The sequence below is a fragment of the Lagenorhynchus albirostris genome, chromosome X, assembly GCF_949774975.1.
Source record: "Lagenorhynchus albirostris chromosome X, mLagAlb1.1, whole genome shotgun sequence".
Taxonomy (NCBI): domain Eukaryota; kingdom Metazoa; phylum Chordata; class Mammalia; order Artiodactyla; family Delphinidae; genus Lagenorhynchus; species Lagenorhynchus albirostris.
The window spans coordinates 111,574,282-111,718,460 of record NC_083116.1 but is presented as its reverse complement, the minus strand read 5'-3'; the positions used below and the strand labels follow the sequence as shown (position 1 = coordinate 111,718,460).

General features: G+C 43.0%; 1 protein-coding gene and 1 pseudogene across 3 annotated transcripts; one reads left to right on the top strand and one right to left on the bottom strand.

Annotated features, from left to right (window-relative positions):
* Positions 1 to 23,744: 23,744 nt before the first annotated feature.
* LOC132513210 (tubulin epsilon and delta complex protein 2-like) lies at positions 23,745 to 49,388 on the bottom strand (annotated as a pseudogene).
* A 27,164-nt stretch (positions 49,389 to 76,552) lies between these two features.
* PDK3 (pyruvate dehydrogenase kinase 3) lies at positions 76,553 to 143,851 on the top strand. Of its 3 annotated transcripts, XM_060136897.1 has the most exons (12): positions 76,553 to 76,852; positions 99,462 to 99,603; positions 103,843 to 103,914; positions 107,756 to 107,940; positions 109,667 to 109,756; positions 124,245 to 124,322; positions 133,459 to 133,535; positions 134,818 to 134,919; positions 135,321 to 135,431; positions 137,570 to 137,683; positions 138,968 to 139,107; positions 143,602 to 143,851. In XM_060136897.1, the coding sequence occupies exons 1-12, from the start codon at positions 76,747 to 76,749 to the stop codon at positions 143,630 to 143,632; spliced, it is 1,248 nt and encodes a 415-aa protein (XP_059992880.1). In that variant the 5' UTR covers positions 76,553 to 76,746; the 3' UTR covers positions 143,633 to 143,851. The 3 variants fall into 3 exon arrangements, with proteins under 3 accessions (XP_059992880.1, XP_059992881.1, XP_059992882.1); XM_060136898.1 differs by lacking the exon at positions 124,245 to 124,322; XM_060136899.1 differs by lacking the exon at positions 134,818 to 134,919.
* The last annotated feature ends 328 nt before the right edge of the window (positions 143,852 to 144,179 follow it).

The window sequence follows — 144,179 nt, the reverse complement described above, 5'->3', positions numbered from 1 at the left end:
TTCAAGGTATGCGGGGGAGTTGAATCCCCACCATGGGGAAGAGGACTGGTTTTGTTTTGTTTTGCAGGTCCGTTAGATCAAGATGTCCCTTCATGTTGGTTGTGGGAGACTTCCTCAATGTTGTCTTTTGATTATTGAGAGCATGCTTGCATGCAAGGCCTTTTGCTCGGTTCTTGGAGGAGGAGTAAGGTGCATTCTCTGTCTTCAGTGGGATTAAAGCCTACTCAGAGAAAACAAATTGTAACTGTGAGGTGGTAGACGTTACTTAAACTTATTGTGGTAATTATTCATTCATATATATATATATATATGTCAAATCGTTATGTTGTACACCTAAAACTGATACAGTGTTATGTGTCAGTTATATCTCAATAAAATTGGAAAAAAATAAAGCCTACTCAGAGAGAGAAGTATGCAAATGACTATAAATCGAGGGCACTGTGGCAAACACTGTTAAAAATAAATCTTACTGGATCTCAGATGGAGAAAGACAAATACTATATGATATCACTTATATGTGGAATCTAAAAAATACAACAAACTAGTGAATATAACAAAAAAAGAAGCAGACTCACAGATATAGAAAACAAACTAGTGGTTACCAGTGGGGTGAGGGAAGGGGGGAGGGGCAGAATAGGGGTAGGGGATTAAGAGGGGTAGGGGTAAGGGATTAATAAGCTACAAGAATATATTGTACAACAATGGGGAATATCGCTTATCTCCTGTAAGTATAAATGGAGTGTAACCTTTAAAACTGAATCACTATACTGTACACCTGTAACACATAATATTGTACATCAACTATACTTCAATTTAAAAAGAGATAAATCTTACTGGATGGAATTGGGGAAGGCCTCACAAAGAAGGTGACCTTTGGGTAGATCTTGGCTTGGATTTTGATAGGTTGAGATGGGTGTGGGAAGAGGGTGTTCTAAGTAGGGGAACAGCAGTAGCTAAGGAGCGGTGGAGGCTGATGTGTGCAGAAGAGGAGCTACGTATATAGCTATGTGTATAGCATGGTGTATGAGCAGAGCGGAAGGGAGGGATAAGGCCAAAATGACAGGTTGGCTCCACATCATGGATCTTCTTGGTAATTTGAATGAAACAAAGACTCCGCTGTTTCCATAAGGGATGCAGGAGAGTCACAACAGGACTTATAACACTTTCGTGCCTAAAGGGAGAGAAAGAGATTCCAAAGTTCTTCTTCCACTTAACGGAGAAATCTGTTAGATATATTTGTTCCCTTATGGAAAGCAGAACTGACGGTTTAAGTATTACTATTACCAGAGCAACACATTAAACGACATGACCAATCATAGTTGCAGACCTTTAGGTGTTACAGTTTCCATTTACAAGACGTAGCAACAAACTCTGATATTCAGGTATCTTAAGAGAGATATTTCTTTACAGGTAACACTTCCAAGGACAGTTTTATAGTAACAGAGAACAAAACAGGACCACAGCCTTTCACTCAAACCTCCACACTGGCCAGGAGATGGGGACAGACAGATCCTTGAGTCAGTGTTCCCAATTCTAATCTTGTGACGCGGAACTGGCTTCACACCACACAATGGTGTCTCTGAACCTGTGAGGGAAGAGGGTACATTTTATCTTTCTGAGGTTATTCACCAACAGCTGGGGCTGGCAGTTTCAAGATTAAGCATTAAAATTCTGAGAAGTTTAAATCTTTACAATATGGAAACAAAAAAAGGCTGTAGAGAATTTTAACAAATTAAATATGAGATAGATAATATCAGGTTGAACCATATGAAATTGTTGCTATCTGGCCGTTTTTGCCCAGTTAAAATGGCAACTTCACATGGTCCAATCTAACAGCTACAGTTTGTCTTGAATGCCAGGTGAGATCTATGAAGTTAATTTGGTAAATATTGGGGGGGCGGCACTGGGGGAAAATGGTCTCATTGGAGCTGTGGGTTAGCACAGTTTATGTGGCAGGAGTGTGAAGGAGGGACTGGAGAGCGCAGCCTGCAGATTAAACCTTAGCTTCATACTCATCGTCCTTGAAATATACCCCTAGATCCATATCCGTAGTATAAATTGATTAAGAAGTGAAATTAGCATTAAACTTGTAAGTTAAAGGTTGAGAGTTTCAATTTCTCCCCAGTGATAGGCTACAATGGGTGGACTGTAAAAATGGGCTTTTATGCCCCAGTCGATCCAAATGTTGGCGAACTATTCTACCAACTTGATTTAAAAAACACTCACTTGGGACTTCCCTGGTGGTCCAGTGGTTAAGACTCCATGCTCCCAATGCGGGGGGCCTGGGTTCCATCCCTGGTTGGGGAACTAAGATCCCATATGCTGCAACTAGAGAAGCCCATGCGCTGCAACTAGAGAAGCCCATGCGCTGCAACGAAGACCCGGTGCAGCAAAAGAGATACATACATTATAAATTTAAAAAAAAAACCCACTCACTCATCTACCTCCATCAAGGGGGAAAGGAGGCGTTTGGAATATTCCATGCTTCTCCCCACTTGCCTTCACACAACCACAGATCCCACACAGCCTGTTGTGACCTTTCCCTCAAACGAATCCTCTTCTCTGAGAAACACAGATTTATATCTACACGGTAATACTGTAAGTGGCATTTATCATTTTAAATACTTTTTTGAGAATAAGGCAGACTGACAAAGGATTAAGGTCCATGGGCTTATAAACTACCCGCAGGGCTTTGGGGCAGGCCTGTGGTAGCTGTGTGGCATCTCAGAACAAAGCCAAGTCACAGAATAGGCTCGCTAGCAGGTAATACCCTTACTGTTTCTCAAAATTTAGTGTACACCAGAATCACCGGGGGATGGGGGTGGGGGCCTGAGAATGCGCACCTGTAACAACTTACCAGGTGGTGCTGATGCTTCTGGTCCTGCTGATCGCGGGTGGCCTCGGCCTGCAGCAGCTTGAAGCAAGATTTCGCTTCCCGGCCAGAGATTGAAATCAGGCCGCGGCAGTGAAAGCTCTGAATCCTAGCCACTAGACCAGTGGCCAGTGACAAGGCCCTGGACTGTCAGCTGCGTAGAAGTGAATTTCCACAGAGAGACAGAAAGTAGTGAAACAAAGGGTTTATTTGGAGGTAAAGGGTATGTGTGGGTAGACACAAGGGCGGACTTAGAGAGAGAGCCGCCCCCTCGTGGTAGCTTGAATCATTTATATGGGACATTTCTTCCGGGTTTCCTTTGGCCAGTCGTCTTGCTTTGCCTGGTTCTGAGTCCGTTTGGTTTATCTGAGGGTCCTCCCATGTGTGCACACGTATCTCTTAGCCAAGATGGACTCTAGCAAAGACGCCTGTGGATAGGTTGACATCACAGCCTTTTTGACCTCCAAGGAGCCTTTCTGCGCCTGTGTAGTCAGGAAGGTCCCCTTGACCTCGAGAATGAGAAATATGTGGTCTCTTCTCTGGACAGGGCTCAGCTGCTCTCTCGCTCCTGCTATCAATATTTTGGAGTATCTGTCCACAGGGGACAAACTCCAGCTGCTCATCCTGGGGCCCATCTATCTCCTGCCTCACTGGGACCACACTTTGAGAACCACTGCTCTCTTCTATGGGGAAAGGTCTGAATATGCCAGTGAGAAGGGTTCTCTGCTTCTGAAGACAGAAAAACATAAAAGGTTAAAAAAAAAAGGCTAGAATACTTAGGTAACTGAAGTCATCCAGCTAGGTCTACAGAGTGAGCCCTGAGAATTAGCATTTCTAAAATTCTCAGATGCTGCTACTGCTGGGCCGGGGACCATCCACACTTTGAGGACTACAGTCTGTGTGCCAATCACACGGCGCTCTCCAGGGTGAGTGCCCCTATTTCCAAATGTAAACCTGAGCTATACTTAGGGGAGCCCCTTCAGAAATGCAGGTTCTCTGGGCAGAACGCCATTGTATTCCAGACCCAATACCTTTTCTTAGGGAAATGGGTAGAAAAGACAGAGAAGGAACCTGTGGGAGGGGGAGGTGGGAGTGGAGAACTATTGCATCACCTAATAATCTCTTGCTAGAGACCCATTTGTTCCCAAGCTGCCAGATCTCCAAAGCTAAATATAGATACATGTGAGTATTGTAAGCAAGGGAGAAAATAGGAAAATACCAAAGGTGGTGGTCTAGACACAGTGTTACTAAATTCATTTTTAAGCCTGCTGACTATGTTTGTTACATTAAAACCTATTGAAAGAGAAAAACTACAATCATTACTCTTTTACCTGGACATTCTTGGAAACAGGAGGGCCTTGTTTTTTTTTTTTTTAATTAATTTATTATTTATTTTTGGCTATGTTGGGTCTTCATTTCTGTGCGAGGGCTTTCTCTAGTTGCGGCAAGCGGGGGCCACTCTTCATCGCGATGCGCGGGCCTCTCACTATCGCGGCCTCTCTTGTTGCGGAGCACAGGCTGCAGACACGCAGGCTCAGTAGTTGTGGCTCACGGGCCTAGTTGCTCCGCGGCATGTGGGATCTTCCCAGACCAGGGCTCGAGCCCGTGTCCCCTGCATCGGCAGGCAGACTCTCAACCACTGCGCCACCAGGGAAACCCAGGCCTTGGTTTTATAAGAATCAACCCGTCTTCTGGAATGCCATTTACTTCGTACCATGTTTGCTTTCTTTGCTATTCCAATTTTAAAATCCTTTCCTCTAGTTAAGAATGTTAGCCAATATCCACTTAATAAGTTACTGTAAAATAATACTTTATTATATCAGGGATGAGCTTGGAGGCCTCAAGAACTGGTTTCTTATCAATGCCAAAGAGGAGATAGTTATTGGCAGAGAGTGAGGCCTACAGTGAATGGAGGTAGAAGGGCACCTCTGTTTGATCACATCTTGAAATTATAGGGTTGTTGGGAAAATATTATCAAGTCTCCCTGAGAACTGGCAATGTTCTAAGTTGCTATACTTTTTGTCTTATTTTTGAAGCAAAGCATAAATACAGTCATAAGAAAAGAATCTGGGTCTCGTTTTTTCCACTTCCTATGATGACTTTAATGTGGTAGTCACTCATTGATGTAAGAAAGGGATTAGACAATTAAGGAAGGAAGGTTTGCTTTATAATCGGTGACATGACCCGCAAATACCGTTTCTCCCTGCTACAGTCCTAGTACTTAGGACCATCACAGCCTGTCTATGGAGGATGGATTCAGTTGCAGAGAAATTAGTATGACTCTATGAATGATAGTACAATTTTCACTTTTTAGTCATCATTTATATTGATTTTCCCAGACATTATTCCTCTGAAAATTGTCTTCAAAAAAGAACAACAGCCAGGCGCCCTTTCTGGCCAAGGTAAGGTCAAATCTGCTTCCTCTGGTCATGGGTAGAGAAACTTTGAATCAAACTCTCTATTGGAGGAGGCAAGGTCAATGTTACTGGGAATCTGTAACTAGGGTTGCCAGATGTAGCGAATAAAAACACAGGACACCCAATTAAATTTGAATTTCAGGTAAACAACGAAAAATTTTTTAGTATAGCTGTGTACCACATGTGGCTATTCAAATTTAAATTAATTAAAATTAAATAAAATGTAAAATGCAATTCCCCACTTGCACTAGCCATATTGTCAAATGCTACATGTGGCTAGTGGCTACTGTACGTACTGGACAGTGCAGATCAGCGTGGATTAGAGAAAATTTCCATCATCAGAGAAAGTTCCGTTGGACAGTGCTGCTTACAGCAAACCAGGAAGATGGAGCCAGGTCCGCAGGTAGATAGGCTAGGCTCGCAAGCTCTTGACATTCCATCTCTTCCTTCTTCACATATACAAATGCAGGGGATCCCCAAAGACCATAGGGAAAGGGGTAGCCCAACCCTCTGCCTATGAGCAGGGCTGATCACTCAGGATCTCAGCAGAACCAGTTGTTAAATTCTCTGCCTAGCTGCTCCTGAGAGAAATAAATCCTTTATGTTTGTATAGAGCTTTGCAGAAAACGGAGAATTTCCAAGTCCACACAGGATTTTTTTTTTCCTGCAGTAGCGGTGGGTGGTAAGCGGGCCCATGAGAGAAATGAGAACATGCAAGGAAAACCGGTACCAGAAGCAATTGTCTCATGCTACAGTGGGGTCCTCACACTTGAGCATGCATCAGAATCTCCTGGAGGGCTTGTGAAAACACAGATTGCTGGCCCCCCAGCCCCAAAGCTCCTGGCTCAGTAGGTCTGGGCTGGGGCCCAAAGATTTGTATTTCTCACAAATACCCAGGTCAAAAATGCCGGTCCGGGGACCACACTTTGAAAACCACTGCTCTTGTGTCATGGCCCTACCCCAGCCTAATGATGCAAGGAGTTGGGCTTTTTGTTCCTCTGACCCTGTGGACAGCTTACTCTACTAGGGCTGCTTTGACAAACTACATCTGTTCACTCATTGGGATCATTACCACATTTATTATCCTTTGTGCAGCTTTTATCCATCAGCTGCTTCGATAGTAAATTGAAGTGAAAGCAATGTCTTTGCATCTGACTGTGGTGTGCCCACATCGTGGTCTGGCCAAGTTCACTGGGTAGATGTTTTAAATCCTCATTTATATATATACAAACTGAGCTTTAGAAAAAGAAAAAGGAAATCATTCACTCAGGGTCACAGAGCTAGTGAGAAGTGGAACCAGGATATGAATCCAAGGTTTCCAATTTCAATTTTGGTATTAAGAATGCCCAGGGGGACTTCCCTAGTGGCACAGTGGTTAAGACGCTGTGCTCCCAATGCAAGGGACCTGGGTTCAATCCCTGGTCAGGGAACTAGATCCCACGTGCATGCTTCAACTAAGAGTTTGCATGCCACAAGTAAGGAGCCCTCGAGTCGCAACTAAGGAGCCTGCCTGCCACAACTAAGACCCAGAGCAACCAAATAAATTAATTAATTTAAAAAAAGAATGCCAAGGGATTTGTGAAGTGTTCTGAGCTTCATGATATTTAAAAATGATAGTGAAGTCTGTTCTAATTTCAGTTGTAAAGGCCTCCAAATGTGGACGAGGTGTCTGGGGCAGTGAGTGGAGATCAGCTGGGCCTGTTTCAACATCAGCTATTTTGTTGTTTTATCACTCAGCTGACTAGTTCACCTGCTACAATGGTGGTTTTCACCATTTTATAGCTTTCCATTTTTTAAAAAATTATTTATTTATTTATTTTTGGCTGCATTGGGTCTCCTTTGCTGTGCGTGGGCTTTTTCTAGTTGCGGCGAGCGGGGGCTACTCTTCCCGGCAGTGCGCAGGCTTCTCATTGCGGTGGCTTCTCTTGTTGCAGAGCACGGGCTCTAGGGCACACGGGCTTAGTTGCTCTGCAGCATGTGGCATCTTCCCGGACCAGGGCTCGAACCCGTGTCTCCTGAGTTGGCAGGAGGATTCTTAACCACTGCACCATGAGGGAAACCCCAGCTTTCAATGATTTTTATTCCACTCTTCAACTCAACGGCTTATTGGTTAAAGAGAGGATCAAGAATACTGATTTAGTGAACAGAGTGAGCTACTGAACTGTGCACTTAAAAATGGTTAAACTGGTTTAAAAAAATAGAATGAAGGCGCTAATGAGGGACATAAACACAGTCATTCTGGATTTTGACCTCAGACCTGTAAGGTATATTCATATCATTGCTTAGTACATCAGGATAGCTCTAGTTCTTCAGAACAGAAGTTAAAAGGAGAAATTTGTATCCAGTTTGGCTTTTTCTTTATGGGTAATAAAATTATCCAAACCCACAGAGTGTTATTTCTGGAGAAGTACTTGCAAAGAGCAGCCAGAAAGTACTCACGTCTCCTCTTTTAGAAACAAAACATGAAAATTATAATAATAAGGTAATTGATTTTTTTATAGTGCAAAATTCAAGAATTCCAAATATCAGGTCATAGAAGCAGTTTGGAGGGTTGTAACACATAGTTAAATTTCAATCTACATATTAATACACATTTGGTCCCCAAACACAATATTATGATGACAATTTGAAATTGTAGATAAACTATGCTCTTTCTTGCGTACTTTTTTTCTTGCCTACTTAATTTAAGATAAGCAGCAGGTATCACTTGTTAAATGGGAACAAATAGAACTTTGTCCTTATATGTTATGAATGTTACTAAACAATACATTAAAATGGAAATTATAATGCAATCTTTAATAGTATACTGATCTAAATTCAGTTTTTTAAACTTAAAGTTGCTTCCTCTTATACTCCACACTAAGATAACACAGTGATTTAGCATTTCCGTGGGGGGTTGCTGAGATTATAGATTTCTGTGAATGCAGTTTATAAGGGTGGAGAGTGGAAGGAAGTGTGTGGGGTGACTACCGTGGAGAGGGTAGGATAGGTTGGTGTGTGTCCGAGTGTGCGTTTTCCGTCAGGGCTTGTGTGCGACACCATTTCTAGTGCAAATAATAGAAATCCAATTCAAGCCAGTTTAAGAACAGAGGGATTTATTGGCTCAGGAAAGTGGCATATCCAGAGATAGAGCTTGTCTCAGGGACTCTAAGGTGTCAAATGACATCCTAAGGGCTATCTGTCACCCCTTCTCTCCCCTTAACTCTGCGTTTCTCTTTATATTGGTCTCTTTATTGCCTAAATATTCTTCCATGTAGTGAGGGAAGAAGGCAAACTCCTGTTATCCCAGCTTAGTTGACCCCAGAGATGAGAGCTTCTCTCTTCTACAATCCATGGGTGGATGGACAACCAGATGATAGGAAGCAAGAAAGGACAGAAGAAGGAGAGAAAACTCCAGGGAAAAATCCCATTGGGCTCAGCTTGGTTCATGCTCCCACCTCCAGTGACTGGGGAGATGGAGTGTCATGATTGGCCAGGCCTTGAGGACATGCCACCCTTGTCGTGGGATGGGGATAGAGAACCACACAAGTAGGAGAAAGGCAATTCCACATAACAAAGGGGCTTCTGTTACCAGAAGAAAGAGGGCTGAGGTGCTGGACAAAGACAAGGTACAGGGACTTCCCTGGCGGCCTAGTGGTTAAGACTCCGAGCTTCCACTGCAGGGGGCGTGGGTTTGATCCCTGGTCCGGGAACTAAGATCCTGCATGCCTCGAGGCAAGGCGAAAAAAGAAAAAAAAAAAAAGACCAGCTACAGACAGTGGCTCTGGGGTGTGTGTGTGTGTGTGTGTGTGTGTGTGTGTGTGTGTGTATGTGTGTGTAAGCTAGAGGTCTTCAGGATCTCCAAATAATAGCTTGGAAAACAGTTTGAGCTCCTGAGCTGGATATCCTCCATTTGTCTCTCCAGATCCCATCTGAAGGGTGGCTCCTTCTGGTTGGGTCCAGTCAATGGGGACACAGGCAGGAAACTGGAGGCAGGAAGAGAGGTCGGGGTATTTACTCCCCCAGCTCCTGCTTGCGTGGCTGGGCTGGACAGCAGCTGTTTCCCTCTAGCGAAGGCCACACCTCCTAGCAGGCAGCCCTCTCCCTGAGCTACAACTGCCACCACTTTCGGTGGGTGACCACTCCCTCCTCTTGCCCCTTCAGGCCTAGGTGTGAGGCTGCTTCCTCCTCTTGCCCTGGTGTGTTTCCCCATCCCTCGTTGATTTCCTCTAACCCTGCGCTCACTTTGTACTTCCTCTCTTAAACTCTCCCCGACTCCACTTTTTTGAGCATGCCATCTCTTTCCTGCACGGACCTGCTTGGTACTCTGCCCACCTTCCACACCACCACAGTTCCAGTCCTCCCAGATTCCCTCTTCTAAATAGTTCTGCGACAGCTTTGCTTTAGGCTCCTGTGCTCTCACAGATCATCCTGGTCAGGGCTGTCACCTCAGCCAGCCTGTGTCTGCAGAGGTTTGGGGGCAGGGGATTTTTGCTCTCTAGAACTTTGCTCCCAGCAATGGATGCAAGGCCCTCCTTTAATTTTCCAAAGACAGACTCACAATATTTGACAAACATTTACTGAAGGTGTAGGGAAAATAGAGAAATAACAAGGTAGAAAAGGAAAGCAAAACTGAGTGTGAAAGCTCCGGGGTCTCGAGTCTCCTTAGAGAGCTGTGTGTGCCCTTGGGAACCGCTCTCTAGTTCCTGGGGCCCTGAACAAATCCCTTTTAATAGGCCAGTTTGCACCTGGCAAGAGACTTTGTACTGATTCCCTGGGAATGTGCAAAAGGTCACCTCAGCAGGCCTGATCAGCATAAGCGACTTCTTTGAGGTGCAGATGGAGCTGGTGTATTGGCAGGAACTGACTACTCAAGTGTTCAGGACTTTAATTGATTTTAAGAGAGGGGCTGACAAAACCGGTGCTGTCGTTTGCTGCCTAAAGGCAGAAAGAAGCCAAAGGTCAAAGAATGTCAGCTGTGTTAATTATAAGACAATGCATTTAACCTGTGAACATTTTCTGGCTCCCTCTGTAGCCCTGGAGATGGCTGCACACAAGGCTCATGGCCCCCGTTTGGTTTTTAACCAGAGATTTCAACAATGAGAAGAGAAAAGTGTGTTGTGTAGTTTTGTGACGGAATCCAAGCTCGGTCTGCTCACTGCACAGCAGGACAGTAATAGGGAGATGAGGTGTTGAGGCAAGGAATAGCGACTTTATTCAGAAAGCTGGGTGTCCGAGAAGATGGCGGGCTAGCATCCCAGAATACCATCTTATGGGGTCTGGATACTAGTTTCTTTCATAGAACAGAGATGGGGAGAAGGTGAGGAAGTAAAGCAAAAAGGCCATAAGTCTTGCAAAACATCTCCTGGTTTGGCCAGCCTCAGGGAGGGGCTGTGTTAATTTCTTCTTTTCTGCAGCCATTCACAGGTGGGCAGGGTCAGGGTGTTTCCCTGTGAGCTGAACAAAGGCACTTTAGTTTAACATTCAGGCAGAGGGTCAGGGTTCCCCGAGGGAGGCCATTATGTATGCTTAAGGCTATAGACAGCTCCTTTTAGTGATTATAGTAACAAAAGCAATGAAAAGCAAAGGTTAAAGTAAAAGAAACAGATGCAACATGGAGTCAGATTTTGCTCTTCCCTGTTGCAGTTTTGTGTTAAAAAGCTTTACATTCCCAAGTCTTTTGAGGACTGGAGACTCAGGGGAGGTGGGGCTGGCAAACGAGAGGGGATGTACTTGAATGTCACCTAAATGAAGAAGCAAGGCTGCAACCTGCAAAACTCCAGGTGCCGCTGACATTCTCTGGGACCCGGGGGATCAGGGAAGAGGTTACCTTCACCCCCATCCTCCAGCCTGCGTCTCAGGCAGCATATGAGTAACCCTGTAAATTAGGGCGGACATGAATGGGATTTTAGTAGCGATGTGTGGGAGTCTATAGAATCTGGCAAAAGAGAAATAATTTTATTTAGTCTTCAAGAGAAAAATCAGCTATGCTAGCCTCTGAAGTAGCACTCACTATCCAATAGGACTTCCTGTGGTGTCGGCTGGAAAAAAAAATGCACAATGCGAGAGTTGTGACTTAAGTTTTATTGGGGGCAAAATGAGGACTATAGCCTGGGAGACAGCCTCTCAGCTAGCTCTGAGGAACTGCTGCAAAGAGGTAGGGGGAGAGGTCAGTATTATATATGATTTTAGTGAGGGGGGTACATGCAAGCAAGCACACATTTTGGCAGAAGGTTCTGCCAGTTACGAGGAGCAGATGTCTCTGTTCATGATTTTAGTGCTTTTCTAGATATGAGAAGATGCAAGAAATTGGGCTCATAAAATCTTCTCCTGAAAATATCTATCTGAAGCCCTGTTCTGCCAGTTCTTCCCAGAGCACAGAGTGCCTCATTCCTGGTCTCCACCCTGAACTCTTCAGGGGGGTGTTGAAGGGCAGCCACTGCAGTGGCTAGAGACTTCGTTCTTGTAAAACCAGGTGGACAGCAACAGTTTTTAGTTGGCAGTGGAAATGTTCAGTGTCTGTGCTGTTCCATTCTGGTAGCCACATGTGGCCATCGGGCACTTGAAATGTGGCTAGTGGAACTGAGGAACTGAATTTTTAATTTAATTAAATTTAAATAGCCACATGTGGCTAGCGTCTACCAACTTAGACATCATAGCAAAGTATGCAAAATACATCTTTTTTTTTTTTTTTTTTGTGGTACGCGGGCCTCTCACTGCTGTGGCCTCTCCCGTGGCGGAGCACAGGCTCAGGACGCGCAGGCTCAGCGGCCATGGCCCACGGGCCCAGCCGCTCCGCGGCACGTGGGATCTTCCCGGACCAGGGCACGAACCTGTGTCCCCTGCATCGGCAGGCGAACTCTCAACCACTGCGCCACCAGGGAAGCCCTGCAAAATACATCTTGATTTGGGGCAGAAGACTAGGAGATTTATATAGGCTTAGGTTTGACTAATAGTCACAAAGTTAGGCCTGTATACACACAATATTATATATTGTATAATAAAGATTTAGACAACCTACTGGTCATGCCATGTGATGGTGATGGAACAGGAGGAAGAGAAGAAAGCCTGGGTCTGTAGCCAGAGGAGGTGTTTGAAGAAAAAGCACCAAGGCCTGGGTGGGAGGAAATTGGTGAAGAACATGAGGAATCAATGTACAAGTGCATACGGGGGCCTGGCCTTGCCAAGGGAGAAGCTGCAGGTGTATGGCCAGTTGGTCCCACCCTCAAGGGGCTTACCATCTTTGGAGTTGAGACAAGATCTGTCCGCATAAAATGCACAGTGAGCAAGACAGGCCATAATGCCAGAGTTATGCCAAACAAATAAATACATATGTAAATATGCAAATACACAAATAAATATGTAAATATATAAATACTGTGTGCATCCGAGAAGGGAGAGATCTAGGTCAGCCACAGGTGTTAGGACCAGATGGCCTGGACTAATTGCTGGCTCTGCCACTGGTTGTGTGACCTTGGGCAAGTCCTTTACTATCTTTGTGCTCTGATTCCTCCTCAGAAAATGGAAATGATAAAAGTGCCACTCTCAAAGGGTTGCTGTGGGGATTAAAAGACATACTAGACATGAAGTGCTTGGAACAATGCCTGGAACGCAGTAAGTGCTCATGAAGTCTCAGCAATGACCGAAGGGCAGAGGAAATGGCGGAGTAGGGAAAGGGGCACTGGCTTTCGTGACCTCCATCCACGAAGGCACCTCCTTTCATTGTAACTGAAACTGCTCGTGAACAATTTGATACTGAGCAGAGTTGTTATTTATGGTGTAATGAGCTATTTTCAAATGCACTCACATAGCAAAAGTCAGGGAAAAATAAGTAAAACACGTTTGTAGGTCAATGTCCCCAGGAGCAGAGCCTGAGATGAGGATTCAGGTTTCTTCAGGAGGAAGGGCAGGGTGGGAGCAGGACAGGGAAGGGGAGGAAGGCAAGCAAAGGATGATCTTGAGCGAAGTCCCAGTCGAGGCCAGATCCCCAGGGGAGCTCTTGAGGGTAAACTCACCCCAAGAGTTTGTCCCAGATCCAAGCCAGGCAGCTGGGCTTTAATATGCCCACACCTGGCAGTCATTGGCTGAGTTCTCCCCCAGGAAGCCTACAACCTCAGGCACGTGTCTACCCTCTGCACTATGGGCAAAGCAGTGTCAAAAGCCTAGAGGGCAGAAAAAACACACAAAACTGTCGGGAGGGTCGCACAGAAACAGTAAAGGGGATGAAGCACCTGAGCTCGGCTGCTGAGCGCTGTGCGTTTTGCTGAAGGAGGCTGGGCTGGGAACTGATTACGGTACATTGATGACGCTGATTGCTGAAGGCTCACGCTTCCGAGCAGCTGATTTCAACGTTCGGGCTGTATAAGATGCCTGGAGGAATTGCTTAGAATGCAGATTCCCAGGCCCCACCGGCAGAAATTCTGATTCAGTTGGTAGTGTGCAGGAAAGCTCATTTTTAACATGCTCCCCAGATAACACGGATGTGGGGGCGGGGATCCTCGGGCCACGCCCTGAGCACCACTGCTTAGGGGACTGACTGTTGGAGGCTGGCGAGGGGGCAGGGCGGGCGGGTGGGGGGCGGCTAGCTGGGGCCGGGTTTCCAGGAGCGCTGAGTCAGTGTTACCAGGAGCTCACTTGTGAACCCACGTGGAAAAGCGCGGAAACAGCCTCGTGAGATGCCTTCCAGGGGTGGATACTCAGGGAGAGGCTGCTGAAGCGCAACCGCCCCGGGCGCCGGAGCGCTCGTTATGTGAGCCCTGGGGGCAGCGGGGGATGTGATTTACGGAACTACAATCAGGTGGCGTCTTAGCACGCACGAGGAGACTAGGATTCGAGCACAAGCAGTTTACTTGGGCGGTGAAACCCGGAAGCACCAGCAGGAAAGTGGGGAAAAGAGGAGGAGGGAAGGCAGTCAGGACAAGTTATTGGTGTCAGTGAGCAGGTGACGACTGGGGACAGCAGGCAGCCTGGGGAGCACGCATCTCCAAGTGGCTCCACTTGGCGGTGAGAAACTGGGATGTTGTGCGGTCGGGTCCCTTTCATCAGTGATTGAGGACCGCTCCCTGGAACTCCTGGCTGCCCTGGGTGTGTGGTGCGCACTCTGCAGAAGCTGGTGGTGAAAGGCTGTCAGCCTGCGTGGGACTGAGCGCTGAGCCCACACGGGCAGGACACCTACGGTGCTGCCAGGGCGGCTGGGAATTGCTCACCTCGCAACAAGGACACTCTCTTATGAAATCGCCTGCCGCCCGCGGGGTTGGTGTTAGGCGGGCCTGCTGGTCTGCAGCCAGAGGGCAAGCTTCGCCCGCGGGCCCTCATCCCTCAGCCGCGGGCTTCGAGGCCTTCGTCGGTCTGTGCAGCCTGGCTGGATTTCCAGGACCGCCTCGGCCTAAGGATGGTAAGGGGCCCACGTCCTGCAGATCATGAGGTTCCAGAAGATTTACGCTGCTTCTGCTCTGGAATTAGCATCCGCAAGGTAAGGAGGAGGCAACAGCGACCACCCACCCTTGCCTAGTATATTTTCTGTTTACTCCGTTGCTTGATCTCGGAGCCGCGCTGGGTTCTCTGAAAATCCACCCCTTCCCCCATTGCACCAGGCTGAGCGTAAGAGCAAAGCTGTGAGAGGCAGCCAGCGTTCGTGGAGTTCCTTCTTGAACTGCCTTGTCTGTTTCTTCCTGGTTTAATCTCTGGCCTTGATCATGTGCCACTGTCTTTTTTTTTTTAGATACAATAGATTGGTACAGTGCCCGGTACAAGGTAACTGAGCAGTAAATGTTATTTTTTTTATTATTAAATTTATTTATTTATGGCTGCGTTGGGTCTTTGTTGCTGTGTGCGGGCTTTCTCTAGTTGCGGCGAGTGGGGGCCACTCTTCGTTGAGGTGCGTAGGCTTCTCATTGCAGTGGCTTCTCTTGTTGCGGAGCACGGGCTCTAGGTGCGTGAGCTTCAGTAGTTGTAGCACGCGGGCTCAGTAGTTGTGGCTCGCGGGTTCTAGAGCGCAGGCTCAGTAGTGTGGTGCATGGGCTTAGTTGCTCCGTGGCACGTGGGATCTTCCTGGACCAGGGCTCGAACCCGTGTCCCTGCATTGGCAGGCGGATTCCTAACCGATGCGCCACCGGGGAAGTCCCCCACTGTCTCTTTTGTTTACCTTTCTTGCCTTACGGTGCTGATGAGAGCGTGAGGAGAATGCTACACCCATCCTAATCATCACCCATGAGGTGACAGTGGGAGTGATGGGAAATAGGAGAGAATGACAAGGACAATTTGACCTAGCCAAGAAAGGGATCCCCAGGCATGTGTCCAGAGTTTAGGAAAAAAGATTTTTAAAAATCTACCAAAAATATGGGCATGAGCTCATGGTCAGAGAATCCAAAAGATAGAGATGAGCAAGAGAAAATGGTTGCTAAAAAAACCTGTTTGTGATACATCACCACAAAGGAGGCTGGAGAAGAGAGAAAATGGGGCAGATCTAAGCAAACCATCAAGGCTGCACAGAGGGCTCTAGATAGCTTTGATTTTAAAGCGATATGTACAAAACCAGAAATCTGGCATCATTAAAGGAGAAACACAAAGCATGTCATAAATTTCTCAGGATCGAAATCAAAAGACCAGAATAAGCTCAGATTTGAGAACAATAGTAATGATAGCAATAAAAAAGCTTTTATGTTCTATTTGAAACAGGAAGAAGCAAAGGATGGGTCTGCTTGGGGCGAGTGAAGTGATACAAAAAATGGCAGAGAGAAGCAGCACACAGTTTCTGGTTTGTCCTTTTTCTTACTGTTTATTAAGGCCAGTGCTCTTTAACCTGGAAAGGGTGAAAGACTCTTGGTTAAACTAGGGGTCGGTGAAGAAATTAAAAAGAGGCCTTGGGTGTTTGGAACAAGTTCACGTCAGGCACTCTGTAGGTGGAAGGGGTTGTCATGGGGGGTAGGGTATTCTGTTTTGTACAAGTTGTCAATGTCAAAGAAGTGTTGTCTCACAAAAAGAGAGGGGGAAATGAAGGATCTGAAAACCATGGCAAATGAAAGGTTCTGGGTGGGTTTAGCCTGGAAAGGGGGAGACCTGCAGGAAGGCCATCCAAGCTTGGAGAAGGACTAGAGCGCGCTGTAATAGGGTGGAGAGTGTAGCTGAGCCCAGTGGGTTGACATTCTGGGGAAGTCCAATTCAGTATTAAAAGTTCCGAAGGCTTTGAAATAATTACCATTGACTAACTGCCTCAAAGCAACGATGTCTCCATAACAGTAAAGTTCAAACCGAGAGTACCTGAATTTGTCGAGACTGTTGTGGACAGAATTTTCTAACAGGGTATGAGGTTAGGTTAGGATCCCAGGCATTTGTTCTTAGCTTTTTCTAGGCCATGGACTCCTTTGAGAATCTGATAAAATGCCCTTTATGTTAAAATGCCCATCTGTGCCAACACACCACTTTTTATGTTCAAAATCAAGGAGTCCACTTTCCCTAAAATGGGATTGTGGTCCCCAGGTTCAGAAGCCCACATCTAAAGGGATTCTTCTCTCTCTAAAATGCAGTGATTCTAAACCCTTTCCCTAGAAGTTGCCCTTTCACGAATCTCTCCCCAGAGGTCTTTTGTAAACATTTTCATCGCTCGATTAAAAAAAAAAATGGACAGGGCGTTCACCTAATTCATGAAACCAGCTGAGTGTTCAGGGCGACCCAAAACTTTGTTTCTTAATGTATGATTTCTGTCATGTGGCAGAACTTTCTCTCAACACCTGTGTGTTTGACACTTGCCACACACGATCCAATGCCAAATCTCAAAGGTTCGACTTTTTAAAAAAAATCATGGAAGGACTAATTCCAAGTTGTTTGCCCTTGGCTTTCCCTGTGTCGGCTTCAGGTCAAAGCCATGTTGTAATACACAGAAGCACCACCAGATGGCACCATTGGGAAAGTCTTGCTTTGCTAGTTGGTTTCCCAGCTCTGACGTCTATTCTAAACATAGCCTGGTAAAATGCTTATGGAAGAGGGAAGAGAATCTATTATGGGGGAGGAAAAACACCAATGACAAGACAGCCCTGGCACTTTCTTGGATTTGGGTATACAGAGTCAAGCTTTGATTACTTCTACTTCTTAATTGTCCGCTGTGGGAGGCAGATGCATAGATTTATGTAAAACGTAAGCATTTCTTACATCCACATACATACATATTCTGCCTCTGCTGATGCTCTGTGTGATTTAGAAGCTGCTCATAAGTTGGGGGAAGAGCCTCTTCCTCTTTTGGATTGTAAACTTGCACATTCATTCTTTTATTGCGTCTGTCTCCTACTTCACTTCCAGTAAGTTTATTCGGTTTGCATGGAAACATCACAAAAGGCCTTTCTGGGAAAGGAAAATCTCGGTTACATCAGCTCTCTCTGCTGTGAACATCAGGCCAGTTGGAAAGATGAAAGGGAAAGGAGAGGGCAGAAGTGAGCATGGATGGAAAGCAGGATTATCCCTGAAATTGACATGTCTGTTCGATCGTCTCTTGCTCCTTCCAGCTTTTTCTTAAAAAATAAGTTTTCTCAAAACCCGTGTTCGTGCTACATTAAGCCTCCTGTTTCTGTTTCTCATCTTACTGCTTGGGATGGCATTTGCTGCCACTTGGTAAGCTTCCTTAAGAGAGGGAGTGATGTCGATTAGACTACAGTTACCTGTTTTGAGAAAGGACCCTCCATTGTTTTGTGGTCTTTGGCAGGCAGCTAGCAGATGCCATGTCTCTTTGGTGCACAGCTTTGGCCAGCCTTCTCTTCATTTTTATACCTGCAAGTGGAAAATCACCACTTTAATGAGCCACATCCTCTGTGGAAAAAAATGTTTGCAATTACCCAACAGAGGAAAACGCCCTTTCTAAGATCTTTGAGAAGAGGTACTGCAGACCGCCCTCCACCCCCCCCCCCCACCAAATTCACAATGGGGGAATTCTTCTCGCCTTACATTCTATTTCAGAGATAGTTCTGCTAGAATCCTGCATTTCTGAGCGAAGAGTTGTGAAAAAGAATTCTGGAGTGGTACAGCTGGGAGAAGCCAGGCGTATTTGGCATTGAGGAGGCATCTTCCTGGTCTGGCTCTGTGCTGGGCGTCCAGGGCATGCAGAGAGTAAAGAGATACTGTTCCTCTCCTCCAGGAGCTTCCAACCTAGTGGGAAACACAAACATACAGAGACCCTATGTTATGCCTGGAATTATAGTTGAGTGCCAAGAGCAAAATAAAATCAAAGTGCAGTTCTGCTTGGCTGGGCAGGGCTGCAGCAAGTGAAAATCTACTAAAATGCAGACTGTTAGCAAAGTCAAATTATCCTTTGTCCTCAAAATGTAAGTAAGTGGATGGATGTGGGCTATTTTTCTTCTTCTTTATACTTTTCTGTGCTTTGTAAAAATTCTAAAATAAGCACGTTTAGGTTTTTTGCCCTCATTATAAAAGTAAGTGGGAGTCTGAAGAGGAAAACGTATACTTTTTTTTTTGGTAACAGTCATACTAATGTTAACAAAAGCGAACACTTATTTGGTGGTTACTATGGTGCCAGGTACCATTCTAGGTGCTTTTATATATTAACTCATTTAATCTTTCTAGTCACCTTATGAAAGACGTGCTGTTATTAAACCCATTTTACAGAGCAAGCAGTTGAGGCACAGAGAAGTTAAGTAGCTTGCCTGGGTTGCCGTAGGATTTAAGTGGCGGGGCAGGCTGGCCCCAAAGTTGGAGTTAAACTAAATAAGTTTGGTGAACATTATGAAGGAAGAGTTTTTCCTCCTGAATTAATTTCCCAGAGAACTGAAGCTGGTCATCCTGTCTCAGGATTGGGCTGGGGAATGACATGTTCCTGGAGCAGGATGGGTCAGTAAGGGCAATGCTGGGATTGGAGGATCAGGCCTAAGAGGCTCAGTTACTTGGGGGAACCCGCAAGTATAGACCAAAGAGTTTCCAGCTGGTTGGCCTAGCCTGGCCTAAAGGGTTGTGGGAAATAGCAAGTCCTTCTCTAGAAAAGCTGCTCCCCCTGGGAGGGAGTGTGGCGGGGGTGGGGGTGGGGGGGTGGGGAGGGACAGAGTTGTGGCAGGTAAGCAGAGTGTCATGGAGAAAGGGATTGGGGTTTGGGTCAGGGGTTAGCGTTACATATTGGGGTTAGGGTTAGGGATTAGAGTCATGTGATAGGGTTTGGGGTGAGAGGATTGTGGGTAGAGTCTGGTACTTGGCTTAGGGATAAGGATTTGGGTAACCATCGGAGTTTAGGGCAAGAAAATACAATATGGAAATATCTTTGCATTCTCAAATGCTAATGGGATACATTCCTATGGTAGAAGTCTCTGGATTTGAAACACACCTTTATGTTTTTTTGAAGCACAGATTTTTTTGGTCTTTTTTATTATGGTAAGACATATGGTCTGGTAACATAAAATTTACCATCTTAACCATTTTTAAGTGTGCAGTTCAATAGTTTTAAATGTATTCACATTGTTATGAGTCAAGTTCTCTAGAACTTTTTTTTTAACATCTTTATTGGAGTATAATTGCTTTACAATGGTGTGTTAGTTTCTGCTTTATAACAAAGTGACTCAGTTATACATATACATATGTTCCCATATCTCTTCCCTCTTGCGTCTCCCTCCCTCCCACCCTCCCTATCCCACCCCTCCAGGCGGTCACAAAGGTCACAAAGCACCGAGCTGATCTCCCTGTGCTATGCGGCTGCTTCCCACTAGCTAGCTATTTTACGTTTGGTAGTGTATATATGTCCATGCCACTCTCTCGCTTTGTCCCAGCTTACCCTTCCCCCTCCCCGTATCCTCAAGTCCATTCTCTAGTAGATCTGTGTCTTTATTCCCGTCTTGCCCCTAGGTTCTTCATGACCTTTTTTTCCCCTTAGATTCCATATATATGTGTTAGCATACGGTATTTGTTTTTCTCTTTCTGACTTAACTTCACTCTGTATGACAGACTCTAGGTCCATCCACCTTGCCACAAATAACTCAATTTCCTTTCTTTTTATGGCTGAGTAATATTCCATTGTATATATGTGCCACATTTTCTGTATCCATTCATCTGTTGATGGACACAAACTGAAACACTATACCCGTCAAAAAACAACTCTCCTTCCCTCCAGCTTCCGGTAACCACCATTCTACTTCCTGTTTCTTTGAGTCTGACTACTCTAGGTACTTACGTAAGTGGAATCATTCAGTCTTTTTGTGACTAGCTTATCTCACTTACCATAATAACCTCATAATGACCACAAGGTTCATCCATGTTATAACATGTGACAAGATCTCCTTCCCTTTTTAAAAAAATTAATTTATTTATTTTATTTATCTATTTTTGGCTGCATTGGGTCTTCGTTGCTGCACGCAGGCTATCTCTAGTTGCAGTGAGCTGGGGCTACTCTTCGTTGCGATACACGGACTTCTCATTGTGGTGACCTCTCTTGTTGGGGAGCATGGGCTCTAGGCACGCGGGCTCAGTAGTTGCAGCACGCAGGCTCAGTAGTTGTGGCTCGTGGGCCCTAGAGCGCAGGCTCAGTAGTTGTGGCGCACGGGTTAGTTGCTCCGTGGCATGTGGGATCTTCCCAGACCAGGGCTCGAACCTGTGTCCCCTGCATCGGCAGGCAGACTCTCAACCACTGCGCCACCAGGGAAGCCCTTCCTTCCTTTTTAAGGTTGATAATATTCCATTGTATGTGTATACTTTATTTTGTTTATCCTTTCATTTGTCAGTGGATATTTAGGTTGCTTCCACCTCATGGCTCTTGTGTGAGTAGTGCAGCTGATTTTTGTGTGTTCATTTTGTATCCTGCAACTTTGCTGAATTTATTAGTTCTAACAGGTGTTTTTTTGTAGTCTCTTTGGGGTTTTGAAGTACAGATTTTTTAAAAAGCAGCCTCAGTGTAAGAACAAAATATTAATGTATGGCTGAAATTATGAGTGCCTAAATAGTTCTTGAGAAAGTAAGTTGAAACTTCACCAGAGATAAAATTTATCCAAATTCCAGTAAATCTGAAATTCATGGCACCATCAGTTTTCCCCCTTGACATAAAAAAAGAGTAGAGTAATTGTGTAATAGTTCCCTTTGTCCATTACATAATGGAGGGAAGTGGGCAGCTTTGTCAGTTAATCTGTTATAATATTCATGCCTGTGACTTTTTTTTTTTTTTCTGTACGTGGGCCTCTCACTGCTGTGGCCTCTCCCGTTGCGGAGCACAGCCTCCGTGCGCGCAGGCTCAGCGGCCATGGCTCACGGGCCCAGCCGCTCCGCGGCATGTGGGATCTTCCCGGACCGGGGCACGAACCCGCGTCCCCTGCATCGGCAGGCGGACTCTCAAGCACTGCGCCACCAGGGAAGCCCATGCCTGTGACGTTTTTGTTTTCAATGACATTTCTATTCCCTTATCCTTCTAGGGAGATTTCTGATAACCATAAATAGTTTCATAATGCCAGTGCAGAGCATAAAACACTGCATTAGGGCTTCTGGAGATTTCTGATTACGGTGAGTATACAGTCCATGGTGTTTCAGCTTCACGATTATGAAGTTCACAGTAAGAGATGGTGGTGCTAGTAAAGGAAAAGGTCTGACTTTGAGGTTCATCTTATAGGTCAGTGCTAGCATCTTCTCATGAGGCTCCTACACATACTGTAGAAGAAATGTATTTGCAAAATCTCACTGCAAAGTAGGACTCTTTTTCAACAGATTGTTCGCCTATGGCTGTCCTTCAGTTTGGAGATTGTCGGCATTCTTGGAGGTAAATGCACATGTGGTAGAATGAAAAGCATTCTTACTTTGCTACAATTTGAAAGAGTTACTTTTACTTTGAAAAAAATATTCTGAGACATTGATTCTGAACATTTTGGGACTTGTGGCAACATTATTGGGTTAATTTTAAACGTATCCTATTCTGAATCCATCAGAGTTCTTAGTTGCCAACATCAGAATCTACTCTAGTTAGTTTAAGGAGTTTATTCAAAATTTTAAATAGCTTTTGGAGTCTTGGGGAGGGCCAGAGAGCCAGTCTTGGAGGCTACACAGCTGGAGAAGCAGGCAGAGCGCTCAAATGTCCCATAGGACTGTTCCAGAGAAAGCCCCCTGCTTTGGTACTTATGATCCTGGAGGTACCATTCAGCTCTGAGTCCGTGCAACCAGCTTACTTTATCATTATTTTAAAAAATCAACAAATTTGGATTTGAACATCTTATAACAGTCTTTAATATGTAATGGACGATGATATTCCCTTACTGATTGAGTCAGTTTGAGTCAGGCCAACCCCTCATTTTCAAAAGGAGGAATGGAGGCCTAACAAGATGATATGACTTGTGCAAGGTCTTCTGAGTCTCAGGCCATTATAGAGGGTGAGGAGGGGGAGGGGATGGGTCTGCTCCAGTCTGTCAAGAGTGTTGAAATAAAAAGATATTGTTGGGCTTCCCTGGTGGCACGAGGGTTAAGAATCCGCCTGCCAGGGCAGGGCACACAGGTTCGAGCCCTGGTCCGGGAAGATCCCACATGCCACGGAGCAGCTAAGCCCGTGCACCACAACTACTGAGCCCACACGCTACAGTTACTGAAGCCCGCGTGCCTAGAGCCCGTGCTCCACAAGAGAAGCCGCCGCGATGAGAAGCCTGTGCACTGCAACGTAGAGTAGCCCCCGCACGCCGCAACTAGAGAAAGCCTGCACGCAGCAACAAAGACCCAATGCAGCCAAAAATAAATAAATAAATAAATATTTTAAAAAATTTAAAAAAAAGAAATGGTAAAATTTATTTTAAAAAAGACATTGTTAAAAAAATCAAAAAAAAATTTTTTGGACTCCCCTGGTGGTCCAATGGTTTTTTAAAAAATGATTTAAATATATATACTTTCTAAAGTAGTTTTTTTTTTTTTTTTTTTTTTTTTTTTTTTTTTGCGGTACGCGGGCCTGTCACTGTTGTGGCCTCTCCCGTTGCGGAGCACAGGCTCCGGACGCGCAGGCTCAGCGGCCATGGCTCACGGGCCCAGCCGCTCCGCGGCATGTGGGATCTTCCCGGACCGGGGCACGAACCCGCGTCCCCTGCATTGGCAGGCGGACTCCCAACCACTGCGCCACCAGGGAAGCCCCTAAAGTAGTTTTAATGTCACAGAAGTGGCTTTTCAGTGTGCAGCAAGAGAAATCAGAGGTAGCTAAGAAAAGGCCCCACCAGCCTCAGGTCTCCTGAGCCTGTGGAAGGCCAAGGCAAGCTGAGCCCTGAGCAGCCGGTTTAGCAGCCATGAGAAAGGCCCTGAGTTCCTCAGGAAGAGCCAGGAGGCAGTCCCCGCCCCTTGGAAACCTGGTTTCCTACGGGGGTACAGGCATCTCTGGGCCCCCGGCTCACTGCTCCAGTGAAAATCCCCTCAATGCCCATTCATTTAATGCCTCCTAGGGAAGCGTGGCTCTCCCTAACAGTCAGGCTAGGGGGCTGAGGCAGCCTGCCTTTGCTGCATGGTCCTGGGGGACTGGGGGTGGGCCTGGCCATGGGAAGGGCTCAGTCAGCAGGCTTATCTTCTCGTAGGAGGGTGAGGAAGCGCCCCAGCGGCTCCTGCTTGCTCACCAGGGGGAGGAGTTCGGCCATCAGGACCTTTTCCAGGTGGATCTGCTGGTGCAGCATGGCCCCCCCGCAGCCCGAGGGCCGCCGGGGTCTGCAGCTCCTGGGTACTGTGCACCGCTCCCGCAGCCTGCGGAGACGCTGCCCTGCGATGGCCTACAGCCCCTCCGGGGTGAGCAGGCAGCGCTACTCCTGTATCCAGTCCTTGGGCTCTGCCGTGAGCTCTTCCCCATTCGAAGTCTTAGCAGCAAGCAGGCCTCCTGCAGGTGCTGCAACTCTCCCTCCACCTCCGCGGCGCTGAGCCTAGAGCCGGGCCAACTTGAAGTTGTCTGCATTTTCTGCAGGAACTGGGTTTTGGCGGTGGTAGCAGCATCCGCAGAATCACTGGTCTGTGCAGAGCTGAGCTGGGCCCACAGGCTGGGATGCACACGTGCGCAGCCCGCAAACCAGAGAGCAACGTGGTGACCCCAGCCAGCTGGGCTGGGCCACGAGAAGTAGGCAAGGGCCAGGGTAGCGGCCCCAGCCTGCGCTGTCGGCTCTGCTGAATGTCAGGAGGGGCCTTTGGGGGTCCTGGGGAACTGAGGGGACACTGTCCGTGAAAAGGGTGACAGAGCTGACCCACTCTGGGAAATGCTAGGAGAGAATTCAAGGGAAAAAGGGGAGAGGAGCCAGCAGTGACTGGTAGCCAAGATGTCTGGTGAGAGCTCTGGGTGCTGGCTCTGTACCAGGCCCAGCACAAGCACCCGAAAGGCACTACCTTGTTTAAGCCCTACAGCACCTCTAGAAGCTGCTACTATTATTGTCATCTCCACAAGGAAGACAGATGGGGACTTGGAGACACGGAGTGCCTTGTTCAAGGTCTCACAGCTTGAGACAGGCTGAGCTGGGGGCCTCCGAGGCCGCTGGCTGAGTGTGAGGTGACCACAGCCGTCTTAGGGAGGCTGACTCCTAACGCGGAGAGTGTGTCGCCACCCAGCAGAGAAAGCCAAGGGACCCGTGGGAGAAGTCTTGCCATCGGGAAGCCTCAGCCTCCCGGCTCGGCTCTCCACGCTCCCCTGGTCTCACCTCCCCCTCCTCTTCCCCCTCCCCCAGCCTCGAGGCTTCCGGGAAGCCGCTTTCCTGAAGGCCTCGGGCAGCTGCATCCTGTCGGAGAAGCCGGTGCCCAGGACAGCTCTGTGTCGCTCGGGGGACTCCAGGCCCCACTCCCTACTCAGAGCCCAGTGAGGGATGAGGCTCACCCACCCCTCAGGCAGGGCTTCCAGGGTGACCCCAGGAGCCAGCCCAGTTCAGGTCCCACCTGGCAGGGAGGAGAGAAAGCAGAGCCCAGGCCTTCGAGAGCTCATGTGGAACCCCGGGGCTGGGTGGATAAGTGGATAGGGCACAGGACAGGCCCCAGTGCATCAGACGTGGCACCTTCACAGCCAGCTGTTCCACTCTGCCGGCTTCCGGGCTTGGGCCTCATGGGGTGGCATCCTGGGGCTCCCCTGGCCCACATCCAGCTCAATGCCCTGCCCTCCCTGTCACCCCAAACCCAGACTCCTGCTGCTGCCAGGATCTGATCAGATAGAGACAGTAGTTCCTCCAGTGAGGGTCTGGGAAACGCACCCCTTATCCTCGAGTGTAAGAGCTTCTGGGGCCTGAGGCACAGCCAACGGGACTATGTGTTGGTCCCTGCGGCCTGGTTCAGGCTTGGTGGCTCCGGCCCCTTCCCCACACAGGCCTGATGCCCCACTGACAGAAGCCTGCTCTCAGGGAGGTCCTTGGCAGGCCCCCTGGTTTGGTGGATGCCCCTGGGGGCTCTTGTCTCTGATGCACGGCTGTCAGCCCTGCGTGAGGCGCTGAGGGGGCAGAGGCTCTGGTGGCAGGGGAAGCGGCCGTGGACGCAGACTTCAGGCTGGGGGCCTTGCCCTTGTCGCCTTCTCCAGCCTTTGAGATGCCTTTTCGCACCCGTACAGCCTTCTGCAGTGCCTGGGTCAGAAGCTCCGGCTCCTTGAGGTCCTGCGGGCTGGGTGTGCTTGCTGCAGATGGGGCCTCTTCGTTCGTTTCTGGCCCTGGGCTGGGCTCCGGAGCCGGGGCCTCGGCTGGTTCCCAGGCACTCAGCAGCCGCCGGGAGCCTCGCAGGCTCCGCTCCAGCTGCCGCTGTCACTCGGTGCAGGAGTCCAGGGCGTCATGCAGCTTGGCCACCAGCCTGGAAGGGACGCACCCGAGGCTCAGCAGCCTCGGACTGCGCCGCCTCCCGCCCCCTCCAGGGCGCGGAATCCACCGGTGCGAGCAGCCGGCAGGGTCCAGTGGTTAAGACTCTGAGCTTCCTCTGCAGGGGACACGGGTTCGATCCCTGGTCGGGGAACTAAGATCCCACATGCTGCACAGTGTGGCCAAAAATTAAAAAAAAAAAGACATTTTTGGACGTCATGGATATTATCGCTAAGCTCCTTTCACTAATTTGTCACGGAGACAATAAGGTTCCGATCTCTCCCCTACTTCGACCTGACTGGCACCTTGGGCCACCCCTCTGCCTTCAGTGTCATCTCTAATATCCCTGGAGAATTGATCTTGAGCCTAATAACAAACTCCCATTTATTGAGCGCTGTGCTAAGTGCTGCGTGTGCGCCGTCTCATTTAGTCCTTACATCCACACAAGGAAGCAGATACTTTCATTAGTTTCATTTTATGGATGGGGACACCGGGACCAAAGGGGTTCAGAGCCTTGCCCAAGGGAGTGAAAAATTTGACCTGCCATTCAAGTAGAGCACTGGCCCTTAAACTCTGCCTCTCCATCTTTATGGGAAATTCTAGCTTTCATACTCTACTGTCCTCTGATTCAACCTTGATACCTCAGTGGGAAACGAGTGCCCTGTTGCTCCTGTAAGCCCTATAATCGCCCACTGAACCGCACTCTTTCTGGTTTTGGCCTAGCGTGATGTAATGACACTTGGCTCTTTGATAGGGAAGAGGTGAGGATGAACGAGGTGATGATTGGTAAGTGTTTTGAGGCTGTCGAAGAAAAGCTTGGTGTCGTAGGCTTCCACATGGGGAAAGAATTATTTTTAATGGGAGTGAGAAACTGATGAGAATTCAGCAGCGAGAGCCATGTTGTTTTTAGGGGATGGTCTCCGAAACCAAGAGCTGTCATTTTGCTTAATGATTTCAAACCTGAATAAGCAGTATAACAAGTGAGCCTCAAACTCAGTCATTCAACCAAAAGGCAAACAATTTTGTAACCAGGAGATAGGGGAGCTTTACAGCCTTTAAACAATATAATCTGAGAGCACCCCCGCCATCTTACCAACTGGCAACACGGAATACGTGGGTTTTAATCATTACACTGTGATAGCTGAACAGCCAGCTGGTAGGAAGCTTAACTCTGCTTTATTCCCAGGGGAAAAAATAAGTTTAGCATCATGTGGTGTGTTTATTTTATTTATGTTTTCAAATCGACTGCAAAGTATTTTTCAAATGCTATAAACATAGCAGTCAATTAACACCCTCTTTTTTTAAATTTTCTTTTTTATTTTATTTTTTTGAATTTTATTTTATTTGTATACAGCAGGTTCTTTTTTTTTTTTTGCGGTATGCGGGCCTTTCACTGTTGTGGCCTCTCCAGTTGCAGAGCACAGTCATCCAGACGCGCAGGCTCAGCGGCCATGGCTCACAGGCCCAGCCGCTCCGCGGCATATGGGATCTTCCCAGACCAGGGCACGAACCCGCGTCCCCTGCGTCAGCAGGCGGAATCCCAACCACTGCGCCACCAGGGAAGCCCAGCAGGTTCTTATTAGTTATCGATTTTATACAATTAGTGTATACATGTCAATCCCAATCTCCCTGTTCATCCCACCCCCGCACCCCCACCCCCGCCACTTTCCCCCGTTGGAGGCCATACGTTTGTTCTCTCCATCTGTGTCTCTATTTCTGCCCTGCATACCGGTTCATCTGTACCATTTTTCTAGGTTCCACATAGAACCTAGCTATTCCTGGCTATTGTAAATAGTGCTGCAATGAACATTGGGATGCATGTGTCTTTTTGAATTATGGTTTTCTCTGGGTATATGCCCAGTAGTGGGATTGCTGGGTCATATGGTAATTCTATTTTAAGTTTTTTAAGGAACCTCCATACTGTTCTCCATAGTGGCTGTATCAATGTACATTCCCACCAACAGTGCAAGAGGGTTCCCTGTTCTCCACATCCTCTCCAGCATTTGTTGTTTGTAGATTTTCTGATGACGCCCGTTCTAACTGGTGTGAGGTGATACCTCATTATAGTTTTGATTTGCATTTCTCTAATAATTAGTGATGTTGAGCATCTTTTCATGTGTTTGTTGGCAATCTGTATATCTTCTTTGGAGAAATGTCTGTTTAGGTCTTCTGCCCATTTTTGGATTGGGCTGTTTGTTTTTTTGATATTGAGCTGCATGAGCTGTTTATATATTTTGGAGATTAATCCTTGTCCGTTGGTTCGTTTGCAAATATTTTCTCCCATTCTGAGGGTTGTCTTTTTGTCTTGTTTGTAGTTTCCTTTGCTTTGCAAAAGCTTTTAAGTTTCATTAGGTCCCATTTGTTTATTTTTGTTTTTGGGGTTTTTTTACATCTTTGTTGGAGTATAATTGCTTTACAGTGGTGTGTTAGTTTCTGCTTTATAACAAAGTGACTCAGTTATACATATACATATGTTCCCACGTCTCTTCCGTCTTGCGTCTCCCTCCCTCCCACCCTCCCTATCCCACCCCTCCAGGTGGTCACAAAGCACCGAGCTGATCTCCCTGTGCTATGCGGCTGCTTCCCACTAGCTATCTATTTTATGTTTGGTAGTGTATATATGTCCAGGCCACTCTCTCGCTTTGTCACCGCTTACCCTTCCCCCTCCCCATTTCCTCAAGTCCATTTTCTAGTAGGTCTGTGTCTTTATTCCTGTCTTAACACCTAGGTTCTTCATGACATTTTTCCCCTTAAATTCCATATATATGTGTTAGCATACGGTATTTGTCTTTCTCTTTCTGACTTACTTCACTCTGTATGACAGAATCTAGGTCCATCCACCTCATTACAAATAGCTCAATTTCGTTTCTTTTTATGGCTGAGTAATATTCCATTGTATATATTTGCCACATCTTCTTTATCCATTCATCCGATGATGGACACTTAGGTTGTTTCCATCTCCAGGCTATTGTAAATGGAGTTGCAATGAACATTTTGGTACATGACTCTTTTTGAATTATGGTTTTCTCAGGGTATATGCCCAGTAGTGGGATTGCTGGGTCATATGGTAGTTCTATTTGTAGTTTTTTAAGGAACCTCCATACTGTTCTCCGTAGTGGCTGTAGTAATTCGCATTCCCACCAGCAGTGCAAGAGTGTTCCCTTTTCTCCACACCCTCTCCAGCATTTATTGTTTCTAGATTTTTTGAAGTTGGCCATTCTGAGTGGTGTGAGATGATATCTCATTGTAGTTTTGATTTGCATTTCTCTAATGATTAATGATGTTGAGCATCCTTTCATGTGTTTGTTGGCAATCTGTATATCTTCTTTGGAGAAATGTCTACTTAGGTCTTCTGCCCATTTTTGGATTGGGTGTTTGTTTTTTTGTTATTGAGCTGCATGAGCTGCTTGTAAATTTTGGAGATTAATCCTTTGTCAGTTGCTTCATTTGCAAATATTTTCTCCCATTCTGAGGGTTGTCTTTTGGTCTTGTTTATGGTTTCCTTTGCTGTGCAAAAGCTTTTAAGTTTCATTAGGTCCCATTTGTTTATTTTTGCTTTTATTTCCATCTCTCTAGGAAGTGGGTCAAAAGGATCTTGCTGTGATTTATGTCTTAGAGTGTCCTACCTATGTTTTCCTCTAAGAGTTTGATAGTTTCTGGCCTTACATTTAGGTCTTTAATCCATTTTTAGCTTATTTTTGTGTATGGTGTTAGGGAGTGTTCTAATCTCATACTTTTACATGTACCTGTCCAGTTTTCCCAGCACCACTTTTTGAAGAGGCTGCCTTTTCTCCATTGTATACTCTTGTCTCCTTTATCAAAGATAAGGTGACCATATGTGCGTGGGTTTATCCCTGGGCTTTCTATCCTGTTCCATTGACCTATATTTCTGTTTTTGTGCCAGTTCCATACTGTCTTGATTACTGTAGCTTTGTAGTATAGTCTGAAGTCAGGGAGTCTGATTCCTCCAGCTCCATTTTTTTCCCTGAAGACTGCTTTGGCTATTCGGGGTCTTTTGTGTCTCCATGCAAATTTTAAGATTTTTTGTTCTAGTTCTGTAAAAAATGCCGTTGGTAATTTGATAGGGATTGCATTGAATCTGTAGATTGCTTTGGGTAGTATAGTCATTTTCACAAGATTGATTCTTCCAATCCAAGAACATGGTATATCTCTCCATCTGTGTCATTTTTGATTTCTTTCATCAGTGTCTTATACTCTTCTGCTTACAGGTCTTTTGTCCCCCTAGGTAGGTTTATTCCTAGGTATTTTATTCTTTTTCTTGCAATGGTGAATGGGATTGTTTCCTTAATTGCTCTTTCTGATCTTTCGTTGTTAGTGTATAGGAATGCAAGAGATTTCTGTGCATTAATTTTGTATCCTGCAGCTTTACCAAATTCACTGATTAGCTCTAGTAGTTTTCTGGTAGCATCTTTAGGATTCTCTTTGTATAGTATCATGTCATCTGCAAACAGTGACAGTTTTAGTTCTTCTTTTCCAATTTGTATTCCTTTTATTTCTTTTTCTTCTCTGATTGCTGTGGGTAGGACTACCAAAACTATGTTGAATAGTAGTGGCGAGAGTGGACATCCTTGTCTTGTTCCTGATCTTAGAGGAAATGCTCTCAGTTTTTCACCATTGAGAATGATGTTTGCTGTGGGTTTGTCGTATATGGCCTTTATTATGTTGAGGTAGTTTCCCTTATGCCCACTTTCTGGAGAGTTTTTATCACAAATGGGTGCTGAATTTTGTCAGAAGCTTTTTCTGCATCTATTGACATGATCATATGGTTTTTATCCTTCAGTTTGTTAATATGGTGTATCACATTGATTGATTTGCGTATATTGAAGAATCCTTGAATCCCTGGGATAAATCCCACTTGATCGTGGTGTATGATCCTTTTAATGTGTTGTTGGATTCTGTTTGCTAGTATTTTGTTGAGGATTTTTGCGTCTATGTTCATGAGTGATATTGGTCTGTAATTTTCTTTTTTGTGTGGTATCTTTGTTGGGTTTTGGTATCAGGCTGATGGTGGCCTCATAGAATGAGTTTGGGAGTGTTCCTTCCTCTGCAGTTTTTTGGAAGAGTTTGAGAAGGATGGGTGTTAGCTCCTCTCTAAATGTTTGGTAGAATTCACCTGTGAAGCCATCTGGTCCTGGACTTTTTGTTTGTTGGCAGATTTTTAATCACAGTTTCAATTTCCTTACTTGTGATTGGTCTGTTCATATTTTCTGTTTCTTCCTGGTTCAGTCTTGGAAGGTTATACCTTTCTAAGAATTTGTCCGTTTCCTCCAGGTTGTCCATTTTATTGGCATAGAGTTGCTTGTAGTCGTCTCTTAGGATGCTTTGTATTTCTGCAGTGTCTGTTGTAACTTCTCCTTTTTCATTTCTAATTTTATTGATTTGAGTCCTCTCTTTTTCTTTTTGAGTCTGGCTAAAGGTTTATCAATGTTGTTTATCTTCTCAAAGAACCAGCTTTTAGTTTTATTGATCTTTGCTATTGTTTTCTTTGTTTCTGTTGCATTTATTTCTGCTCTGATCTTTATGATTTCTTTCCTTTTGCTAACTTTGGGTTTTGTTTGTTCTTCTTTCTCTAGTTCCTTTAGGTGTAAGGTTAGATTGTTTATTTGAGATTTTTCTTGTTTCTTGAGGTAGGCTTGTATTGCTAGAAACTTCCCTCTTAGAACTGCTTTTGCTGCATCCGATAAGTTTTGGATTATCGTGTTTTCGTTGTCATTTGTCTCTAGGTATTTTTTGATTTCCTCTTTGATTTCTTCAGTGATCTCTTGGTTATTTAGTAACATATTGTTTAGCCTCCATGTGTTCGTGTTTTTTATATTATTTTCCCTATAATTGATTTCCAATCTCATAGCGTTGTGGTTGGAAGAGATGCTTGATATAATTTCAATTTTCTTAAATTTACCGAGACTTGATTTGTGACCCAAAATGTGATCTATCCTGGAGAATGTTCCATGCACACTTGAGAAGAAAGTGTAATCTGCAGTTTTTGGATGGAATAGCCTATAAATATCAATTAAATCTATCTGGTCTGTTGTGTCATTTAAAGCTTCTGTTTCCTTATTTATTTTCATTTTGGATGATCTGTCCATTGGTGTAAGTGAGGTGTTAAAGTCTCCCACTATTATTGTGTTACTGTCGATTTCCTCTTTTATAGCTGTTAGCAGTTGCCTTATGTATTGAGGCCCTCCTCTGTTGGATGTATATATAATTGTTGTATCTTCTTGGATTGATCCCTCAATCGTTATGTAGTGTCCTTTATTGTCTCTTGTAACATTCTTTATTTTAAAGTCTATTTTATCTGATATGAGTATTGCTACTCCAGATTTCTTTTGATTTCCATTTGCATCGAATATCTTTTTCCATCCTCTCATTTTCGGTTTGTATGTGTCCCTAGGTCTGAAGTGGGTCTCTTGTAGACAGCATATGTACGGGTCTTGTTTTTGTATCCATTCAGCGAGGCTGTGTCTTTTTGTTGGAGCATTTAATCCATTTGTGTTTAAGGTAATTATCAATATGTATGTTCCTGTTACCATTTTCTTAATTGTTATGCGTTTGTTTTTGTAGGTCCTTTTCTCTCTTGTGTTTCTCATTTAGAGAAGTTCCTTTAGCATTTGTTGTAGAGCTGGTTTGGTGGTGCTGAATTTTCTTAGCTTTTGCTTGTCTGTAAAGCTTTTGATTTCTCCGTTGAATCTGAATGAGATCCTTGCCGGGTAGAGTAGTCTTGGTTGTAGGTTCTTCCCTTTCATCACTTTATATTTATTTACCAAAAGATTAACCATGTTTGATTTTTTTTTTGGTCTGAAAAGTAACTGCCTTATTTTTTTTAACATCTTTATTGGGGTATAATTGCTTTACAATGGTGTGTTAGTTTCTGCTTTATAACAAAGTGAATCTGTCATACATATACATATGTTCCCATATCTCTTCCCTCTTGCATCTCCCTCCCTCCCACCCTCCCTATCCCACCCCTCTAGGTGGTCACAAAGCACCGGGCTGATCTCCCTGTGCTATGCTGCTGCTTCCCACTAGCTGTCTATTTTACGGTTGGTAGTGTATATATGTCCATGCCACTCTCTCACTTTGTCACATGGTGCCACTCCCTTCTGGCTTGTAGAGTTTCTGCTGAAAAATCGGCTGTTAACCTTATTGGAGTTCCCTTGTATGTTATTTGTTGTTTTTCCCTTGTTGCTTTCAGTAATTTTTCTTTGTGTTTAATTTTTGCCAATTTGATTACTGTGTGTCTCGGCATGTTTCTCCTTGGGTTTATTCTGTATGGGACTCTCTGCGCTTCTTGGAGTTGGGTGGCTGTATTCTTTCCCATGTTAGGGAAGTTTTCGACTATAATCTCTTCAAATATTGTCTGAGGTCCTTTCTCTCTCTCTTCTCCTTCTGGGACCCCTATAATGCAAATGTTGTTGAATTTAGTATTGTCCCAGAGGTCTCTTAGGCTGTCTTCATTTCTTTTCATTCTTTTTTCTTTATTCTGTTCTGTGGCAGTGAATTCCACCATTCTGTCTTCCAGGGCATTTATCCGTTCTTCTGCCTCAGTTATTCTGCTGTTGATTCCTTCTTTTGTATTTTTATTTCAGTTATTGTATTGTTCATCTGTTTGTTTGTTCTTTAATTCTTCTAGGTGTTTGTTCTTTCATTCTTCCAGGTCTTTGTTAAACAGTTCTGGCATCTTCTTGATCTTTGCCTCCATTGTTTTTCTGAGGTCCTGGATCATCTTTACTATCGTTACTCTGAATTCTTTTTCTGGAAGGTTGCCTATCTCCACTTCATTTAGTTGTTTTTCTGGGGTTTTATCTTGTTCCTTCATCTGGTACAAAGTCCTCTGCCTTTTCATCTTGTCTGTCTTTCTGTGAATGTGGTTTTCCTTCCACAGGCTGCAGAACTGTAGTTCTTCTTTCTTCTGCTGTCTGCCCTCTGGTGGATGAGGCTATCTAAGAGGCTTGTGCAGGCTTCCTGATGGGAGGGACTGGTGGTGGGTAGAGCTGGGGGCTGCTCTGGTGGGCAGAGCTCAGTAAAACTTTAATCCTCTTGTCTGCTGATGGGTGGGGCTGGGTTCCCTCCCTGTTGGTTGTTTTCCCTGAGGCGACCCAGCACTGGAGCTCGCCTGGCTCTTTGGTGGGGCTAATGGCAGACGCTGGGAGAGCTCACGCCAAGGAGTACTTCCCAGAACTTCTGCTGCCAGTCTCCTTGTCCCCACGGTGACCCACAACCACCCCTTGCCTCTGCAGGAGACCCTCCAACACTAGCAGGTAGGTCTGGTTCAGTCTCCAATGGGGTCACTGCTCCTTCCCCTGGGTCCCAGTGTGCACACTACTTTGTGTGTGCCCTCCAAGAGTGGAGTCTCTGTTTCCCCCAGTCCTGTCGAAGTCCTGCAATCAAATCCCACTAGCCTTCAAAGTCTGATTCTCTAGGAATTCTCCCTGCTGTTGCTGGCCCCCCAGGTTGGGAAGCCTGACGTGGGGCTCAGAACCTTCACTCCAGTGGGTGGACTTCTGTGGTATAAGTGTTCTCCAGTTTGTGAGTCACCCACCCAGCAGTTATGGGATTTGATTTTATTGTGATTGCGCCCCTCCTACCGTCTCACTGCGGCTTCTCCTTTGTCTTTGGATGTGGGGTATCTTTTTTGGTGAGTTCCAGTGTCTTCCTCTTGATGACTGTTCAGCAGTTAGTTGTGCTTCCAGTGCTCTTGCAAAAGGGAGTGAGCACACGTCCTTCTACTCTGCCATCTTGAGCCAATCCTAAATAACGCCCTCTCTTAAAAACGATATGTAAGCTCCTTGGAAGATACAAACAGGGCTTATTGAAGGGAAGTTAAGTATGGGGACCTGGCTTTCAGCTCTTCTCATGCTCAGAGGAGCCAACAACACATGCTTTGGGCTAGACCCTACGTCTACTAACACCAATGCCATTCCTCACTGGGGCATTCATTGCTTCAGACATTTTATCCACCCCTCAGGCCCCAATTTCCATTAGATCTCACCTGCTTTTTCTCTCAAGGCACCTTGAACTTTCCCTTATAAACTTATCCATAATTTTTCTTCATTACTTGTTAATGCGTGCCTCTCCCACCATACTGTAAATTCCATGTGTGTGTACCCAGTACCAAATGCAGACTCTGTTACGTGGTGAGTGCTCAATAAATATTTGTGGATCTGTGTGTTCCTGTGGAGAATGGGGAGGAATGGGTGAGAATCTAAAAAACAATTTTAATAGGATTGAAAATCTTTCATCTTTCCGATCTCTTCATAAAAACGTATGTTGCCCAGCTAGATTGTGATTTTAGAAATTTGTGCTGCAGGAGTCGGTGAGGGATGTCTCAAGTTTGTCTTCATGTTACTGAACCAGAGTGGGTCCACTTGCCCATGTGCAGTAAAGCCAATCTACTGACACTGGGCTGTGGTGAATACAGTGCAGTGTTTATTGCAGGGTGCCAAACAAGGAGTCCAGGTAGCAAGTGCTTAAAAGACCCAAGCTCCCTGAAGGCTTTCAGGGAAATGTTTATAAAGACAGGGTGAGGGAGGGGGGTTGTCAGGTATGTGATCAGCTTGTGGACACTCCTCTAATTGGTTGGTGGTGAGGTAATCGGGAGTCAACGTCATCAACCTTCTGGTTCCAACCGGTCTGTGCTTGTGGGCAGCATATAGTTAACTTCTTCCACCCGGTGTGAGTTTCAGTATCTGCAAAACAGCTCAAAGGACGTGACTCAGAATATTATCTATAGCCCTTGAGGAATTAAAGGTCCTTGACTTTTTTTACTGGCTAAACTGTTATTTTTTTGTCTTACTTGTATTTTTTCCCTTACTTTCTGCATTTTCTCACTTCTCTGATTAAATTTATTCTTTGACAAAAGTTTTTCTACAGGCAAAAGGTAGGAGGAGAACATGGGGGGAATTCTGGGAAGGCCCCATAGGGTCCTGTTTGGTTACATTCAGTCCTCTGATGCCATTTAGTTCATGCCCAAGATATATGCATATGTATACAATGCAGTGACCAAGAAAGGGGGATTTACAGTCAGAAAGATCTCAGTTCAAATCCTCCCACTATTTGCTGGTCATGTGATTTTAGGTTATCATGGCAGCCATGAAAGGGTGCCACTCTGACCTCCTGCTTCAGGAGCATAACTGAGGGCCCAGCTCCTGCCCCTCCGGATTCACTGCTGCATTTGCACCTAGGCTGTGTTTCCCATGGGCTGCTCCCAGCCAGTGAGTAAGCGCAGTCAGAGTTCTAGTGCAGGCCATCCCAGGGACATGCGGGACTCCTCCAACGGGCCACCTTGGCTGCAGGACTCCTCGTTGGCCTGGCTGAGACTTTCCTAGAGGTCCTTCTATGTCTCCTCCACAGGGTCCAGACTGGCATCGCCACCTGAAGGCGCGCTCTGCCTTCTCCTGCCCCTTCCTCTGAGCCTTTGCCCGGCACTTCCCCCCATACGGTTCTTGCACTTTTTTTTTAACATCTTTATTGGAGTATAATTGCTTTACAATTGTGTGTTAGTTTCTGCTTTATAACAAAGTGAATCAGCTATACATAATACATATATAGCCCCATATGGTTCTTGCACTTCTAATCCCATCTTGGCGTCTGCTTCTTGGAGGACCGAGTGAATTAACACAGCTAGTCACCTAACCTCTCTCTGGCTCCATTTCCTCATCCATTAATTCCCTTTAGGGTTGCAGTGAGGATCAATGTGAATAACCTCGGAAACGTGGCCGGCATCCTGCACATTCATCATTCATCAGATGAATCATCATTCATCATTCATTCAGAGCTATCATTCATTCCCAGCTTTTCGCCTTCACATCGCCCACTCCTGCTCCTTCCCACTGACTGTCTCTATTGCGGTATCTTGTAGCTCTTCCCTTCGGTTCCCAAGGTATCAACTAGCTCGATGCACCCCTCCCGCCCCCCACAATTCCCCTGTGTTAATATACTAACAAGAGCAGTGTTTTAACATGAGTCTTCTGTGGCATAACCTGTAGTCATTGTAATGATAGAACAGCTTAAACAAATCATGAAATGACGATGTATCTCTGGCTCCCTCCTAAGTCCCCTTTCTGCCTCTCTTTCTGTTCTGACTCCTTCAGTGCTGGGAGGAATAGACTTTAGCCGTCTCCTCTCTACTCCCAATAAAACCTGTTGTCACGGAGGACGAGCCAGTGAGGGTGCCTCGTGTCTCTTCTGTATTTAGCTGCCTATTCCTCCTGCCCATAGGATGGGCCCCCCTGCAGCTGAGGGTAGGAGTGATGGCTCTGGCTGCCTCTCCACACTGCTCTGGATCTTGCTTTAAGCACTTCACTCCCAAATGGCAGCCCCTCCTTTCTAGATGGGGCCTGAAGTCCTACTTGCACCAAAGTGGTGGCCGAATCGAGTCGCTCTTGCTTATCTCTGCTTCAGGCGCAGCACGTAGAAGGCTCTGCTTGGTAGACAGGATGGCCTTAGTGCCGGCAGCTGGTGGGCAAAGTGCACCCTCTCCTCTGCTGCTGGAGCCCCTCAGAATGTCTCCTTTGCCATCTAGACCTCTCTGGGCTGGCCCGTGGCCACTCATAAATGCCCTGATCCTCTAGGGCAGACGTGCATTCATTCAGCTGGACTTCTGAACTAGGGCTACACTGAGTGTCTTCGCTTAGTTCTTAGCTGAATTGAACTTTCTGAACCTTCTGGAATCTCCCCGAAAACACCCAGCCCTAACCCTTCCTTTCAGTATTTTCTGTTGCAGCGGTACATATTAGAGTTCTCGGCAATGTTTTACCAAAAACCGCCTTCCTCTGTAGAACCCAACAGCCCGGGAGCTCCTTTAAAATGGGCTGGGAGGAACGTGCGCTGCTTCTTGGCCTTTGGTAAGCCGCTATTTCCGAGGCCTTCAGGACTCCCACGCCTGGGCTCGTTGCCCCACCCAGAGTTCGACAAGTGAAAAGTTGAAAAACAAAGAATGATGAGACAGAGAGAGTAAACGCTGCTTATTGTAAAAAGTCAAACCGTAAACAAGCCTAGGGAGCAGACACTGTGGGTGCTCCGCCCGTATCTCTTGGCCTTCACCATTCCCGTGCATGCTTGTGGCTTCCTCCTCCAAGCCCCCGTGACTGTCATTCTGAGGGCTTCCTTGGGCTTGCCCAAGCACAGGCAGAATGGGGAGTAAATGCCCCGCGAGCGGCTCTGAACCATTGATGGCAGAAGCTGGTGTATAACTACTCTGTCTTCCTTCCCCCTAGGGTGGGATGTGTCTAACGCAGGTTCTACACCAATTTCCAGTTGCCTCAGTTGCCCACAGTGATGACATGCTTGCTAACACACCCCCACTTCCCTCCTAGTGCTTCGTGAGTCTCTCTCTCATTTCAACTACTCACATCCAATCCTCATCTCCAGGTCTGCTTCTAGAGGAACCCAACCTAGAACAGCCCATATACTCTACAATATTGTCTGAAAATAGCCCTTCACATTGCTTGCAGCAATGAACTCCCTTTTTTTTTTTGCCCGTATACCTTCCTTAGTATGCACCCCCATTATATTCATACTTGTTTATTTATAAATGATATCCTTTCATTAACCAGTATATTAAGTCATGGGCTATACCTTGGGCCAGTTTTATATCCATATTTTTAATAGGTACCTGGATAATTTTGAGTTCTCTGAACAACCTCTTTTCAGATCTGACTAGATGGTCATTGTTTTGACTTCAACCATGGTGGACAAAGAAGGTTCTAGAAAGTGGAGAAATGCATCATTTGTTGCATTGTGAGAAGGAGAACTCATTTTCAGGTTGTTTGATTCTTCTTGCCTTATTAATATTATTTCCAAGCAGGTTTTCCTTTGTGGGATTCTTCAAAGTCACCTGTTTATTTTATAAGGGCTGGTTTCATTATAACTGGAGACTAGAATCTGTAAACACACTTTACCTTATAAATGTTGCAAAATGCTGAAAGTAAATGACGAGGCTTATCATCCCTTCAATTCAGGAATTCCCACTCTGTCTTCAAAATCATTTGAGGATTCTTGTCTTGCGACTGTCTGACTTCCAGACAGCGGGAGGGTGGTGGCATGAATCCATATATTACCTACTAGTTGAGTTTATTTTCTTATTCTTTGGATCAAAAATAAATCTAGTCGAAGTTAGCGTCTTTCCCTCTCCTGCTGCAGTGGATCATCTTGGCCACCCCTTGAGATGTGCACCCCTCCTTTGGGCACCACAGGTTTGCTTGCATCTGTTCCGCAGTCCTCCGCCTGTTCTTCAAGAGCCTCCCTGCCCTGCACCCACCTCTCCAGGACACCCTGTTCCAGTCAGTCCAGCCTCTTCCCTCCTCTAGCCCTTTGTTTGTTCCCAGTTGTGACGTGGGCGCTCCCTCCCGCCCCAGTTCCATCCATGGTGTTTTCATCTTTCCTTTCCCATGGGCTTCCTCACTCTGCTCCAGACCCCGGAACATGTCTAGCCCTCACCACACTTTTTTTTTTTTAATGCACCACCTTCTTATTTGTCTGTAGCTGGGCTCTAACAGCTGCCCACAGGCTAGAGCCACTTGAGTGCAGAGAGGACAGAGAGCTAATTGGAGGTGACGCTTAATCTTATTAAGTGGCGCTGGATCCTGCATCCCATAACCAGCCCAGGGGCCCAAGGATCCTCTGGGCTCTGCTCTTCCGGCTCTCCCAGCGTCTGTCTCCTCTGGTAACTGGCTGGGGAGTGTAAATATTAATTGGTCTATGGCACGCAGATAGTAAGGAAGCCATAGAGAAATTACTCCAACTCCTAGCTGAGAGGATAGAACAGTGCCGGGCTCAGGGTGAATTAGGCTACGTTCCTCGTGGATTACAGCTTCTGTTCTGCCTTCCAGACTGAGTCAAACACATTCATAATAAGACTTTTTGTTTTAAGCCCACATTTATTTTTTGAAACTAGATCTCCGAAAGCATAGAACTAACCTACTTTTTTTTTTTACAGCTTTATTAAGATATATTTCGCATACCATATAATTCACCCACTTAACGTGTACAGTGGGCTTTAGTAAATTGACAGAATTGTGCAGGCAGTTCATGTGATGTTCAGTTTTACGTGTCAGCTGGGCTAGGCTACAGTCTCCAGTTATTCAATTAAACGCTAATCTAGGTGCTGTGTGAAGGTGTTTTGTAGATGTGATTAAAGTCCACAATCAGTGAACTTTAAGTAAGGGAGATTATTTTAGATAGTCTGGGTAACCCTGATTCAGTCAGGTGAAAGGCCGTAAGAGCAGACCTGGGGTTTCCCAGGAGAAGAAGGAATTCTGCCTACAGACTGCAGCTTTAGCTCGTGCCTGGGAATTCCAGCCTGCTCCTCCTGATGGCAGGCCCTATGGATTTCAGACTTGCCTAGCCAGCCTCACAATCGCATAAAGTAACTCTTCATGCAATTAGAGTCCTAAACACTGGACCACTAGGGAATTCCCGAAATCTCTTAATATATGTCTCTTATCATTTATATGTTTCTGGTTGAACCCTGATTGATACAAACTCACTTTGAAAATACAAGAACAAATTTCCATTTTCCGTAGGAGCCTGCTTTTCTTTTCTGGGATCTCTTGCAATCTTCTCCCCTTTTGCTCTGTGTTCTTAAGGGTGTTTCTATCTTCCCTCCTGCCCGCAGGGGCTAAGTCTTGGATTTAATCTTCATTGTATGTAGGTACGGTCAAAGAAATTTTCACCACCACAACAGTTTGTTTGGACTCTATTTGAAATCTTTCCTCTTACCATTTCCACTAGAAGGTAAATTTCATGGGGAAGGGGGAAGGATCTTAGTCTGCTCTGCTTATTAAGATAGCTCAAGAGCCCAGAACTGTGCCTGACACATAGTAGATGCTCAGTAAACATTTGTTGAATGAATGAATGCCCACAATGGCGTGTAAACTTGAAAAAAGGAGAGGTTTTTCTTTTACATCCTCCATAAAAGCCTAACAGTGTAGAAGCATCGAGGTACTTGTGGTAAATTACAAAAATGGCCACAAATCCTTCCCTTCTCCTAAAAGCTGGAGTCTATTTCTCCATCTCTCAAATCTAGGCCTGGCTATGTGAATTGCTTTGGTCAATAGGACATGAACAAATGTGATATAAGCAGAGACTTGAAAAGCGCTTAGGTATTAGGGCTTGGAATTGGAACTCTGACACGACCATGAGCTAGCCTGCTATTGGGTGACAGGCTACAAAGAGAACCAAGGCATCCCATCTGACAGTGTACCAACCACCAGACATGAGAGTGAGCCCATTCTAGATCATTCAACCAGCTGCCAAACTATAAGCTGAACACAGACACGTGAGCCAGTCCAGATCAGAAGGACTGCCCAACTGACCCATTGGCTAGTGAGCCAAATAAAATGTTTGTGGTTTTAAACTGCTAAATTGAGGTCATTTTTTACACAGTAATAGATAAACGATACAGGACTCAATAAATTCCCAGGTTCAGATAAAGATACGTCATCCCAGTACGCAAATATTGTGTGCCTGCTATATGCCAGGCTCTGTGCTTGGCACCAAGAATAAGAAGATTAAAAGATGTGGATCCTGAAAGCCTCCTTAAACATGACACCAAAAAACAAGTGACTAAAGAAAAAAATGGATAAATTGGATTTCATAAAAATCTAAAACTTTTGGGCTTTAAAGGGCACCATCAAGAAAGTGAAAAGACAACCCACAGAATGGGTGAAAATAATTACAAATTATGTGTCTGATCAGGGACTTGATTCCAGAATATATAAAAAACTACCATTCAATAATAAAAAGTTAACCCAATTTAAAAATGGGCAAGGGATCTGATTAGACATTTCTCCATAGAATATATACAAATGGTAATAAACATATGAAAAGATGCTCAACATCATTAGTTATTAGAGAAAAGGCAAATCAAAACCACAATGAGGTATCACCTTACATCTGCTAGGATGGCTATAGTAAAAAAAACACACAATAAATAGCAAGTGTTGGCGAGGATATGGAGAAATTGCTGGAGGAAATGTAAATGTTAAACACAGAGTTACCATATGACCTAGTCTGGATCGTACTCTGACACCAGTCAACCAATTCTCCAATTCTCCGGACACCAATTGGATGTCCAACAATTCAATTTAATTCTGACACTAACTACCTGGAGTTAGTGACAGATTCCACAGATTTAAGGGTTCAGTCCCACCAGACTGCCCCCGATGCCAGTGCAATGTCCTGGGCCACCCGTACTTCTGGCTGTAAATTGTAGGTTCCCACGACCCCCTCCTTAAGTTCAATAGTTTGCCAGAATGGCTCACAGACTTCAGGGAAATACTTTACTTACATTTATGGCTTTATTATGAAGGATACAACTCAGGAATAGCCAGATGGAAGAGATACACAGGGCAAGGTATGGAGAAGGGAGGGAGCATAGAGCTTCCATGCCTTCTCCAGCCACACCACCGTCCCAGCAAGTCCATGTGTTCACCAGCCTGGAAACTCTCTGAATCTCATTGTTCAAGAGTTTTTTATAGAGTTCCATCTCCAGCACCACCTCGCTTTCCCAGAGGGGTTGGTGGGTGGGGCTGAGAGTTCTAACCCTCTGATCACTTGGTCTTTCTGGTGATTGGCCGTATCCTATAGCTATCTGAGGGGGGGGCGGGTCCCACCCTAAGTCACCTCATTAGCATACACTCAGGTGTGATTGAAAGGGGCTGGTTGTGCATAGCAAAACCCCCCACAAATCCTATCACTCAGGAAATTCCAAGGGTTTTAGGAGCTCTGCCAGGAACTGTGGGCAAAGACTAAATATATTTTTGTATTATATCACACCCAGAAATTCCACTCCTAGATATATACCCAAGAGAAACTAAAAGATGCATCCACACATAAACTTCTATGTGAATGTTTACAGCAGCGTTATTCATAATAGCCCCAAAGTAGAAACAACCCAAATGTCCACCATTTGAAGAATGGATAAGCAAAATATATATTCATAAAGGGGGATATTATTTAGCAGTAAAAGGAATGAATTTCTGATAAATGCTATAACATGGATGACCCTTGAAAACACTACACTAATGGAAAGACGCCAGACGCACAAAAAACATACATCGTATGATTGTATTTCGATGAAATGTCCAGAATAGGCAACTGTATGGAGACAGAAGGTAGATGACTGGTTGCCAAGGGCTGCGGGGGTTGGCAGGAGTGGAGACTGACTGCAAATGGCTACGGGGCGATAAAAATGTTCTAAAATCAGTTTGTGGTAGTAGTTGTACAACTCTTTGAATATACTAAAAGACATTAACTTGTACACTTCAGATGGATGAATTGTATGGTGTGTGAATTATATCTCAATAAAGCTCTTCTCACAAAGTTGAGCAAGTTGGCCAAAGGCGAACAATTATTAGTAGATAAGCTGGGTTGGGACTTGAGTCCAGGTCCTATCTGCACACTGTCTTTCTTTCTGTTTGTATCTCAGTTATGCCTAACATTTATTTATCTCAAGACCAGTGTGCATAGAAAAATGCATACTAATATCTAACACATGTATAACAATGTTTTATAATTCATCTTCTTTTTTTAACTTTAAAATAGACTGCGAGCACTTTTCCATGTCATGACGTAGTCTTCTACCACATAAAATTTAATAGCTACGTAGTATCCCGTTGTATGGCTGAACCTTAATTTGTCCAACCAGGTCCCTATGATTTGAATGGTTTCTAATATGGGGCTATTATCAAACTCAGTGCTATAAAGAGGCTGGTGGGCTTTCTATTTTTGATAGCGTCTATGACCTTTTTTCACTGACCAGTGTAGGGTTTCTCTCCTTGTAAAACTTTTTACTAAAGCATGATGTACATATATAAAAGTGTCCATATCGTAAGTGTAGAAGTAGCCATGTTTCAGAAACAGCACCCCTGTGTAGCCAGCATCCAGTTGAAGAAACAGAGCATGACCAGCACTTCAGAAGCCCCCTCCTACCCTCCGTATCTTTTCTTCTTCTTCAGTTGAATATCAGGTGGCAGTACATCAAATTGGCAAATCCAACACCCCCCTTTGGAGCAGAGCCAGTGAAGACGTCACAGATTACTGCTTAACGTGCACTTGTGTCTCTCTATTCTGTTTGTGCCTTGGCTGTCCCGCTTTCAATGCTCTGATGTCTAGTAACCTTAATCGTCACCTGAGCATCGCCTCGACCTTGAGTTTCCACGTTTCGGGTAGCTTCAGGCGCTGAGTGGGCAGCTGGCGAGTTAAGCTGGCATGGGTGAGTGGCATGACCAGGCATGTCGTGCCACCTTCCCCGGCCCACACGCCTGACAGCGTGTATAAGGAGGGCCTAAGCCCTGGTTGTGAGCGAGGGCCAGACGTTCTGTACTAGTGGATCTCGAACTTGGCTGCATGTTGGAATCCCTGGAGGGCTTTAAAATATAATGATGCCTGGGACCCACCCCCAGAGATTCTGATTTAATTGTCTTGGAGTATGGCCTGGACACGGAGATTTTTTTTTTAATACCCCGATGATTCCAAAAGGCAGCCAAGGCTGGGAACCCATGCTCTCCACTCGGATTCTCTTTGGCTTTTGTGGGTGTACTGCTTGGTGTCAACATTAGCTGAAGATTAAACGCCAGACCTCATTGACTCCATAATATTTTTGTAATTCACTGCAGCTGTTTTTGGCTTTCTTTAGAGGGTTTGTGCAATACTATTTTGACAAACATCGCACTCTCTTAGATTGAACTGACATTCTCTGAGATGGCTGTGGGTATACCAGGTCATTTAGCCTGAATGGGAATTAAGATGTCTTAAAACAATAATGAGTTACCAGAGTCACTCCTTAAGCATATTTATGAGTTTTCCTGTCTCTCCTGCTGCTGATGGGCCTTGGTGTAATAGTGTGCTCACCGGAAGAAACGATGGTTTCAGATGCGTAAATTACACAAGGGAGATTTGCAAAGCCATCATGCTTGATCCATCTAAATTGTTCCCTGTTTCCTGCAGAGGATACCAGCCTTTAGAAGGGCACTCTGCAGGCAGGGGGGACTTTCCCAAGCAGAGGCCCAGAGGGCATACCTGAAAGATGGTTAAAGAAAGTTTCTTTTATAAGTTACCTTCAAGAGGGAAAAGGAAATACCTGGTTTATGATCCAAAACCAATGGGCTGAGCAAATATCAGACAAAGGGAGGAGAAAGGAGTCTGAGCAAAGCGAGAAGGGAGATGAGTCTGGAGTAAGGTGGTGCTTCCAGGGTGTCCCCAGTAGAGGGAACAATCAGCTAGCTTACCTGGTGGGGTTGTTGGCAGGTGTAAGCAGAGCTACCCAGGTACTGAGACACAGGGAACACGAGCAAGTGTCATCCGTGTTAGACAGAAAGGGTAATAAACAGTGAAGGCAAGAGTGCAGATATGGAAACGCCTCCTGATTCCCAGGGAAATGTCATGCTCTCCTCAATTTCACCCTCCTAAATGTTTGCACGAGAATGCTGATGCATGGGCTGGAGTGCCTAGGAACCCCATCCTTTCTCAAGGAGCGCTCGGTGGACCCTGGCCAGAAGGTCAGCTCCAACAGAGCTCACAGCTGATGATACGCTCTCCCACATGATTTCGAAGCAGTGGTGGGTTCTGTCTTGTATTTATACAACCAACGGAAAGAATCTATTTTGGAGAAAACAGGCAAAGAAGGGAGCTGAGGATAGTAATTTTGTACCCTGCTCTGTAATTTAGTCTGGTGTTCTCTGCTGAAGGAGAAAATAGTGCCTGTGTTAACAGACAGGAGAGGATGAGAGAAAGGTGGAGCAAGGAATTTGGACCCTGGTCCTGGAATTTTCAATGTGTTAGGAAGAGAGGAAATACTTTTAACTTTTTTCCCCCATTTTAAACATCATAGGAAGACATTGCTTATTTGTGGAGGAGATAGATGTACAGATTCAGCTATAGATGGATGGATAGATAGATAAATATGGCAGGGTGGGCAGTGTAACAACAGATAGATGAGAGGAAGTGAGGGTATTGGCCAAGAGCATAGATTCTGAAGACAGACTGCTGCCTGTGACAGTCACAGCTGTCACTAATAAGTGACCTTGGGCAGGTTATACAACCTCTCCGTGCCCCAGCGTCCTCATCTGTAAAATGAGATAGTAAGAGTACATACCTCATGGAGCCTGGCACAAAGTAAGCCAATCAAATTTCACTTTAATTTTATTATTATCAGGATATTACGAGAGAACTGATGAGGACTATCTACCCCAGCCTGAGGAAGTCAGAGAGAATCACCTCCCCGATTAGGGGAGGTGGTAGCCTGGGCTGAGTCTCAGATGATGAAAATGAATTGGCAAGACAGGACGGAGACAGAATTCTCAATCTAGGCAGAGGAGTGGGGTCTGCGGGTGAGAAACATGTTTGTAAGGAAGGTTGTTAAGTGATTCGTATTTTTTGAATCATAATTCCCTCCATGTTTGAAAAATAGGTGAACGCATGTGTGGAAGTCACAATGTGGTTTTTGGGTTTTTTTTTTTCTTTGCCTTCCAGTCCACAGGATGACTGCAGTGTAAGGAGGTTCGGAAACATCTTGTAATGTCTCCTAGTCTCCTCCCCAGGGTCTGTAGTCTACAGTTTGGAAATCATTGCTGGAGTCTGCTGTATCCTGGACTCAGGTCCTGCTTTCCTTCGACAGTGCTATCCACATGGAGAGCCATTGAAGGTTTTCAAGTGGAGGAACCGTGGGGAAAATGATTACTCATCATCCATTTCAACGTCCTTTCAATGTGCCTTTACATGTAGCAGAGTCTACAAATCTAAAACTACATTTCCCAGACTCCCTGGCAGCTGAGTAATTTCAGTTCCACCAGCCAGATGCGGTCACATGAGACAAATTCAGACCTCTTCCAAGAGGCATGGTGGGAAGCTTATGTTTTGCGGGTGCATCTTACAACAGGTCTGGTGTGCCTCTGAAGCCAGTGGTTCCAGCAGTGGCTTCCTGAATCCCCACATCACATCTGAGGTCGGGACCCTGGGGCCAGCTGCTGCGAGGGCAGCTTGCCAGTTTGCTTACACAACACTTTCCTGAAGGTGGTGGTTTGCTGTCAGGAGAACCAAGTTAGCACACGTCTGGGTTCTGCTGTATCCTGGACCCAGGCCATGCTTGCTTTCCACCTCTCTCCAGTGCAGCGTCAACCCCACTTCCCCTGTCTCCTTCCCCCTGCCCATGGCCCTTCCTTAGAGTCCCCTGGTCTCTACCACAGCTTTGGGAAGGGAATCTGCACTGGCATCTCGGTTACTTTCCTCCCAGGAGGCACCTGGGCTTCTTATGCAAATTTCTCTCCTCCCACTTATGCAGATTTGACCATTCCCCTGCCTTTAAGCTAGTTGTTTGTTTAACCTTAAAAAGAAAATAAAAAAGGACAATTGTCTCCCCAAATACGTTGCCACAAAGTGATGCCACTTGGGGCGGAAAGAGTGATATAGTCTTGCGGGGAGATGCTGATACAGCAGGCCAAATGATCAGGTAAATAAACTAACTGAAATGGACAGGCAGGAACTTCCAGGTAATTTATAAAGAAAGCAAGTTGTGGCCAGAGTAAGGAGCTGTCCTCTGAAGCAGAAGGAATAATCTTTCAGGATCTGGAACTTAAAGGGAAGTGAGATAGAGTAAACGATAGCTCTGACCTGGGGTGGGGTGGGAGAGTTTCCAGTCTCCACAGTGTCCCCACGTGAACTGTAGGGGTCTACTCTGCCCTCAGAGGCCTGGCCGAGGGCCCCAAGAGGGGGCTGAAATCCAGGCCAAGCCCCCCTCGCCAAACTGCGGTCCCCAGCATGGGGCTGTGTGCTCCCAGAGGAAGGAATGGGCCCCTTTTAAAATCCACATTATGGTAGTTCTATTTGTAGTTTTTTAAGGAACCTCCATACTGTTCTCAATAGTGGCTGTATCAACTTACATTCCCACCAACAGTGCAAGAGTCTTCCCTTTTCTCCACACCCTCTCCAGCATTTATTGTTTCTAGACTTTTTGATGATGGCCATTCTGACTGGTGTGAGATGATACCTGATTTTAGTTTTGATTTGCATTTCTCTAATGATTAATGATGTTGAGCATCCTTTCATGTGTTTGTTGGCAATCTGTATATCTTCTTTGGAGAAATGTCTATTTAGGTCTTCTGCCCATTTTTGGATTGGGTGTTCGTTTTTTTGTTATTGAGCTGCATGAGCTGCTTGTAAATTTTGGAGATTAATCCTTTGTCAGTTGCTTAAAAAACTACAAGTAGAACTACCATACAACCCAGCAATCCCACTCCTGGGCATATACCCTGAGAAAACCATAATTCAAAAAGAGTCATGTACCAAAATGTTCATTGCAGCTCTGTTTACAATAGCCAGGACATGGAAGCAGCTTAAGTGTCCATCAACAGATGAATGGATAAAGAAGATGTGGCACATATATACAACGGACTATTACTCAGCCATAAAAAGAAACGAAATTGAGTTATTTGTAATGAGGTGGATGGACCTAGAGTCTGTCATACAGAGTGAAGTAAGTCAGAAAGAGGAAAACCAATACCGTATGGTAACGCATATATATGGAATCTAAGAAAAAAAATGTCATGAAGAACCTAGGGGTAAGACGGGAATAAAGACACAGACCTACTAGAGAATGGACTTGAGGATATGGGGAGGGGAAGGGTAAGCTGGGACGAAGAGAGTGGCATGGACATATATACACTACCAAACGTCAACTAGATAGCTAGTGGGAAGCAGCCGCATAGCACAGGGAGATCAGCTTGGTACTTTGTGATCACCTAGAGGGGTGGGATAGGGAGGGTGGGAGGGAGGGAGATGCAAGAGGGAAGAGATATGGGAACATATGTATCTGTATAACTGATTCACTTTGTTATAAAGCAGAAACGAACACACCATCGTAAAGCAATTATACTCCAATAAAGACGTTAAAAAAAAAAAAAAAGAAAATCCACATTAATGGGTCATAGGGGCCGTCCTAGTTCCCAGTGATGGGACAGAGAGAGAGGCCCAGACACGCCCGTGTCAAAGCCTCCTGACAGCTGGAAGGGTACTCCCTCCCCAAGCCTCCAAAGCATGGCGGGCGGCTGGATGTGCAGAGCTGTGTGCCCAGCCCTCTCCCAGCTCTGCCTGAGACAGCAGTTTGCCCTTTGATTACATAACCACACGGAAAGGGCGAGGTGGCATTGACTTTGTTATTGTTTCGTCTGCCAAGTGTTTTCAAGCCATAAACTGCGCGTTAGGAACTCTGCGATCCTTCCTGGGACTTTGAAAACTGCTTACAAAGAGTGTTTCCTGTGGTGAGAGGGTGCAGAGGAGAAAAAGAGGAGGGGACGCAGTCCTCTTGGAATGCAAACTGCCACTTTCTAGAGTGACTAACCGCGTTTGGCCTTTCCTTCCTCACCTGGGGAACATGTTCGACAAGTATAAAACTGGAGCAGGGTGTTTGCAGACATGCTTTGAAGGTGCCAGGCCTTCTGCTGTAATAGCACTGCAGACCGTGCTTTCTACTGCCCGGAGCCACGTCCACCCAAAACCACAACAGGTCTGACCAGAGTGAGCCGCTTGGGCACGGAGGCCCTCAGCCTGCTGTTAAGTGGGCGGCAGCTCCGGGAGGGCGGGCGGGGCAGGCAGAGAAGGACGTGTCAGTAGCAGCCCTGGGGCAGGAAAAACGAAAATGCACACGAGAGAATATCAGAAAGTCAGCTTTTAAGGAGTTTCAACCGTAAATGTAAGCCATTCAAACCACTTTTTAAAAAGCACCAAAGGGAACAAACACGCCGGGAGGAGCTGGTTTACTCCATCTGTAGCAGATGCTGTGCTTCTGCACTGCCAGCCCTCTGCATTTTCACACACACCGGCCCGAGTTCCAATGGGCAGCAACGGCTGCTCTGCCCTGAGACGTAATCTGGATACCACCGCGGCCCCCAAAGTGCCCTCGCTTCTCAGGCAGGGTGACTCAGGTGCGTGTGTTCTCACTGGTCACCCCGTGTCCCCCAACAGGATGAGGTTCCAGCGGCCCACAGTGGCAGCTAGCTTGATAACATCCTTTTAAGTGGCTTCCTTCCCTCCCCTGCCTGTTCTAGCTTCCCCAGTGCCCTAGCGAAGTGCCCAGAAATCTCCTCCCAAATCAACCACTTGCACTGGAATCCTGGTATATATATCAGTGCCTAGTTCTAGGGGAGCCCACGCTAAGACATCCTCCTACCTTGATGTGTTTTATTGAAATTTGCTCTCTTCTCTTGTTTAACAGTTTTCGCTTTCCTCTAAACTGTTCATTCTCAAACTCCGTACCAAGCTGGAGTGGCCCCTCCCTCCAAATGATGTGTTTGATACATCAAGTTTAAAAAAATCCTGTTGTGACTCTAAGGCACTTTCTTTGGTAGATTGGAATTTGTTGTATTAGGTATTTGTTCTGGTATCTGAATCACAGATGGGCTTTCACTTGGTAAATGTCTTCTCTGATAATATAGAGCTCAAGCTAATTCTTTTGTGAATCCTTTCATTTAAAAAGCCCAAATTTGTGAATTTTCATGTAGTTTGTTTCCTTAAAGTGAACTTTACCCGCTTTGATGTAAATGGGGTTCACCTATAGTCTCCCCACTCTTCTTATGCTATTTATACTAGTGCTGTTTAGCCTCTTAGCAAGCAACGAACACAGAACTATAAGAAGTATAATATCGATGGTACAGAGCCTATGGGAAATTAGTCGTGTTCCCCAATATCACTTTAGGATTACCATAATGTTTCTTTTTCTGTCATTAATTTGTTGAGGGATGCTGGATAAATCTCTCTGACTCTGCATTCTTCAGTTTTTAAAACTGAATTAAATATTAAATATTAATATTTGAAGTTATATGAACTAAAGAAAGAATATGACTATATCTCTTTTTTAGAAATGAAATATTAGAGCTTATTTCAGTGTAAAAGCAATGTATATAGAGAGAAAACTAGAAGAATTCAGAAAAGAAGAAAAGCATCTCTATTGCTCACGCATAAAGAAAACAGCATTACATTGGTTTAGTTTCTTTCAATCTTTCTATGTACAGGTTTTGTTTTCATAAAAACATTATCATCATAGCATAAGCACATTCCATGTCATTATCTTTCATTGGAATCAGACAACATCTTAACAGCAACATGAAATTCCAGTGAGTAGGTAATCCACAGTTTACTCCTCTAGTTCCCTATGTTCAGACACTTTTCCCCAATTTTTGCTGTTATAAATAATGCCCAGCAGGATTTAATTTGTATTACAGTATGTTTCCCCCGTTTTCCCCCGGCGATTGTTAATCCTCATGCGTGATGGGTTGGGTGGATCCCATGCTACAAAAATAACGGGCTTCTCTACATCTCTTCCACACATACTGAGTGCCTGGTCTGTGCTGGGCATGTCCAGGGAGCCACAGATGATTACAGCATCTATCTGCAGGGAGCTTGGCACGTAGAAGAGGAACACAGACCTGTAATCCGTAAATAACAGCAACCTAGTAAGAGTTCTACACAGGGTTTGAGAGCTCTCCCAGGTTATAGTGAGAGCCCACAGGAGCAAGTCTCTAACTTTAGCTAGTGAAGGGTTTTGGAAGCATGAGTAAGACTTTTCCAGACAGCACAGATAAAGAAAATAAGGAAATAGATCAGGGCAGAGTGATAGCAATGGGAGGAGGGCAGCAATTTTTGACCGGGTGGATAGGGGAGACCTCTCTGAAGAGGTAACATTTGAACTGAGACCTGAACGACAAGGACTTTCCAGCCATTCAAGGACCTGGTGGAAGAGTGCTTACGGCAAAGGAACAAGCACCAAAGAGACTTAAGTTATCTTGGCTTGTTCAAGGAAGAGCATGATGGGAATGACATGAGTGAAAGGGAGAGTAGTTGACATCAGGCAACGGGAGAGGAAACTAAAATGGGTTAAAGAAAAAGCTTGTAGGGCCGGTGTGAGAGCTCAGCTGATGCTGGAGAACACAAATCAGGAGTGTTACCAATGCATAAAGTTGCATGACTTTTACAATGCTGCTTAGTAGATGGTCGGATTGATATATGGTTGGAGGTTGCAGAACAAGTGTAACAAAAAAGATAGTGGGGCAAAGGAGTGAAATCTAGTGGGAGTGGAGGGTTTACAGTGTTGTGATCTAAGGGCTAGGCTGGATGAGAGTGGAAGATGAGAAGGTTGGCAAGAGGCAAGTGTGACAAACGGAGAAAGCAGAAGCCTGGCAACTGGAGGTCTTCGAGGGTTTACAGAGCATATGTGATAGAAACAAGGCAGAGAGAGAGCTAGAAAGACAAAGAGTTTTACCCTGAGAATAGAATAGTGGAGTTTAAGAAAGAAGAGTTCAAACAGCTTTGGGTGCTTTCAAGGTCCATTAAAATGGAGTTAATGGTTGAAGAAGTAATCAGGGAAGTGTGAAGTGTGGTGTAAGATAGGGTGTTGGGACGTCATCAAATTAAACACTATTGTGCTTCAAAGGTCGTCATCAAGAAGGTGAAAAGACAACTCAGAATGGGAGGGAATTTTTGCAAATGATGTGATAAGGGACTTGTATCTAAAAAATATGAAGAACTCTTACAATTCAATAATAAAAAGATAACTAACCCAATTAAAAGATAGGCAAGGAATTTGAATAGATATTTCTCCAAAGACAATATACAAATGGCCAATAAGCACATGAAACGATGTTCAACATCATTAGCCTCATTAGCCATCGAGGAAATGCAAACCAAAACCACAATGCGATACTACTTCTCACCCACTGGAATGCTTATAACCAAATAATCAGATAATGAACAAGTGTTGGCAAAATATGGGGAAATTGTAACCCTCACACACTGGTGAGAATGTGAAATTGTGGCTGCTTCAGAAAATAGTTTGGCGGTTCCTAAAAATGTTAAAATTAGAGTTAGCATATGACCCAGCAATTTCACTCCTAGGTATATACCCAAGAGAAATAAAAGGATAGGTCCATACAAAAACTTGTACACAAATGTTCATAGCAGCATTACTTAATAGCCCAAAGTGGAAACAACCCAAATGTCCATCAGCTGACAAACGGATACACATAATGTTGTATATCCATACAATACTGTAACGTGGATGACCCTTGCAAACATTACACTAAGTGAACGGACACAGTCACAAAAGACCGCATATTATATGATATGTGATTCTGTTTACATAAAATGTCCGGAACAGGCAAATCTATAGACACAGAAAGTAGATTTGAGGTTGCTGAAAGTAGATTAGGGGTTGGGGATAATGGGGAGTGGCCAGCATTTTCTTAATGAAATAGAACAGAATAGAATATATCTTTACATCTCAGCTCAGGTACCATTTCCTCAGAAAGTCTTCCCTTATTAGGTCAAATCCTCCTCCCTCGGAGCCTTTGTAGCACCAAGCACAGCTGAAAGTTTGCATTTATTTGCGTGATGATTGGATGGATGTTGAGATCACAGGATGTGGATACAAATCCACTGCATCTCCTGTACCTAGCACAGTGTCTGGCATAGAGCAGATGATTTGTAAATCTCTGTTGAAAGAAGGAAGTTGGTAAGTTGGGGGCCAAAGGTCCAGATGAAAAGAACAGAGTAATCTAGAGGGAAAGGAATAAAATTGGGGATGTAGGTGAGGTCTCTAAAATAAAGGTCTCTAAGACAATGTTTCTCAAACTGGGGGTTACAACATATTAGTGAGTTTGTGAAAATGATATACTAAGTTGTGGTCTGCATTTCTAAAAATGAAATAGAATAGAAAGTATCAGAGTATTTTTCACACACCAAGAGTAAAAGTTTTCATGAAACTTTTGTTTCAGTTATATCCATATATATGCATATGTGTATTATATCAAGACATTACTGCGAGTTGTAATTTAAAAATTTAAGAGACACTTCTGTACTATACAGTTAGTTCAAACATTTGTGACTGTAATTCTTTTCTGAAGCATTGATCATTCCGGTGGGTTGAGAATCATAGACTGTGACCATAGACCTTTGATAGTTGGTACTAGTAATAGCACAGCATTTTTAAAAAGTCATTTGTTAAGTATAAATTAAACATTAACTTCTCAAGTATAAATTGAATGTTAATGGAATTTCTTAAGTACAAATAATCATTAATTTAATTTCTTAAGAACAAATTAAACAATGGTTGCAATCCATATTAAATTATTATTCAGTCTCTAAAATGTATGAACAGTGACGATTCTTTCTAATCATATATGATTAAGAAACCCAGGAAGCCAATGTTTAGTGATGTGGTAAAGCACACGTCCTTAATTTAATTTTTTTTGTAGTGAGTTACTTCAAGACAGTTTAATTCTAAGATTTCTTTCAGTGTTAGCAACATATCCAATGAGCCTAACAGTTCTTTCATGTGGGAAGTGTGTGTGGTGGAAAGCACAGGGGCTCTGGAGCCAGTCAGGTCTGCAAGGAATCCCAGCTTAGTCACTTAATAGCTGTTTGACATTTGACAAATTGGTATGCTGGGGTCTTGGCCTCCTTGTCCGTAAAACAGAGAAAATAATATTAGATGAAACCTTATGAAATTGCCTCTTGTAGAGGTCAAAACTGGTCAGCTATCAGCAATTTCATAGTTTCCCTAATGATTACCTTTCACGGTGCTTGTGAGGATCAAACAAGATAATATTTGCTTAATACCTGGCACAATTCTTATTAGATGTCAGTATCCCCTGTGATAAAGGTGAAAACTATTACCATCGATGTTTAATTATCTCTTTCCAATTGGCAGCATATCCATGGGTCCACTGCACCTCGTATACTTATTGAAGTTGTACCTTGCCTTGGTCCAGGAACAATTTAAGGAGGCTCTTTTGCACACAGTTGGTACTAAATAGATATTTGGATGCGAGTGAATTAATGTTTCTGTTTCGTTTTGGCTCTTCGGTTATTTATGGGCCATCATTTTGTATCTTGCTAGAATCTGATGGAACACTACAGAGCCCAGTCTGGACTGATCTTTTTGAAAAGAGTTTGTACCAAAGTCTTCTTTTGTACTTCTATGTCAGGTTCTTTCCTGCAAGCCAGCCCCATGCAGTGGCATCTGGTGAATGTTTCACAGTAGGCTCTCTGGGGGGGAGGACGTGGGTGTGAGGGCAGACCTGATTTGTAGCGTTTGCCAGTTTCCATGGTGTGACTACTTCCATCGCTGCTGATTTCTGGCTACCAACATGACATCACCAAATGCAGAGTTGGGAAGAGCTGAGTGCAGTGAACTCTTCCGAGCTAGAACCAGTTGGCTCCAGCACGCCTGCTGGCCCCCAAACGCATGAAACCCCACCTGAGGGCAGTGCTCTATAGACAGGAACTGATAGTGTTTGTAAGATATCTGATTTATATTTATGTCGCTAATAAAGACTTTTCAGAGTTACTGAACATTTTGGAAAAACAACTAAACAGAATAAATGCAAAAATGGAACAAAACAATAATTACAATAGTTATTGCTGTCCTAGATCTGTAGGACACCTTCTCATTAAATTGCTTTTCTTGATGAGACCACCTGCAGGGTTTTGCTCTTCTTTTTCCCTTTGTCAACCTCTTATTTTAATGACTGAAATACTAAGTAAAGTGTTCCCAAGAGAAAAGTACTATGTAATTTTATTTATTGAATCTCTTGATGATCTTACTGACTCAGATGTTGGGAATCTCCTTTTTGGTGGGATTATAAAAGCAAAGATCAAATTTTTCAAAAAATGTGAAGGAATGTGAGTCACAAATGGAGGAATTTCTGAGGATATGGGTCCTTTTTTACCAATGATGTATTTTAAGATTTTAAAAATGCTTCTGCAAATAAAATTTTTTACTCTAAATCAAGGGTACCAAATGGGAGCTGGTATTGTCCAGGGGTCAGTGGGGGTGGATTTTAGAAATTGATGGTGGCGTGTTTTGATCGTCACAGTGATTGGGAGGTACTATTGATATTTAAAGGGTGGTGCCCAGTGACGCTAGAATTAGAAATTGTTCCATGTTCCAAATGACCTTCAGATGTCCTGCTGAACCTTCATGTAGGTGAAAGTAAGCACCTAATTTTCCAAGAATGCAAGCACAGTATGAATTGAAGGATGCTTGCATTTAGTTTTGCGTAGACTTTTCCAAGAGTTGTTCATCATGTTGGGAAGTCATAGTCGCCATTTGAGTCGCCGCTAAAGCACACCTGGGTCAGTCTGTGTCTTGAGCTGTCACTCACAGTGATGTTATGATTAATATAAGCGTCCGGCTATTTTATTTTGTCATCTAGTGTTGCCATGCCTGAGGGTTTACATTTTGAGGTGCATGCTATTTTATTATAAATTACTTTCCTTTTATTTCTCCTTTCTACTAGGTCATTATGTTGATTGTTTTTTACAACGATTGTAGAAGTATGTGGTATCACCTTTGAATTTCAAGTCAGTATAGGAGGACTGCTAACTAGAATTTATGTTATAAAAGGGATCATTGGCTCTGAAACCACTGATCTAAATAACTAATCCTTAGCATAATATGACAATACCATTTGTTTCTCAGGCTTCCAGCCTATCTGCCTACCTTGTGACATCAAAGAGTGGTGTATCGTATTCCCTTGGCTTCAAGACTGTAAAAGATTGTTCACCTCTGCCCCAGTCGCTACCATTTGTGCTCTAAAATAGCAGTTTTATCCATTTTCTTTATCAGTGCTTACAGTTTTGTCATTTGTTCTTTGGAACATTTGGTGCCCTTTTGGAAAAGGGCGTAATCAAAAAGTCCAGTGGATCTAATCTTAAGGTGGTTGTAAAATGAAGTAAACCTAAATTTCCTTAGAGTTTAGAATTTTCCCTTGACGAATTTGGAGGTAAGCATTAACAAGCACATCTATTTCGTCTCGTGCAATACACATTGGCAATAAACACCCTGGTAAGAAAATAAGCAGTTACAGCTATGCACACAGTAACAAAAAATAACTATATACTTTGGGCTGGATTCAAACATGAACCTACAGATCATGTCAACACAGTGAAAGAGGAAAAAATGCATCATCAGTGAATAAACCTGTAATGAATATGCAGCGCTCACCTTTGGCAAGATTGCAGAGTGGCTGGCATTTGTTTCCAGCACTTTCATCTTTTTTCCTCAGCGCCCTTTTCTTCCCTCAGCTCCTCCCACAACTGCAAGCCTAAGGCTCTCGGTCTGCATGCAATTAGCAAGCATTTTTTGAGCTGCTTCTCCTGTAAGCCCGGCGCCATGGTAGCTGTGATCAAATCCTTTTTTTTTTTTTTTTTTTTTTGCGGTACGCGGGCCTCTCACTGTTGTGGCCTCTCCCATTGCGGAGCACAGGCTCCGGACGTGCAGGCTCAGCGGCCATGGCTCACGGGCCCAGCCGCTCTGCGGCCTGTGGGATCTTCCCGGACCGGGGCACGAACCCGTGTCCCCTGCATCGGCAGGCGGACTCTCAACCACTGCGCCACCAGGGAAGCCCCAAATCCTTTTCTGATTCGAAGGAATCTCACTGTCAGAAGGAAGGGGTTCTGATCAACTTTTTTCTTCTTACTAACTCTAGCATCTTTTTAAAGCAGATGGGTTCCTTTTAGAGATCAGGAGAGTTGTTACCTTAGGCATGGAGGAGTGACTGGGAAGGGGCATGAGGTCTTCCGGGGAACTGGTAATATTGTATTTCTGGTTTTTTGTTGTGGTAAAAAATACAGATCATAAAGTTTATCACCTAAACCGCTTCTAAGTGTACAGTTCAGTAGTGTGAAGTATCTTCACACAGTTGTAAAACAGATGTCCAGAACTTTTTCATCTTGCAAAACTGAAACTCTATAGCCATTAACAGATAACGTCCCATCTCCCCTGTCCCCAGTCCCTGGTAACCACCATTCTACTCCATATTTATTTCTATGAATTTGACTACTCTAGATGCCTCCTATGAGTGGAATTACACAGTATTTATCCTTTCGTGGCTGGTTTATTTCATGTAGCATAGTGTCCTCAAGGCTTATCCATGTTGTAACATGTGACAGGATTTCCTTCCCAATGTTCTGTTTCTTGATCTGGGTGCTGGTTACCTGAGTATGTTCATTTGGGGAAAATTCATCCAGCTGTGCACTTATTAATTGGACACACTTCTGTTACACTTCCAAAACGGAGTTTATTTTTAAAAGGTAGCTGGAGATGAAATTTTAAAATCATTACTACCGTTTCTCCTAAGGTATTAGTAAGTTGTGTTACTGTTCCCCAGATACGGTTTAGAAGTCCCACTTGGAGAAGGCAAGCTTAATTCAAAGGAGTACTTGTTGAGGGTAGAGTATCAGAAGAAATGGATTCAGATAGGCCCTCTTCCAATCTCACCTGATGCGTGCGTGACTCTGAGGCCCTTTATACAGAAGCCTGGTGCTTCCCATCACAATTCAAAGCCACTTAAACTTAATACCCGCCAAAAAAGAGTAGAAGGTGAAGAAATAACTGTTCTTAAAGAGGGGAATGAAATTGCGAAGAAGGCCCATGAAAATAAAATTTTAGGAGAACATAACAAAGTTGGATGAAGAAAATCATGTAGGGTTGCCAGATCTACCAAAAAAAAAAAAAAATCGATCAATACAGGACATTCAGTGAGATTTGAATTTCACATAGTCAACAAATAAGTTTTTCAAGTATACGTATGTTCCAAATAGTACATGAGACATACTTGTACTCAGAAAAATTTATTTCTTGTTTATCTGAAATTCAATTTTCACTGGACGTCCTGTATTTTACCTGGCAACCCTAGATGCCAGGGAAGCAGGAGGGAGATAAATCGTAGGGAACATGAAAAATGTCTTTTCAATACAGGGAACCACCCCCAAACCAGATTCTCTGGCAAGTACCTATTATTAGTTAGCAGTCCCTGTCCTAAAAGAGGGAACAAACTTTCCACTGGGAGTCAGTTTGATTTTGCAATTAATAAAAAAGCAGGGAACTTTTCTTGAATGTCTTGATAGGGGTCCGGAGTTTAAATCAAATCCTGTTACATTCACTGGTTCCCAGAGAGCTGGGTGGCAGAAATGGCCTAGGATAATGGTGTGTGGGCTGCAGGCAGGATGGGCAAAGGACTTCTTCCGAAAGGCCTCGTGCCTGGTAGTGACTTGTGTTGTCAGTTTTCATCTGAAGAAGTCCTTTATGTGTAAGAATAAGGGTTGCCATTCAAAGCACTTTGTTAGTCCTGGTGGGGAAAACCAAATTCCTAAACACTCCACCCTCCCTTATTCATTAAAGCAAAAGTGTCCAGGATTCACTCAAGGTGAATGAGGACAGTTGTTCTGGAAGAGTCGGCCTTGTCACACGATTTCTGATTCCCTTTGAAGCCCTGCAGTTAAACCCCTTTAATTTGGAGTCACTAGAAGGGATGATCAGGCCGGATCAATGAAAGTTCTGTATAATGGGGATTAAATAATTAACAAAATGGCTCTAAACTGAGGTTTTGCATGGCCTATCTTAATAATTTATTTTAAAATCAAAAGTACAGTTGCATACAGTTAAAGGCAAATGTCCTTTAAACCGATTGCCCCTAGAAATAGGTAAACAATATGTTCTGTGATCTTTCTACACCATTAATTGCTTAGTAAGTTTTTCTCTCAGAGCATTTGAAGTAAACTTTGCCCTAGCTCAGGTCGGAAGTATCACAAAACCTTAAAACAATGGAGACTGAATCTACTATATGGAAGCTGTATCTATGACTGTTATCAACTGAATATGTAGAATCTCGGTTGTTAGTTTTTATGGCCTTATGAAACTGTCAACAGCCCTGACCTGTATGTCCTTGGACCATTTCCTTAGGTGTTTACACCTCAGCTTCCTCATCTGCAAAATGAGTGGGTGGATCAGCTGGTCTGTACTCTCCAAGCTCTAAAATGTCATGAGTAGATTTACACTAAAGGTGTGTGCGTCTCAGGAATAGATGTCTGAGAACAACTTACCTAGAGCTTTCCTTGGTAGTGAGGTTTCTATTTTAATAAAGAAAGGTAAGAAGAGTGTAGAAAAAGTGTTTTCCATGCCTTCTTGTCCCTTTGGAAATCTTTCATGGGTAAAATAATCAGGACTTGGGAAAACCCCAGAGTATCCACAAAGCATTACTCTCTAGGTGGGACCCAGGATTAAAGAACTGAGAGTTGGTTACTGCAAGGGGAGTAGATAACGTGAGAGAAAATCTTGCCTGTCTTCGCTCCCAGGTCAAGATCGAGCCTGTTGGTAACAAGAGATTCACTCCCAGTTAGCACATTCAGTGTTGCCAGAAGCAACGTCTTCTGTTTGATTTCCATAACTGTCAGAAAAAGCGTGTAATGGCAGCTGCAATGCCAGACGAGACCATGCCTGGGGCTGAGTGTCTCTACCCACCCTGACTAGGACGTGAACAGTATGTAGGTAGTTCTTTGAAGATCAGGCTTTCTCAGTCTTAGGAATATTCATACCAACTAAGTCAAGTGTTTAAGATGCAAATTGCTTACCATGAAACCCTTTTGCTTCCACACTCATTGCCCAATATTTGTGCACCCTCTGAATGTTGTTTTACAAATTATAAATGTATCTAAAAATGTTCAACCAGAGCTTCTTGCTAAGACTCTTCCACCTGAAGACACCTTGTGACCGTGCATCCCCTCAGCCAGTTTCCCCACAAAGCAACAGCTTGGAAGGGAGACCTGGAGTTGGGAGGGTAGACTCGGGCATCGAACAAGACAGGGTGACTTCAGCCACTAGGCCGGGCCTCGTTCGCTTCCCGCTGCCTCTGCCCCTCCTCACCAAAGGGACAGGAATCAGGAGGGATATTCTAAGCACACCTGGGGAATGTGTGTATGCGGACACTATGGAGTATATGTGCCCACTTGAGGAAAGACTAGTCAAAACTGATTTGTAAGGGGATCTAGGAGAAAGAGTTATAACATGGGCAGTATCGTGATATGTATGGAGTGTGTATGGCGAGTTCAGAATTTGTTCCAGAAAACTTGGCAAAAGTTTTATCCTCCGGGGCGTGGGAGGTGTGGTAGGCTGGATAATGCCTCTCCCCAAAGATGTCCCCCTCCTAGTCCCCGGAACCCGTGAATGTGTTACCTCACATGGCAAAAGCGACTTTGCAGATACAATTAAGTTAAGGATCTCCAGATGGCGAGATGATCCTGGATTATCCAGGTGGGCCCCAGGTAATCACAAAGGTTCTTATAGGAGGGAGGCAGGAGAGTTGGAGTGAGAGAAGCAGAGTCACAGAAGGAGCTGTGATGATGGAAGTAGAGGTCGGAGTGATGCAAGGCCACAAGCCAAGGAATTCAGGCAGCCTCTAGAAGCCAGAAAAGGCAAGAAAATGGATTTTCCTCTAGAGCTTCCAGAAGGAGTGCAGCCCTGCTGACTCTTCAATTTTAGGAATTTTGACCTCCAGAACTGTAAGAAAATACATTTGTGTTGTTCTAAGTCACTAAGTTTGTGACAGTTTGTTACAGCAGCAATAGGAAACGAAGTCAGGAGGACTCAACAGGGTGTTTTTAATTCAACAGGCATGGTTTGGTGAGAATGTTCAGAGAGTCAGTTCCTATAAAGACTTTTTCTTGAGAGCCTGCTGTTAGCTAGGAACTGAGACCTCAGTGGTGGACAAACAGACATGGGCGCTGCCAATATGGAACTTATAGCCACAAGAGGAAGATTGGCATTATGCCCAAAACTGCTATTAATTCACTTCAAGGGTGCATGGCGCTATGAGAGTGATTCCGAGGAGACCTAGTCTATCTGGATGGTCGGGGAAGGTTTTCCTGAGGATCTAATTTTTTTTATTCTTAAATTTTTATTGGAGTAGAGTTGATTTACAGTGTTGTGTTTATTTCTGCTGTACAGCAAAGTGAGTCAGTTATACATACATATATATATATATATATTCTTTTTCATATTCTTTTGCATTTTGGTTTATCACACGATATTGAATATACTCCCCTGTGCTATACAGTAGGACCTTGTTGTTTATTCATCCTATATATACTAGTTTGCATCTGCCAGTCCTAAGCTCCCAGTCCTTCCCTCTCCCACCTCCCTCCCCCCTGAGGATGTGATGTTGATGGGAGACTCTAAGGATGAGCAGGAAGTAGCTGCCTCAGGTCAGTGGTGGTGGAAAGAGCTTTTCAGACAGAAGGAAGAGCATGTCCAAAAGCTGTAGGCAGGCAAAACATTGCATTTTAAGGCGTTCATATAAATCCAGTTTTGCGGAACTTCTCTGGTGGCGCAGTGGTTAAGAATCCTCCTGCCAACGCAGGGGACACGGGTTCGAGCCCTGGTCCAGGAGGATCCCACATGTCACGGGGCAACTAAGCCCGTGCGCCACAACTCCTGAGCCTGTGCTGTAGAGCCCGCGAGCCACAACTACTGAGCCCACAAGCCACAACTAGTGAAGCCCACGCGCCTAGAGCCCGTGCTCCGCAGCAAGAGAAGCCACCGCCATGAGAAGCTCACGCACCGCAACGAAGAGTAGCCCCCGCTCGCCGCAACTAAGGAAAGCCCGCGTGCAGCAACGAAGACCCAACGCCGCCATAAATAAATAAATGTATTTTTTAAAAAAAGACTCGATGATTGATGGGGTGTGAGAGGGGACACCGAGGGGGGTGTCAAGGATGATGTGTAAGGTTCTTCGTTTAAGCAGCCTGGTCAGCAAAACTACCGTTTTCGAAGGAAGGGAACTATGCTGAAAGAGAAGAATTTTGGTGAGAAGATCATGAATATAATTTTGGATAGCTTGAGGGGGTCACTGAGACAGTCAGATGGAAACGGCAAGCAGGCATTTGCATATACCAAGGCAGGAGATTTACTGGGAGTCCGAGTTTTAATGGTAAATGAAGCCATGGGGATAGTGGAGATTGCCTGGGAAGAGATAAGCAAGGCAAGAGCTCTAAGGAACCCTAAGGTGAAGCCAGAAGTGACCAGAAAGCTGGGAGAGAAACAGTGGCGGTGGGGAGCCACTGAATTCAAACAGTTTTTCAACAGGAGGGAGTGACCATGAAGTCAAGAAAAATAAGAACTAAAAAGTGTTCCTTGGACACGAAGATCATGGTGACCTTAGCATGAATTTGGCGTGATGGGTGGGATGGGGACAGAACCTAGGAATTGTCATCTCCTCGGAGTGTTTCTGGCAGATGTTCGTGAGAACAGAGCCTTCAGGAAAAGCAAAATGGTGGTGAGAAGTCCAGTGAGAAACCGCTGTTGAGGAGGGCCTGAAATACATGCACCACCGCCACCACCAAAGCGTGTGCGCACACGTACTTTGCCCTCCCAGTAAGACAAATGGAGGTGGTGGACTGGACTCCAGGCCCCTGTGGCCTTAACCACAGCTCTTTGTTCACTGTCACCTTTGGCCAGAAGCACTCCCATCACTTGCTCTTCCTCTTAGCTCTCTAGTCCTCGATGGCTGCCATGTCCTTCTCCAGTTGGTTATTCTGAGACTTGAATAGAGATTTTGTGTCTCCAGGGAGTCTGAGTAAATTAACATTTCATTGCAACTGCTTCTCATCCAGTGTGTATGCAGTGGTTCTTCATCAGGAGCATAGCCAGCAAAGGACAATAGGATATTTGTTAGGTTGGTGAGTTCACAGAGTAGTATAAGGGGAGGACACAGGTAAGTCTCTTACCTGTGAGAAGCCAAGAAGGGTATTGGAAAAGCCAAAAGGGTTGCCTGAGGTTGAAGGTTTAAATAATGGAAAGAGAAAACGTTCCTCTATGTTTTAAAATTGTCTACTGAAATTCAGCTTACATCTAATTCAAATGGAACTCTTTGACCATGCCTATGAGGGGACATAGCTTAAGAACGAGAACAGGTGTTCCTCAGGTTCTGCTGCCGAAGAAAACTTACCCAAGACCGAAGTGACTTTCTCACTGAAACCAAAGCAACAACAGGAAGGCAGAGAAGAAAAAAAATGCAGTGAAAGAATGAAGCCATTTTGAGGGAAAGGAATAAAAGAAGAAAAGGGTTATACCAGGAGTTATACAAGGAGAAACAGAATACAGCTCTGGGGCTTCCCTGGTGGCGCAGTGGTTGAGAGTCCGCCTGCCGATGCAGGGGACACGGGTTCGTGCCCCGGTCCGGGAAGATCCCACATGCCGCGGAGCGGCTGGGCCCTTGAGCCATGGCCGTTGAGCCTGCACGTCCGGAGCCTGTGCTCTGCAAACGGGAGAGGCCACAACAGTGAGAGGCTCACGTAATACAGCTCTGACTCATGCAATAACCTTGAGTGGTGAAAAAATAATTGGAATAATATCAGAGTTCTGAACTTGGTTTTGAACACATAAAAAACATAAGTTTTATGTGTAAATTTTAGGGTAGTTATCCTCTCCTCCCCTTTTACTCTTTCCTTTGCCCTTCAGATTTGGAAATTATTCCCTCAAGTAAAACAAAATTATTTTCTCTCATTTCCTGGGAAAGTTCTTGTCCTAACTCTTCCCTCGAGTAAGTTAGTACTTGAGGAATGATAGCTGTACTGACTACATTGGCATCAATAAATAATTGACTGTTGTAGTCAGAGTTCTTCTCATAGACTCATGATCTCTTTTTTAGAGATCAGCTGAAGTCCAGCTGTCTCACTTTACGTATGACAAACTGGGCGTGGAAGGATGAAGCAATTTTCCGAAACCCACGGAGCTAGTTAGTGGCAGTTCTAGGCCTGGAACTTTGAGATCAGGTGCTAGTAGGCTATGCTGTCATGCTTGAATGTATAGAAACAGCAGCAGCTCCCATAACAGAAAGCTTCCTGAGGCCAGTTCTCACAGCAAACCTTTAAAGGAGGCTTTATCACTTCCATTCTCCAGGTGAGGAAACCAAGGCTCAGAGAGGTTAAATAACTTGCCTAAAACCACCCTGTCGGTAAATAGCAACACTGCCTCATCACTGCCTCAGCTTGCAGGATGACCAGGTAGGGATTACCAGTATCTAAGGGTGATCCTAAACCTCACTGGGGACAGATGATGGCCTGCCTGGTGTCATGAGGAATGCCCAAAGGCCCACACAACCAAAATTATAGACCCAACTCCTTGGCTCTGGCGCCTAAAGTTTCCACTTCGAGTCACTGCTAGGAAAGGGCAGAGTCTTGAGGAAATGGGACCCTGAAAAGTTATGTTTTGTTGGGAAGGGAAACTCTGGGAAGCAAGGGGAACTTTTCAGGCCCAGTAGGATGATGCTGGTCAGGTGGAGGCAACATGAAGAGAAGGGGTCTCTGGAGAAATAACAGAACAGTATCTACACTGAGGCTGGATCTTTGTGCCCCGAACTCTGCTGAGGTGTTTATGAAAGCTGATAGCGTGCATTTATAGAGCCTGATAGTGTGCTATGACTCTACTGTTTCTGAGGGGGATCCGTAATTGCATAGAACTGAGTTAATAATAATCCTGGGCTCAACATACACAGGTCCGTGTGTGCCTCTCTTTTTAAATAAATACATAAATTAATATCAACACCCATGAGCCCAACACCCAAACCCCAAACCAGAGCATTCGACGAAGCTGTCTGACAATACCAAGTTTTTAAAAAAAATGTATTTTACTGAAGTATAGTTGATTTACAGTGTTGTATTAATGACAATACCGTACCATAGGAATTATAAACTGCCTTAATTGATTTGCATTATCTTGTAGTATTAAACATTCTCATGGAGTCTATATGCCTGTCCAAAAATTACATTCACAGCAGCACTGTTTACTATTTGTAGTAAATAAATAAATACATAAAAAGAAGGAAGGAAGGAAAGAAAGAAACAGTCTAGAAACAACCTAAATGCCCCTATGGTAACACACATAACATAAAATGACAAAAAGTTATGGGACTCTTTTTTGAATGGGGCAAGTCTAGGTCTTCAACAGTACCCAGTGAAAACCTCTTTCCAAGTTAGGGTCAGAGGAAAAGAAAGGCAGTGCTATATCACTTGTCACCAGTCATGTGTTTGGAACTTGACCTCAAGGACTAGAGAGGTGTAGTGTTTTTTTTTTTAATGAGGCTTGTCTGTGTGAAGCAATTTCAGTTTTAGAGGACACGTCTCCTTCCATTTTTTTTGGCATCACGTCTTCTGCTTGTATAGGTCATTGAGTCACGGCAGAGAGAAAAGCCTTGGCAACTGGATAACGCCCTGAACAATTATCTAGTGTTGAATTTAGGGGCTCTGTCATACTTCAGTGGATGACCTTGGGCAAGTTACTTAACTTCTTTGAGCCTCAGTTTTCTCATCTGTAAGTGGGGTATACTCATGAGTGCCTTGCAGGATTGATATGAGGATTGAAAGAGCTAACAACTGTGCCTAACACGGCTCTGGCACAAAGAAGCCCAGCAGCAAACGTCAGTGACCTTGTCCATATATACACGGGAGTATAAGGGACACCCTGCAATATATTGAGCACAACACTGTCCACTGGAAAGCTAATGCGAGCCACAGGTGTAATTTGACATTTTCTAGAAGCCACATTTTTAAAAGGGTAAATGAAATTAATTTCAGTAATGTATATGATTTAACCAGTATATCTAAAATGTTTTGTCTCAGCATGTAATCAGTGTAAAAATTAGTAATGAGATAGTTTTGTCTATTCTTTTTTCCTTTCCTTTTCTTTCTTCCTCCCTCCCTCCCTTCCTTCCTTCCTCCCTCCTTCCCTCCCTCCATTCTTTCTTTCTCTCTCTCCCTTTCTCTCTTTCTCCCTTCCTTCCTCCCTTCCTTCCTTCCTCTCTTCCTCTCTCCCTCTCTCTCTTTCTTTTTCTCTTTCTCTTTTCTTTCTCTCTCTTTCTCTTTCTTTCTCCCTTCCTTCCTCCCTTCCTCCCTTCCTTTCTTCCTCTCTTCCTCTCTCTCTCTCTCTCTCTCTCTCTCTCTTTCTCTCTCTTCCTTACTTTTTTTTTTGCATCCCAAGTCTTCAAAATCTGGTGTGAATTTTACACTTACAACATGTCTGAATTCAGACGAACACATTTCAAGTGCTCGATAGCCCCACGTGGGCTTTAAGTACTTCTAATAAGATTGAATCTCTTTAGATTTTGAAATCTGGCCTTTTCGATTCTATTCTGTTGTGCATTTCAAATTGTGGTAGGTGATCGGCCTCAGTCCTGTTCCTTTAATATCACTGATTTATACTTATCTGAGGCATCAGGTGGTACACGGGACAGATTGTCCAAGAGCAGGAATCCCCAGTCTCCTTGTGAGGAATGGCTGTCCTTTCTTGTCCTCAAAGCTTCAAACCTCTAGAAACCTGGGATATGTGGAGGGAGGGGGAAGGTGAAAAGAACTGGGCCTGATAACAAGACTCTAGAGTTCCTGGGGAAGAGGCCCTCCTGGTAGCTACACAACAACCCTCTCTGATGGAAATCTTAGCAACTTGAGAACTGACTCAGGTTCGCTGTCAAGTTCGCTGTTGGGGGTGGTGATGGTCAGGGGTAGGGGTGGCGGCTGCTTCTTAGCAAACAGCTTGGATGGGTGAAGGCTGTACTAGACTTGCTCATGTAAGAAACACCAAGTTTTCCAGATAAGAGGTGGCACCTAGATGTCAGAGTCCACTGCATATAATGATTCGTGCTCAGTCAATTATGGGTACTAAGTAAGTATTAATCAGAACTAATAAGATCATGCTTTGGATAAAAACAAAACAGTGGATTCTGACAAGTCTCTGTATAATTAACCTTCATCTTTTGGAGTGAAGGAGAACCGAATAAGGCCATTCATGTTACCTATCCTTGGTTCATGTTTTTGGATCACTTTCCACCCAGGGACTCCAAGAATTTCCTAAATGGTGTCGCTCAAAACACTCTTCAGTGTTCTTGTGCTGTCGGCATTTTGCTCTGTTTCCTTCCAGACTTTTTTTCTGTGAAGCTTTTGTGATCTCTTTATAGCTGAGCTCAACTTTAATAAATAGTTTTGTATCTTGCTTTTACCTACTTATAATGTTTGCATTTCCATGTTCTCATATAAACTTCATACAGTGAATTTTTAATGACAGTGTAATGGTCCACTGGGTGCATGTGCTATGATTTACGTAATCATCCTCCATTATTGTTTCTTCTGGATATTATAAGACGTGATTTCGTTCCATAACACTTGGGCACGTGAAACGTTACCTTTCTTTATTTTTAAAAAATCAAATTAAATCTGGGTTTGAATTCCTACGTGCAGAGCTGGCAAGACACCCACCAGCAGCCGTCAATGTGGGGCTTGTTCCTAAGTGTGTATGCAGGGTATCTGGAAAACGCTTCATGTGAAAGTTAGGATCCTTCTGACTCTAAGTAACACAAAGCTACCCAAGCTGGCCTAAACCATAAAGGAGACTGTACTAGTCTGTGAAATTGGAAGTTTCAGCATTGGTTTGATTTAGTTACCTGACAACATCACCGAGGACCCAGCCTCTTCCCACGTCTGCTCTGCTTTCTACGCAGTCAGCTTCACCCTGCTCACAAGTTGGTTGTCAGTTGATGCTTTTGTGGGTGTGCTTAGAGATGGGGAGGAGGTAGAGAGAGTGAAAGAGAAGAGAAAGAGATTCTTCCAGAAGCTTCCTCTGAATGGCAAGCAAGTTTCTTTTACAGAAGCTCCCAGGAAATGTCTCCTCCTTTTTATTGGCCTAAATTGGGCCATGTGCCAATAACCATGAGCCATGGCCGGTGGTCAGAATTAAGCTTGTTAGCTTTGATTTTATTTTTTTAAAATAATTTTAAACATTTATTTATTTTAGTTCTTTGGCTGCAGCGGGTCTTCGCTGAGGCATGCGGGATCTTTAGTTGCTGCGCGGCTTTTCATTGCGGTGCTCGGGCTCCAGAGGGCGTGGGCTGTGTAGTCTGCGGCATGCGGGCTCTCTTGTTGAGGCGCACGAGCTCAGTAGTTGTGGTGCACGGGCTTAGTTGCCCCGCGGCATGTGGGGTCTTACTTTCCTGACCAGGGATCGAACCTGAGTCCCCTGCGTTGGAAGGCGGATTCTTTACCACTGGACCGCCAGGAAAGTCCCTAAGCTCATTGGTTTTCAGATTGAGCTGTATATTTCATTACTACAACCAAAGTGAGCTGTTCCCCACCCCACTCCCACCCCTGGCCAAAACACAATTGTACTGCATGGGGAACTAAACAAAAGCTGGGGGTGGTTACCAACAGGAGAGGGAATGAATTTACAGAGACTACAGTACCCTACGTATGAACAGGTTCTATTCCGAGAGCACATTCGTAAGTCCAATTTGTTCATAAGTCCAACAAAGTTAGCCTAGGTACCCAACTAACACAATCAGCTATATAGTACCGTGCTGTAGTAGGTTTATAATACTTTTCACACAAATAATACACAAGAAAAAAAAATAAAGAAAACATTTTTAATCTTACAGTAAAGTACTTTGAAAAGTATAGTAGTACAGTACAACAGCTGACATACATACAGGGGCTGGCATCAAGTGAACAGGCAAGAAGAGTTACTGACTGGAGGAGGGAGAGGAGGTGGGAGATGGTAGAGCTGAAGGATCGTCAGTAATAGAAGATGAAGGGCAAGCTGCAATTTCACTCACACCTGATGTTGTTGGAACGCACGTTTCACATTTTTGAAAGTTCGCAACTTGAAGGTTCGTATGTAGGGGACTTACTGTACCAGCTTTGGACAGTGGCAGTATCGTAGCCAATGAGGTTTAATCCGAGGCGCGATTACAGAGACTACCAGAATGTCTCCTCTATCTTCCAACCTGTTTTCAGCCCTAGAAACCAAAGCACTTTGCTATACAGAACAGCTAACGAATTTCCCAAGGCACAGCAGCCCAAAGCCAAGATCCAAAGTCTCTGTTGTCTTTTATTTTTTTGCGGTACGTGGGCCTCTCACTGTTGTGGCCTCTCCCGTTGCGGAGCACAGGCTCCGGACGTGCAGGCTCAGCGGCCATGGCTCACGGGCGCAGCCACTCCACGGCACGTGGGATCTTCCCAGACCGGGGCATGAACCCGTGTCCCCTGCATCGGCAGGCGGACTCTCAACCACTGCGCCACCAGGAAAGCCCTCCGTTGTCTTTTAGATTGGGGCTGATCAGCCACCCCTTTCTTTTGTCCGTCCAAGAGCAGCAAAAACAAAATCCAGATTTAATTTCTCAATAAGTTATCCTGCCACACTGTCCCTGTACTTAAAATCTTTTCTGACCTCTTTTGGGGCAAGAGAAAGACCATCAAGACTGAAAACCCTCTTTAATTAGAAATGAAAGGACCAGGATAAATGGACTTCAAGAGGATTTGTGCCACCCAGAATAGTTTGTCGAAAGAATCAAGAATCTTGGCCCTTGAGAGGATAGCACTACTGCTTCAAATGACACACATATTTGATTCAAGATATAAATTTAGTAAAAGTTAAGTAGTTGTCGCTCCTCTAGTTCACTCATCTTCACATTCTTACTTTCCACTTTTAAAATCAAAAGGTGGGCTAGTGAATCTTGGATGCAACCGAAATTTCCTTCGAGAGGTGAATGGATCAATAAACTAGGCTACATCCAGACAATGGAATATTATTCAGACCTAAAAAGAAATGTGCTATCAAGCCACAAAAAGACATGGAGGAGTCTTAAGTGCACATTGTCAAGTGAAAGAAGCCAATCTGAAAGCCTGTATACTTTATGATTCCAATTATATGACATTCTGGAAAAGGCAAAACTATGGAGACAGTGAAAAGATCAGTGGTTGCCAGGGGTTGGGATGGGGAGGGATGCATAGGCAGAGAACAGGGGATTTTTAGGGCAATACTTTTGTCCAAACCCATAGAATGTACAATACCAGGAGTGAACAGTAATGTAAACTATGGACTCTGGTTGATAATGATGTGTCAATGTAAGTTCACTGATTGTAGCAAAGGTACCATCTGGTGGGAGTTGATGGTGGGGGAGGCATAATTTTGCTATGAACCTAAAAATGCTTTTAAAAAAAAGTCTATTAAAAACAATTCATGCTGGTATTATGAAAGAGCATAGAATTGAGAGTCAGGAGACCTGGATTCAAATCTGGGCTGTCATTTACAAGCTGTGTAATCTTAAATTAGTTTAAGCTTTCTGTATCTTAGTTCACTCACCTATAAAATGAGGATAGTATTCATTCATCAGATTTACTGTGAAGAGACAACATAGGTAATTTCACAGAGCACACAGTAGGTGCTCAAAAAATGTTAGTCGAGAGTGAAGAGAGAGAGGGGAGGAAAAGGCAGGGAGACCAGGATTTCATAAAGTCAAGTGATGGTGGAGGCGTTTTATAACAAGATCCAGCGACCGGTGATTGATGATGAGATAGTCCGGGGTTATTTTTTTTCCTCATCTGTTCCAGTCCACTTTGGATTTTGGATTTTGGCTTTATCAAAATGTTATTTAATGAAGTGTACATTATTGTTTGAATTACTCAGAACGCTACCCTTGCCTTTGTTCTCCATTGAGAGCTGCTCAGAAGGAATGCCATTTGGGGTAGGTTTTTTTGTTTTTTTTTTTGGTGGTACGCGGGTCTCTCACTGTTGCGGCCTCTCCCGTTGCGGAGCACAGGCTCTGGACGCACAGGCTCAGCGGCCATGGCTCACGGGCCCAGCCCCTCCGCGGCATGTGGGATCATCCCGGACCGGGGCACGAACCCGTGTCCCCTGCATCGGCAGGCGGACTCTCAACCACTGCGCCACCAGGGAAGCCCTGGGGTAGGTTTTGATGTTATTATTGTCGGTTTTCATTTATTTAAAAAAATATTTGTTGTGAACCTAAATAGTGACTGGTACATATGCTACACACTGAGGATGAAGCAGTGAATAAGCCGGACCTGGGCCCAGTGGTCACAGGGCTGATGTCTAGTGCCGAAGACAGGCATTAATCAAATGATAACGAAGTGTTTTGAGTGTTACAGTGGGAGGAACAGAGTCAGGAAACCGTATAGCAAGGGGAATGAATAGCGTTTATGAGGGGGGAAGGCCTCCCTTGATGTCTAAGTGTTGACCGTGCTGAGGTCTGAGGCATTAACAAGAAGGAATAGGGTGCTGCTCTAGAGTGCATAGTACAGGAAACTGGTTCTCACACTTAAAAAAATTCTTTTATTGGAGACTAGTCAATTTACAATGTTGCATTAGTTTCAGGTGTACAGTAAAGTGATTCAGTTATACATATATTCATTCTTTTTAAGATTCTTTTCTCATGTAGGTTATCACAGAATATTGAGTAGAGTTAGAGTTCCCTGTGCTATACAGTCGGTCCTTGTTGGTTATCTATCTTACATATAGTTAAGGTTAGTATGTTCATCCCAAGCTCCTGATTCATCCCCCCCCCAACGTTTTCCCTTTGGTAACCATAAGTTTGTTTTTTCTGTAAGTCTATTTCTGTTTTGTAAATAAGTTCATTTGTATCTTTTAAAACAAAATTAGATTCCACATATGAGTGATATCATATATTTGTCTTTCTCTTAGTATGATAATCTCTAGGTCCATCCATTGGTTCTCCCACTTGAGCATGCATCAGAATCACCTGGAGGGCTTGTAGATTAGTTAACTATTAGTGCATAACAAATTATCCAAAAAGTTAGCAGCTGGAAACAACAAGCATTTATTACAGCAAACTGTGAGCATTTCTCAGCTAAGCATCCAGGAACTGCTTAGCTGAGTGGTTGTGGCTTGGGGTCTCTCCCGAGGTTACAGTCAAGGTGCTGAGCAGGGAAAGGATCTGCTTCCAAAGGGATTTCCTTCCAAGCTCACTCTTGTGAGCTTCTCCACAGGGCTGCCTTGCAGCCTGGCAGGTGGCTTTTGAGAGAGGATTAGAGAGACACAGACACAGAGACAGGGGAAGGGGGAGAGACAAAACCCTAACATGGAAGCCACAGTCTTTTTTTAAATGTTGACATTAGTATTAGTAGTGGTAGTAGTAGTAGTAATTCATGTCCTTTAAATGTTCAATAGTTATTCCATGGTTATAAAATATTTTCATTGCTATCTTAAATATTTTCTTTATATTATTTGAATATATTTGATTTTACATTTTGGAACCAAAAGGTACTGCTTTTTTTCCAGTTTCATTGAGATATAATTGACATAAATAACATTGTATAAATTTAAGGTGTACACTAAAATGATTGATATATGTATATATTGTGAAATGATTACCACAGTAAATTTAGTTCACATCCATAGACCCACATAGTTACAAATTTTTTTCCTTGTGATGAGAATTTTTAATATCTGCTCTCTTAGCGACTTTCAAAACTCCCAGTTATAAGATAAATAAGTTCTGATGTAACGTATAATGTGATGACTATAGTCATCAATAGTGTACTGTATAATTGACTTGATTTTTTTAAGAACACTTTTAGATTTACAGCAAAATTGCGAGGACAGCACACAAAGTTCCCATATGTCGCATATCCAGTTTCCCCTACTGGTAACATTTTGCATTAGTATGGTACATTTATTACAATTCATAAACATATGTTAATACATTATTATTAAACAAATTTGGTCCAGAGTCCTTCCTTTATGCTGAATTCCTTAGTTTTTACCTTAGTGTCCTTTTTTCTGTTCCAGAATCCCATCCAGGATAGCACATGATATTTAGTTGTCATGTCTACTTAGGCTTCTCTTGGCTGTGACAGTTTTTCTTATTTTCCTTGTTGTTTTTGTTTGTTTGTTATAAATTTATTTTATTTTTATTTATTATTTTTGGCTGTGTTGGGTCTTCGTCGCTGCACACAGGCTTTCTCTAGTTGCGGCGAGCTGGGGCTACTCTTCGTTGTGGTGCGCGGGCTTCTCACTGCGGTGGCCTCTCTTGTCGCGGAGCGCGGGCTCTGGAGCGCATGGGCTTCAGTAGATGCGGCGCGTGGGCTCAGTAGTTGTGGCTTGTGGGCTCTAGAGTGCAGGCTCGGTAGTTGTGGCGCACGGGCTTAGTTGCTCTGCGGCATGTGGGATCTTCCCGGACCAGGGCTCCAACCCGTGTCTCCTGCATTGGCAGGCAGATTCTTAACCACTGCACCACCAGGGAAGCCCATTTTCCTTGTTTCAAATGACCTTGATAGTTTTGAGGAGTATTGGTTAGGTAGGACAGAAGTTGTTTTATAAACTAATCTTCGAAGTGAGATCTCATCACTTTTGGCCATGCTGTATTTGGTAGAAGTGAGTACTACTTCTAGTCCATACTCAAGGGGAGAATAATTAAGCACCATCTCTTGAGGGGAGGAATATCAAAGAATTTGTGGCCATATCTTTGAAACCCCCATAAGCTTATTAAAACAGAGTGCCAGGCCCCACCCCCAGCATTTCTGATTCAGTAGGTCTGGGGTGGGGTCCAAGAGTTTGCATTTCTAACAAGTTCCCAGGTGACACTCCTGCTGCTGGACCAGGGATCTCACTTTGAGAGCCACTGGGAGCAGGGCTTGGGCAAGACCTTGGTGTGTACAAATAATTGAAAAAAGTTCATCAAGATCTATTTATTTCTCTCAAGATCCTTCTTTTATAACTACAACCAGCATTGAAATCAACCCACTGGTTTAGCTTCTGGATTTTGCCAGTTAACATGAAACTTTTAGCTTAAATAAATAAATAGTTGGATAAAAGAGGTACAACCATATCTTGTGTTTGTATTAAATATTTATTTCATTTGATTGTCACAAATGCCAGGGAGAGAAATCAGGTAGCCCCATCTGACATAAGAAGTCACAGACACAGAAAGGCTAAGTGACTTGTCTAAGGTCACACAGCTAGTTAATAAAAGAACCAAGCTTAGGACTGGGTCATTTGAGCCCTGGACCAGCACAATTTCTATTATACCAGGCTCTATCATATTGTTCCCAACTTCTAAGACTTTGCCACCTTTTGGAGAAAGATTAATAAAACTATGCACATGACAATTCAGTAAATCAGAATACATAGATGTAAAGTAGCATTTTGTTCAGTAAAAAAGGAAGGAGTGAAACAAGTCTTTCCAAGCTCAGATCAGCAGCGATTTGCGGCTTAGGTTGGGAAAAACCCCTCTCCATCGATATTCAACTTTTTCCTGCTCATCGACTCCCACAACTGCCACCAAGTACAACATGCTTCCTGGTAGCACCCGAGAAAGTCACTGAAGGAATCACAGGCCACAGGTCTTTTCGTCTGCCCATGCACACCAACACGATTGCTTAGCTCTTCTGGCAGAGCTCTTGGTTAAAGAGGTTGTTGGTATGTTTGTTCAGCTTTTTGTTTTGAAAAGACATGGTAGTCTACATACCATACCACCACCAAGATGACCAAGATGTACTTGAAAATCTAGAAGTGAGGGAGGACCAGTGATGTCTTTGAGTGTACGTATTACTTTTCTCTTTAAGTTCAGAGTAGAGGTGCAAGCATTAAGCAAAGAATTGGGTGCACAGAGACCCAATGAAAGCACAAAAGCTAAATAGCTACACACCAATAATCTTACTCACTGAGAAAACCAGTCCAATCAGACCAAAGGAGTGGTTTCCAGTTACATTTTTACCTTTCCTCAGAGAACATTCTACCTTTCATTTAGTTGATGTTTATACGTTGCCAAAAATAAAGCAGGGTTTGGTGGAAATAGTTAAAGCAAGCTGTACTTCATACCTTCACATTAGGAAATAATGATTGCATATATTGAGCCCTGAGTTCACGTTCACTCTTATACAAACAATACCTAACATAGTGTAAGTGTAATACATAGTGTAAGCACAGACTCCTGTCCAGAAGTAGTGGTGCTGGTGGTGGTGAGGCATGAAAAAGAGTCAGGGGGCTGTCCTATGGTGGTGGTGGAGGTGAGGGGGTATGAAAGACAGTGCCTAAGACCTTAAATTGGATCCTTTCCAATGGTAGCGGTTGGGGGGGGGACATGAAACAAAGAGACAGTGACCTTACAATTAATCCTGCCCAGTGGTGTTAGGGGGAGTTCACGGGGAGGGGGCGAGAGGGGGAGGGACTAAATGAAGTGCCATTGACCTTATAATTGACCCCGTTCGATGGTGGTGATGGCGGTGGTGGCATGAAACAGTCCGTGACGTAACAATTAATCTTGCCCAAAGGAGTTGGCCCAGGCGGGTGGGGGGGGGGTGGCTATGAAACAGAGAGTGACATTACAGTGAATCCCGTCCAGCGGTGAGGGGCAGGCAGGAATCCGAACCAGTGAGTTTATATTTGCCCAACGGTGGTGGCTGTGGTGGAGGGCATGAAGCAGCCAGTATAGTTAAGTGGTAAACAGAAGATTTAAAAGTGTCAAGACGCAACAAAAAATACCCTGAAGTGTAACAGTCAGCTGATCCAGGGAAGGCCTCCCGGAAGAGGTGCCTTCGGTGGAGAGGGGCCTTGAGCAGCGCTTCGGATCGGATTCCGGGCGAGGGCCCCGGATCTCCTCCCAGTCCCCTTGTACCTCCGCCACCTTTCGGCCGCGGAGGACGTAGCCCGGGACGGGACAGGGTGTAGATGCACTTGCTGGGCCTGTGGGACAGGGTGTAGATGCACTTGCTGGGCCTGTCTGGGTCCCGGGAGCGAAGGAGGGGGGCGCCCCCGGCTGCACTCCGGCAAAAGAAAGCGAGGGCGGCAGCGGCCAATCAGCAGCCAGCGCGTGCGGCCGCGCGCCCCTCGCGCCCCCCGCGCGCCGCGTACGTACGGCGGCTGGCTCCGCCCCCGTGGGCGGGGCCTGGGGAAGCCGCGGGCGGGCGGGCGGCCGGCCGGGGCACGGGAGCTGCTGGTGGTGCTGCTGGTGGTGCTGCGGCGGCTGCACCCGCGTCGCCGAGGCCGAGACGGAGGCCAGGGTGCGCGCTTGGCGAACTTGCCTAATCCGCGCGGCTCGGCTCCACCGGCCTTTGCGGCCGCTTGAGCGTCTTGACTGGTCTCTGCGTTGCCCCGACGAGGATGCGGCTGTTCCGGTGGCTGCTGAAGCAGCCGGTGCCCAAGCAGATTGAGCGCTATTCCCGCTTCTCGCCATCGCCGCTCTCCATCAAGCAGTTCCTGGACTTCGGTAAGTGCGGGGCCGCGGGTCGCCACGGTCCCCACGGCCCCGGGGTGTGGGGCCGCTGCCTTCTGGGCCCGCCGCCGCAGGTCTCCGCCGCCTCCGGGCAAAGTCCATTGGAACCGCGGGCGGGGCTCCGGGATGCCGGGGGGCTCGGATTTCGGGGCGCAGAGGGGCATGGCCTGGCACCCGCACACCCGCCGGGGGCTTACCCGGAGACACAGAAACCGCATCCGAGGAGCCTCATTCCGGGCGGGACTCTCCAAAGCTGCCGTCGTTAGCTTCAAATCTACTTGACACAGACCTCACCGCCCTTAAAACTTCGGAGCGGAGTGTGGGTGGCTTTTTAACGTTTTTGTATTTAGATTCTTTTTTTTTTTTTTTTGGATTGGGTAAGAGCTGTTTAGAAACACTTTGAGGTCGAATAAATTATGCAATGGCATTTTGTTCCTTTTCTGCTCTTAAGGTGCTCCTGTCTGGCCGGAGCGCCAGGACTCGAACTGCTGTCTCGTTCGTACAGTGTTAAAGCAGTTAGAGGCCTGGACTGCAAAAGCCTTAGATGCTGGGAGGAGCGGACGTGTGGGCTCCTAGCGTCAGAGCAGGGTCTCGTGCCAGCACCTTTCGCCGCGCCTCTCCTTCTGTGTCCCACCTTCTCCCCTGTCGGGCGGGACGGTGGGCAGCTTCCACGAATTGAGGTGGGAGCGCAGAAGACCCGGCCCCCACCCTGCCTGAGGCCTAGCTGAGATGGGAATAGATTCCACGACCTTCTGTTAACTGGATCGTGTTTCCCCAGAGTGGTGCCGTTTCAAGCGCGGAGGGAATCCTCTAAGTTGGGTGAATGTGAGGCAGCTGGTTGTGGAACACCTGAAAGTATTAAAACAGAAGTGCGCACCCAGCTATCAGGAGGGAACGCGGCATCCTGGAAGGAAAAGAAAATGGAGCAGCGAAGATGTTCTAAGCTCTCGAGGGAAAATAATGGGGCGGCTGGTCGTTTAATGACTTTTAAGTAAATGTCAAAAGATGGTGTCAGGTAGGCATAAAAACCTAAGTGCAAAGTAGGTAGCACATTCGGAGAAGACCCAGTAAGCACCATGTGATGTTGTCCATACTTAAGTTAGGATAGAAAGAGAGGAATAGGTTAAAGTTGAGACCAAATTAAATTTTAAGAAACCAGTTTGCCAGCGAATGATGAGGAAAGTCAGGGTTCAGTGACATGTTGATCTTTGTATCTTAAACTTCAGTCCCAGAAGCTTTTCAGTAGTTTTACTTTACCATCTGTGGCCACTTGTGAGAATTTTAGAGGTTTGAGGCAGCCCCCCCGACTTCAGAGTTTAGAAAGAAAATGTTGCTGTTGCTATAAATAGCAACATTCTGTCCCTAATTTATGGTTTAGAGAGATTCTGAAGGTATCGACTTTTCATTGGGGTAAACTGAGACAGGTTAATTCACAGTAAAAGGAACAGAAAGAATCCAGAGACTCCCAGTTCCTTCCTTCCACCCTCAAAGTTGAAGTGATAGCTCTCATAGCTTGGCGAAATTTTGGTTGATTTATTTCTATAGCAGCTAATATCTACCATGTTAATAGGTGTCTTGGCAGAGATGTTATTTGAGTAGGAAAACCACAGTGGGGCATAGTGTTATCGTGGAAAACCCGTGGGACCATTATCTGGAAAGAAATGTTCTAATTCTTGCTCTGCCACTGACTCAGGAGCCTGGCCTTGGCTAAGTGACTGAACCTCACTGGGGTTCATTGTCCCCGTCAATAAAACACGTGGATTGTATAAGGTCATCTCTAAAGCACAGTTCCCAAACTGTGTGATCCTAATTTCCAAGGAAAAGGGATGAGCTTTAAAGAAAACTACCAAATCTTTGGATAGGTATTTCCCGTAAGAGCCTTCTGACCTATTTTGGGAAGAGTGGAGGGGATACTCTAATCTAGGATAATGGAAGAAGCCTAATAATTGAAGTCTTTTCCTTATAAGGAAGCTCACAGAAGAGCTATATATAATTGTAGTGGAATGTGCTAGAAACTCAAGGCTCATTTGTAATGCCCAGAGACGAATCAGGTGGCAGGCAGTCTATCTTTAATGCCAACAACTAGAAGAGGGTTGTCACACAAAGGCCATTTCGACTTCTCCCTTTCTCTTGGTTCTTCCAGCTCTGGATAGAAGTCCGATTTTGGCAAGTGGTGCGGGAGTTTGAGAATTTAGCAAGGATGTGGGGATATTTTTAAGGTGAGAAGGAAGAAGAGTAAAGAGGCTTTATGCCCCTGAATGATTGGAGAACACTGCAGGGGAGGGCCACCTCCAGTGCTTACAGGCCCTGAGTGGGAGCAGCAGATGACTACACGAAGCCAGCTTGGGGTGGGGGGCCGTGGCAGCCCCGTCCACCCCGTCTGTGCTGGCTCCGGAGGGCCAAGCTGACCGGCGCTGATTCAGTATACTTTCAAGACCTAGGGCTCAAACAGAACAGACGCGTGAACTATGCTGACCCACAGACTGCCACTTCGTGACGTTCTCCCTGGCTACTTTGCAAACGGGACCGAAGTTTTGGACTAGAATACCTGGACAGGGACCAGAGAAAGAATATCCACGGAATTTCACGTTTACAGTATTTCTTAGAACCGCATCAACAAATTCTGGTTTCTGTGGGCACTGAAGCAGCTTTCTTTCGCGAATGTATCCCCACTAGTAAATGAGATGATCTTCCTTGTTTAAGAGGGAAGGCTAAAACTGCGTGTTACTCCAGAAGCAGTGACTTTATTTGAAATGAGGCCTGCTCAATCTCAGCACTCTTGACTTTCTGGGGCAGGTCATTGTTCGGTGGAGGAGGGGTGCTGTCCTGTGCGTTGTGGGAGGTTTACGAAAGCAGCACCCCTGGTCTCTCGGCACTAGATGCCAGCAGCACACCCCGCCCCCCCCCGCACTCCCTCCACACATGAGTTGTGACAACCAAACATGTTTCCAGACACTGCCATGTCCCCCAGGGGAGCAAAATGCGTCACCCTCTGTTGAAGACTACTGCTGTAAAGCATTTAGATGCCTGCATGGTCTTCATGCCTGTGCCCCAGTCCTCCAGACTTTACTATAAATGTTCTGGGGGGGCTGGGCATTGGTATTTTTGGTTGTTCTTAAGCATAACCAGGGTTGAGAACCACTGATTAGATGATCTTCTGGATCTAGAGTTGTCCCCCTTTCATCCGTGGGCCGTATTTCTCTATGCCCTTTAAAATAAGAAGAGTTTTCTTGAGCTCAATCTTTACTTGAAACATGGCCTTGCACACAGTTAGCAAGTTTAACAAGAATAGCAAGCGTTCTAAATGGATCATGAGTTTATAAGGGCAGTAGTGCGTTGTGAAAGGTGAGATTAAAAAAAAAAGAGATTCTTTTTGGCTTGAGATTATAGTAACATGGTTCCAAATTCAAAAGGTACGAAAGGACATAGAAAAGTCAGCTTCCTACTTTTGTCCGCTAGCCTCCCCATTTTAAAATAAACGGCAACTTGTAATACTTTTGTCCGTACCTTTTTAAACTTCATTCCTTAGACAGCTTTCCATATCGTAACTGCAGAACTTCCTTTTTCTTTTTTATGGCTTCTGAGAATTTGTTTATATGAGTGTACTATACTCATTAGCCAACTCTCTGTTGACGGCTAGTAGGTTGTTTCCAATCTTTGCTGTGACAGCCTGTGCTACGCTGAATTACTGCATTCATCATTTCATGCGTGTGTGAGTATATATATAGGATAAATTCCTAAACATGGCATTTCTACACCAAAGGCTATGTGCATTTGAAATTTTGATAAATATTGTCAGATTGCCTTCCATCGAGGTTGTCTGTCTATCCTCTCACTAGAAGTTTCTGAGAGTACCTATTTTCCTACACTTGTACCACATTGTTGTCAAACTTTTGATAAGTGAAGAAGTGTATCTAGAGAAAAGTTTTTTCTCCTTGAGTAAAGAAATTTTTTAAATTGAAGTATAGTTGATTTATAAGATTATATTAGTTTCAGGTGTACAGCATAGTGATTCAGTATTTTTAGAGAGTAAAATATTTTAACTTTAGCTTTTTATTATGGAAAATTGGAAGCATATACAGTACTAGAGAGAATAGTTGGATGAATTCCTGGGTTCATTATATTGATCTGCACGTGCTGTTTGTCTGTGGATGTTGTGTGTATGTGCAGTCTGTTAGCTTCTCTTATCAATGTCATGCTTGTTTCAGAAGAAATACATTTTTTTCTGCACTAAGACCAGTTTATCTTTTGAACTATGTGTTCTTCAAAGATCTGGTAGAATCCACTCATGAAACCTTTTAAACCTAGTGTGTCTTGGGGACTGTTGCTTTTTGACAGGTTTCTCTAGTCTGTGGTATTGATCTGGATAGATTTTCTATCTCTTCTAGAATCCATTTTGATGTATTTCTCTAGAAAATTATCCTAGTCATCAAGGTTTTAAAGCCAGTTTGCAAACTGAGATAGTAATTAGTCTTAATTTTCTCTGAGGCTGATCCTCCTTTATTCCTTCTATATTCTCCCCCTCTTTTGTGATTAGATTAGTTGTTGGTTTATATGATTGGATTCACTTATTAGCTTTATGACTTTTGTTTTCTAGTTCATTAATGTCTACTTTGATTTTATTAATTCCCCCTCATGTGCTCAGTGTTATTTTTTTTCTTTTTGAATGGCAAAATTCATTTCTTCTTTGTTTATTTCAGTATTTAAGGCTACAGGCATTCCTCTGAACACTGCTTTAGCAGCTGATGTGTATAATGTTTGATGCTTTTTCTTCCCAGCTCTTCTGCATCTTCAGGTTTTTATTCTTATGTGAACTAAGACTTGAGTTTTATTTTATTTTATTTTTTTATAAATTTATTTATTTATTGGCTGCGTTGGACCTTCCTTGCTGCGTGCGGGCTTTCTGTAGTTGTGGCAAGCGGGGGGCTACTCTTCGTGTGGCACGCGGGCTTCTCACTGTGGTGGCTTCTCTTGTTGCGGAGCACGGGCTCTAGGCGCATGGGCTTCAGTAGTTGTGGCACGCGGGCTCAGTAGTTGTGGCTCGCGGGCTGTGGAGCACAGGCTCAGTAGTTGTGGCACATGGGCTTAGTTGCTCTTTGGCATGTGGGATCTTCCCGGACCAGGGCTCAAACCTGTGTCCCCAGCATCAGCAGGTGCCTCCCAACCACTGTGCCACCAGGGAAGTCCCAAGACTTGAGTTTTTTTGTTTGTTTGTTTGTTTTTTCGGTACGCAGGCCTCTCACTGTTGTGGCCTCTCCCGTTGTGGAGCGCAGGCTCCAGACGCGCAGGCTCAGTGGCCATGGCTCATGGGCCCAGCCGCTCCGCGGCATGTGGGATCTTCCCGGACCGGGGCACGAACCCATGTCCCCTGCATCGGCAGGCGGACTCTCAACCACTGCGCCACCAGGGAAGCCCAAGACTTGAGTTTTTAAATTTCCAGTAGAAGTGCACCCTGTATTTTAATTTTGTTGATTTTTACTTTTGCTGCATTGTGATCAGAGAATGTTATAGGAATCATTTCTTTAATTTATTGATGTTTGCTTTGTAGTCCAATCTGTGTTCATTTCCTGTCACTGTTGCTTGGACAGCAAAAAGAAGGTTATGTTCTCTTCTCAGGTTACAGAGCTTCATATATCAAATCTACCATATTAATTATTTTATTTGTGTTTTCTATACCTTTGCTTTTTTTAATCTACTGGATCTGTCATGGGTCGAAAGAAGTTCAGGTCTCCTAATAATCCGATTCTGTTTCTCCAGTTATTGCCTATGGTTTTTGCTTTGTGCCTGTTAATGTTGCATTTGCTGCTTAGACATCCTTAACTGTCATTTCGAGATGCACGCTTTAGGGTACAGAGTGCTGCCCTTTGACTAGTTCAGTGCTTTTTGGCCTGGATTCATCCTTACGTGACATTGAGATCCGGAGCCCTATCTGCCTCTTGTTTTCATTTTCTGCTAGAGCGTTTCTGAATTTCTTGAAATGTAGTATAAAGCTGGGTTTTGCTTTGTGAGTCAAACTTTTTCTTTTATGTGGTTAAGTTTAACCAGTTTATATTATTGATATGACAGATCTGTCATCTGTAACGATAAACATCTATAATTTTCTTTCACTTTATGTCTTTAATACCTGTAATTTTTCTACCATATTATATATCTTGCTTTGTTTTGTTATATTTCTTTCAGTAATTAGGTTGGAATTTTTGGTTCCAGGGATTATCTTTCTACTGATTCATTTAGACTTTCTTTGTCCAGTGTGGTCACCACTAGCCAGCTGAACCTATTGAGCCCTTGAAATGTGGCTGTTGTGACTGAGAAACTGAATTGATTTAATTTACATTTAAACTTAAAAGTGACACTTGATTCAGTTAATTGGAAAACTTTTAAGTATGTTTAGAACAGTTTGGATATGTGAATCTACCTTAACTGTAAATTTGATGAAATCTAATTATAGGCCAATTATTTCTGTTAGAAATTTAGCTTTTGAATTGAGATGTAAGTATGACACACTGGATTTCAAAGACTTAATATAAAAATACTAAACTATTTCAGTATGTTTCTGTATTGATTCCACGTTGAAATGGTAATTTTGGGGGTATGTTGCATTAAATTAAACATCAAAAATTTCACCTGTTTCTTTTTATGTTCATATGGCTGCTAGGAAGTTTAAAATTACGTGTGTGGCTCACAGGTTTCTATTGGACAATGATATATTAACTCCTTATAAGGAGTAATAGAAATATCACATTTTAATGTTCAGAATAAACATTTATTGATTTTATTTCTCAGTTTAACTTTTACTCTTTTTTTCCTGTAAACCTGTTGCTCTCAGGAGTTTTGGGCCAATTAACTGTCTTTGAATGGCAGTTAACGTTACCGTGGTTCTTTGTGATGTTTGCAAAAGCTTGAGGTCTTTCTGTTAAGTGGTTGTTAAGAATTTAAAGTTCTCTTAGTGATGTAAGAAAAGGAGAACTTGGACTGTATGACATAACTTAAAGATAGAACCTTCTGAATCTTGAATGAGTTCATAGGAAATGATTCACAGTTTCATCTGGACATGCTTTTCATCTTTCAGCTTTACCCTGTCCACTTCGGGTTCCTTCATTAATCACTCTGATCCGCTCCCTACAGACTGACTTTCTGTTTTATTTCCCAGTTGCTTTGCACTCGTCTTTTGCACAGCTGCACTTGTATTAAACATATTTGCTCCTGGCTCCTGTTCTTTGATTTTATTCTAAACTGTCTCTTTCCAGAGGGTAGGCACTCACCTGTTCTTTGTACCCTTTTCACAGCTTCCTCGGCTGTTTGCTTTCTGCCCAGAGTGGGCGCTTCATAAGCGGTGATTATTGACTCCATTTAAAGGTTGTTAAAGATTATGTCACTTTAATTTAGTCAGTTGTTATATAGGTCTAAACTTCTGTAATGTCCCCACATTTAAATATAGCATCTCTGAAATAAAACCACCAGAAGATACGTTGTCTGACAATAGGTTGTCTGACAGCTCTGTCTTCTTTTCACAGAAAAGATTTCTGTCATAATTACACTGGTTCTCTGAACCTTGGAGCCTTTAGCTATTAGAAGGAAGCAACCAGTTTCCCTGTTTTTACTCTTCTTGAGGTTTGAAGGCCCAGCTGCCCTCTGTTTTCCTTTAGAAAGTATTTTAAGATTCCAGTATCCACTGCGAAGTTGACTTTGGTTGCAAATGACTGCTCTTCGGAAAGCCTTGAGTTTGTAAGTCACGCTTCTTAAAGCCTGATTACTACTGGGGAGAAGAGTGGTTTTGTTTCTGGAGAAAATGAGGAGAGTTTTGGGGTTTTTTTTTAATTGTGTTAGGAAAAGAGAGAAGCAGTAGCATTTTGTTTCTGAGTGTGTACATTTTGTACCTTTACATATATGTACCTGACACACCTTTTCTGTAAGAGATGATGTTCTTCTGTGAGGAGTTGCCAAGAATTAGACTAATCTGTTTAGAGACAGAAGCTAATAATTCAGAATTAAAGGGGAAGAGTACAATTTCATTTAGGGTAAAGATATCTAACGTGGCTTAATGCACCCTGATCAATATTTAAATTTAAAGAAAGAATTGGCCTTTTGGGCCCTAAAGATCTGATATGACTGGATTTCAACATAACCTGGTTTATCAGGCTCTGAGCGTTTAAGGTGTAGTTCCAGCTTTGTTCGTTCTCTTGGCAGTTTTGTGTGCTTCTGACGGGGAGACATGGCCACACGTCCTGACCTCTTGATGACTGAGTGGTTTCGTCCCATTAAACTTTGGGAAGTTGATCAGATTGTTGGCAAGATTTGGGAAACCATGGTCTTATTACTGGATGGAATCAGAAAATATCACCATAAATTTTCATAAAATGAAATTCTATTATTTTACTTCCATGATTATCTGATTTACTTCCATGATTATCTGATTCCAGAGTTGGACAAATCCTGTTTTTCTTTGAATGCCATGGTCTAAGACAGGTTATCGAACTATAGCCCGAGGGCCAGCCACCTGTTTTTGTGTTACAATTAACAGGCTGTATTTTTAAGAGTAGTTTTAGGTTCACAGCGAATACGGGCAGAAAGTACAGGGAACTCCCATACACCAGTGTGGGACATTTGTTACAGCTGATGAACCCACACTGATCCATCATTATCACCCAAAGTTGATAGTTTCTATTAGCGTTCAGTCTTTGTGTTGCATGTGCTCTGGGTTTTGGCAGCACCTATTTTTGTAAATAAAGTTTTATTGGACCACAGCCATGCCCATTCATTACATAGCGTATGTAGCTTCTGTACCTCTGCAACAGCAGGGTTGAGTAGTTGCCACAGAGACGATTTGGCCCACAAAGCCAAAATGTTTACCATCTGGCCCTTTACAGAAAGTTTGGACCTCTAGTCTGAGACAGTTTGGCTCCCTGTTAAAGAAGTGTGCAGTGATTGCTGTTAATTGGCATTTCAATGATAAAGCTTTGTTTGTCCGGCATGCTAGTAACAGTAAAACTTGGCTATCTGGAGTGTGACTTTTGGGGTAGCTAAGACTCTTCCAGGTGATCGGTGGCTTACCTATAGGGTATGTGCCCCTGTGTGGAATTACCATGTGAAAGGCTTGGAGCTTTATAGCTTTAATCTCTAGGGCTGTCACCAAAGTTTAAGTGTACCGGTTTCTCCACAGCCCTGCCAAAATGAGGTTTTATGACTTCAATTGTATAATAGGTAACATAGAAGCTAAAAGTTTTATCTTTTCCCCTTGTGGGTTTATTTTGTGCATTTTGGTGTGTGTGAAGTGCCCTTGACCATTTAGTAACTGGACTCGGGAGTTGTAATCATTTGCGTGCACTCCCTGTGTCTACTTGGCATAGTAAGCTATTGTGCTGTATATCTATTGTTTCCTCTTGTGCTCCCTTCTTTGGTAAAGTAATTATCAAAGTATACAACTAAAGGCGTTCGGAAAGAATATCACCTCTAATTCTTCCATCCATTTTTTGGTGATAGCATTACATCTTTTGCCCATATATTCACATATGTTGACACTGATTATTGGTTTCCTTTTTATTTAGTGCACAGTCTGAGTTTTAATATACCCAGTCATTTGCAATGCTTTTATCATGGTCAGATTTATCACCTAGAGCAGTATGTAAACTGTCACTAAATCCCTCTGGAATTTGTTGCCATCTCTGTTGGGACGTTTGCAGTCAACTCACTTTTACTCTGTTCTGCTGTCCATTTGCATAGCAGCAACTATTAAGACCTCACGTCTTTCTGTCTTGTTGCTGTTTTATCACAAAGTTCACAGAATAGTTTATATTTGTGGATTCTCTCCGAAAGGACAACTTTTCTGATTTCGACTAAATACCATACGCTAACTTTTGCCTTGTAATTTCTGTGAAAATTTGGTGACGGCAGCTCCTTATTTATTAGTTTAGATGTTTAGAAATTCTCGCTGTTCTTGCCCACTTATTCTTCTTGGTAAATTAGCTAAACTTATAGAAAATGTGCTAAGGGAACTGTGGATGGGGTACCTGGCGTTTATTGAAACTAGCCTGGAAGCATCTTCAGGTAGCCCGTTTCGCCATATTTGTGGCCGAGCTGGGTTTGATTGCCCTTCATATCCCTCGAGGAGAACTCCTTTCCTAGTCATTGTCTCATCTTGACTGAGATTATTCTTTCTGCTCTAATGAATGGCACAAAAATTACAGCAAACTATTTATTATATATTACACAGGTCGATATTTACATTCCCTGTGATTGAATATTTGGGGTTCTAACTTGGTAGATTATTTCCCTAAGCATCACCCAAGCAGTTGTGATTTTATTTTCAGTCTTAGACTTGACCTCTGATTCCACTCAACCATTTGAGTTGTACGAGTGGAAGTCAGTATATAATAGTTGTACGCATGGAAGTCAGTATATAATAGTTTCACTGTTGGGAATAAATTGCAACGTATCTCTTAACATTTTCTCAAAGCATGAAGTTAAGTATTCCCATGTGTTGTTGGCCGGAAGACGGTAGGGCCCTTTGAAACATGTAACATACATATCTTTTCCCAACAAATTATTACATCTTCATTGACCAGAGCATACTCAGGGTTTACCTGAACCTTCCCTTGGATCTGTTCTAGAAGAGTCCAGTGTTTCCTTAAGCTTGGTAGCAGATGCTCCTTAATACTTGACTGTGCACTTTGTATAAATCTGATTAATCTCTCCTCTTCTGAGAAGAAATAGAAAGCAAAGTGTCATTGCTATATTAACATTCCTATATTGGTCATGTAATGCGCTCAAGTGTGGTCAGTTTCCTAGGAGGCTGAAACAAAACTCAAACATGAAAATAGAGACTAAAAATCGATGGGTCAGTGAAAAAGTTGGGGATGCTTAATAGCCACTGTCTGAGCCTGAGGAGTTCTTTGCTTTATTCCCTTGTTGAATTTCCTGTGATTAGATGCTAGTCAGTGGATCTCAGTCCTGGATCTCAGTGGATCTCAGTCCTGCTTGTGAGAATCATCTGGGGAGCTTCTAAAGCTAGTGCCACGTGTCCCTCCACCCTCACCCTGTAGAAGCCAATTACATCAATCTCTGAAGGTAGGGTCTAGGTGCTGGTATTTTTGACTTACCCAGCTGACTATAATGTGCTTCCAGAGTTAAGAACTGTGTTAGATCTGGTAAAAATTTTTCCCAAGAGCTGTGAACCACTTTAGGGGATAAAGTCTGTGAGATGCTGATGGTTAACACTTAAGGAGTTTAGGAGTCCATCACCATTTTTTTTTTTTTTTTTTGGCCGCGCCGTGCAGCTTGAGGGATCTTCGTTCCTCAACCTGGGATTGAACCCGGACCCTCAGCAGTGGAAGCACTGAGTCCTAACCACTGGACCGCCAGGGAATTCCCAGGAGTCCATCAGCATTCGTTGAACTTTCTGGATTCGGAATGGAGTGGAAACTGAGAAGCATTGGGGAATTGTCGAGGCTTAGTTTCTGCCTTTGAGGGGCTTATAGATAAATGAGAAGTCGAGACAAATATGTCAATATATATATAGGCTGTCCAGAATGTATGCATCCCATGAGTTTGTGTCATGCTTTCTCTACCTCTCCCTTGGAGGTTCGTGTAATAGAGGTGGTTTCTGGGTATGTGTGAAGTGTTAACCCAATTGTCCTTTATCCAGAGCATCCTTGGAGGCTTTCTTTGTTTCTTTCTTAGTTTTTTGGTAAAAAACCACTATAATGTATGTACTCTTTTTCTTGATTTCTAGCTCCTTTCATTGGCTACTCACTCCTAGCAGTGCTCTCTCCACAGTTGTCCCAGAACGTACATTAGGCAAGGTTGGTGTAGGATAAATAACTGTAAAGTGTACAAACCAGAATCTTATCCTCATAGATTGATTCAGTGGGATCCTGAGCTTAACGATCATCTGTCCAACCTCCCCAGTTTACACATGAGAAAGTAGAAGCCCCGAGTAATGAAGAGACTGCCCAAAGCATCAGCTAGTTGTTGACCTAACATCTTGGCTGCCTCTTCCAAAGTGAGCCAGAAATTATTCTTTCTAGGAGGTGAAGGGAACTTATATTTGTGTACCGCTCTCCACCAGACACAATAGTAGTCAGATGTAGCTGTAATTCTCACAGCATCCAGGCGAAATAGATGTTTCCATTTTTTGGATGAAGACGCTGAAGCTTAGATGATTTAAATATCTTGCCTAAGGAAAGTTAGGAGCAAAACCACAGTTAAAATGCAGGTCGATTGAGCTTTTAAACGTATGCTTTTTTTCTTTCAACTTAACATACCATTTCTTACCACATAATATACCATTTGCCACAGTGCAATTCTTTCTAGCAAACAGAGTCTCTATTAGTAATGCTTGGGGTCTTGTCTAAATTTGTTCTTTTAGACAGTCTGGAAATTGCATAATCTAATGTTTGTCTAGTCTTATCATTTCGGAGCTATCAGATTGCTACCTCCTTCATTTACTTACACTAGAAACAATTTTTATTCTGAGGACCTACACTTGTTAGTTTATTGTCTTGTTAGCCTATTGTCTCTCTCTGGAAATATGATAACGGGTCTATGTGGACTTGTACTCAAGGCTTGGTTTCTGGTGCCTGCCACCAGTGCGAGCTTGGGCAAATCACTTAATCCCACCACACTTCGATGTCCTGATCTACAAAATGGAAACGATAGCATCGAATCATAGGCCTGTTGCACCCATGAACTCGAGAACATGCAGCACGGCGCATGGCACATGGTAGGTGCTCAGTAGATGTTGGCTGTGCTTTTGTTATGGGAAGTTAGTGACACAGCATTATCCTGGACAAAGTCAGCTTCCTGCTAAGAATGAAAACTGCATAGGGAGCTCTTACCCTCGAATGTTAATTATCTTAAAGTTTGTTGGCTGAAGGTCCCAGCCATATAAACTGATCATTTTCCAAGAAACGTAGCACTTTCAGCTCGTTTGTGCTTTGAGCGTGACTGGCTTTGGATCTTCTTCATTCACTGTAATGGTTAACTTAAGGTTTTGCCTCAATTAACCTCAACGATGAGTACAGTGTGGTGTTTACTTAACTGTTCCTGCTTCCATGACAACAAGACATTCTGTAATCCACCGTTAGGACTAGATCCTAAACTCCTTTCTGGAATTAGGACGATGTGGATCTGTGTGGTGTTAGCTGGTCAAAGCTCTATTTGTGATGTCAGTTCTCAACACATCCTTGCCTTTTCTGTCCACTCGCTGGCCTGACACACCATATTGACAATTACTGTCACTTTCCCTCACCTTCCTTGTCTACCTTTTGGCTCTTCTTCCCCTAACTATAAGGATTGGAATACCCCTAACCAGATATACAGAATGAAGTGATCTATTAGAGGAATTTACCATTACCAGCAAATGTCATCTTGAACCCCTGAATTTTATTTGCTATTGTAAGTTTATACTGCAACTTACTAGGTATTTTAATTTTCAGTTCTAATCAGGAAATATTAAACCCCTGCAATGTGCCAGGTATTGTGCTGATGGACTGTTCAGTTTTTTGAGGAATCTTGGGATCCATGGGACATAGACCTCAGTGACTGGGGGTGATGACAGAGGGGTTGCCCAAGCCAAGGGCACAAATTGTGGGCCCACGGTGAAATCTACTCACAACTTGGTTTGGCCTTATGTGGCATACAGAGGGGCAGGTTTCTCACTAATCTGTTCATGGATACATATATTTCGAAAGAGTCAACAAATAGGATCTCTAAAGAGAGAGGATCAAGGTACTAGTGGCTGTCGCTCATGTTCCCTCAGCACAGACATAGATCTCCTTCAGGGGAGGATCCAGTAACCCTCACTTACCTTAATTAAGAACCCTGCCGTGATCACCCTGTACCCTCTTTTCTTACAAGAGCGTCAAAAACCATTACATGAAGGGTAGCATGGGCTTCAGCCCCCATTAGGAAGTTCTGCATATAGTAGCACGTTCTGTATGAGATTTTTGTTTGTTTTTAGAATAGAATGGCTCTAGTAGGGTGTTTTTCTTTAAAATAATAGAACGGCTCTAGTTATAGGAAGACCTTTTTCAGAAGACTGCTTTTTTCTTTAAAAACTCATTTTATTTTTTAAAAATTGAAGTATGGTTGATTTACAATGTTGTGTTAATTTCTGTTGTACAACAAAGTCATTCAGTTACACATATATACATTCTTTTTAAAAATATTCTTTTCCATTATGGTTTATCATAGGAATTTTTTTAATATTTACTTTTATTTATTTTCTTTTATTATTTTTTTGGCTGCTTTAGGTACGTGGACTTCTCTCTAGGTGTGGCATGCGGGTTTTCTCTCTCTAGTTGTGGCACGCAGGCTCCAGAGCACGTGGGCTCTGTAGTTTGCGGCACGCAGGCTCTCTGTTGAGGTGCACAAGCTCAGTGGTTGCGGCGCACGGGCTTAGTTTCCCCGCGGCATGTGGGATCTTAGGTCCCTGACCAGGGATTGAACCCGTGTCCCCTGCATTGGAAGGCAGATGCTTTACCACTGGGCCACCAGGGGAAGTCCCTATCATAGGATATTGAATATAGTTCTCTGTGCTGTACAGTAGGCCCTTGTTGTTTATGCATTCCATGTATAAAAGCTCACATCTGCTCACCTCAACCCCCCACTCCAACCCTCCCCCGACCCCCTCCCCCTTGGTAACCACCAGTCTGTTCTCTATGTCCTTGAGTCTGTTTCCATTTCGTAGATAGGTTCATTTGTCATATTTATAAAAATGATTCATTTATTTTTGGCTGCGTTGGGTCGTTGTTGCTGTGCGTGGGCTTTCTCTAGTTGCTGCGAGCAGGGGCTACTCTTTGTAGTGGTGCGTGGGCTTCTCATTGTGGTGGCTTCTCTTGTTGTGGAGCATGGACTCTAGACACGTGGGCTTCAGTAGTTGTGACACGCGGGCTCAATAGCTGTGGCTCACGGGCTCTAGAGCACAGGCTCAGTAGTTGTGACGCAGGGGCTTCGTTGCTCCGCGGCATGTGGGATCTTCCCGGACCAGGGCTCGAACCCGTGTCCCCTGCATTGGCAGGCGGATTCTTAACCACTGTGCCACCAGGGAAGTCCCCATTTGTCATATTTTAGATCCCACATATAAGCGATACCGTATGGTATTTGTCTGTCTGACTTCATTCAGTATGATAATCTCTAGGTCCGTCCATGTTGCTGCACATGGCATTATTTCGTTCTTTTTATGGCTGAGTAGTATTCCATTGTATATATGTACCACATCTTCTTTACCCATTCATCTGTCGATGGGCATTTAGGTTGATTCCACGTCTTGACTGTTGTGAATAGTGCTGCTATGAACATAGGGGTGCATGTATCTTTTTGAAGTATAGTTTCGTCCAGATATATGCCAAGGGGTGGGATTGCTGGATCATATGGAAATTCTATTTTTAGCTTTCAGAGGAACCTCCATACTGTTTTCCATAGTGGCTGCACCAACTTACATTCCCATCAACAGTGTACGTGGGTTCCCTTTTCTCCACCTCCTCTCCACCATTCGTCATTTGCAGACTTTTTAATGATGGCCATTCTGACTGGTGTGAGGTGATACCTCATTGTAGTTTTGATTTGCATTTCTCTAATAATTAGTGATGTTGAGCATCTTTTCACGTGCCTATTGGCCATCTGTATGTCTTTGGAGAAATACCTATTTCAGTCTTCTGCTCATTTTTGGATAGGGTTGTTTGCTTTTTTTGTTGTTGAGTTTTAAAAACTTTTTAAAGTTTTAAACTTTAAAAACTTTTTAAAGTTTACATAGGAAATCCCTATGTAAATATGCAGTATTGTAATTTATTTGACTATTCCCTTATTGTTGGATACTTAGGTTGTTTACAGTGTCTCTCCCAAACCTTTTATTTGGAAAAATTTCAGACCTCAGGAAAAGTGATAAGAACAGTAAACACCCATGTTTAGCACCTAGATTCACCAGTTACTTTGCTATATTTGCTTCTTCCCCCTTGCATCCATCCCTGTCCGTATCTCCTTGCCTCCCTCTCTGTATACACCTTTTTTGCTGAACCATCTTGAGAGTAAGTTGCAGATGTAATGACTACCTCTACATACTTACATATATATCCTAAGCATGAGAGTACTTTCCTAATAGCCACGGTACAGTTATCACAGCGAATTTATCATTGATTTATAATATAATTGAATATTCACATTTCCTCTAATGGCTCATGGCTCCTGTATTGGATAGCTGGGGTCTAGAACATACTCAGGAGGCACTGTGGCCCCAGGAGGGGCTTCTACCTCAGTAATGCAGCATCAGGGATAGAGGGCAGGAGTGAGAGGTAGGAGTGGCTGGGTGAAAACTGGAGAATGAACCAGAAGTCTGCAAACAGAAGGGTTACCCTCCATCCTGATCATCAGAACATTAATAGGCAGGCACTTACCCCTAGGCCAAGTGAAGGGCAAGGAGGGGGTTCTTCTCTAAAGACCCTGAAAGAACTGTTTAAGGAGAATAAGGGAAGCTGGTGTGGTGTTAGGACCCCACCCAAAAGCCCTATGTAATCAGGTGTTTTGGGTGCTCACTTAGTCCTTAGGCTGCCTCACTGAACAAGCAAGGATCGCCTGCCGTCTGAGGGAAGCCTACAGCAAGAGAAACTAACATAAATAAATGGCCCCAAAGTGACTCCAAAGAAAACAAATTCAGGTAGTAGAAGAGTGCTTTAAAGTATAATTTGAGAAATAAATCATCTTGTACACCTCCTTCTGAACATCTTGGGGCAGATGGTGTTTTCCAAAGATGGCTTTTCTATGATGTGCCCTTACCAGCCCTCCACCAACGCAGGGGGTCTGATCCCCTCCCCCGGAGTCTGGGCAGGCTGTGGTTGCTTAGAACAGTTGAGTATGGCAGAAGGGGACTAGCTGTGTGACTTCTGCGGCTGGGTCATAAAAGGCCATGCAGCCTCTGCCTTGTTACTGAAGCCATACAGGAATCCAACCAGCCCAAGGCCACCATGCTGTGAGGAAGCCCATGGTGAGGCCACCTGGCGATGCTTCAGTGGGCGATCTCAGTCAGTAAGCAATCGGCCCAAGGGTCAGATATGTGAGCTGGAAGCCTTCAGGTAGTTCCAGCCCCCACGGTCCAGTCACTCTTCCAGCGTTTAAGTTTTCCCAGCTGAGGTCCCAGACCAGCCTTCCCTCCTGTGTCTTATCTCAATTCCTGACCCACAGCATCTATGAACATAATAAACAGACATTGGGCTGAAAGAAATAGTGTAATAGCTGCATGTTGTTGGGGCATTGAGTTTGATAGGGAATGAGGTGTGTGTGAAATACCTGATCTTTGGCTCTTTGGCTCTGAAGTTTCTGACTTGCTGTTAGTAATAATAACCCAAATGGGCCGGCCTAGAGTGGATGCAGCCTCAAGTTTGGTAGACCCCAAACCCACTACCTATTTTGATCTCTTTAAATTCAGGAATAAGTTTTCCCAAACACAGGAAAACTGTTAAACTTCCCAGGCAGTGAAACACTATTTCTGGACATGGAGTAAAACAAACATTTTCAAAGTATAAATGAAGCTAAAGAAAGAGGGGGGATTCTTTTGAAGGATATTCACAATCATTTGGTAGCTCTCCATTCACACTTACGGTTGTGTCTTCTGCAGGATTATTCAATTAATTATTGTTTATAGCCCTGGTAAGTTTGAGAATAAATTACTTATGCTAAAATTCAATGTTGTCAGAAGATTGAAATCTTATAAATACAACTGAAGAAAAATCAAAGAGCTGCCCCTGAAATATTATTTTCTCAGTTATATTTTACCCATATTAACATGGCTAATGGTAAAAATACATTGTAAACTCAAACATTTAATTGACAGTAATTAGAAAAAGCAGCATTATCAGAATGAGCTGATCATTCTGTTGGGTTTTAGTGCCTTGCTGGTAATTTTTCCATTTTTTGCCCTCCTTTTCCACTCCCTGATTCCCTTGCTTACACTCCTAAAACATCCCCCACCAAGCCTTAAAGCTGAAAGATGTGGATAAAGATAGCCTTCAAGTAATCCAGACAGGAGACTACATTTTTGGGAGTTATGTGCTCAGCTCTCTGCTTTAATTATAAGATACATTATCAGGTCATTTCATTAACCGAAGAAATAATTATTTTTTCTGCTTCCTGTAAATTAGTCGAAAAGAGGATTTAGAGATTCACCAGAAATATATGCCACTGTGGAAACCAGGTATAAAGAATAATGTCGGAACTCTTGCTCTCAGAAGCTGGTCAAATGCTCCTTTCTTATCAGAGACCATCCCTGAGAGGGCTCCCCGTATTAAATCAGAGGTCATTTATGGAAAAAAAACAAAACAAAACTCATTTGTGTATACTTACTGCTCTGTGGTGACCGAAATGGGAAGGAAATCCAAAAAAGAGGGGATATATGTATACATATGGCCGATTCACTTCGCTGTGAATCTACTGAAACTAACCAAACATTGTAAAACAACTATACCCCAATTAAAAAAAAAAGTCATTTGTGTTTCTGTGTCTGTTTATCCTGTGTCTTGGTGAACTGGAAAGCCATTTAGAACCTTTCTAGACAAAGCCAGTCGTACCTTTTGCAAATGTAGTAATTGTCTCTGACTTCTCAATGAAAGGGCGAAGTATGAAAAACAAACAAAACAGAAGAGAATTAGAGGGTCATCAAAAGAGGAAGAAAAACTGAAGAAATACACAAATGTATCTAAGCCAATGACTTATTTGCGTTCACGAAATCAGAATTTTCCATGCCTCTCACACACTGCTTCTTCGTCTTTTTCTGAACTGATACTAGGGAAAATTTTAATCGGTAAATTTGAATAAGATGAAGTATATGGAGAAATGCAGAATAAAAATAGAAAATCAAAATTAAGGAATGCAGAGAAGCCAAGTAAGCGGGGAAAAAATGAAGTCAAATGACTGGGAAGAATAACTGGAAAATACTCAATATGCCAGAAGCCTTAGAAAAACAGAACCCTTTTGAGAGGACATTCAGTTAAAACCAAAAGTTTCTTTTTGGTAAGTTAACTAAAAACAAGATTGTTTGAACCCTTTGATTTAAACTGAATATTTAACATTAATACATAAGATAAAATACTTTCAACTTATATGAGGAAAACCACAGGAAGGTTAAAACAAATCAGGCATTTCATATTTATTTTTAGGCTTACTAATTAACTAAAAAAGACTTATCCCCCTGTTTAAGCTGATGTATAATTAAGGTATCTGAGTACAAAGAATTCGTCTCTAAAGCTAAATTAGAATGTAGGAGGCAAAACCTGAGATTTTGCAGGTACTCTTTCTCTTAAAAATACAAACTTCTTAAAGTATTCTCTATTCTTCTAGTAAATCGTTGAGACACTCCCACAGGTGAGGCAGTCTAATCAGTGCCACGGGGGCGGGGGCGGGGGCGGGGGTGGGGGTGAGGGTGGGGGTGGAGGTGGGGGGGTATAGAGACAAAGTTTCTTTCAACACTAGTTTATGAAAGGCTGATAATCCAAGAAGCCTAGAATAAAATGCTGCCTTGAAATGTTGGTTATTTCAGGCCACGCCTAGTAGTTAGTTGAGTCTTCCAGTTAGTGCAGAGTTGACCAATGGAAACACCAAGGCCTTTTATTTTAAAATAAATAAAATTGGATGGTAGGGACACGGAGCATACTTTAATCCTTTTTTAATTATGTAGAATCATCAGATGAGCACAGGCGACCGCGCTGAACCAGAATGCAGTCACGCTCTCAGGGCTTAGCGTCAGACTGTTTGATCTGGCGCCCCATGGCCTTGGGCTGCGCTGCTTTATACAAGCCGGCATCATTAGTGATTGCGATTTAATGAGCCCCCTCTTCGCAGTTTTAAGAACCTGTTCGTGTTAAATGTTGAGCGCTTTTTAACCCTTGCTGCAACCTCTGCGAAATCGGTCCTGTTCTTATTTTATAGATGGTTACACCGAGGCTTCGACGTGTAATGACACTTGCCGGTGTTCACGAAGCCAGAGGATGCTCAGGACAGGATTCAAAGCCAAGTCTAACTCTGGCATCTGATCTCGGCATTACTGTCCTGCCGGACTGCAGTCTTTTAATCTGATTTCTGAAGTCCAAAAAGCTAAAAAAATTGAAGTTATTTTTTTATACCTGCTGCCCAAACTAAGTCCATGGCAAAACCTGGCCTGCAGTGATCTGGGGGCCGTGGTCTTCCCCTGCTCAGTGTCGACGTTCACAGATTGCGCTGTAGCTGTACCGTGTCTGTAGAGTAGACTGTTTCATGCAGTGGATGCACGTACTCTTTTTAAAACTGAAAACCTTTCAATTCTGAAAGCCGTCTAGCCCTGTGGATTCCCAGAAGAGACGTGCACCTGACTGCCTCTCATCACCTGGCACCTGCCAGACCGCTGTCACTTCCCCGACCCTCCCTCTTCACCCTACTCCCACCCCCAGCCCCACGCCCCCCACCAATGCTGTTGATGTGCTGCTCCTCGTGTGCTCTGGATGTGGAAGTTTAAGCATGTCAACTTTCAGTACCCCTAAAAACTCAGATAATTTTTCAGAATCCTAAGGTCACACTGCTATTTCCAGTTCCAATTCAACACTACAGGGTTCTCGCTTCTTCCACATTCCCTAACTTCCTTCTCCGCCATCATTTTTTTTGTGCTTTTTTTTTAAAAAAAAAAAATGTCCTTTCTATTTAACCAGGATACAAGGTATTTCTCCTGGTATGTGCACATTTTAACTTAGATAATAGGTCCTTCATTTTATAATGAGGTTCATTCTGAGTTTTGAAATACCAGCATTTTTAGTGTACTTAAAATGATTCATCCATAAAAATTATATACAGAACATTTTAGGAATTATATAAAATCTAAAGCAGCCTGAATCATCTTAAGTGTTATCTAAGGCCAAATGAATGTGTATGGAGTAAGTGTTGGAAGGTCATTGCTGAGGTATTACACTCCTCTTGCTTTTTTGGAGTATTTCCCTTAGGAGAAAGGGCAAAGGCAGAATTATTGATTAAAGATTTACTGGAGGCCTTCAATATACTACTCACTTAGAATGAGGTAAGTGTGGGATGGGTTAAGAATTTAATCTTTTATTCTGACTTTTTTGGAAATGGAGAAAGGGGGGCAGAGGGCAGTGGAGGGAAGAGGTTCTGCAGATGACTCTCAAAAGTGGGTTCTATGGGACTTCCCTGGCGGCCCAGTGGTTAAGACTCCGCGCTTCCAGTGCAGGGGGGCGCGTGTTCAATCCCTGGTCAGGGAACTATGATCCCACATGCCGCACGGTTTGGCCAAAAAAAAAAAAAAAACCAAAAACAGTGGGTTCTTTTATTTCCAGTCTTATTCCGTGAGTACAGGAAAGAATTTGGCTGGAAGTGTTAGAATGGATTTACTTCTGAATCTCTGTTGCTGTCTTCATCACATTTGGAAGAAAGAGGAGAGTTTGGAGGAGAAGATCGCTCGATGAGCCCTGCTTCTCTCTCTCTGGGCTTGGCCCCGAGGTTGCCTATTTCCCAGCGGCCTCCAGGGAATATGGGGCATCAGGCAGGCCTATCCGAATGTGAGAGAGTTGGGACAGACCCATCAGTATCACAGAGGACAGAAGAAGAACTAATGTTCGCCGAACGCTTGATCTGTGTCAGGCTCCATACATGTTGTCACATGTAGTGTTTACAAAAACTGACGTTTCATCCCCATCTTACAGATGAAGGCAGCTGAGCCTCAGAAGTTAAGAAGCTTACCAAGGGTAAATGGAGAAGTCGAGGCTGAAGCACGTTTCTGTCCCCAAAGCTCATGTCTTTTCTATCGCATCCTCTATCCCGCAACTATCACTGGGTTTACAGCAAGGTTGGAGTTTGGGGGCAAGACCAGTCGTGTTACTGCTCTGGTCACGTGGCAGCCGGGGAAAGGGCTCGGGTTCCTCTTTCAGGTGGCCTGGTACCTCTTCTCTCACTGTGCCCTCGTTGCGTACATTGTGTGCACAGCCAGCGCAAGGCAGTCAACAGAAGACTCCCTCTCTGAGCTCTGTCTTCCTAGTCAACACTGTATCTCCGTCCTCTTGGACATGCTGTAGGCCATCCCTCCATTTCTGAGGCCACCTGTGAGCTGGCTTCTCGGGCACCTCCCGAGTCCTGTGTCTCGGTCAGAGCTGGGGTCTGTGGCTGCTTCCTGGTCCCTGAAGAAACACATTTAGAGAAAATCTTAGGAAGCAGTCGGACCGCAGTAGGTGAATCGTTGTGGAATGAATGGGTCTCTTGCCTTCTGGAAACCCCCGTGAACAGGAGTGGGTTTACACGTTCTCCTACTTTTGTACCTGGCAGTTTTCCCACAGCGTTCATTTGAAAACAAATTCAGATTCTGTCCCAGGTTACTTTTATACCGCCACTGGTAACACTAGGGATGTATTTGTGCTGAGGGAAAAACACTGCTTTCAAGGTTGCCTCTTGGAATAAGTGTTCTTTTTCTATTCTAATTAAATTATTTTCTTAAACTTGCTGTTTCAGAGGATAAATATTTAACTAGAGACTGCAATATTACTTAATTTTATCTTCCCGACCAGTCACTGGGCTACCATGAGAACATTTTATTATTCCATCTGTTAGATTATAAAATCATGGAACATTTTTCATCTCTTAATAGGGAGAGATAATGCATGTGAGAAAACTTCATATATGTTCCTACGAAAGGAGCTTCCTGTGCGCCTGGCTAACACAATGAGAGAAGTTAATCTTCTGCCGGATAACTTGCTTAACCGCCCTTCGGTGGGATTGGTTCAGAGTTGGTAAGTAAATAGTGTGGCTTCAGATGGGTCTACCCAGAATGCTCTGAACATTTGGCATTGGGACCATTCTCCCTAAAAGTACACGTACTGCTTCTGTGGGAACGAGTCATTCAGGATAGCCGGGTTTCCCAGGTAATTAAAAGTTGGGTTTTTTTTTTTTATTTTAACTGACAGTGTATAATTGTCCTAAGGAAAATACTTTTCAACTGTACTAGACACTTTCTTGACTTTTCAATTTTTTTTTCTGGTTATAAATGTGATTTTTCATTGAAGAAAATGGGAAAGTACAGAAAAATATAGAAGAATAGCAGTGCAGTGTCCCATGTGAGCAGATCTGCAATTCTTTGGATAGGGGGATGTTGCTGCTTTGATCCAGTCTCTGCCGTGTTTTTTCTGTTTTCCTTTTAAAGAAGTTTTTAGAAGACAGTACTTATTTTAGGACAAATTAAGTCATTTAAAGGGGAACCTCCCATGTGAAAAATACGAGCTAGCTGCTGTACCTCATCTCCCCCATGAAAAGTCTGAAGTATCTTCACAGAGTATGTTAGCATTCAGTCAGGTGTAGCTCTGATGCTTAAAGCATGTGCTGTCTAATTGAAGAAGTTGAATTTGTGACTGAACTGCCCACTCAGTAGGCAGAGTGGGATGGGTGAGTGGTGGGAGGGAAGAGCAGGTGGTGTATTTTTAGAAAGGGATTTGCATAGATTTGAGAAGCGCTCGCTTGTCTCCTCTGTATTCTACAAGCAAAGAAGTCCCCGTGGAGAAAGCTGGAGGGGTTCAGGAGGCCAGATGCACAAAGTGCTCTCAAGCCAGCACTGAGGAGGTGCCATGGGGGCCTGGGGGAGGGAGATGCCGACTGTGGTCTGCGCTGCCCCTTGGTGCGGGGGTGGGGTGGGGGGTGGAACTGACAGGGACAGGGAGAGCACTTCAGGGGATGAGAATGATGTGGACAGACATGGGGAGAACGGAACCATGAATTAGTTGGCATCTAGAGTATTAACGGAGGCCGGGCTACTGAAAGGTGGCCATTCAACAGTCATTCCTCAGTAATACTGATTATAATAAATTCTTAGGGTTGAGAATGAATCATCTGAGAAACACTATTGGGTGGTCCGTCCTTGTCCCAGACAAGCAGCAGCCCCTCACCGAGGCAGGCGCAGGGGCCCCGGGACCCCAGAAAGCTCAAAAGAGGTGGCGACCATGGCTCCCATCTTAAGGTCACTTGGATTCTACTGTAAACTCATAGCTTGTTTCAGGAACAGCGAGTACTTGTTTGCATGAGACTTCTTCATTGCTCCAAGACCATGATTAGATCTCCAGCAGAAAGTATATAAGCACTCCTGGGAGCTAGCTACTGTGCTGGGAATTCTAGGTAGGCTAGCTGACTTTCAAGTCCCCAGTCATGGTGGCAGTGACAGTCAAACATTTACTATCACTTATGTAAAAGTCACTTCAGGGGCTTCAGAGTGAATTGCTGACTCACATTACTGAGTCAGCTTTTTTTTTTTTTTTTTTTTGGTCTCCTTACTATTTCTCTCCCATAGCCATTGCAAACTTGTGCATGTTACTTCTTCCCTTTCTTTTTTAAACATTCAATTTTGAAATAATTGCGTATTTTTTTTAACATCTTTATTGGAGTATAATTGCTTTACAATTGTATGTTAGTTTCAGCTTCACAACAAAATGAATCAGTTATGTACATACATATATTCCCATATCTCTTCCCGCTTGCGTCTCCCTCCCTCCCACCCTCCCTATCCCACCCCTCCAGGCGGTCACAAAGCACCGAGCTGATTTCCCTGTGCTATGCGGCTGCTTCCCACTAGCTAACTACCTTACTTTTGGTAGTGTATATATGTCCATGCCTCTTTATCGCTTTGTCACCGTTTACCCTTCCCCCTCCCCATAGCCTCAAGTCCATTCTCTGGTAAGTCTGTCTTTATTCCTGTTTCACCCCTAGGTTTTTCATGACATTTTTTTTTAAAATTCCATATATATGTGTTAGCATACGGTATTTGTCTCTCTCTTTCTGACTTACTTCACTCTGTATGACAGACTCTAGGTCTATCCACCTCATTACAAATAGCTCAATTTCGTCTCTTTTTATGAATAATTGCGTATTTAACAGAAGGGTTTGCAAGACTAGTAGCAAGGATTCCCATATCCTTGCACCCAGATTCACTAATTGTTAACATTTGGCAACATTTGTTCTATCATTCTCATTCATATTCTCTCTCCCTCTCTCAATATATATATATATGTATGGTACACGCATAGAATACATTATTTTTTTCTGAACCATTTGGGTTAATGGTATACATCATGCCCCTTTACCCCTAAATACTTGAGTGTGTATCTCCTTAGAACAACTCTTAGAAAACCACAGTTTGATTATCCAATTTGGGAAATTGAACATTGATACAGTAATATTATCTAATATGTGGACCCTCCTGTCTTTCATCACTAGTCCTAATAGTGCTTTTCTTTTTAAGCAATCCCTACCCTCACCCCTGATTTATGAATCCAGTTCAGGATCATGTATTGTGTTTACTTGCCATTTCCTTTTCCTCTTGAAAGCAAATCTTAAGTATAACAGGCCGTGAAGCCCACCTCAGTCAGTGTTCTCCTTGCTTTCTTGACTTTCAGGCCAGGAAGCTCAGCATAATCTTCGACTCCTTTCCATTTATGACTTTGCCCTTTAAATGAACTGTCCCCTTCTGGAAGGATGGGATGCCTGCCTGAAATTCTGCTGATATGTGGCAGGGCAGAGGGCATCACTGTGGATGGCTGACTGTGGCCTCTCAGGGTGGTTTAACCTAGTGATTTTAACAACGTCTAGTTCATAGCCTTATATGCCCAGAAACTTTAAAAAAATATATACCCAGCAACGAACATACTTTAGTATCATGCGTTGTCACAAAGTTCAGGTGAGGCTGATTAATAAAACGTCCTTCCTGTTTATGTATTTATAAGCTTAACAGTCATTTTTAGTTACTGGCGTGCCCTCATCCTCTATCCACAGTGGGATAGTAGGATTAGTAGTCATTAATTATTAGAAATAATTAGAATAAGGGATAATTTTTTCAGGACATGTTAAGACCCAAAGCAGAGCTCATACACCTCTAATTGGAATCTTTGAATCCCCACCAGATCCAGCAGGTCCAGTCTGGCTGTAGCTGCTGCTGTAATGTGCCTCTCTAAGTCCCATTTTTCCTCTGTCCTCCAGATCTTTGTTGGACATATTATTTCTTATACTGGCCCTGAATGAGATATGTCAGTATTCTTAATCCAGAAGCTGTTTCTGAGGGCCTAAGAGGAATTCTTTCTCCTTCATTACATGTTGATGAAACTAGGTTAACTCTGAGAAGGAACCTTCTTTATTTCTAGCTCTAGGTTCTTTTTTTTCTCCTTTTCCTGCTGTGCCATGCAGCTTGCAAGATCTTAGTTCCCCAACCAGGGATTGAACCCAGGCCCATGGCAGTGAAAGCACCGCGTCCTAACCACTGGACCGCCAGGAAACTCCCCTAGTTCTGAGTTCTTAGCATGCACTTCAGGGTCACACACGTGCTTCTTAAATTTTCTGTGCACTTTTTTTGGTAATCAAACTGTAGACTCGATGTATCAGTTAGGACATGTGTGTTAGGGAGTAGCAGAAAATCCAACTAAACCTGGCTTAAGCAATAAATTGTAACTGTAAGATCCAGCCATAGGATGAGGTTTTGGTGTTGGTTTGATTCAGAGATTCACGAGATTATCAAGGCCCTACTTTCCATGGGGTCGGCTTCATTTTCTGGCTGGATTTTGTCCTGGTGACAGAATAGCTGCAGCAGTTCCAGGCTTTACATCCATGGACCACATTGTCCAAAAGCAGAGCAAGTTAATTTCTCTCCCAAAGACCACCAGCAAGTCTGCTCTCTTATTTTACTGGCCTGAATCGAGGCAGTGATGTCCATTCCTGAGCCAATCCCTGTGTTCAGGGAAATGCGACTCAGTGACAGGCTTAGGCCAGAACTATCGGACTAATTAGGAATTAGTGACAAGAGAAATAGGATTACCCAGGGAAAAACAGGGCCACCCAGGAGCTTTGCATGGTATCAGCTTCCCCGGAAGCACTTGGGCTACATGGCGGGTGGAGGGGATTGGATGGATACCTGGGTGGAAATTTAACGTACTTCTAAGGAAAAGGGAAAGGAGGATGGATGTAGGGTAGGCAACTAACACAGTATCTCTTTTTTTCAGGTATATGCAGAGTTTTCTTGAACTTCTAGAATATGAAAATAAGAGCCCTGAGGATCCACACGTCTTGGATAAGTAAGTATGGTACCAAACTTACCTGAAAGTCAAAATATCTAGGTTAAAAAATGTTTTGGTAAATGGAACTCATGTCATTAAGAACCAAGAAGTACAACTTGGACGAAAGCATTAGGTTTCTTAATGGGTAACAGCTCAACGTTGCAGTTTTTTAAAATTTGAGTTAAGAATTTAACATAGTACCAAGGGAATAATGACCCTTCCAATTACGCTTCATGGTCTAATTCTTAATCCTTGTCTTCTGGTGAGCTGGTGCTGGACACTCACTGTAAATATTACAGTAAATGTTCCACCTAGTGGTAGTTTTAAGAATGCACTGGCCCCTGTGTATACATGAGTTTATGTACTTAGTCCTTTACAATTTGTTTTTAAATTTTCAATGCGATATTACATTTGAGCTCAGAGAATCAATAATGCTTTTATTTTGGAGCAGCGTAAAAGAGTATGCTATTAATATAACAGCTATTCTGAATTCTGTTGCTGCTGTTAGGCACGAAGGCTGCTAAATTCTCATGCTGATGGAAAATATTTCTGGTTTTTCCTTTTCATTTAACTGGGAAACGCTGACCCTAGCTCTAAGTGTGGTTTTTTCACCCCCAAGAGAAATTGTGTCCCCTTCACATTACTTTCCTCCTCTTTCACGTACCCATCAGTGAATGCATATGGCAGGCCTGTTGTGCTGAGGAATTTCTTTCTAAGTAGAAACCTGACCCACATCATTGTGACACCAAATGCCTTACATGTAGCTGTTCCGTAAAAAGAACTAAGAAGCACCGTGTTCCATAAGAGACCATAGCTGGAGGCATTTAACCCAGCTCTCTCAATTCACAGATAAGAAAACTGAGGTCCAAGATGTGAGCTGACTTCCCCAAGATTGTAACATTAGTTAGGAGCAGAGCTGGATCTGTAAATCATGTTTCCTCTTCCTTGGTACGTCGCTCTTTGCAGTGCACCATACTGCCAGAACTGCTGGTCTGAGTCATGAGTAGCTAGCTGAAATGTAGTTACAGTTTAAAATACAAAGGGAAAAAAGTCCTGACCTGTTTTATACTTTGCTAGGTGTTTTGCTAATGGGTCTATGAAATGTGGAAAGGGAGGCATTGGATTAGAGCCCCCAGCTATAATGTTTTCCTTGTTATAAGCCCTTGCTATCATTTAAGTTATCAAAGTTAAATAAATCGAACTCAGAAGTTTGGTTTCTCAAAAATCATTAGCTAGTGACAGTTTGCCTGATATCCTCCAAATTAGGAGTGACCTCTATAGCTTCAAATTTTGGGATATAGATTTGTGGAAGTTTATGATATTAAATTTCTGCTGTGTGTTTCCTGGAGTCCTGTCTCAGTTTCTGGAACAGGTTATCAGTCAGATGCGATTTATGGACGCGAGCCTGCTTTGGAAACTGCCAAGTGCTGGATCCAATGTGTACGAGATTGTAATGATAATAGCTCTTGCTCAGTGACGTTTAGTAACTTGTCCAGGTTGCCATGAAGCTAGTTAAGAGACTTGGGATTGTAGAAGCCTGATGTTTGCAGTGAAGGAAGGAGTGGAGAGTTCTGCCCATCGTAGCAGCCTTTTCTTATCGGTGAGAGATTATATAGCAGTCATGGGCAGGGAAACCACTTAAGTAGAGTGAAAGTAGCTTAGAGGACAAGGATGTTTGTCATAATGATAAAGTTTAGAAGAGCCCCAGAAGATTGGGGAAGTAGTCTGAGAATTGAACCATTGAAGCAAGTCTCCTCCCCTCAGATAAGTTGAGGCACTTTTCTACTGTAATGAATTGTTTCAGTTTAGTAATATTTAATTTATGAATATGGTGGGAAGAGCATTATGTAAAGGATAAATGGTCCATTAGAAAATTTCTTGAGAATATCATGACCTTATAATTTCTGAGTTGATTTATTCATCTTTGCTGTCTTTGCACATATGTATTTGTTACAGAAGTATTTCATCATTGAGAAAAATAAGACTATTTGGGTAAATAAGGTTACTCCAAATTTCCATTACTGGGGGCCAACCACTGTTAACATTTTCCTTCCATTTACACTTTTAACTAGGCATATATATTTCTATATGTGTAGAATGTGTGTGTGTGTGTTTTACAGAAATAACAGTGTCAGCATTATAGATCTACACCATTAGTAGTAGTTTCATAGTGGTCCATCTGCAGATAACTCATGTGATTTGACCTCCTGTCATTGGGTTTTAGAATAGTTCGTGGTTTTCTTGCTACTATAAGCAGTGCTCTAAAGAACAGCTCTTAAATACAGCTGTTGGCCTTGTCCAGTTATTTTCCTAGAATCAATTCCTGGGAGTGGAATGACTTTCTTTGGGCTTTTGATATAGGCTGCTCAATTGCCCCTAGAAATGCATCAGTTATGCTCCCACACTCTGGCTGACAGTGGTTTGCCAGTGGTTTGCCAGTCTGTAAGCGGAGAATAGTGTTGCATTGTTTTAATTTGCTTTTCTTTTATTATTTTGAAGGTGAAGTTGTTGGTGTTTGCGTTTCCTCTGGTACATTTTCTATTGATACCAGGCCCCTTGCCTAGTTTTCTGTTAGGGTGGTCATCTTTTCCTTCACTAAGAATAGTAACTCCTGTGAATATATTTTTCCCAGCTTTCACTTTTTCTTGACTTTATAATGTGTGCCCCTATAAAATTGCTGAAATCCTGCATAGCCCTATTATTTGTTTCATCATGGTTTCTGCCTTTGGTATTAGAACAGCCTCCCTTTACTCCAAGGTTATATACTTATTCAGCTGATTTTCTTTTTCCTTTTCTACAATTTCACCCTTTTACATTTAAGTCTTTTAACCCATTTTGGGGCTTAAAGTTTAAAATTGAGGTGTGACTTACATTGTTAGCCAGCTGTCCCAACTAATTTGTTTCCCTACTGATTTACATTGTCACTTTATCGATATGCTGAATTTTTACACACACATACTCATTCACCCTTGATCCTGGTTCCAGGCTTTTTATTTGGTTCCATTGACTTGTCTTTCTGTTCTTAGTTACCATTCTCAATATATTTTTCCCTCTGCACTTTTACAGTAATATACTGGAATTCTTGAATAGGTTTGTCTTAATCACCATTGTTCTATCTACATTTCATCACCATATTTTACTGCTGAGAGAAATTCGTTTCAAAATTTTATTCTTAAAAAGTTTGACATTATTTCTTCATGGAAGCTATTTCTTTAAGACTCCATAATAAATCCTTGGAGATTTTTGGGATTGTCTTCATGTTGTCAGAAGAAACATTAATATATTCTGCAATTATGTATTCAGCAAACAGTTATAGAATCTGTTTTATTAGTAATCACTTATCTGGAAAGTCAGTGGATTCCTAAAAAGGCATTTGAGCATTTTTTTTCCTTTACTAGAACCTTCTACGTGTTTTTTTTGTTTTTTTTTTGCGGTACGCGGGCCTCTCACTGTTGTGGCCTCTCCCGTTGCGGAGCACAGGCTCCGGACACGCAGGCTTAGCGGCCACGGCTCACGGGCCCAGCCGCTCCGCGGCATGTGGGATCTTCCCAGACCGGGGCACGAACCCGCGTCCCCTGCATCGGCAGGCGGACTCTCAACCACTGTGCCACCAGGGAAGCCCACCTTCTACTTTTTGTATCTCTGAAGGAAGACTTTCTGTAGAAAGTTTCAAGCAAAAACTGAGTAATACTTTAGTTTCTCGTGAGTACTTCCTTGTAGCCTATGATGATAATGATGTCTCTGCCTTATAAAATAAATACCAACAGGTAAATAGTACTGAGATAGACCTGGGAAGTTTATACATTAGCCCATGAGATTTTGACCATTTTGACCGTTTTTTTCTTTCCTTCCCACACAGCTTTCTACAAGTTCTAATTAAAGTCAGAAATAGACACAATGATGTGGTTCCTACAATGGCCCAAGGAGTGATCGAGTACAAGGAGAAGTTTGGGTTTGATCCGTTCATTAGCAGTAACATCCAGTATTTTCTGGACCGGTTTTATACCAACCGCATCTCTTTCCGCATGCTTATTAACCAGCACAGTAAGTTGGCTTTTCTTGGTCCAGTTTTGAAAAGATAACCAGAGTGATTTCTCCGAAATGTTTTCCTGTTGCTTCATTTTTAATTTACTGATCTGCATTTTTGTCTAGAAATTTCATTTCTAGTTCAGTTTCTCCTAAGTGAGTCCTATCTGTGAAAAAGCTAATCATTAGAACTCTCTGTTAAAAGAAATCCTTGAAAGGCTTTTTGGGTGCTCATATTTGAGACAGGACCACTGCCTGCCTTTTAAGCCTCTCCTGTTACATTCCTGGTGGGGGTGAGGGACCGGCTTTAATGGCAGCCTGGTGTTCATCTCTGAATACTTTCAGTGTCTCTAGGGTCTGTTCTAGTCTTCATTCAGGATGTCACATGTTTTCCTTTTTGGTTTTAAAAACATTGATACTAACAATATTGAACTGACAAGTTGGCAATATGAGCATGGATCTTTTATTTCACAGTGATCAGTGAAATCAGATTAAGCGGGTTTGTCAAACCCTAATCTTGAGAGTTTTAGTCTCCTCTCTAGGCTGATAAGCAGATAAGAAAAAAAAAACAACAACTAAAATTCTCTTCACAAAAACTTTTAAACTGATTTTCAGCGTGTTTCTTTGTCGGATTTCATAATTCTTATGAAAAAGCATCCAGGTGTCTAGCGTCTAATTCACCCTCTCTGTTGAGTCAGAAAATGGACAGAGCATCTTTATTTTACTAATGTGTTTTTATTTGGATAACCAAATGTTATGCAGCTGTTAAATGTGGGTTTGTTCTAAATGTGTGTCTGTTTAAAATGTAAATGTTTGACAGTTTACAGGAAATTTATAGGGGAAAAAAGAGAACCCAAATACTATTTAAACTACTTAGATAACTACAGTTTCTTTCTGACCTACATATGTGTGTCTACATATATACGTACATGTTTTTCGATTGTTGACTACGTTTGCACACCTCTTGGTTTTCTTCCACTTAATTAGTTGGCACTTTATGTATTGGCCTAATGCCCATACTTGTCCTTTTTCATAATTAAAATCTCTACCTATTTTGTTTAAACATTCTCCTTTTGTGGAGCCTAAGTTATTCCCAATTTTTGTTTGATTTAAAAATAGCTACACATATAAACATTTGAATTCAGATTACTTTTTTCTTTGGGGGTCCTTTTGGTTTTTTTCAGAAGTAAAATTTTGCAAACCTTGTATATTATGAAAGTAGTTAAATGTACTTTTAAAAACGCTTGCACAAATAGCGTTCGTGTGTAGTACGGTGAAAAATAAGCTCCACAGTGGAGGCATTTGAGGTGCTCATGGTGAAGACCCTGTGCAAGCCTGGTCTAATGGTGCAGACTGCATTTTCTAAATATTTAGTGAATGTTGGAATAAATGTCTAGGGTAGTGCTGAGAAGGTGGGTAAACTTGGCTGAGGATGAAAGGAAGTTTTTTTCATCCAAGTCACGTTGTGTTGGGGAGAGCGGGTTGGGTACCCGGCCCATGTCACTGCTTTAGGACCTGCTAACTGCACCTGGCAGATTTCACAGCACATCCTTCCTCCTCAGTTGTCTGATAGCTGATCACCCACCAGTTGAGTGGACTCTGTTGCTCTAAGTCACTGTGGATGCTAAAACGGTTTTCACAATAAGAAAATCTTTTCAAAACTTACAAGCCCCATATTTCTCTGCCTGACCATCCTAGCCTGCTGTGTTTTTAATCCTCTCCCTTTTCCCTTGTGTTTGTTTAGCACTACTGTTCGGCGGTAACACCAATCCTGCGCATCCCAAACACATAGGAAGTATTGATCCCACTTGCAACGTGGCTGATGTTGTGAAAGGTAAGGAGGCCTATGTAACGTTAGCGGTTGTGGTTCCAGTAGGATTGTGGTTTCGTTGAGGCAGCTTGGCTGTAGGGTTATGGCGCTGAACTGTTTGCCGGTTCATCAGGCCACTCTGGGCCCAAGCCATTTGATCCAAATATGCCTTGTTCTTTCTAGGTGGCTCAGGAAGCGACGCATAATTAGTAATGTTCAAAATCGGAGTTTCTACTTCATTGACTAAGGCTTTTCTTATAGTTCTAGCTAAACAGTAAATATTTATTAGCTTAAGAGTCTAAGTTTCAATTGCCACCACTGTCTGAAAATTTCAGAGACTGCAAATCCCTGTTATAAAATTCAGCTGAATTCACGTGTTTGTAAAATGTATATATCTTTCTGACATGCACTCCAGGTTTTAGAATCTACATGGCATTTGGGCTTCACGGGTTCACTGGATGTGGAGCTGGACTCTGTTCCAGCAGCCTCAGGGTAGAACAGAACCCTAGAGCCATGTGTTCCTAGTGCCTGGGCACTTGGAATTTGAACAGCAGTCTCCTCATTTTTCATTTAAGTTAAATGCTAGCTCCAGAAAGCCTTCCTGGTTGTAAGTGATCCGCCAGGTTCCTGGACCTCTTCAGTTTTCTTCGGTGTTAGGGTTATTCTCTGCAGCCTCGGATCCCCAGACTGTCCCCTTTCCTAGATTGTGTCTCCTGCTGTGGCCCTCCTCTCCTTATCTAAACACACACCTTACTAGTCTCAGGACCATAGCTCTCTCCGATCTGCATTGGGATCTCTGTTGCTCTTACTTCTTCTGGATTGTGTAGCTAAATGACTAGGAGGCAGACGAGGGCCTTGTCTCCTTGGCAGAGCTCTCAGGCCTGCCTCAAGCAGAGTGACCTTTGCTCTTGGAGCTTGGAGGGCCAAGGGACGGTGCCCCATGTGGGCAGCCTCCCCAGTGGGGGAACAGACCAGATCTTCAGCTGCTAAAGCTAAGGAAAACCTGTGCTGTTTGATTACCCTAGGCATCCCCCTGGTGGCCTTAGCTCAGGCTAGGCTTGTCAGGCTGCCCGGCCTCTGTTTAGTTAGAAAACATGTACTCACATTACTTCAGTTACAAGTGAATAGGCTCAGCTTCAGCACCCTAAGAACCCTGTATGTAGGTTTCTCTCTCACAAGATGACCCTCTGTAGGCCCCCAGCAGGGAAGGGAAGCAGGTTTGGTCTTATCACCACTGGTATGTTCATCTGGCCCTAGCCAGTGGCTTTTATGATTCAGAAAACCTGGTTCAGATAGTTGACTGCCCTTAGGAAAAAAAAAAGGTACACATTCATAAAGCAAAAGTGCATTGTAATATATTGCATATGTGCCTTTTCTCTTGAACTGCAAGGAATTTGAAGTCAGGGTATTTGTCTTATACTTGTTTTGTGACTCGCATAGAACTTAGTACATGCCTGTGTAGATGGTCAATAAATATTCCTTGGCTTGAGAAATGTTCAGCTTTTCGGTAATTTACTTTTAAAAAAGCTTTATTGTGGTACAATTCACATGCCATACGATTCACCCATTTAAAGTGTACAATTCAGGGGTTTCTAGTTTATTTATGGAGTTGTGCAACCATCACCATAATCCAATTTTAGGACTTTTTCATCACCCCAAAAGAAACCCCATAGCCATTAGCAGTCACTCCCTACTACCCCTCTCCCCAGCCCTAGGCAACCACTAATCTATTGGGTTGGCCAAAAAGTGCCTTCCGTTTTTAAGTAAAAATAAAAGACACATTTTTCATTTTCACCAAGAACTTTATTGAACCACATATTCACCCTTTTGTTCCACTACCTGCTGCCATTTTTCAGGCAACTTCATAATTCCATCTTACCAAAACTTTTTATCTTTGAGCAAAGAACTCTTTCAGGGGCCTTTGAGTCTTCCAGGGAATTGAAATTTTTTCCATTAAGAGAATTTTGTAAAGACTGAAAGAAATTGAAATCCAAAGGTGCAATGTCTGGTGAATACAGCCGATGAATCAGAACTTCGCAGCCAAGCTGTAACAGTTTTTGCCTGGTCATCAAAGAAACATGTGGTCTTGCGTTATCCTGATGGAAGATTATGCGTTTTCTGTTGACTAATTCTGGACGCTTTTTGTCTAGTGCTGCTTTCAGTTGGTCTAACTGGGAGCAGTACTTGTTGGAATTAATCGTTTGGTTTTCCAGAAAGAGCTGATAATAGAGGACTCCCTTCCAATCCCACCATATACACAACATCACCTTCTTTGGATGAAGACCGGCCTTTGGTGGGGTTGGTGGTGGTTCATTTCGCTTGCCCCACAATCTCTTCTGTTCCACATTATCGTACAGTATCCACTTTTCATCGCCTGTCACAATTTGTTTTAAAAACGGAACATTTTCATTACGTTTAAGTAGAGAATCGCATGCCAAAATACTGTCAAGAAGTTTTTTTTCACTTAACTTATGTGGAACCCAAACATCAAAGCAATTCATGTAACCAAGCTGGTGCAAATGATTTTCAGTGCTCATGTTGGATATTTTGAGCATGTCAGCTATCTTCCACGTGGTATAACGTTGATTGTTCTCAATTAACGTCTTGATTTGATCGCTGTCAACTTCAACTGGTCTACCCAACCGTGGAGCATCTTCCAGCGAGAAATCTCCAGCACGAAACTTCGCAAACCATTTTTGACATGTTCGATCAGTTACAGCACCTTCTTCATACACTGCACAAATCTTTTTTTGCGTTTCAGTTGCATTTTTACCTTTCTGGAAATAATAGAACATAATAGGCCGAAAATGTTGCTTTTTTCCTTCCATCTTCAATATTTAAACGGCTACGCAAAATTTCACCAATTTTGATGTCTTTTTTCAAGTGCACGCTGATATGACAGCTGTCACATACAATCTAACAAAATTGTTTCAAATGAAGTTAAAGACCATTAAGTGCTACTACTAGAGCCATCATACGGAAAAAAACTAAACAAACCTTTTGGCCAACCCAGTACTTGCTGTCTCTATAGATACTCCTTTTCTGGACCTTTCATATAAATGAAATCATACAGTATGTGGTCTTTTGTGAATGGTTTCTTTCACTTAGCACAGTGTTTTCAAGTGTCATCCATGTTGTAGCATAAACCGGTACTTTGTTTCTTTTTATGGCCAAGTAATATTCCACTGTATGGATAGACTGCATTTTGTTTTATCTATTCATCAGCTGATAGACATTTAGGTTAGCTAGGTGACCTTGGACATGTTACATAACCTCTTTGGGCGTCAGTTTCGTCATCAATAAAATGGTGCTCTTGGCAATTCAGCTATGTCCTAGGGTTAAGTGAGATAATATATGTAGAGCTCCTGAAGCAGCACTAGCACCCAGGAAGGGCTGTAGGTAGACAAGTTCATGAGCATCCTTAGGCCTCATGTGAGTCATTTGCCTTCTCATTTATACCATTGATTATATAATAAGTTGGTGCCTTTGCTTTTGTTTCTGGCATAAATTATCAAATATTTTAAAACATTTAGGACATTTATAAGACACTTGAATATTTGATGAAATATTTCAAGAAATATTGTTGATTTTTTTAGGTATCATATTGGTATTGTGGTTATTTTTTTTTAAGGTGTCCTAGCTTCAAGAGAGGTATTTTGAAATATCACACATGATATCAAATGCCTTGTGGGATTTGCTTCAAAATTATCAAGAGGTAGGGCAGTGAAAAAGATCAGGCTGTGTTGAGAAGTGTTGAGGCTGGCGATGAGTGCACTAGGATTCTCTGCACTGTGCTCTGCACTTCCGTCAACGTTTGCAATTCTTCATAATAAAGTTGTAAAAATGTATTCCCTTTAAAAAAATGGTTCTGAAGAACCTAGGGGCAGGACAGAAATAAAGTCGCAGACGTAGAGAGAGAATGGACTTGAGGACACGGGGAGCGGGAAGGGTAAGCTGGGACGAAGTGAGAGAGTGGCATGGACATACATACACTACCAAATATAAAATAGATAGCTAGTGGGAAGCAGCCGCATAGCACAGGGAGATCAGCTCGGTGCTTTGTGACCGCCTAGAGGGGTGGGGTAGGGAGGGTGAGAGGGAGACGCAAGAGAGAGGAGATATGGGGATATATGTATACATATAGCGGATTCACTTCGTTATACAGCAGAAACTAACACACCATTGTAAAGCAATTAGACTCCAATAAAGATGTTAAAAAATTGGGCTTCCCTGGTGGCGCAGTGGTTGAGAGTCCGCCTGCCGATGCAGGGGACACGGGTTCGTTCCCCGGTCCAGGAAGATCCCACATGCTGTGGAGCGGCTGGGCCCGTGAGCCATGGCCGCTGAGCCTGCGCGTCCGGAGCCTGTGCTCCACAACGGGAGAGGCCACAACAGTGGGAGGCCCGTGTACCTCAAAAAAAAAAAAAAATCATACTCCTTTTTATCATCTCATTGTTTCTTCACAAAAAGTCTCTCACTAATTTTTTAGAGAGATTTTAACCATGAGTCAGTGTAAGTAGAGAAGTAACGGACAGTTCTTGGCAGTTGTTAGGGCAGAGGGATGAAGCAGCGCTCAAGTGAATCAGAGGATGAGGCTGGACGCTGGAGGAGAGCAGAAGCCATTGTTTTGAGCATTTACTGTCTGTGTGGCTCTTACTGGACTTATTACATCCTGCCCGGTCTTGGCATCGTTCTGTACTTCTGTTGGTCTCTCTAATGGGGGTGTAAATTCCTCAAGGGCTGGAATTACTCTCATCCACGCTTGCATCACTCCTCTCAGGGACAGAAGTTTCATACCAAACACTAGCGGAAGATGGTGTGCAAAACAGTTGGATCCGTATTTGAAAGAAAGAAACTAGAAGTTTGTGCCTCCTGCTTTCTTTGGCCTTTTTAGTCGAGGTTTTGACCCTGGGCCAGGTCGCCTCCGAGCCTCTCCCTCTTCCCGCGCTCACTCACAGCTTTATCTTCACTCTTTCTCCTGCCCCTTTTGACTTTATACCCAATGAGTCCACCAGTTACCATGAACACATTTTACTCCATCCTCTCACGTAACCATTCCTACCACTCATCTGGCACAACTTAAAGCCTGGGCTCCTGGCAAAGCTGTATCCCATGATGATCACCCCCCCATGCCCCTCTGCCACGGGGCATGTCACCTCCCCCAGCACACTTCCACCCTCACACTCATGGGGCGAGGGGCAAGGACTGCGCTGCTCCCTGTTCCCCACCGCTTCTCTCAAACCGTGTTTTTCATTTCTTCATAGCCTCTTTCCTTAAGACAAAAGTGGAGGCTGGTTTCAGATTCTGAAACTGCATGAACCTGCAAAGCAACTTCCACATCATCAGCTCTTCTGCCGCCTTCATTCCCTTCATAAATCATAAATCATAAATCATACCCACAGCACACTGAGGACGCTTGGCTTGTACATACTTTCTAGAATGCCCTGACGCCTCTTCCACTTGGTGAGACATACGCTTACTAAGGGTCACTTACTTGTCCTCACACCGTTGGTGTAAGTTATACCACATGAATATGTATAAATATACATAATTTATTTATACGTTATGTAAACTGAAGAAACGTGAGTACAAAAAAGAGACTTATTTCCATAAAAATCAAGTCGAGTGCTTTGGAAAGACTTGATAAAGAAGAGATTCTTAAAAATGTCATGAAATGACTGTGAACAAGATAACTTTTAGGTGACAGGGCGGCACTGAGTAAAACTCCCAGAAGGAATCTGCACTCGGATTGCTTGACAAGTATCTTTAAGTTTCTTGCACTTTAAAGAAATAGGAATTGGAATTCATAGATGTGTGTGATATTGTTTATCTAAGAAGTATCATCTGGAACCCCAAGCTGACGCCTCTTCAAAGGAGAGACATTGGCCTTATATGAAAAGATTGGTAGAGGAATAAATTGTGTATTCAAATGTGTATTTTAAGTTAATGTTTACAATTGTAGTCATTTTATGGTTTCCCACTATCCAACTTTTTTGTCAGTCATCCAACTTCTGTTTCCGTTTTGGTCAGTCAAGAGGACTAATACCATATTACCAAAATAATAAAAAGTGCTCATTGAAGAAAACTGAGAAAATGTGGGAAAAGAGAGAAGAGACTAAAAATCACCTGTCTTCATAACCCAGCAAGAACATTGTTTTATATTGAATTCATACCAACTTTACAGATAGCAACTGTGAATAATGTGTCTCTTCATATGAAATCCGTAGTACTTGTGTATTTCCCCATCTCCAGCACTAATGCCCACCACACACCGCCTTCCTGGATGAATTCAGTCTGATCTGCTATACTGATGACCTCTATATTCAAATAGTTTTCCCAGCTAGGTGTATATAATCTTTATTCCTCAATGAGATATTAGTGTTAAATCAGTTACCTTTCCTACCATGGCAAGATTGGCTAGGCACCCTAGCAGGAAGCCTGAAGGTCTCTTTCCTCCCCGTGGAGAAAGCATATTTTAATAGCTTTCTGTTTCATGCCCTGTGGACCCCACTTTTAATTCTCTAAGTGTCTGCATACCGAAGCAGAAGCTCTTTCTGACTCAAAATAAGACTGAGAAAAAAATAAACAAGGCAGACAGCACGAACTATCAGAAGGCCTGGAAGTTCTTCCGTGTCTCCTAGCAAAAAGGCACTGGAGTCTCCGCCCCCAAATGCCCCAGGGACAATAGTCAGAGAGTCCCAAAGGGCCCACGCCTCCCCAGCTCTTCTTCCCAATACCCCCGAATGCTGTCAAGGAGAGGAAGAGATGTGTGTCAGCTTCCTTCAACTCTCAGTGACGTCTTACCATTCCCTTCCTCTTTTGAAAGTAGTTGGTATTTTTTCACTGATTTTTACCTTCTCCTCGTACCTTCTGAGATTTTTCAGCTAATCTTCTTTACAATGTTGTGTTAGTTTCTGCTGTACAACGAAGTGAATCAGCTATATGTATACATATATCCCCTCCCTCTTGGCACTCCCTTCCCCCAACCTCCCATCCCACCCATCTAGGTCACCATAGAGCACGAAGCTGAGCTCCCTGTGCTATACAGCAGGTTCCCTCTAGCTATCGGTTTTACACATGCTAATGTATATATGCCGATCCTAATCTCCCAGTTCATCGCCCCCTTCCCACCCACCCCCCCCCCCCGCCGCCATGTCCACACGTCTGTTCTCTTCATTTGCATCTCTATTCCTGCCCTGCATATAGGTTCATCTGTACCATTTTTCTAAATTCCACATATATGCGTTAATACATTGTACAATATTTATTTTTCTCTTTCTGACTTACTTCACTCTGTATGACAGACTCTAGGTCCGTCCACATCTCTACAAATGACCCAATTTCGTTCCTTTTTATGGCTGAATAATATTCTGTTGTATATAGGTACCACATCTTCTTTATCCATTCATCTTTCGATGGACATTTAGGTTGCTTCCCTGTCCTGGCTATTGTAAATAGTGCTGCAGTGAACATTGGGTACATGTATCTTTTTGGATTGTGGTTTTCTCAGGGTATATGCCCAGTAGTGGGATTGCTGGGTCATATGGTAGGTCTATTTTTAATTTTTTAAGGAACCTCCATACTGTTCTCCCTCTGTCTCTAATATTTTTTTCCCTTTTGTTTTAGGAAACTTGATTTACAAGGTGTAGGGGTTCTGAGTTTTAATGATAGCTCTGCTATTGATTTTCTCAGCTGTGAAGGTCCTGCATGGTTTAAGCATAGTCAGATGTCCAGTCCAAATGACCGCTGTGTGTGTGTGTGTGTGCGTGCGTGCCTATGCACGTGCACGTGTGTGTTTTATAGCCTTAGGAAGCCTTAATGAACTAACAATGATTCCATACTTAGATCTCTTGAGACAGACTCTAGGAAACTTTCATGTAGAAGGGTAGGGACACTTTTTACTTTTGACTAGACAGTTGTATAAATGCGTAGAAGTGGGGTGCATCTTGCATCATCGTAATTGAATGTGCAGGACACTGAAGCAGGCCTCCTTGCTGCTTATTTAGCACACACTAATATCTGCCTTCACACATCTGCAAATTATAGCCTCGTGGCAGTGAATGCTAGAATTAGTGTTGTAGAGCAGCTCCTATTATCCTCTGGGAGGTGCCTTCCATTGTGACCCTTTTCCCTCCTTTCTGTGTAAGAAACCAGGAAACAAAATGGAAAATCCTGTGATAAGATCGTTTTAAAGGTACAAACAAATACTTGGCACAAAAGTCAGCTCTCACAGCGACGTTAGCTTGCCTGTGTTGTTCCTAAATGCTCTTATTGCTGGGCTTAGCGTAATGGCACACAAACAGTTTCTGCAGAGCGTGTCATTATTCTGGTTCAGAAATAACGTCTTGTGCTCTCACTTCGGGCTCTTCAGGTTGCAAGTAACAGAGACCCACTCTCACCAACTCAAGAGGCAGATGTATTAAAAGAACCTAGTTGGTCCCATGGTAATCCTAGGGCAGGAACCACTTTGTAGTCGGAGCTATAGAAATTGGAACTGGGAAACAGAAAGCAAGGGTTTTTTTTTCTGTGTAAGTGGGTTTGTCAAGTCACAGCCCCTCAGCCCCACTCTTGTCTGTAGACTGGCAGCCTTTTTAGGGCAGCTTGTTTAGGGCAATGACAGGCACTCCAGGCCTAGATCATCATAACTCTAAGTGTTTCTTTTTGCCTTCTGCCCTGCCTGAGTGTCTCCATCCTGAGTTCGCACAGGATGAATTTCATCGGCTCAGCCCGTCTTTTTGCCCACAACCGCAGGTTTTAGGATTCTAGTCAGCCTGTGGATTGGTCGCCCGTACCTTAGACGTTCTGCCCCCCACTTCTCCAGTTGGCTGCGCTTTGGGCAGTGGGAGAGGGTCTAGCACTTCAAAAAAACCCTGATGCTTCCCACTCGAGATGGGTTTTGGGTAAGTGATGATAGACATACCTTATTAGAATTGCTTTGTGACTTAAAAGCGTTTCTTTTTTTTTTTGGTTGCGTTGGGTCTTCGTTGCGGCGAGCCGGGGGCTACTCTTTGTTGTGGTGCGTGGGCTTCTCACTGCAGTGGCTTCTGTTGTTGCGGAGCACGGGCTCTAAGCATGCGGACTTCAGTAGTTGCAGCACGCGGGCTCAGTAGTTGTGGCTCGCGGGCTCTAGAGTGCAGACTCAGTAGTTGTGGCGCATGGCCTTAGGGCTTGAACCCGTGTCCCCTGCATTGGCAGGTGGATTCTTAACTACTGCGCCACCAGGGAAGCCCTTAAAAGTGTTTCTCAAAAGCAGCATACATTGTAAAGTAACCATACTCCCATAAAAATTAATTTTAAAAAATAAATAAAATGAAGGAGTAAAAAAAAAAAGCAGCATACCTATGACTCTAATGCTTTGTGGTCGTTTACGTTTATCTTGTTCAGGCATTGTTTTTTTTGTGTGTTTTTTTTTTGCGATACGCGGGCCTCTCACTGCTGTGGCCTCTCCCGTTGCGGACCACAGGCTCCGGACGCGCAGGCTCAGCGGCCATGGCTCACGGGCCTAGCCGTTCTGCGGCACGTGGGATCTTCCCAGACCGGGGCCGGAACCTGCATCCCCTGCATCGGCAGGCGGACTCTCAACCACTGCGCCACCAGGGAAGCCCCAGGCATTGTTTCTTAAACTCGAGCTTTATGGTTTTGGATATCCTGTTCATGTTTGTTTTCTCACTCAAATTTCATCTTTGTCCAGTCTCTTATAAGATATCTGTAAACAAACAATGGCATGTATTTGTGATAGAGGCTAATATTGGGTTGGCCAAAAAGTTCATTGGAGATCATATGGAAAAACCCGAATGAACTTTTTGGCCAGTCCAGTATCTGATAGCAGGGTCCTCTGGTGAATTTTGCATAGCTTCTAGTAAAAACATCTAATAAAATAGTGTCCATACACTTAAATTTTCCTGTGTGCTTCTTAAAACTGATTTGTGGCTACAGTGGATCTGTTGGGCTGGTTGCCATGTGAACCTTCACCTTACTCTTTATGGCTCAGTCTTTTTTAGTTTTAGCCTTATGTGTTTATAGTTTGGGTATTCTATCCTGGGGAAGTAGAAATGTGCTACACCTACAGGTTTTTTTTCTTTTTTTAAAATTATTTATTTGTTTGGCCATGCCAGGTCTTAGTTGCAGCACGTGGGATCTTCATTGAGGCATGTGGAATCTTTAGTTGCAGCATGCAAAGTCTTAATTGTGGCATGTGGGGTCTAGTTCCCTGACTAGGGATCGAACCCGGGCCCCCTGCCTTGGGAGCATGGAGTGTTAGCCACTGGACCACCAGGGAAGTCCCTACCCCTACATTTTTGTTTGTTACTTTATCATCGGTACCTTATTTCCCTTGAAAACAGGTTCTTAAAACAATGAAAAGCACTTACGTTCAGTGGCAGTAATAATCATTTCCTGATATTTCATTTTAAAGATTGGGTGGTAAATAGTGACTCAAATATATTGCAGATAAAAGTAATTTGATAAATTATCGTATTTTAAGATTTTGGTTTCTTTTTAAACAATAGAAAAGTTTTATTAGAAAGCTTATTGTTAGTAGAACTTGCATTTTACTCTAGATATAAAGGAAGTGAATTTTTAAGCCAGTAGTTGAAGTTTGGTTGTTATGTTGGTGATTTTTTAAAAACTTTTCCATTCTTATGGTACTTCACTTAAACAGAAGTATCCTATTTGAGTATATATGTGCTGTCATACTCCTCAGTACTCCATGATCATTCATGGCCTGGGAGTGACAGTGATAGAATTAGCATGACCCAGCCTTGACTTTCTAGGCCAGTGGTCTCCAAATCTACCTTCTCTTCAGAATTTTTGAAATCTGTGGATTCCCAGGCCTCAACACAGAGCTACTGCATCAGCACCTCCAGGGATTCGTTTAACCTATACTTCTTTTTTTAACTTGCTAATGAATTCTACACACACACAGACACACACACACGGGTTTGGGAACCACTCTAGCCCACTAGTTCCCAGTCTGACCAAAAAGAACATCTCGAATCAGTATAATTGATTGAACCTGGAGAATCTTTGCATGGGCAGGATTGTTCCGTTTAACAGATGTTCACTGGGTGTGTATGGTGCCCAAGGCATTATGATATGCCACGGGAATTTATAAGATGCATATGAATATAGCTTTTACCAGTACTGCCCCCCAGAAGACTTTTGGCTGGCTAGTATATGTGAGTCTCATTGTCATGTCTTGAGTTTTTCAAGGATCATAATGCAGTTGTTAATGACAGCATTGATACACTGTAATTTGTGGTAATGCTTGAAAAATTCTTATTCATGTGGTTTCAGGAACCATATTGAGTCTTTGAGTTTCAAGTTGGCTGCATCTATCTGGACTCTCCTATCTTCCACATGTTACATTTGTGTCATACTTTTTCTTAATCATGCCATGAGGAACTAGCACATTTAGTGGAGTTGGGCTCGTTTCCTGTTTTTTGGTGAAGGAAGAGCAGTTCAAACATCTTTAAAGGTGTCCTGTCCTTGGAGGAGTTGTTTTGTGGAGATGCATTGGCATTTTATATGGATAAGGAAGCATCATTGGTAGATTTCACTATTTATTGGTTTAAGTGTTGAGAGTTCTTGGTCAGCTTTGTGCTGTTATGTCGCTAGGTGGAGATGTAGCATTGTTTGGTGGTATAGCCACAGCACAGAGAGTGAATCTTGATTTTTCCAAAAGAACTGTACAGATGTTTGATGAGTTTTACTATACCCTACAGAAAAACTTGCGAACTTAATATAATTCTAAATTGTAATTTTCTTTGTTAGGATTTAACTACAGTCCACTTTGATGTCTATTTTCACACCAATCAACTCTTTTTAAATTTTTTTCTCCTTTTGCTAACGTTTCCTTTGGCTGTCCTTCATTATTTCATCTTGTCAGAGAGATTCTGATGTCTCTATCTGTGGTTCTTTTTTTTTTTTTACTATTATTTTTTTATTTTTTTGCGGTACGCGGGCCTCTCACTGTTGTGGTCTCTCCCGCCGCAGAGCACAGGCTCCGGAAGCGCAGGCTCAGCGGCCATGGCTCACGGGCCCAGCCGCTCCGCGGCATGTGGGATCTTCCCGGACCGGGGCACGAACCCACGTCCCCTGCATCGGCAGGCGGACTCTCAACCACTGCGCCACCAGGGAAGCCCCTATCTGTGGTTCTTTATAGTCGTTTAATTCTCTTTTTCTAATATGAATTTATTTATTTATTTTTGGCTGTGTTGGGTCTTTGTTGCTGCACGTGGGCTTTCTCTAATTGCAGCAAGGGGGAGCTACTGTTCGTTGCGATGCGCGGGCTTCTCATTGCAGTGGCTTCTCTTGTGGAGCACGGGCTCTAGACGTGCGGGCTTCAGTAGCTGTGGCACGTGGGCTCAGTAGTTGTGGCTCACAGACTCTAGAGCACAGGCTCAGTAGTTGTGGCGCATGGGCTTAGTTGCTCTGCGACATGTGGGATCTTCCCGGACCAGGGTTTGAACCCATGTCCCCTGCATTGGCAGGCGGATTCTTAACCACTGCACCACCAGGGAAGTCCCTATAGTGGTTTAATTCTAAAAGTTTAATAAAATGAGAATTTTTCCTCTGAGGTCAAGTATTATGTAAAATTTAAACTTAGTAGCAATAGGAGGGAAATGAACCAAACCTTATAGTCTGAACATACCCTAATCTTATCTTTTGTATTATTTTAGATTGACATTGTCAATTTTTAATGTATTTAAATTCTGTCAGGCTTATTTTTCCCCCTTTCTTCCTTCCTTCCCTCTTTCCTCTTAACGCTTGAATCTTAATTATCTATTCTATGCACGGTACTGACATGGGGAATATAAAAGAAGTACAAGCCTGTCTCCAAAGAGCTGATATACACTTGAGGACATTGCAAATGCAATCATGAAGCATTTTAAAGTAATTTGAATATCTGATCTTTAGAAATTGTAAAGGTGGAACTTAAAAAATCTCCTCACTTTGGAAGACAGTCTGGCTGTTCTTCAAACGTTTAAACATACAGCTGCTATATGATCAAGCAATTTTTCTCTCCTAGGTCTATACCCAAGAGAAGTGAAAAGACATCTTCACTAAAAAAACTTGGACATGAATGTTCATAGCAGTATGAATGAACATGTGAACGTTCATTTGTAATATCCAAAAAGTGGAAACAATCCAAATGTCTGTTGATGGATAAATGAATAGACAAAATGTGACATATTTGCATAATACAGTATTAATTCAGTAATAAAAAGGAATGAAGTACTGATGTATGCTACAACATGGATGACCCTTGAAAACATTATGCTAAGTGAAAGAAACCAGTCACAAAAGGCCACATATTGTATGGTTCCATTTATACGAAATGTCCAGGATAGCAAACCTATAGAGATAGAGTAGATCCGTGGTTGCCTAGGGCTGGATGCGGGGGTAATGACTGTTCATGGTTATGGAGTTCCTTTTTGGGGTGATGAAAAATGTAAAATTAATTGTGGTGATGCACGCACGACTCTGCGAATACACTAAAAATCATTGAATTGTATGTGCACTTTAAATGGATGATTTGTATGGTGTGAGAATTGTATCTCAATAAAGCTGTTTTTTAAAAAAAGTAGATCATCAAAAGGTTTAAAATTTATCAAACCAAGGAATATTTATTGACTAGCTAACAGGCATGAAATAAGTTCTATGTGAGTTATGAAACAAGTGTAAGACAGAAACCCTGACCTCAAATTGTTTATAGTTCAAGAGAAAAGCACACATGCAGTGTAAAATAATGCACTATAGCTTTCTGAATTTGTTCCCCATCTTTTGGATGTACCTTCCTGAATTCCCTCTTCTATTCATCTCTGTAATGGCTCTGATCTTCTTACCCTTTGTCCTTTTTTTTTTTTTCCTTTCAAAAGCAAACTGTTCCTCCTCAGACTTTGATAAAATAACAGCCCCAACCTGTTACCTTTAACTAACTTAAAGGACATTTAAAAAGTGTTTTAATTTTATTGAAGTATATTTGATTTAGAGGACATTTCAAAGCAAGAGTAATGTCTCCAATAACTTAAATTGTGTGGCTCGTGGAAACCTGTTCATTTAGCAAATACTTGTTGACGTTTAATTTACAGATAATTGGCAAATCTTAAGATGGTTGCCATTATTATTTTTGAAATTACAGCAAATATCTTTTTGCTACAGTTTAGTCAGGTTGCATGCTGTTCAGAAGTATAGTCTTGAGTTTATAGATTTTTCATGAAAAATGCCTCTTAGGAATATTTAAAAGTTAAAGCCATGTTTGGTATAAAGCTGGCTATGTCATCATTAGTGCAGTATTTTGATATTGTTGTGGTCATTAAAACTGAAAGAGAAATTTTGGTTCAGTTATTGTAATTCTGTTGTAGCCAAAAAGGGCTATTTTTTAAGGCAGTAGTTGATTAATTCTAAATCTGTCAGGTTACAGATTGTCCTTGTTTCTTTATTCTATTGAGTCTGTCTGTCTGAGTCCATGCTGTTAGTGCAGCAGCTAAACTTTTCTCTCTCTTTGCAGATGCATATGAAACTGCCAAGATGCTTTGTGAACAGTATTATCTGGTAGCTCCAGAGCTGGAAGTTGAAGAATTCAATGGTAAAAGAAAAATAATTTCAGCCTTAAATACAAAGAAGCTGACTAAAAAACTGATTATACCTGAGCTATATTTCAGTGAGATCCTAAAATTGTGCTGCTTTTTCCTCTTTCTGTGTTTTTAAAACCTTTTTTATATCTCTGGTCAGTGAGTTTTTGTACAGGAATGTGTTCTCTATTAGAGCTCCAAGCTCTTGGAACAGAAGTAATCAAGGTGGAAGATGCACAGAGATGTAAATAAGCAGTTCTCAAAATAACCAGTGCAAACAGTCAATAAACATGTAGAAAAGTGTTTACTAATCAAAGAAGTACAAAGCAAAACATAGAGGAATGCCATTTTTGTCTTTCAAAGTGGCGGTGATTAAAACATTTTAATGCTTTGAATTGCTGCCCAGAAAAATACTCTGTCCCCCAAATTGACACATTTCTGATCTACGTTTAAATTGGTATAGCCTTTCTTTAAAAAAACAGGCTAACAATGTTCTTTCTCTTTGGCCCAGTAAGTTAAAGTAATAATGGTTATATTCTTTGGTCCAGTAAATAAACTTCAGAAAATTTATTAAGAGAAAATAGGGACTTCCCTGGTGGTCCAGTGGTTAAGACTCTGCGCTTCCATTGCAGGGGGCACGGGTTCGATCCCTGGTCGGGGAACTAAGATCCCGCATGCCCCTTGGAGTGCCAAAAAATAAAAGCAAATAAATAAAAAATATGCGAAAGTCATGAAAAATTTTTTAAATCTGTCTAGAACCAATACTTAAAAAAAAAAAAGGAATAAAGACGCAGACGTAGAGAATGGACTTGAGGACACGGGGAGGGGGAAGGGTAAGCTGGGACAAAGTGAGAGAGTGGCATGGACATATATACACTACCAAACGTAAAACAGATAGCTAGTGGGAAGCAGCCACATAGCACAGGGAGATCAGCTCGGTGCTTTGTGACCACCTAGAGGGGTGGGATAGGGAGGGTTGGGAGGGAGATGCAAGAGAGAGGAGATATGGGGATATATGTATACATATAGCTGATTCACTTTGTTGTAAAGCAGAAACTAACACACCATTGTAAAGCAGTTATACTCCAATAAAGATGTTAAAAAAAAGAAAATAGAGGTGTGCACAGATACAGGTATAAGAATGATGATCAGAGTAGTTTTCTTACAGAGAAAAATTAGAAAACAACCCAAGTTTTCCACAATAGGGAATTATTTAAATAAATTCTGGTATACCCATAAGATAGAATAGTATGCAACCATTCAAAACAATGCTTTAAAGAATATTTAATGTTTGAGAAAAGTTGAATTTTTAAGCACAGGCTATAAAAGCTTGTAATAGTGCAAGTTCATTGGATAATAAGTCGAAGGATTTTTACCACCAAAATACAAACAGCAGCTCTCTGGATAGGGGGGTTTTAGCTAATTTTTATATTAGTTGTGTGAAACTATATTTACATGTTACTTTTATTTTTTTATTTGTAAGTTATGAAAGAGACATACTTATCTCTAAAAATACAAACATAAATATAGAGTAAAAAGTGAAAGTCCCCACTACTCTGCTCCCATACAGAGTTTTGTTTTTTACATAAATGAGGCTAAAACCATACATGTTCTTTAACTTGTGTATTTCACTTCACCTTAAAGATCTTTGCATGTATTAGTGTCATTTAGAGATTATCCATAGTGTAGATTAGCATAATTTATTTAATCGTTTCTCATTGGGTGGATTTCTGATTTTCCCATATTCCATATAATGAGGCATGAAGGGGTATGTGTGTGTGTGTGTGTGTGTGTGTGTGTGTGTGTGTGTGTGTGTGTGTGTGTGTGTGTGTGTGTGTATTTGGAGCGTGGGAAAACCTATGAACGCGTGGAAGTATTTCTGTAGGCTAGATTCTTAGAAGTGTGGAACGACTGAGTCTTAGGGTATGGGGTCTTAGGGTATGGCATTAAAGATAAACCACATTCCCTCTCAAAAATATTCCAAAAATTGATTTCTCTTATACTGAGTTCAGAATGTGAAGACTTCAGGCTGCCGTCATAGGACAACTGCCCCTACGTTCTACTAGGAGGTGTGGAATCGATGCCACTTTCAAAGTCTGTTGGGTTCTCTGAGAACAGTTGCACCCCTATTTTGAAGAAATATACCTCTAGCACCAAGTGGATTTTGCTTGAGCATTCCTGAGTAGAAGCATCTTAATATTCTATTTCTTCCTACTGGCTAGGCGGAGCCTGACCTCACTGTCCTGATTTCTATCTGTCAAACATGGAACTTAAACTCACCGGTAGTAATTAATTGCTCGTTTGCATGAATGGTAACCTCACTCACTCTGAAGGCCAGAGCAGCGAGCCTGGTCTTGCTGATTCCTGGGTGCCAGCCAGGTCAGCACGTTCCTTCCCAGCGAGGCTGTCACAACGGGCAGTGCACCCCACCAGGGGAGAAGCTTTCCAACCATTTTTGGCACTGTCTCATGCGTGATTTTTGAAGCCCTTTTTCCCATCACTAAGAGAAATGGTGGTTATAGGTAGCTTCTAGTTTCCTGTTGCTTTGGGGGATGTATTTACGATTTCTATTATTTCTTGAATGCCAAAGCTCTTTGTGAGTGTGGTTAAGCACTGCAGTTGAGCTCTAACAAGCTCCGTGTTAGAGACGGAGGTCAGAGGTTGGTCCTAAACACCTTAAGCAGACACGGGCTTTGTCACGGAGAGAGAGTGTGTGTGACTGTTTTCCGGCGAGGAGTCAGATCCAGATTCTGTGGATTCATTTTCAGAGCCCGTGTGAACTAGCATAGCATCCCTTTTCAGGATGCTTCCATTCTCCTGTGCTCTGCACTTCAGAGGACCGACGCTGCCATGAATCCCGAAGAACAGTTTGCTGGTACCTGAGAATTTAAGTTCTGTGGGTTTGCCCTATGATCTCTTTTTCTGAAGTTTCGATTTTTTCCTTTCCCAATGCAGACCCCTGAGAAAGTAGTAAATAGGATTATGCAGAACGTACTGTGTGAACACCATCATTATTTACGGTCATCACTAGCGTTCTGAATATTGGGAGCTAGCTGTAGTAAACTTCTTTTTTATTTTTTTGGTAATACATTTCACAGGAAGATTAAAAACAACAGAATTTTATTTACCTTACATCAGGTTGCAAATATTTCTGATTAGCTACCGCGGCAACCCATGTGGGTTGCTCCAAAGATGGGTAGCCATTCTACCGTGCTTGTTCTCAGCATTCTCGTTCTCTTGAGAAATCGGTTGCCAAAGCATTAAGCAAATAAACCTTTTTACCTTACGTTCTCGGCATCCGTATGGTAAGGCAGCATGGCTTAGAGGAAAGAGGTGAACTTTGTAGCCAGCCAGGTGGTGGAAATCTGGATTCTGACACTTAGGAGACAAGTCACTTTGCTGCTGTGACACCCACATTCCTCATCTGTCAGCTCTCCTTGTGAGGTGAGAAAAGGATAATGTTTCTAAGGCCTCAAGCAGAACGCCAGGCATGTGCTGGACATTTAATAAAGGGTGGTTACTGGAAGTCAGGGTTGACTTGGGAAAGAGAAGACGTATGGTTACCACACTTGCATTTTTTCACCATTTCTAGTTTAGTCTTTCCTGTCAAGAGGGTTGATTTATAGCTTCAGGTTTGGTTGGAAAAGTAAAGATTTCAGTTCGCACTATGTAAAATTTGTTGTGAGAGGGTTCGTAGAAAAGGTGTGCGTCTATCCTGGAGTCTTTGACCTCTAGTTTTCTCAAATTGGATACTTTTGTGGATATATTTAGTCAGGTGGTTCTACACAGGAATAAGAAAGCCATTACTAGTGGCGCTGTTAAGACTGTTGAAATTAATGTTTTAGTAGTGGTAATAGCCAACAGGTATTGGCTGCTTGCTATGTGGCAGGCTCTGTGTAAACTAGTTTATCACTGTTATCTCATTTAACCCTTATGTTAACCCAGTGAAATATGTACAGTGCTCATTTTAGAAACGGAATGCTGGAGGCCCAAATGTGTTAAATTCCTATCAGTATACAGCCCTCCCTTGGTGTCTGCAGGTGACTGGTTCCAGGAACCCCCGGGAATTCCTAAATCTATGGGTGCTGAAGTCCCTTATATAAAATAGCATAGTATAGTCAGCCCTCCATATCTAAGGCTTCCACATCCATGGGTTCAATCAACCGTGGATCAAGCTTCTCTTAAACGAATTTTTTCTGCTTAGCCACCAGTATTTTTTTTCATGCGTATAGGAGAACTGTCTGAAGATAAAACTCTTTATATCCTATGTAGAGTTTTTGGCATTTATTAAATGTCGTTTCAACTAATGGCATTTGGAGCAATGACTGTGCAAATAGGGACTTTATTATTTCTTGAGTCTTGAGCATGAAAAACCTGGGCCATTTTTCCATTGACTTTTTAAAATGTACCCTTAGATGGAAAATTCATATTCCATTTATGTCTTATTTTAGAAAGCCAGCCAACATCTATTAAGGGTCTACTATGTAAAAGCGCCTCGACCCAGGATTAGGGAAGAGTCATGGACAGAGACATTTGACACGGTTTTAAAAGGAAAGAAAGGGACTTCCCAGGTGGTACAGTGGTTAAGAATCCGCCTGCCAATGCAGGGGACACGGGTTCGAGCCCTGGTCCGGGAAGATCCCACATGCCACGGAGCAACTAAGCCTGTGTGCCACAACTACTGAGCCTGTGCTCTAGAGCCCACGAGCCGCAACTACTGAGCTCACGTGCCACAACTACTGAGCTCGCGTGCCACAACTACTGAAGCCCACATGCCTACCGCCCATGCTCCGCAACAAGAGAAGCCACCACAAATGAGAAGCCTGTGCACTGCAACAACACTCACCACAACTAGAGAAAAGCCTGTGCGCAGCAACGAAGACCCAACGCAGCCAAATAAATAAATAAATTTATTTTAAAAATAAATAAAAAATAATAAAAGGACGGAAAGACATCTAAACGATAATGTTCTCAAAGAAAAGTACAAGTAATTGAGCAAGCTGTCAGATGGCTCCTAGAGAATGCTGGTTGAACTGAAAACAAACAAACAAAACAAAGCTATCAAAGGTATTTTAAGTTCCCTGAGATCTGGAGTGAAAAGGTTGACTTCAGAAGGTTATTTATATAACTAATCATGCCTTTCGGTACAAGATAGTCTAAGCATTCAGTGTGCTCCTAGGGCTCCGTTAAAAAGACAGTAAAGGAATACAAAGAAAAACAGCAAAGAAACCAGGGGGACTCGTCAGTGGGCCATTGATCCCACCTCCTGCCAAAGGGTAACGAGATAGAAGTACACTGGCTGATTAATGGGACGGAGCAGAAGAAGCCACGAAAGAGGAGGCTGCAGCAGAAATGGCATCAGATGATCCTGGAGGGACTCTGGGAGCAGAGCTGGGAAGTGTCAGGGACTGGATAGGGAAGGTAAAAGATGGGGGTTGATTGAAAGCTGGTCTCAGGTGGAGTAAGGATGGGTGATGGGAAGCAGCTTGACTCTGGCTGTGCTCTGCCTGCCAACATCCACGAGCATTTTCCCCTGGGCAAAACTCAAAGTAGTTTCTTCAAGAACCTGGGTAAAACTAGGTCTGTTCATGTGAGTGTCATCATCCCAAAGTAAAGCCCTCTTCATTCAGGCATTTGGGGGACCCTCTGGTCAGAGGCCAGCTTGCTGTCCGCTCATCCTAAAGCCAGTGGAAAAGTCTTGACCAGGTACACAGAGCTCCACGTCAGCCTTCCCACTTAGGAGAGAGCCGTAGGGGGAAGTCAACACCAGCTCTCTCAAACAAACAATCCAGTTCCTCATTCTTCAACAAGAATTTTACAACCAAGATGTATCAGACCTCGGGCGAAAAACCAGCAGCATGAATGGAAACCTGACTGGCATTAAACTTCTCAGCTGCGCTGTCATGGTCAGAAGACCCCTCTCCCTCCCCCCTGCCTTTTTTTTTTGGCTGTGTTGGGTCTTCGTTGTGGTGCACGGGCTTCTCACTGCAGTGGCTTCTCCTGTTGCGGAGCACGGGCTCCAGGCACGTGGGCTTCAGTAGTTGTGGCTCGCAGGCTCTAGAGCACGGGCTCAGTTGCTCTGTGGCATGTGGGATCCTCCCGGACCAGGGCTCGAACCTGTGTCCCCTGCATTGGTAGCCGGATTCTTAACCACTGCGCCACCAGGGAAGTCCCTCCCCCTGCCTTTCTAAATGCTGAAAGAAATTGATTTCAAATCCAAATTCTGTACCTGGTGAAACCTCCAATCAAGTGAATCAGAGGTATAAGGACTGAGAAATGTATTTCCCATGCATAGCTTTCTGAGGTAGTTTACGTGACTGACCTAATGGTGTGTATAATGTAGGTATAAGAAATAGCAAAAAATATTCTAGAACCTCAATCAAAAACAATTTGAGGGTGATGGCTGTGCAGCATGTTTGGAAAGCAGTTGATTCTAATTTGAAAAATCTTAAAGAATGGAATGGATCCCATGCAATAGAAAAGAGGCTGGAAGATCTCAGTGATGTGGCAAGGAAAGCATATGTCTCTTGTCCGGTTACCCAAGAAGAGGAGTATCAGAAAGACATGGTCCAAATATTCGGCAACCTTAAAAGGTAACATGATTTTGAGCAGTTGGAGGTGGATAAAGTGAATCCATTTCACCTTAAGGCTGGTAATATTCTCCTTCAGGTGACACATGACTCATGACACATTGGACTCATAGGGAAAGAAATGTCACCCTGGTCTATTCCTGTGGCCAGTCTGCAGTGAGCAATATTTACCTGGTTATGTTACCAACACAATCAGTGTTCACCTTTTTTATTTTTTCTACAGGGAACCCACTTTATTTTTTTAATTTTTGTTGAAATATGGTTGACATATAATGTGTTAGTTTCAAGTGTACAGCAAATTGATTGTTGTACATGTATATATATGAAGCAATATGTAATATTAGATAAAATAGAATTTCACGTGCTGAGAATCCATAGGAACTGATAATAAAAGTCAAAACCTTTTTTAGTTTTAATATTTTTTATTGAATATGGTTGACTTATAATGTGTTAATTTCTGCTGTACAGAAAGTGATTCAGTTATACATATATAGACATTCTTTTTCATTATGGTTTATCACAAGATATTGAATATAGTTCTCTGTGCTATACAGCAGGACCTTGTTGTTTATCCATCCTATATATAATAGTTTACATCTGCTAGTCTCAAACTCCCATTCCTTCCCTTCCCTACCCCTCCTCCTCCTTGGCAACCACAAGTCTGTTCTCTATATCTGTGAGTCTGTTTTTGTTTCGTAGATATGTTGATTTGTATCGTATTTTAGATTCCACATATAAGTGATATCATATGGTATTTTTCTTTGTTCTGTCTGACTTCACTTCGTTTGATAATCTCTAGGTCCATCCATGTAGCTGCAAATGGCATTATTTCATTCTTTCTTATGGCTGAGTAATATTCCATTGTGTGTGTGTGTGTGTGTGTGTGTGTGTGTGTGTGTACACGCCACATCTTCTTTATCCATTCCTCTGTCGATGGACATTAGGTTGCTTCCATGTCTTGGTTATTGTAAATAGTGCTGCAGTGAACATTGGGGTGCATGTATCTCTCGAATTATGGTTTTCTCAGGATATATGCCCAGGAGTGGGATTGCAGGATCATATGGTAGCTCTATTTTTAGTTTTTTAAGGAACCTCCATACTGTTCTCCATAGTGGCTGTACCAGTTTACATTCTCACCAATAGTGCATGAGGGTTCCCTTTTCTCCACACCCACTCTAGCATCTATTGTTGTAGATTTTTTGATGATGGCCATTCTGACTGGTGTGATACCTCACTGTAGTTTTGATTGCCAGCATCACTCTTCTTGCACTTTGGGGCCACTATTAAATAAAATAAGTGTCACTTGAACATAAGCACTACAATACTGTGACAGTGATGTGATAACCAAGGTGGCTACTAAGTGTCTAATGGGCGGGATCTATTGGACAAAGGGATGATAGACGTCCTGAGCAGGACAGATCAGGAAGGCATGAGATTTCATCACACCACTCAGAACTTATGAATTGTTTGTTTCTAGAAGTTTCCATTTAATATTTTCAAACCTCGTTTGACCATGGGTGACAGAAACTGCAGAAAGCGAAACCATGGACAAGGGGATATTGCTGTATATATTACTTAATAGTTTAAAAAATAACTGATCATCAAAAGGTTCAAGATTTAGAATCAAAAACTCTTAGTTCAGGTGTCCAGTTCCAGGCCTCCTCCATTATGGCAGGCAAGTCGCATAACCTCAGCAAAGCCTGTGTCCCCAGCCACCCACCCTATGAGCCACACAGTATTGTCATGAGAGTTCATTTGGGTAATGTATGTGCAAGCTCTTTGTAAACTGCTAAGAAGCAAACAAATGATTGCTCTCCTTTATATTACTATTAATTACTCACTTTATTAGAGGAAGTAGTTAGGTTGAAATCATAACATGGGTGTTCTACTTGAGAAAGCTTACGTAGTTTTGGTCTCTTAATGATTTCAGGTCATGAGGAGGAGGAAAGCCTAAATTTTCTATTATCTACTCTATATCCTACTCTGGGATTCTGGGTTTCTCGGATTTTCCTCAGAAGATCCCTGACACAAGGAGAAAGGACTGTAGGTCTCTGGGAGTTGGTCTGCTAGCTGCGAGTAGTATGCCTTGTTTGTCATAATTTAACAGAACTTAACATTACTGTTTAGTCCAAGTCTCCAAGAGGATGTACCCCTCTACCTCTGTGGCTTCACATTCCCCTGGCTGACCACTGGGGTCAGTGGTGGTGGTGGAGGGTGTCCCCCATTTTGAGAAACACCAAGTGATATTTGGATGACCTTATGTAATGCTTTGAACATTAGGACGTAGGTGATGATATTCCAGTTTTGCTCAACTAAGTTCCAAAGAGAGAAATTTGCCTAAGGTCACATAGCTGGTAAGTGAAGGAACTGGATTTCACCCCAAGTTTGTTGGACTTCAAAGCACATGCTTTTGCTCAGCCCTGCCTTTAGAGTTGGAAACCTACGCTGGCCTTTTGTAGAGTTCTTTTTTTATGTACTTGGAAGAAAGGATGCAAAGAACATTCTTGACTTTCTTCTAGTTTTGATCCTTACTCATTGACGGTTTTGTCTCTGTTTTCAGCCAAAGCTCCAGACAAACCTATTCAGGTAGTTTATGTGCCCTCACATCTGTTTCACATGCTATTTGAGTTGTTCAAGGTAAGTGGAATTTAAAAACATGGAAAGAAGTCTTCACTTTAAATTACTTTGATTCAGGGCATAATGGATTCATCAGATTAGCATAAGAAAAAGGTTTTGCATAACCATTTTAAAAATTCTATTTCTGATGCCCTGTGGGTTTTATAATTTGTATACTCTGAGGTGAAAATTTGCTGTGTATAGTATAGTCTTCATGAATATTAGTACATATTGATTTTGAAGCTTAATTGTACTTCAGTGGCTTTATGTAAAATCCATACTGTTTTTCTTCAGATATGAGCTTAGAGATGCTTTTTAGTTTCCAGATCTGGCAAAGGCTTTATTGGTGGTAGTCAGATCAAAATAAAAACATGTTTATGCATCTTTATGTTTCTGAACATTAACCATGTCGGTGCATTATCAGTTGTTCCAGTCCTGAAAGATACGTTAACACTTTTACACATTTGAGTCAGTTTAGAAAATTCAGAAGATTTGACAGAGGCAGGGGGCAAAGATGTGGAAGGGCTGGACCAAAAGAGAAAAGACTGTCTATACCTTAAGCTGTTGCTTTTATTAACCAGTAGCTAACGGCATGTAAGTAGCAGTATTACAGGCACAAGGCATTTGAGCTAAAATTTCATTTCTTCCAGTGTGTAAAACCCTAAACCAAACACCTGAAAAATCAGTTATGCTGATTTGCTTCCCAAAATTATGTTACTGATGTGACACTTAAGGTTGAGATGGGCATTCAGTTGTGAACTTGCTCTGCAACAGCTGTGGCTTTTTCAGAATTTCTTTTCACCTGACATTTCTTCTACTTTTTTTTTTTCCAGCCAAATGATTAATTTTTGTGGGCAGCATGAATCCTCTCAGGCTTTCCGCCTTCTTTAGAGGAAGGGTGCTCTGTAAGTGCAGACTGATAGTGGGATTTAAAGCACACGTCAGTGAGCCTCTGCAGCCTCATTACACGCGCTAAAAACATCCCTCTTGGTTAAGAGTTGAATAATTTAAGTACGCTAAAGCAAAATCGAAAACAGGAAGGAAAGGAAAATAAGCATTTAGTATGGTGGATGAGACTAAAACGAGATAATAACAAAGTAGAGCATCAAGACATTTTTCCTTGTTCTGAACACACGTTTAGTTAAGTTCTTTAGAGAGGAAAAGAGTGCCATATAAATCCAACTGATCTTTGCCCCCCACCAAAGACACGTTGTGCATCGGTAGCCTTTCGCCAGTTTCTTTTTTTAAAGTTGTAGTTTGTGAGTTGGTGGCATGCTAAAAAAAAAAGGTTCCGTGATTTCAGAACTCAATGAGAGCGACAGTGGAACTATATGAAGATAGAAAAGAGGGCTACCCAGCTGTTAAAACCCTTGTTACTCTGGGTAAAGAAGACTTATCCATTAAGGTAACTCTTTATTTGTACGTATACTTGAATTATCAGTTAATTTAATAGTGTGTAAACATTGAGGAATCAAAGGGAAGGGAGGAGAACTGACAACTGAGTGTCTTATTTGTAAGTACTTGATACTTGGCTTGAGCTACCTCGTTTAAACTTCGTTGGAGCCCCATTTTTTAGGGAGCTGAACAAGATCTCAAACCCAAGCGTATTGGAGCCTAACCCCACTTGCCCGCCTCCTTTGTTTTACACTGTTCACAAAGGGACCATATTTCGTTGGGGGTTCAAGTCCTTGCACGGTTTAGAGTAATCTAGTATGTACTTTATTTAATGAACTCCTTGCCTCCTGCTAAGTATAGATTGATGACTTCTTCTTGTTTTTCTTCCTTTTCACATTTTGTACATTACAGATAAGTGACCTAGGTGGTGGGGTCCCACTACGAAAAATAGATCGTCTTTTTAACTACATGTATTCAACTGCTCCGAGACCTAGCCTGGAGCCTACGAGAGCCGCGCCGCTGGTAAGCCTCTGAAACCGCTGCTAGAGGAAAGACCATTCGCTAGAGAAGGGACACAGCTGGCTCTTTCCCCGGGTTGTCGCATTAGCCTTGTTGCATTTGTATGTTTCCTGCATGGTTTGAAGGAGGGAGAATTTTATGCCACTGCTGCTTTCTTTATGACTCTTTTGGACTCAGATTTCTTCTCTAATTTGTGTCTAAGAAACACTCAGAGCTGAGTACTTACCTCCCCAATACAGAGAAAAAATATTTCCCTGTGGTTAAGACTGCTTCTGGAGCACCATTTACCACCTGGCACTCCCCTTGGAGGGGGTGGAAGTGTAATAGCAGGTGAGCAGGGAACAGCACAGCGAGTCTGGCTGCAGCTGGCCCTGGGCACTTTGGCGCTGCATACCATAGAGGCCCAAATCACCCAGGGCCTTTGAACTTCCCCCGCCAAATTTGTTTATATAATTAAAGTGTTAAATTACGAACACATTAAATTTTTTATATAAGCAGGAAACATATAGGTGTCGTATGCATTTTCAGAGCCCTTTCTGTCTCACTGTGGAAATAACCTTCAGGAAGTGAGGAAAGCCTCTGGTTACCATGGCAGCATTTAGATCCTGGTAGGGCCACACTTTCTTCCCCCGGCTGAGTGTTTCTAATTGACAAACAACAACTGAACCCTTTGTCATTAAGCACAGCAACATATCTGTCAGTCTGCAAAATGGTTCAGAGTGTAAATTTTCATTTTCAAGTTGTACCTGACTGACAAGCACGTAAGATTATATTTTATATGTATGAATAAAATCCAACACTTAACATCATTTATTCTAGACAGGGTTTGTTAACACTGCATATTGAAAACGGAGAGGAAGTCGCTTACATAGGATTCCAGAAAATTCTTGAAAGATCAATTTGAAGGCCATTGCCTTTGACCAGTTTCTGGTACATACTTAAATAAATGTCAAAAGAAAAAGAGACACTACAGGCAAATCTAGAACCTTCCGCAATTGTTTAAAAGGAGTATGGATCATCTGTTACAGGTCTCAAGATAGCATCTTGAGGACAGCTGTGATGTCATCTTTTTTTTTAAATGACACTGAGCAATTGAAGTGAGAGAGCTCTAAAAAATGTGCATCCCACCTCCCATTTTATAGATGAGGAAATGAGGTTACTGGTTTGCCCAAGGTCATTGAGCTCATTATCGTCAAGCAGCCACTGGCCATGCCTGTATTCTTTCCAGTGTGCCTGGTGGCTCTCCATTTGAGGAAATGCTTCCACTAGCATCTCTCCCAGTTAGTCAAGTCTCCTCAGCTTTTAAGCAGGCGTGTGGGTATGTACTACTAGGAAACGTTAACTTCTTCATCAAACACCTTACTATGTTACGGCTCTGTGCCATGACACACTCATTTCTTTTTCGGAAATGTCCTCCCAGACAACAACTATTGATCCTTTGACACCCTGTTGGTGGACTTAATCAGAGGGGTCGAAGCTTGAGGAACAATCCCTTCCCCTCCACCCCAGAGTGTTGGAAATTAGTCTCAATTATTCCTATCAATATCGGAGACCTTTTTTTTCTTCCCCCAACAACCTGTTACTGACAGTCAAGGTTCTATGACATAGAGGTATAGGAGGGTACTGGAATTGTTTTCTTGTCTCTAAGAATATATGGACTACCACATGTCAAAATATTGCAGCGTTCCCAGAGCCTTAGGAAGTAGCTCTTAGGAGATTGTTTTCTTTTCATTGTGTTAGCCTTGGTACGGTTAGATTTCAACTCCCGTGCTGCTCAATTTAATTGAGCAAAGAAATCATAGTGGAACTTTGGAATGATGTGGTTTACTTTGGTTTCTGGTTCAAATTCCACTTGATTTGGGATTTAGCAATGCTAACAATTTGCTTTAAAACGTTCAAAAAGCCTTAGTCCAAAATCGGAGTATTTCTCTTCTTTTCCAAACATGTGAGAAATATTTTTGCAGGGTGAAAACAGATTGTTTGCCATAGATGAGCATATACATGATTGTAAAGTTTGGATCAATAATTTATTTGCTTTAAATATGAAGCAAGAATTTATTATAATCTTGCAGATGGTCCTCAGACTCGATGTGTTAGCGTTTCGTGCTCGTCTCACCGTATTAATTTTCTTTTCTCGGTAGGCTGGATTTGGTTACGGCTTGCCAATTTCTCGTCTGTATGCTAGATATTTTCAAGGAGATCTAAAACTCTATTCTATGGAAGGCGTGGGTACTGATGCTGTCATTTATTTGAAGGTACTGCATTTTATTTCTGTTATATGAAGGCATCTTTACTTTTTAAAGCTATAAGTTCTAATAACTAATGGAGAATAGCACTATATCATCTCCTATATTCAGCTCGGATTTACTCCAGTTTTACGTGAAAACCAAGTTATGTCCTACCCTTGATTTTATGCTCAGATATAGCAAGATAGGAAACATGGAGAGGTAAAAATTTAAATATTGATTTTTAAAACCATAATTCTAAGTTGTGATTTTTTAAAAAATCGTATACCCATTGAAAGGACTAATCTAAAAGGAGACAGGTTTTCATAAACTGAATTCTTGTAGTCTTTTGTTTTAGAAACTTGCCGGCTTTCCCGAAGTTGCAAGAATTCAGTGCTCATAATATGGTTACCTAAAAGTCTGATCGAATACCAAAGTTCTCTGTAAAACAAGTTTTCTCATTCATTGGTGGAGTCAGACTTTTATTTACTTCTAAACTCTAGGATATTTGGAGTATTTTTTGAATATGTAATATGGGCACATAGTACAAAATTTTAAAGCTAATTTAAAGGGAGAACTAAGTCTCTCCCATCAGTGGCCCAGAGCCACCTGGTTCTCTTTCCCAGGGGTGACCATGGATGCCAGTTTCATGTGGAGCCTCATGGAAGTTGATTCTGCATTGATAAAAGTATGGGGGGAAATCTGATTTTTTTTCACACAAATGATTATTTTAGCACTTTGCTTTTTTTTAACTTTCCAACATATCTTGGAGATCTTTCCATATCAGTTCATACCGAACTGGCTCATCCTTTTAACAGCTGCTTAGTGTGTTATATGTTATATGATAAGATAACCAGTTATTTTGAGTGTGTATCTTAGATGCCAATGCATATAAATGATATGCTATTTGATATCACTTTATGAGCTTATATTTATAAATCTACTGTGTATGAAACTGTTTCTTCAGGGCCCTCTGGGAGAACAGTTGCCCAGTGAACAGTAGTGTTTGGTCTAAGACCATATAGTCAAGACAATTGAATATCTCACATCAGTATTAACTGAACTAAAATAGTTTTTGTTTTGCTCATGTGTACTTCATTACTGGTTTTTCATGAAACCAGTACTTTCATAGAAAAGCTTTAATTTCATCCTGATCAGCCTAAGTAACTTACTTAGACTGTAATTTTAATATAACTCTAAAAATATATATATTAATAAGGTTTCTAATGTTTTAAATAATAAAATTTGGGTCAGTATTTCATGTGAGCAAGATGACACTATGGACCTTTGGTGTCTATTTTTGTTTTTCCTTAGGCTCTTTCAAGTGAATCATTTGAGAGACTTCCAGTTTTTAATAAGTCCGCATGGCGCCATTACAAGACCACACCTGAAGCTGACGATTGGAGCAATCCCAGCAGTGAACCCAGGGATGCTTCCAAATACAAGGCGAAACAGTAATTTACCACTTTTCTTTCTATTATAAAGTATCTGATTTTTCTCCAGTGTGTACCAGCCAGACGATTGATATTTTCAGCCACATCTTTGTGGTTTTATCACTGGAAAAGCAAAGTGATCCCTAAAGAAAGGATGGAGTAGCTTTTTCACCCCAGACAGGAAGGATAGCAAGAATTGGGTAGCCAGAGTAGCAATTCCAATAGAGGCCTTGATGTTCTAGGAGTCCTTGCCCTGTGGAGGTATCAAAAGCAGTAAGCAGGGTTTATCCTGCCATGAATCTTCTTTAAAAAGGAATTAATTTGTAATTTGTCATCATCCATAGAATTCACAGAAGAATGTTTAGAGGAAGTCTGTAGGTGGGTTGAAACTGGAAAAATAAAGAAGTTAAAGTTATCAGTCAAGGTAAACAAAATGTGGTTTATCCATCTAACAGAGTATTATTATTCAGCCTTTAAAAGGAATAAAGTTCTGACATGCTACAATATAGATAAACCTTGAAGTCATTATGCTAAGTAAAATAAGCCGGATCCAAAAGGACAAGTATTGTATGATTCCACTTACGTGAGGCACCTAGAGACAGAAAGTAGGATGGTGGTTGCCAGGGCTGGGGAGTAGGGGGAAGGCGAATTTAGTGTTTCACGAGGACAGAGTTTCAGTGGAGAAAGATGAAAAAGCTCTGGAGATGGATGGTGGTAATGGTGGTACAACACTGTGAATGTACTTAATGCCACTGGACTGTACACTTAATAAAACATTTTTTTTACCATCTTAACCAGGTGGTAATTTTATGTACAATTTACCGCAATAAAAAAAATGAAAAAGAGGAAAATTATCAATCATAGAATAACAAGTTTCACTGCTTTGTGGTAATAAGGACAATAATCCAATCTTTGGTTTCCAATTTTCTTTTTCTTCTGACTACCTTTAAGCTCCAACTCTGCTAGCAAGAGTAAGGGTTCTGATTATTTGTTTAATTCCAAGTAACCTTTTAGTAATAGAAAAGCAGTATATGAACATTGTAAAAAATGAGGACATATAAAAAAGCAAAAAAAGAAAAAAAGAGAAACTGCTGTATTCCCGTAACCCAGAGATTACCATTCTTAGAGCTTTATCTGTGTTCTTCCAGATATTTTGCTGTTTGTATACATGTATGTGTATTTTTCCCCAAATGAGATCATACTTTTCATACTATTGTACAACCTAGTTTTATTTCATTTAACCATCTCCACCTTTCCATGTCAATACATTTTCATCATGAAAATTCCCCTGATTTGTCCAAACAACAGATCAGTTCCAAGACCACATAACACATCTGAGTAGGTCTCAGGCTGTTTTTAATCTAGAACAATCTTTTGTTGTTGGACCATACCAGTTGTCCTGCAAAAATGTCCCACCTTGATTTGTTTGATTTTGTCTTTGAAGTTTTATTTAATTTGTCCCCCTTTCCCTGTATCTCCCATAAACTGGAAGTTCATCTAAAGGCTCAGTGGAGCATTTTTTTGCTAGAATATTTCATAAATTCTCTTGCAGAATTACACTCTGAGACCCATGATGTCTGGTTGATCCACCATTAGTAATGTTAAGACTGACCGTAATTCAGGTGATGACTGTCTGATCCCTCCATAGTATAGTTAATTTTCCCTTCTCAACCAGAAAGTAATCTGCGTAGTGTTATTTTGTCATGTTATTTCGGTGCCATGCAACCATCACCTAATGGTTTTTAGCACCAGCTGATAACTTTGGCCTTAATCAGTAACTTTATTAATGTTTATAAAATGATGAGGTTTTTTTTTGTTAGTATCATTCCTTTGACAATTATTAGCTGACATTCTCCTATAAAGTTCTTCCTCAACAACTAAGGTCATTTAGGTACCTTTTGAAGTACAGTCCCTCCTGGCAAGGCAGGATAAGCATTTCAGTCTTTCCCTTTAATTACCAATTTTCAAGGTAAGAAGTTGAGTTAAAAACCACCTTAAATTTGACCAATGAGTTTCTGGCTTTCTCTTTTTTAAGTATTATTATGGATATTGTAGATTTTTATTGCTTTGATATGTTTCAGTCAATATTTAACATACATATAAAAAGTGTTCAGATCTTAAGTTTATAACTTAATGAATTTTTACACCTATATTTCCAGCACGTGAGAAGGCTGCTTTCTAGTCAGACTCTCCTCCTTTTTCCCTCCTTACCATGTAACAATTATTCCAACTCTGTCACCTATCACTGTGTCTGACTCTCTCACTGCTTGAACTTAAAAGGGAGATACAGTGTGTGCTCTTTCTGTGTCTGGCTCTCTGTGGGGCTCACCTGTGTCATTGCATGTAGTGACCATCCTTTTGACGCTAAAACTGGCACACCTTTGGCCATTGGAAGCTATTTTGAGCCAGATCCTTTGTGTTCCATTGACAAAACCGTATTCATCTTTGAAAGCTTCCTTGCTTTCTGGCCCAAGATGATGTCCTAGGCTTATCTTACACTTTGCCTAGAATCAGCCATTTTCCTCAAGGACTCCTGTTTCCTTTTAGTGGGTATTAGAGGCCCTAATCTGGGTGTTGGAGGTGTACATTATACCTTTTCTAGTCCCCTTTTCTGGGCAGAACTATAAAATACATATCTCTGATAAGAGCATATTGATATTTTCATTCGATTTTAACATTGTAATGTTTCTCGCTAATATTTTTTTAAATTATTTATTTATTTATTTTTGGCTGTGTTGGGTCTGTGTTGCTGCGCGCGGGCTTTCTCTAGTTGCGGCAAGTGGGGGCTACTCTTTGTTACGGTGCACGGGCTTCTCATTGCAGTGGCTTCTCTTGTTGTGGAGCACGGGCTCTAGGCGCTCAAGCTTCGGTAGTTGTGGCACGTGGGCTCAGTAGTTGTGTCGCACGGGCTTAGTTGCTCCGCGGCACGTGGGATCTTCCCGGACCAGGACTCGAACCCGTGTCCCCTGCGTTGGCAGGCGGATTCTTAACCACTGCGTCACCAGGGAAGTCCCTCGCTATTATATTTTAACTGTATATATTTCCTCTTACTCTGAAAACCTTGATTCCTAACATAGTGCAACAGAAAGGTATTTGTATGCAAATAGAGTTTATATAGCTTTGTGATTTTGTACCTTTATAGTAGCATTGGTCTTTTCTGATGAATGATATAAAGGCTATCTATATTGATGTTTATTCTTTTCTACGGAAGTATTGTGATGGACCTCTGTGCAATATTGCCGGACTGGTCACTCACCTCAAATGATGAAATCTAGAGGAGTTTGGTTTGTGCACGTGAGTGTGAGTGTACACACAGGTGTGTGTAGACACATATGCACACCATCCCTGGCGGAGATTAAGCTAAATTAGCTTGAAACCCGTGGATCAGTTTCCCTCGATTCCATTTTCAGTCCGTATGTAAGTCAAGTAGCATGTTGGGCATCAGTGTGAGCAGTTCATTCCAGCTATGGCTCCGGTAGGGGGAGTTATTTGAGTAGCACATAAGCAGTCTTTATAAACATTAAGGTCCATTTGGATTGTTAAAAGAGGGCCTTTGTTGAATATTGTTTTAAAGGCTGTTTAGGACTTCCCCGGTGGCACAGTGGTTAAGAATCCGCCTGCTAATGCAGGGGACATGGGTTCAAGCCCTGGTCTGGGAAGATCCCACATGCCGCAGAACAACTAAGCCCATGCGCCACAACTACTGAGCCTGCGCCCTAGAGCCCTCAAGCCACAGCTACTGAAGCCGTGCACCTAGAGCCCGTGCTCCACAACAAGAGAAACCACCGCAATGAGAAGCGTGCGCTTGCCGCAACTAGAGAAAGCCCACACGCAGCAACAAAGACCCAATGCAGCCAAAAATAAATAAATAAATATTTTTAAAAAGTCTACTTAAAACTTTAAATAGATTAGGAGGTTGTATACTGCTGACTAAGTATGAGCCTTCATTTCTAATATCTTAGACAAATTTTAGCAGAAAGCAATTTTTAAGATTTTAAAATGGTTAGCCTGATATTTCAGTTATACAAATAGCATAATTGGTGGCCACCTTGGGAAAGTATTTAGTAGGAATGGTAAATTCACTAGGGGAAAGAGAAATCCTAAGAAAATTTATTTCCTAAGCAGATTTTTAATTACAGCTTTACTGAGATATAATGCAGCCTTTTAAAGTGTACAAATTCAGTGGCTTTTGGTATATTCACAGAGTTGTGTGATCCTCACCCACTGTCTAATTTCAGAACATATTCACCATCCCCCAAAGAAACCCCATACCCATTAGCAGTGATTCCTCATTTCTAATCAGGTTTTTAACTGAGAGGAAAGAACTCTTTTAAAGTATATATAAGTCATTAAATGGTAATTCATTTTCTGTAGTAACCATAGAGAATAATTCTGAGATAAGGCACGCGTTTTTGCATCATCACTGTAACTAAATGCTCTGAATAAGTCTCGCGTAAAATAGAGAAGGTTGTCCTCATAAACTCACTGTGGATATTCCCATTATTTTCTTTGTAGGGACAAGTTCAAGACTAACAGAACTTTGTAAAGAACTGAATGCTTCGGTCCTCTCCATGAAGAAAAGATGGTCTTCTGCAAGTCACCCAGAAAGAACTCCTTTCCTCCACCAACTCTGCGTGTGGCACTATAGTTAATCCAGTGTTTGAATGTGTATTTGCTCTCTGTATGAGGTGGACCTTTTCCACAGAAGTTTCCTGTAGCTACTTCAGATCTTCCACTAAAGTAGTAACTTGAGTCATTTTTCGTAGTACGTTGCCGTGGTTTGGTTGGCGCCTGTCATAAGGGGACACAGAACCTCGTTAGCACTCGCGTCCTCATACCTCTGTCCTCGTTATCATAGAGTGTCTACAGTCTCCCCAGATTTCTCAGCTCCCTCCCCGCTGCAGATACAGCCGATCTCTGCTGTTGCTCTTTGTGACCAAATACCATGTTTGTCCCAAACCACCAGCTAAGGCCTGGGGAGTCCGGAAGTTGAGGACGTCAGCTTAGCATGTCTTGATAATTCGGTCCCTGGGCCCTTCCTTTCTCTTATGCATCCCTCCTCACTCTCTGATTTAGACTTTGGCCTTCTTCCA

Bases quoted from the DNA above. Each gene is read 5' to 3' on its own strand.
- PDK3 (XM_060136897.1), top strand. From the start codon at position 76,747: ATGCGGCTGTTCCGGTGGCTGCTGAAGCAGCCGGTGCCCAAGCAGATT. The intron at 76,853-99,461 runs GTAAGTGCGGGG...ATCTCTTAATAG, and splicing joins CAAGCAGTTCCTGGACTTCG to GGAGAGATAATGCATGTGAG. The intron at 99,604-103,842 runs GTAAGTAAATAG...TCTTTTTTTCAG, and splicing joins GTGGGATTGGTTCAGAGTTG to GTATATGCAGAGTTTTCTTG.